This window comes from Engystomops pustulosus, chromosome 7 (assembly GCF_040894005.1).
Source record: "Engystomops pustulosus chromosome 7, aEngPut4.maternal, whole genome shotgun sequence".
In the NCBI taxonomy this organism is placed as follows: Eukaryota; Metazoa; Chordata; class Amphibia; order Anura; family Leptodactylidae; genus Engystomops; species Engystomops pustulosus.
In genome coordinates, this window is record NC_092417.1 from 51,339,209 (window position 1) to 51,483,387 (window position 144,179).

Below are 144,179 nucleotides of genomic sequence, written 5' to 3' on the forward strand. Positions count from 1 at the left end.
CGCGGCCACGCCCCCCGATTTCTGTTGCATGCAAGCCAGCGCTGCGTGCGCCAAAATCCTGGGGCAATTGGGTGTAAAACGGAAATATTCTGGAAACTTGACGAAAGTGCGGCGTTTGGACCCTTAGTAAATGAGCCCCATTGTGTTAGAATTTTCTCTTTAGTGTTCCTATTTGGCCCTGCTCTTGATTTGATGGGGTATTCCGTTTTTTGCAATGCAATTTATCTGCGAGAACACAATATCATACACGGGCAGAGCAGATGCTGGATGAAAGGTTTATTAGTTGATCCTAAACTGGACTATTCCCACCTCAGAAATGTATGGTTTATGCACATATATGTACCCAGGGCCGCATCTGCCATGAGGCGAGATGAAAATCTCGCCTCAGGCGACAGAATGCGGACCTCTTTAAAAGCGGCATTTTGCCGCTCCAATGTGGGCGATTCGGGCGCCCTCCAGATAAATCGCACCTGTCTCTTTAAGAAACAGGTGCGATTTACATGCGGAGCGACACAACGCCTTTCCGGCTGCTTGCGTCGCTCCGTAGAGTGCAGTGACACAGGCGGCGGATGATGACGTCACTCCGCCTGTGTCACTCAGCGGAGCCGCGGCTGCCAGAAGAGCCGCGTGAATACGGGAGCTGCCACATTAATTAAATGTGGCCATATATAGGCCATAACTGCTGTAACGGGGGGGCTTCTATATATACTTATATGAGGCCAGATTCCTTTTTTTACTGGGGGGCTGTGTACATTTATAAGGGGCCAGATCCCATTTTTCCTGGGGGGCTGTATATATTTATATGAGGGGCCAGATTCTTATTACACTGGGGGGGGGGCTGTATGTATTTATATGGGGGGCCAGATTCTGTTTATTCCGGGGGGGCTGTATATATTTATATGGGGGACCATACTCTGTTTATTCTGGGGGGCTGTATATATTTATATGGGGGACCATACTCTGTTTATTCTGGGGGGGTTGTATATATTTATAAGGGGGACCAGATTCTGTTTATTCTGGGGGGCTGTGTATATTTATATGGGGGGCCGTATTCTGTTTATTCTGGGGGGCTGTATATATTTATATGGGGGGCGGTATTCTGTTTATTCTGGGGGGCTGTATATATTTATATGGGGGACCATACTCTTTTTATTCTGGGGGGCTGTATATATTTATATGGGGGGCCGTATTCTGTTTATTCTGGGGGGGGCTGTATATATTTATATGGGGGACCATACTCTTTTTATTCTGGGGGGCTGTATATATTTATATGGGGGGCCATACTCTGTTTATTCTGGGGGGGCTGTAAATATTTATATGGGACTGGATACTGTTTATACTGGGGGGGCCTATAAAAAAAAATTATATATATTCATTAGGGGGTGCTATATATTTACATTAATCAGGGTAGCACTTATTATATATTAGTAATAAGATACAATAGATTTCCATCATGTAAAACAAGTGTTGGGGGGGGTCTGTATTAATAAATTAGGGGTGTTGTATATTGATGTGCTGTACCTGCTATAATATATATATATATATATATATATATATATATATATATATATATATAAAATGAAGGGATGTGTTATATGTGGGGAGAGTGCGGTCAGTTGTGTTGGGAGGGGTATATACTATTTAGGAGTGTTGTTTTCCAGGAGACTTTATACTGTAAGTGACTGTGGTATTTTTAGGGACGCCGGGTGGAGATGCTGCACGGAGCTGAAGATATCCGGCCGTGAGCTCAGCAGTGATACGTCATGGATTGGAGAACCCGGAATAAAGTCCTCCTGATGGAAGAGATTGTCATCTATAAGGTACTAGATGCCACTAATGCCTCTCAGATCCTGTAGTCAGTCACACAGTGTCAGGGCGCTGCCTGGGGGGATGTAAATTGTTAGTAAAGTTTTCAGCATTTACTGAGCGGGGGGGGGGGGGGGTGCGGGGGGGGTGCAGCATTTTAATATTCGCCTCAGGCAGCAGATATGCTAGAATCGGCCCTGTATGTACCTATAATATTTCTCACTTAGAATACCTTTAATTTAAAGGAAATCTACCATCAAAATCCAGCATGATAAACCAGGGACACTTAGTTATTTTCTGCTGAAGGGTTCCCTGTAAGAGAAACTAGGCTAACTCAGGAGACTACTCAGCTTCTCTGTCTAGACTGGACACTCTTACCTGGAATGTAAGCTTTAGTCAGAATACCCACATAATACACTGTACCATATCCAGATACAAAACAATATGTGCAGAGACAAGAATGTTTGCGTCATTTATAGGATGTATTACAGGATAAATAATCAATACTACGTCATGTAATTCGGCAGTGTTTTCACTAATGAAAGTCATAACATGATATCTACATACCTCAAAGGTTATTTGTCAGATCTGAAGAATTGGGCTTGTGTCCAATACAGGTATTTAGGGAAAATATCTGCTGGTACCTCCATTTTCTAGAAATCAGAATGAATAAATAAGAAACAATAACACATCTTTAGAAAGTGTCAGTGATGTCTGCTTGTGTGGTCTGAGACTACTTGAGAAAATATAGGAAAGGGTCCACATGGTTGTAGAGATGTAGATAAACTCACTGTATACAGATAATAGAGGAAGATTGTCTGGCTGTTACGGGTCGTTGGAGAGAGGTAAGGTGGCCCCATTCCCTTCGGCAATTACATGGGGTGACTGTCAAGCACTCCCATATCCAAAGCTTATATTTGTCTTCTTCCCTCTCATGGTGGCATACATGTACATGTAAGTCTGCATAGGTATAAAGAGTGTCTACTGACTTGAATGGGAAAAAACCACTGGACAGGAAAATAAAAATAAAAAAACTGATTACACTAAAACCACTAAAATCCATAAGATAGATGGATGGATAGATTATTGATAATGGACCAGCATACTGCTGAGCCCTGTGCTAGAACACCATATAGGCTTCTTGCTGATTATTTTTTGGTACATGTATTCACCCCTGACCTGGTCTGATTGAAATATACGTATATTCCGTTTGCAATGTGCTTCAAAACGCAATGCAGATGTATGTGGACGGGGCTCGCAAAATAGCGGGTGATCAATACTGATTGTATGCGTTTCTGCTGAAAACCATATGCAATAAGGCCAAGCCCCACCCCATATTGAAACGCAATTCAGATGGAACATGTGAACGCAGCCTCAGGCTGCAATTAGACGTAAACGCTTGCCATCAGGACAAGCAACACATGTTTTACTGCCAAGCAATGCGAAACATTTGTCATGTATATATACCCAAATTACAAGTATTAACTCTTCCCTGCTGTGCTTGAAATTTCCGTTGAAACGCAATTCGAATGCAGCGTGTGAATGCAGCCTAAACTGCAAGATGTCAAAACTGCAAGAGAGTCATTGTTAAAAGGAAACACGGGGGCCCACGTTTATTAAAGTGTCTGCGCCAGTTTTCTGTCTCACTTTGCACTAAAAATAATGGGGCACATTTACTAAGGGTCCGCACACCGCATTTCTGTCAGTTTTCCCGACTATTTCCATTTTGCGCCGCATTTAAGAGGGGTTTTTGGCGCACGCAATCGCGCCGACTTTCATGTGACACAAATCGGGGGGCGTGGCCATCAGACAACCTCACTGATTCGGAGTAAGCGCAGGATTTAAAATTCAAATTGTGTCGTGAGACATGCACTCACATACACCGGGAAGAAGAAAGTGAACTCTGACGGACCTCAGCGGAGAAGCGACACATGCAGGATATCGGGCGCACCATCTTGGTGAATCGTGCCGGACTTCATCCCCGTTGGACAGTCCGGATTGGGGATCGCGACGGGACCGGGTAAGTAAATGTGCCCCAATGTGCAAACTGCTTGCACATGTATTTATAAAGTGCCTCCGCCAGTCACGGCTGCACTGTGTCTGACAATACACAAAAATGTGCACCAAAAGGGACGTGTTACTGCTTAATCAGACCGTGCGTCACATGTATTCTGCCTGCGCTACAATTTTGCAACATTAACAAAGTGCATCAAATAAAAGTTGGTGCACAATTCCTGAACGGTGCAGGGTGTGACAGATTCATGAAGTCTGTGCGCCGGTTATGATTAATCTGGCGCAATCTGCACACTCCACAGGCAAACTGCACCTAGTGCAGTTCAATCTACTTTTGATAAATGTGGCCCAGGGACTTGCCTGTATGTCGTATGTAAAACTTCAAAGGCTGCTCTTATGGTATGTCTGCCCCTAAATAAATAACTGAATGTATAGATATGAGATAAAATGAAGAGAGAGGATCAGAATTACTGGGTCTTACAGAAAGCAGTCTAGTTTGTTGTGAAGCATTAGGCCGGCGGCACACGTACATTTTTGACCAGTTTTAATTAAGATAATTGGTAAAACCTGTCAAAAACAGATGTGTTTTAAAAAAACGCATGCACTTTTCAAAAATGGATGCACTTTTTAAACGCACACGTTTTTTAATGGACTGCTTGAAAACGGCCCAAAAACAGGTTCGAAACGCCACCTGTGCCGCCAGCCTAAGAGTATCTCTGGCATTATAATTGTGATATATCTTAAAAATATATTTAGGAAATGTTGTATGTGACTAGCCCCATGAAGGCTACATGAAAATCAGAAAAGTGTGATATATTACTGAATTAATAACACAGGCAGTCCCCAATATACAGACTCGCTTTACAGACGACCCCTTGTTCCACATGGTCCTATTTGCCTACTGTGACCTCTGGTGAAGCTCTCTTGCTGCTGATTATTTACTGATCCCAGGCTGCAATGATCGATTGTACGTGTTATCAAAGGTGTCTGCAATAAAGCTTTATTATTAATCCTTGTTCCCATGAAAACCCAAAACTTTGAAAATCCAATTAATTACTTAACGAGGAAGAGCAAATCTTGCTGTTTCTATGTAGCTCTAAGCCCCCCTCCAAGTAGTAAGACCTTAACGTACGGTATCTCCTGGAGCTATCATTGCGACATTTACACTTGCTACTAGCTAAGAATTCTCCTTATAAAATGGATTTAGTTCGGCATGAAAGACTATCAATGCATGCTCCCATATCTATGGATTTCTATGGAAAGTCAAAATTACACTTCATTCCAGTCTTCAGATGCACATAGGGTATATAAATCTCTTTTTGCATACTTGAAATGTTGACCAGCATTTCAAAAGGGTGTTAGTTGGAAGGCCTATGTGTCATTTAGTAATAGAACTAAAATAGCAGACAACATTTTAAATATTTTCCTCATTTTGGACTATTGCAGAGTGTAATCCATTTTATTTGTATTGAATCCATATTTGCCCATCCGGACCAAATCAAAAAAGTCAAATATTCTGTACCAACAGTGCAGTGCTTTTTGCAAGGCAGGCCATAATACTGGTGAGCAGGGAATGAAAAAGTCATAATATGAATCGCATGGCACTGTTTGCACAACCAAATTACGAGTTTGAGTTTTGCCATTTGATAATAGTAGGTTAGTAGGGCCATGAAAAGTTAATGAAAAATATTTGTCAATATTTTTGGCGATCATAAACACCCTATGACCTGCAAACTATAGCAGAAGGTTTGTGAAAGATCCAAAAGAGGTGCATTTCAGATGAGCATATTACATTTCTGTGTTGGGATCTGTAATATGGTGCTAATAATATTCTATTATGCAATTCACATGTTTTAGTCACACTGGTATCTGAACAATATCCTGTTCTTGTCCGTTTCTCACTATAGTACTCACATTATAGTGTATGGGAGAGTTTTACAAACTGATGCATCAGTATTAGATTAGATAAGTATTCCATCCAGGGGTGAACCTGAACTTTCTGCTGCTGAGTCTAGCTATTGAAAGCCCTTTCCACCCATCCAGTAGTTATATATCAGGTTTTTAGTATGTGGGTTCTCCATACAGTGTCTCGTACCCAGCTGACATCTGGTGTGAAGAAACACTACTTTTAAGATGTCACGGTTCGTAGGGACGAACTGTCAGAGTCTCTTAGGTAGTACGGAGATGAAGGACAAAGTCCGATCCTGGGGTGACAGCAGGAGAACAGCTTGGGAGGATACGCTGGAACTCACAGCATGAAAACAGTAGCTGGCACACGGTACAGGAAGGCAAGGACGGACTGGCACATGGAAAAGTAACGCAGGAACTGGCACAGGGTAGGCAGGAAGAGAGGTGCCAGATTATAAGGCTGAGCAGGATTAATCGGGCCAATCAGGAGGACGCTGGCCCTTTAAATCTTGTGCCCGTGATCTGTGACATGGATTGTGGGAGCACCCATGACATAGTCAAGTTCAACTTCGTAGAAGGTAAATGCTTCCCTCATGCTGCCCCCCATCATGCAGCAGATGGTGCCGCCTGAGGCAAGATGCCTAACTTGCCTTATAGATGGTGCACCTTTGATTCCATCAGTGTTTAATTAATGTTTACATTCACTGACATCCAGTTTTGTATAATCAAAGAAAATCTCTTAATACAACCAATGCTAAAAAACAGTAGAATCACTGATAGAACACAAATAGAATACTGACTAAGAGGTTGTGTGAGGTTGTATACTGTGGATAGGAAATGAATATCAGATCATTGGAGGTGTCAGCCGTAAGACCCCTAAAATCAGCAAAACAGGGGTCACAAGTTTTTCTTATTAGCTGTAAAGCACAGAGACTTCTGGGTTTCAACCACACTATATACTGATGCGGAAGTCCCATAAAAGTCAATGGAGCACAGGATGGAACTCCGTCTTGTGTTCAATTGACTTCTATTGGTCTCTTGGTCAATTTTCTGACCGGATGAAACCTGGAAGTCTGAATCAAATATGGGGAACTTGCCTTTTCCTGTTTGGACGATTGCAGAGGTGTAACAGCTGAGACCCCTTGCAATCTGACATTTACTCCCTATACTGTGGATTAAGAAAATAATATCAATAATGACACAACCTCTTTAAATTCTGAAGGAATACTGACTATTTTACTGAAACAGTAAACAATGCTGTGCATAAAGAAAAGCCTGTAATAACCAGACATCTATTGTAACTTAAAAATAAATAATATAAGGGCTGACTAGATGAGACCAGGTGGTCTTCTTCTGTCATCAGTCTTTTATGTTTCTTTGTTTTTTATAGACACATGTTTTACCCTCTTGGTATTCTCTGTAGCAGCTTTATAAGGAAGACACTTGGAATGCTTTTCTTGAACTAGAGCAGACCAGAACTATCTCTGTTGGGTTTTGATTATGGTGAGACCAGATAGTGGCAAACCAAGATAGATCTGGACTCCCACACATTGAAGGTCATAGGCCCCTTATTGTGGGCTGTAAAATTCATTTTTATATACTCTTGTAGAGAACTGAAATCTTAAATAGAATCTCTTTTCCTACAGATTGTAGCTAAAGGCTTAAAGGACCCTTCTATATATAGATAGTCTAAAGGGAACAACCCCTGTAATGAAAAGCTCCCCTCCCATACTCAGCGTATTCTGATACAGGGATAGGAAGTAGTGATGAATTTTAGCTATAATTTAAAGAAAACTGAAAATTACAGATTAAAGTTGCAGATGTGAAAATTGCTTATCAAATACAGATCACAGAATATCCAGATATTGGGGGTCATTTACTAAGGGCCCGATTCGCGTTTTTCCGACGTGTTACCCGAATATTTCCGATTTGCGCCGATTGTACCTGAATTGCCCCGGGTTTTTGGCGCACGCGATCGGATTGTGGCGCATCGGCGCCGGCATGCGCGCGACGGAAATCGGGGGGCGTGGCCGAACGAAAACCCAACGGATTCGGAAAAACCGCCGCATTTTAAAAAAAATTTGTGTCGCGAAAATTTCACTCACCTTCATCCTGGATAGGCCGGTGTATTTCGAGGCATTCCAGCGGACTTCAGCGCAGCAGCGCCACCTGGTGGACGTCGGAGGAACTGCTTTGATGAATCCCGGCCGGACCCGAATCCAGCGCAGAGAACACGCCGCTGGATCGCGAACGGACCGGGTAAGTAAATCTGCCCCATTGGCGGTTTTTCCGAATCCGTCGGGCTTTCGTTCGGCCACGCCCCCCGATTTCCGTCGCGCGCATGCCGGCGCCGATGCGCAACAATCCGATCGTGTGCGCCAAAAACAGGGGCAATTCAGGTACAATCGGCGCAAATCGGAAATATTCGGGTAACACGTCGGGAAAACGCGAATCGGCCCCTTAGTAAATGACCCCCATTGTGTTATTCCTTATGTACACATACTGGAATATTGATGTATGCAAAGTTATGCACCCCTTAAAATTGTCAAGTCACCAGGATCAGATCACCAGGTAGTAGAGATGCCTGGAGAAGTATGTGAATCTTGCTGCAGATACAATTTCTTGGAAGCCTGTAGTTGGACTTATGTTAGGTAACATTTGCTGCTGGCTGTATGTATAAACACAGTCATGGAAATTGTGAATTCCTGCTACAAATGGCTCTCTATTAGGCTATTAGAGCATATTATATATGAACTTTATTCATTTATTTACATTTTGAAAAAATAATAGAAAGTGAATTGTAAATATAAACATGTTATCATAACATAACATTATATCATAAAATAGTCCATCATTTCTGAAACTGACTAAAATAATTTCTCTAATTGGTCTGGTTTAACCTGGGGACAAGATGAGTCTCTTCCTAACCTTCTAGGATTTTACACCTTGAGATGTGCAGCCTTACTGTCTCACATAAAATCACATTACAAACATGCAATATGTGAACAGTGTTTGTTGTAACCAGGGGGACTGTCATGTGCTGTCAACAATACTCTCAAAAAATCATTCAACTCTATGGGAGCAATGATAATAATTGAGACTACAAGCTCCCATAGAGCTGCATGGAGAGGAGCAACCTCTCCTTAGCTGCTAAACGGGGCCAGGGCCGTATTATGTGTTGATACTGCCTCTAGGCACTCTCAGGACTTATGCCCCGAAATAGTGCCACCAAGCTAACACCTCTGCCCATAACCCACAGCATGTTACTTGGAGAGAGCCTCTCCAATGACCACTGCTAGCATTAGCATCAGAAACTGCTTCAGGCTGCGTTCACATGATGCGCTTGCATTGTGTTTTGAAATGCATTGGGCAAAATGCTAAAAATACATTACATTTACAAATACATAAATCCTAGTAGTAGCATGCGTGTGGTGTGTGACATATATGTAATAAATAGATGATAGATGCAGGTCCTAACCAGGGCCTTATTTACCACTAGCAACTGTAGACATGGTGCCTAGGGCAGCCAGCAGAGGGGGAGGCCAGACAGGGGCCCTAAGCCTTCCCTGCAACCAAACAATGCAGATGTACAAGGCATGTAAACAAGCTTTTCGGTTACAATTTACTTAGGCTTCCCGCACACAATGGGGCACATTTACTAAGGGTCCGCCGGACGCATTTCCGTCGGGTTTCGCAAATTTTTCCAAATTGCCCTGAATTGCCCCGGGTTTTTGGCGCACGCGATCGGATTGTGGTGCATCGGCGCTGGCTTACATGCGACACAAATCGGGGGCGTGGACGTCAGACAACCCAAATGATTCGGACAAACTGCGGAATTTAACTTTCAAAATTGTGTCGCAAGATCAAGCACTCACATGCACCGGAAAGAAGAAGGTGAACTCCGGCGGACCTCAGCAGGGAAGCGACACATGCAGGATATTGGGTGCAAAATTTTAGTGAATCGCAGCAGCTCCGAATCCTCGTCGGACATTCCGGATCGGCGGCGTCAACGGGTAAGTAAATGTGCCCCAATGTGTGGAGTTTGTTTGGGCACATAAAACGGTCCTGTGGACCATTGTTTGTGGCCCGACTGTCATCTGTCTGTGAGTGCAGCACAGTAGAAAAAGCCTAGCAAGCTGCATGAATAGAAAATCGGCTGAAATCCACAGCCACGGGCATGAGCGCATTGAAGTAAATTGCAGATGTGTGCTGGATGGCTAGCATGGGCCCTAAGATTAATGTTTTCTTTACTAGCAATTCCTAATGCCAGAGCCACAGCCCAAGACTGGTTTACAGAACACCTAGCCAAATAACTTAAAAAAAAAAATTCCAGATACTCCCCTTTCCCCGCTTCCATGAAGCAGCAGCCTCTTCTCTCCTTTCTGCAGCAGCTGTATGCTGAGCTGAAGACAGCAGACATGATGATGTCATCACATTGCATCTAGCAGCTTTTCTATCAGCATACACCCACCGCGCAGAGGAGAGTAGAGGCTGCTGCTTTCCGGGCCGGGGAAAAGTAAGTATATATATATATTTTCTTTTTCACAGCAAACAGGAGGTTAAAGAAGGGGGGTATTATTATAGTGCCCATTTTCTGTAACGCCCTTCTTATGCAGACAAACCACAGAAAAGGGGGCATTGTAAGAAAGGGGGCACATAAAATGGAGCATCAAAAGATAGGTGGTTGCAAAAATGTGACTACAGAAAAAGGTGCATTTTGCCCTGGTTACAGAAAGGTTGGCGACCACTGTACTGCATCACACTTTAGGTGTACATTGTAATACATTTATCAGGTTGTGGTGATTTAAAAAAAATATGGCATAGAAAAATGTAAGCAGGTGTAAAATTCTTGTACACACCAGCCAAATGCAAATTATTACTTTATTTTTACTTTACTTTTTTACTTAATATTTTTTCATGCACATGAATAATATGACTTTTAAAAAAAATTCCTGGTTATTTCTTACATTATAAAACAACAAATAATGATTATGCTTTCTTATCCAGCTACTAAAGGAATACACTAATATATATATCTACCTGGCAAATACAATAGGGGCATCCTTTTTGGATTCAATGGGGCTTATTTTCTAAGGGTCCGCAGATTGCATTTCCGTTGGACTTCCCGACGTTTTTGGGGATTGCATGGCTGGGACAGGTATTTAGAAGGGAATTGTGTCGCAGGCGATCGTATTTTGGCACAATTGTGCCGGCTTTCATGCGACACAAATCGGTGGGCGGGCTGTCGGACACTCCAACAGATTCGGATTGAGCGCGGGATTTAACTTTAATTTGTGACGCAAGACAATGCACTTACATACACCGGGAAGAAGATGGTGAACTCCAGCGGGCCTGAGCGGGGAAGCGACAGATGCAGGATATCGGGTGCACAATCTTAGTGAATCACGGCACAGTTCATTGGTGTTGGAACAATGCACTTCGGGTGAACTCCTCAGACAGGTAAGTAAGTGTGCCCCAATGTGTTTAGAGGATCTTGTGGATATCCACCATTCAGGGGCATAACTACAGCGGTAGCAGCCTTATTGGGCCCACAGTATCGGGGGGCCCGGCATCTGACCTGACACACTAAATAATTGAGGATATGCATTATTATATACATATTATGCTGCACATTATACAGCATATTTATCAGTGCATAAATGTATGAATGTGTGTACTGTATGTGTGTAAGAGTGTATAGAAATATCTATATTTTCTTGAGGCTGTTTGGGGGCCCCATTCAGGAGTCTGCTATGGGGCCCTGCTTCTCCAAGTTACACCTCTGGCACCATTCACACGTTAAGTTTTTCAAATGTAGTTTTTGCAGCCAAAAGGTGTGCATAATAATGGATGAGTACAGGTCATTGAGAGAAGCTGTTTCTCTTCTTTTTTCACCCCACTCCTGGTTTGGACATTAAAAATTTCAAAAACTGAACGTGTGAACGCACCCTCCCAGAAATAAAACATGAGCAGAATACAAACGTGCCCATAACATGCTAGTATTTATGTTAGATTCTTACTATTAATAACAATAACAAGAAATAACAAACACCAAATATTAACAAACATCACACTCCATTCACTATAAAATGTTATTTTCATTTTGCTGAGTTTGGTCAGATGGTTTTTAATACTGGATAGGGGAAGTTGCTGATCATGGTCCTGTGTGCATCTTACTCTTCCACTGTAGCGATGACTAAGCACTAGAGTGGTATGTGCGTCTCATCACAATGTTCTGCATTATTTAAGCAGAAGGGGGAGCTCAATGGATTAGAAATCCACTTTAGAAATCCACATAATATGCATCTCCTATGTAGGTGCCTGCAAGGAATTAACCAATCATTGCCTGAAAATTTTTAGGCATAAAAGAGCGGACTAAAATGGTGTATATTTTTACCATATTTTTGGTAAATATTCAGTTTATTTTATTAAGCTATAGTTATATGTGACACCATATCATGTCATGAAATAGACAGGCGGTTTACCTTGCATTATCTTAAGGAGATGTCACTCTCATGACCTTATTAATGGGGTATTGTCATCTACAACATTTATGAAGCGACCACTAAGGGCTAAAACTTATGACCAGGGTCAGTCTGGAATCCCAGCTCGTGCACTGTCTGGATTTCACGGACCAAACACAGCGCATTGGAGTTGTATAGTCATATGTAATACAAGGAGCCCCTGCTTCCCTGCAAAACTGTAACACTGAACTATAATCATGATTACAATTCGGTACTGCTATTCCATGGGGGGAAAAGGGAATCCTTGCATCATTTCTAACTATAATGCATTGCAAGCGCAATTTTAGTGGCCCTGAGGTACGCCACGACAGAAGCTGAAAATATGAGGGATGTTTTATATCAGGTGATTGACTCATGGCACATGCAATAAAGCTGCTGGCATCTGGATACTGATGGGGGTTGTTTTACCTGCCTCACCTGCCCTTCTCCTCGTCATGTACAAATCCCTATTCAACCCTTTCCCACTAGAATGACCCCTCCATTAATGCTGCATTAATAGAGGGGGCATTCTAGTGGGAAAGGGTAGAATAGGGATTTGTACAAGATTTAGGGTGATTGTTACACTTTACACATTCATCAGTGGGGACAGAGGCAGTGAAGAAGGGCCCCCCACGGGGCTTGGGTTGTCACAATAGACAGCCTATCCTCCTCTGCAAGAGCAAACTCTGCAAACTAAAATTTTGCTATGAAGGTAGTGCAAAGTAGTGCCCATGCCCCCTTATTTATGATCTAAACAAACTTATTAACCCACGATGAATGTATCTTGGCAGGACAGTATTTGGGAATGGTTTACAACATTATTTATCATCTTGTGAGGACATTGGAAAGTACCAGTGCTCCATGGGGGTCAATAACGTGGCGCACATCACTGAATACCACAGCATTCATACTGCCTTCCACATTTATGTCATATTTCAATTCATTTTCTGGTGAATTACAAGGGATCTAATATTCCTTCAGGACTGGTATACGACCCGTGAATATATAATATAAGTGTGTCATATCAAGTGAAGTCTGCATTGAAGCTCACACGCATTTAGAAAATCAATTTAAGTGCAGTGAGATTGTTGCTCAATCGCCGGTGCATTAATACCTGACTTGCGATCGGCATTGAGCACCATGCCCCACATTTACTAAGAACAATGCAGTCTGCACTATATGCAGTTTGTCTGTGAAGTGTGCAGGGTGCACCATATTCAGGATTTTTGGTGCACGTTCTTCATGAATCTGGGGCCCCCTGCACTGCCCCAACAGAGTGTACCACTTGTTTTTGGGTGCACCTTTAACGTTGGCCATGCAACACACTTCTGTTGGACTTTGCATGTTAAAACTGGCGCACGGTCCAACTGTGCATCGCAACGCCCCTTCAGTGCAAAAATTTGTGAAGAATAGGGCAGCCGCGCCACAAAAGGGTCGCATGCAACACAAATCTACCGCACGCACTTCTTAAATACCCGTGTAAGCAGTTTTGAAGAAAAGCAGAAAAAGCTGAAAAGAAAGTGCAAAGTCTGACAGAAAACTGGCGCAAGGCCCTTAATAAATGTGGGCCCATGTGTTTTCAGGGGCAGATTAAGACGGCCATGGGCCCTGGGTTATATAAATATTTTATCTCCTACATGTCTGGAAGTCACTTCCTACATACGTTACTAAAATCAAGGTTCTTGGGGAATGGAGGAAGCCTCCCTTCTGCCTGTTTTTCAGGAGTTTGTATTGAGAGCAGGAACAGATGTACAAGGATTTCATGGGTGAAAGTCCTTCTCAGTACAAAATTTGGTTGGTGTTTTTGGGTGATCATGGGGCAAGGGGCGTAACTACAGTGGTAGCAGCCATAGCAGCCGCTATGGGGCCCGCAGTGTCAGGGGGCCCTGTCATACTGCCTGACATACTAAAGAGTGGAGGATGTGCACCATTATATACATATTATGCTGCACACTGTACAGCATAATATATATATCACATATATGTGATATATGTATAAATGTAACTTGTATGTGTGGGTATACAAATATGTATATTTTTATTAATTGAGAAGGGGGCCCCATGCAGAATCCTGCTATAGGGCCCTGCTTCTCCTAGTTACGTCACTGCATGGGGCCCTCTAGAAGGCTTGGGCCCCGGGCTACCACCTATATAATAATCCACTTCTGTGTGATTTTATTGTTGACTGTTAACTTTCCCAATTGCCAGCGTTCAGGTCTGATGCATCTGCAATCGGGAGTAGCTCCTCCCACTGCGCTTGAATTGCGTTTCCAAACGCATGATGTGAACAAGGTGCATTGTGACTAGACAGGCCCCTGCAGATTGTCTGTTTTGCATCTTTCCTTCTCTGTTTTTTGCATATTACACCCCATAATTTTTTTATCTCCACCTCATAAATAGGGCAGAAAAGTCCCATTCATGTAGCTTTCCTTGTGACACTACTGTGAGAGGTTACATTGCAGATGCGCAATTTCCATATAATGAAAAGAATGACGGGTTTGCAGTGCGGGTTTTGTGATTCCTTTATTATAACCCTCATGTGTGACGTGAAGGCCACGGCCCTGCTTGCCGCACTGAGCCCGGGCTTATCAGTCACTACGGCCCTATACACACTGGGTCTCCATAACAATTGCGGCGGTAGCAGCGCACGCACTGACGCCGCCAGCACCTGCAGCCCGGCCCCGCCCACTCTGCGCCGGCCCCTCATGAATATGAATGACGCAGCGCGCTCGCTAGTGGCTAGCCGGGCTGTCAGTCAGGCAGCTCAGTGTGGGTTAGCCGGGGCTGGGAGAGCAGGGGAGACTGATGTGAGGAGTTGGCTGGGGAGCTGCTGCCTGACATCCAGCCCATGTATCTGCGCTGCTAGCCGCCTGATGCCTTCACTCCATGGCTGCGAGCCTGCCCTCCTGTCATTCCCTGCGGCGGCTCTGAGGCTGCTGGCCATGCCGGAGCGAGCGGGCAGCCGCCACCTGACAGCGGCGGGATTCATCCTGCTAACTTTATGGGTGCAGGTAAGATGGTCCCCCCGATCCTGCATGTCACCCACATGTCACCCAGCCCCGGCACAGCTGCTGCATGCCCCCTCCTCTCCCTGCACCCCAAAACTTTCATCTTTCTTTATCTTTTTCTGGTTGGATTTTATTTTCTTTGCAATAATTTTTTTTTTTTTTTGCATAGACTATTGTCTATAATTGGATCCCTAGATTGTTGCTGCAGCTTTGGCTGTGATCGAAGTAGTGTACAGGACATGTGACATCTGTGGATATAATAGAATTATATATGCTATGTATATGGTAGAGGTGAGGTTAGTATGTGGAGACCTCTGGACACCAGGGGACATGTAGTGTATAGAGTCGGATTATACCCTATGGAGCAGAATAGTCCTACGGAGAGTCCTATGTAGATAATAAAGGTGAGGTGGTTACATATAGAATCTATAAAGACCTCTGGATACCAGGGGATGTGTCTGTGTATGTAATATAGATGATATAGATTATGTTTAATCCCTATGGAGTGTAATAGTGAGAGTCATGTCGCCATAGGGCTGTGTATTTGCTATAGGTGAGGTTATTCTATGAAGACCTCTGGATACCAGGGGACATGCCTAGTATATTAGGAGTGAGCCCTACGGTGTGTGCACGTCTGGGAGCGTTGTGTAAAGTTTGTGTGTGGGTTGTACAGTAGCAGATAGCTGTGTATCACTGTATACGTGCAGTCACCAGGGGACTTGCATGCTCCATATCACTATAATGCACCCTCTCGTGCTGTAAGTGATCCCTCTGGTGGATCGATGTGGGTGCACTCGGATCCCTCATGCAATCAATACATTTTATGACCAGCAGCTATTAATCTACATTTGTTCTGCTCCACAGGGGCGACATGTAACACGTTACCCCCCACCCCCCCACCTTGTTCCCCTCCCTTACCCCCGGGCAGCTCCCACCAGGGCACCATAATGATGTCTCCCTCCGTTTGATGTGTTATATTTAGGCTTCCCAGTCCACGGGTTATTTCGAGCTGCAGCTGCACTCGCTGAAGAATGTCAACGGAGAATTGTTGAACGGGGAATGCTGCGATGATATGAAGAGCTCCCAGAACCAGGACTGCAGCAAGGATGAGTGTGACACCTATCTCAGAGTGTGCCTCAAGGAGTTTCAGGCCAAGATCACCCCGACTGGGCCTTGTAACTATGGCTCTGGACATACTTCGGTGCTTGGTGGAAATACTATATATATGAACAACAAAATGAGCCTACAGGGTAAAAGCGCTGCTGGAGAGAATGGCAGGATTGTGATCCCTTTTCAGTTTGCTTGGCCGGTACGTAACTTTCTACTATTCTTGATCCTGTCTTTATTTTGGGTTTGATACTGGATGCCTTGCTGTGATCTGTTCTGTAGAGGGCAGTATAATCGTTACTGCTGTGGTGTCACCCATTGCCTTATCTTTTGGATTTCTGGCTACCTATTAACATGTAGGGTGATGGCGCTGCCAGTTGTCAAAATGTGCTGCGGTTTACCCTTTTTATGGACTTGTTTCAATGATTACAATGTATATGGAGCCACTTCTGGTGCATGTACCCAGTGCACCCCATCCTATTTTGCAGCGCAGTCCTACACTACAGTGGACGGGTGCAGGTGCTTGGTATCGTCTGCATCTATACTATCCAAGTGGGTTATAGTTCAGCCACAGCTTCTGCCTTGTATAGCAGCGAAGGCATTAGCCACCCCCCACCCATTATACATTGTCATATTTTCCCCTCTTGGCTGAAAATAAAATGTCTTTTTCCTCCCTTTGTTCACTTGTAGATAGACAGACGCTGGTGGTTGATTTGCACTTGGAAGGAAATTGTTGCATGCAATCCACCTGAGTTTGCATGGATACCATAGCCACCTGGGTGTCTTGTTGTAACACCGGTTTACAGATTATACGGATTTGCACACAGGGTGCAGCAGTGAGTGGACACTGATAGTCAAGGTTACTACCCGCAGACAGAACAGGGCTTATAGGTGTACTGCGGAGGTGGCCCTGGTTGTGTGGTTCAGAACCATTCATGATGTATAGGACTTGCTGCTAGTGACCACGTTTTCTTGCATTTATTTAATTTTTTTTGTCCTTTTATGTGTCTGTTTAATCATGAATTATGTGTGTGTGTATATATTTTGTGAATGCAGACGTAGCAGAGAGATTTTGGTTTGCTCTATGATAATGTAACCTTAGGATGATATAGTGGGCAGCCACTGATGATTTGTAACCTTTCATTGGCCAAAATTTTGTTTTGCTTTCTGTAGTTTATTATTTTGCATTGTTGTTTGTTCTGTGCATACTATTTATATTGTATGTTACGTTTTTTTATTACTCCATACATTGTGAGTAGCAGGCAGGTTGCTGTATGATGATGTTGTTGTTGCTGGTGCTTCGGGGAGTGCATGGGGTGAGGCCAAGCTGTGCTGGTGACTGTACAATGGGACAAATGTGTTTACCTGGCAAATGTTTAGCTGCTATTCCAGCCAGACGGAGAGCACGCTGCCTGGAGAGAGGCTGGCGCTCGGGGCTGGAGACTCCTCCGGGGAATGCATTGTCACCTTGGGGGTGTGTTGCGCAGTTGGCTCTGCTCCAGCGTGAGAGAAGGGAGGATGGGAGGATTGCGACACGAGCGCATGACACGGACGCTCATACACGGCCTGTAGCTTCATACTAAACAGCCCCCTGTCACATTCCAGGCCTGCGTCCTGCTGCACATGTGCTGACGGGGATTACCGTATGGGATAGTGAGACGGATGAATAGTGATCTCCTGTTTTTGGGATGACTTTAGTGTCTCCTGCAGCATGCCATCCCATGCGCTCATTCTCCCATTACTACACAGTCTCCTCTAGCTGTGAGAAACTAGATCCAAGCAGCGCCGGCTCCGGGTGAGAATAAAGTGCATTAAATACAAGAGTTTCACTAGGGGCTCATATAAGTCGCCCCCCCTTCCCCTTCACACATGCACACCCTTTACTCTTTTTGACGGAGACAGGTGTACACCACTGCCAGACCCCTTTTTACAAAAAAAAAAATCAATTGCTCTAAATTTATCCCTCAAGCGTTGATAAAATGGGGGACATTTACTTAAAGTGTCGGTGTCTGCATTGGCTTTGTTACCGACCTGCTCTCGGTAAGAAGATACACATTTAATATTGTAGAGCTGTGCAGAGACATTTCTGGCGCCGAAACTATTTTCTGTCCCTTGGACCAAAATCTGTCCCGAGCACCAGAAATGTGTCCATCAGTCCCTGCTAGACCAGTTTTCTTTTGGTCTACTTTCCGCCAGTTTACAGCGCCCAAAAAGGGCTGCGACACATATTAATTGTGTCTGAGTTTCCACTCCGCCAAAGCCACGCCCCTTTTCAGAGAAGAGTCGGAGCAGACGGAAAAAGTCATTTTTTCTGGCGCCACCAGCTAATAAATAGGTCTCAGAGCAGAACATGTGGTGAGAGCGCCACAAAACTGGCGGAAACGCCATAGTAAATGTCCCCCAATGTCTTCATTTCTAGCAATACCCAGAGCGTATCTACTAATCTGTAGCCATTTTGGCGTCGAGTCCAGCTTGATTTGGATGAAGTTAACGAAAAAAAAGCGTCACTTTTGTACAGAGACCGTGTCTGGTATTGTGGCTCAGACATATCTCCTCAATTATATTTTTATCATTTTTATTTATTTTTTTATTTTTTTGTGTGTTCCTGTACATAAAGGGAATTTATACATATAGCTGGATGTATTTTAGAGGAGAAATGATAATTCCATTTACTTCAGGAGGCGCCTTTGGGTGCGGTCACATGTACCACTAGCGCCGTATTTACAGCAGGCCTCGGCCTGTTCGCATGTGCGGTGCTATGGAAACGCAAGCCATGAGTAAACAGAACCCTGTGTCTTGCACTGTTTTAATGCAAGACATCGGGTTCTGGTTACTGATTGCTGACTCTTCCATAGAGCTAACGCAGAACTAGCAGTACGTGTGACCGTACCCTTTGCTTTTCAAAACGCAACTTAAAAGTCATGTGGCCTCAGTGCGTTCACACGTGGTGTTTACATTGCATTTTGAGGCTCAACTCATCAGCTGTGGGGCGGACATTTGCGTAATTGCATTGCGTTAAATTTGCGCAAAGTAAATGCGAAGTTTAGAGTGCAATTGGGCAACTCTGCTCTCTGCAGCTGCTTTTCTAAACGCAATGTAAACGCAACGTTTGACTGCACCCTTAGGCCGGTGGCACACATGGCGTTTTGAACCTGTTTTTGGGACTTTTTTAAGCCGTCCGTTAAACGCATGGGTTTTTTTGAAAACGCATCTGTTTTTGACCGGTTTTACCAATTATCTTAATTAAAACGGGTCAGAAACAGACGCACTGTCAAAAAACTCATGTGTTTTTTTTTTTAACGGACTGCTTAAAAACTGCCCAAGATCGGGTTCAAAAAGCCACGTGTGCTGCCGGCTTTGGAGTGATGCCACACGTGTCGTTTTTGGTCCGTTTTAAGCATACATTTTAAAAACGTGCCTGTTTTTGACTGTTTACCATGTGTTTGGCTGCTTAGAACCTGCTTATCTTAGATAAACAGGTTCTAAGCAGCCAAACGCATCGTAAACAGTAAAAAATTGATGCATTTTTAAACAGACTGAAAATGCATTCTTAAAAAATCACTCTAAGTGCGTGAAAACGCTAGGGGTGGGGCTCGCCCAATCACATCTGAGTTTCCAGTGAAGCCCATGCAATCTGTAACCAGCATTGTGTACCTGCAAAACACCGGGTGATCTCCTTCATTTCATTGGAAATGCAGATGCAATGAGGCTGAGCCCCTTCGCTGTGTATGCACCCTCAGCAATATCTAAATTGATTGCTTTTCCAGGATCAGAAAAGACTATGCTACGTGCATTTGGACATATGCTTTTCTATGGCCTGGTGTGTGAGTTAACTGCCCAAGTCTCAAAGTTTGGAGCAGGTCCTATTACTGCTGGTGTTTTTGGGGCTAAGGGCTAAATAATGGCCACGGGACCATTTGCAGCCTGAGATTCATGTGCAGGTAGTCTGTGGCTTTGTGACGCCTTGGCAGCTGCTAATCCTGGCACCACTATGCATTGCCACTTGGAGATTTGCCATGATAAATGGAAACGGGTTGGCACGTCCAGAGGCCCCTAAATCCATTGTGGAACCACAAGTTCTAAGATGACAACAGATGTACATGAGCTAAACAGTTATCTTATATTTTGGGGAATTTTGATTATTCCAGGAAGGATGATGTATTTTTTTCCTTATTATCTAATTGCTGATCGTGTAATAATGACTTCATGCTCGACGAGTAAAGACTGGTGAACAATGGGGGTGGGGAATGTGATGTCTGCAGACCTAGCCAGGAATATTACATTCTAAGGGTCTGTTCACACTTTATGTTCTACCTGAGTAATTCTTCTGATGGCAACCACAGTACATATATAGCGCTGCTCTGTGGTTTCTCTGTTTACCAAAACCTCTACTGAAGATCTTATTGCAGGGAATTTTTTTACATTTTTTTTTTCTTGTACTGTGGAATCGCAATGGGAGGGGGGTTTTGATGTATGGAATATTCATTTTCTATTTCTTGTAGCACCCTTAAAGGTGTTGTCCTGAAATTACCATTGATGGCCTATGATGTGTGGTTTTTTTTTTTTTTGGGGTGGGGGATGTAACGCCCTTTTAAACATGGGGCATGTGCTCTGTGCAGGGATTGGATCCCATCACTGCCAACTTCAGGTCAATTATCTACAAATCGAGGTGTGTTTTTAGCTTTGTTATTTTACCTGGTGATTTAATATTTAGGTAAATTTTTATAAACATTGCATTGTCAGATTTGTGGTCTGTATTTTATAGTCTGAGACTAAATTCCCAATCTGGTGCTACTGACCTCTGCAGACATTTAGTGCATTAATGCGCTGGCACCCCATGACTGTTCAGTGTCTGGTGTAGAGGTAGAGCTGGATTCCAGCAGAATCGCCCATGACAGCAGATTACACGACCTACTGATCCTTTACAAGGGCATTATTGTCCAAGATTAGATATTTATTACCTGTTTTGGGAGTTTAGCCTCATTCTATTGTAAAGGAGTGAGCTGCATTACCAGACATGGCCCCTGCACAAGAGTGGCGCTGTTTCTGGGAGCAAAGAATACTTCTCAGACAAACCCTTTTAAAGGAGGTTGATCCGTCTTTGCATCCTTTCCCATATGTCAGAGAATCACTTGAGAACCCCGGAGAGATGAGTGTCATGTACGTCCTTCATTTAAATGGACTTCTTGTACAGAACCACGTATATAGGGCTGTATCATCACCATACTGTAAAACTGCTTTGTGTACGTACTCCAATAGATGTACAGGTAAAGTTTCTTGCTAAGAAGAAACTTGAAAATTTCTTGAAGTCTAATCGAATACATTTTTTGGACTTCTTGATGACATTCTGTGTAGACCTGCGCTCGTCTTCCAGACATTGTGAGCCGCCTTTATTTGACCTAAAATAAACAATTGTGTGAGAGTGTGATTATGGGTTTAGTAATAGTCTGAACATGGCTCAATAGATGCCTCATCTATGATCTTGTCAGATCAGTGTCTTTAAGATGTATTGGCTTGTTATGTTGTAGCATAGCACCTGTAATTATATACTGGCATGATATATAGTCCAACGTATAATTATGTATATAGCCTGGAAGGTAATTCGTACCCGCGATGGCAGGAGCACTATTGTTTTCTTTGTGGTGTCCTCTTCTCTGTAGAAGACATAGCAGGCGGCTATTCAGGTGAAAAATGTAAATTATAAAGCTTAGATCTTTATGTATTTATTTAGTGAGGTCCCTTTACAGTGTAGCTGTTAGGCTACGTTCACACAAATGTGTGCCCGCTGTATAGTAGCACGTCAGCACACGGGAGAGGAGAGGGTGAGCTCTGCTCGTCCCCACCCCACTCTATAGAGATACATGGTGCTCGGCGCCGTTATACGGGGAAAGAACGGGCATGTCCGATCTTTTCCCCTGGTTCGGTGCCGCACGTGTGCTGGACCAAACCACTCCGTGCACCCATTGCCGGCCTATGGGGGGACTTGTATATGTCGGCCGTATATATACGTCCCTCAACTGTCTTGTGAATGTAGCCTTAATAAGAGTGAAGGCATCACATTTGTAAACTCCATTTAGCCTTGTATTGTGTCAAGTTGCCCATAGTAACACGGCCACATTTACTTTCATTCCATGCAATGCTACGTTGTTGATCATTGGCCACATGTCTTGTCATCTTGTAGCCATGATCAGGTATTTTCTTGTATTTTACGCCTCATGTTTGTCAACCACGTCCATAGGTTTGTATTACTTTGGATGATGTCTCCCATAGTCGTTCAACCTGAAGCTGCTGGACTTCAATGCAAATCATTTGGCTAGGCCGTCACTTACCATGGGCCATTTATAATGCAGGATTACTCTTCCTGATATATAGGCCGATGTCACCAGTGCCCCCCCCCCCACCCCATTAGCGAAATCTGCTGCCGGTATGAGTCAACGCTATAGTGATCTGTTGACACAGATGGAGGTTCCTGTCTCCTATCTTTATTCAATGTGGCTTTCCCTTAATGACTTCCAAAAAAAAAAAAAATCTTCCTTTCTGTAGCCGAGGAACAGGATTTCAAGGCTAAGTGTCACTCTCCGTCATACTCGATTCACAGCTTAAAGACTAGGCCGCCGTTCCCTAGCAACAGGCTGCAAGTCACCAATTCTTATGCCCTGTGGACAGACGCTTCAGAAACTAAACACCTGTTCAAGTTTCACCTGGGATAAGATGTGTAAGAGTTTTATAAACAAAGTTCAATGATCGCCCCCCACCCTTCACACACTTTTTCAGTGATAAATACAAAATCAATATATATATATTTTTTATTTAAATTTTTTTTTTTTTTGCCTTTTCCCACTGGGAAAGCAAAATCTGTCACTTTTATTTATTTTCCCCAAGTTGCCATCTGTAAACCATTATTGTGAAATTCTTATTTAAAGGAAATCTACCATCAAAAATGAAGCATGATAAACACTTTCGCATAGATCCAGGCGCTGTGACTGGATAATCCATAGTCTGTTACTGCACTTTCCCCCTCTGTTCCCTTAGCACTTCCCCCTCCCTCTGCCTGATGTAATCCACTGCAGTAGAGGGGGTTTCAGCACACAGTGGGAGGGGGGTAGTGCTGATGGATCGGGGAGGGGGGCTGCAGATAGTGTAACAGCCTGGAATCTACAGTACAGAGGGGCTCAGGTAATGCCCCCAGGAGCCCTCAGGCTTTAATGGTAGATTTCTGTAAATGACTTACCCCTGAGGAAGTAGTCTTGGAGGATGATACGTGTGGGGAGCCTCCACCCCTGTGCATTTGGTGTTCCTCCCGTTTTTATGCCATCCTAGGTTTTAATATAGAGTAGGGCATTCATGTTCACCCTGACTGTCATCTCTTGGTAATATACAGGTACCGCAGGAATTAGCCATAACATCTGATACGTATACTTCTTGTACCTACCGGTTGTTTCTTATCCTTTCTTAGATTCTTTATTTGTGTACTATTATTGGCTACTTGTATATTGTATACTCCAAAATTAACCTTATGATTGCACAGTTAGTATTACACAGTTGACCTACATTGTGTTCACTGTGTGTTTTGTATGTACCGTATATACTCGAGTATAAGCCGACCCAAGTATAAGCCGAGACCCCTAATTTCAACACAAAAAACTGGAAAAACCTATTGACTCGAGTATAAGCCGAGGGTGGGAAATGCATTGGTTACAGCCTCCCAGTATATAGTCTGCCAGCCCCTGTAGCATACAGCCTGCCCAACCCCTGTAGCATACAGCCTGCCCAGCCCCTGTAGTAGGAAAAAAAATAACACTGTACTCATCTTTCTGACGTCCCCCATAGGTCCTCTTCTGTCTCAGACTTTCCCAGACAGAAGAGGACCTACAGGTGATGTCAGAAAGGTGAGTTTTGTCTTTGTTTTTAGTTGACTCGAGTATAAGCCGAGTTAGGGTTTTTGAGCACAAATTTTGTGCTGAAAAACTAGGCTTATACTCGAGTATATAAGGTATATTAAATTTTTTTAGATGGTTTCAACCGTGTGTAGTGTTCTGTCTGTCTGAAATGAATAAAGTTGTAATTATTTCATCATTTACAGAGCCTTTTTCTGGGGCAATACTTTTCTTCTTTTTCTGTGGTATGTACATTTATTATTGCATCGACTCAATTATACATTTTGGTTGTGCTGACCGTCTTCTAATGTTACTAAAGATTTCTGTAAAGCAGCATTATTATTTTTTTAATAATTTATATTTGCAGAAAGATCAACATTTTCATCTTTGTCAAAAGCAACATTATTAGAAAAAACAAACATTTTCCATGGCTGTTTTTAAATATACCTTTGCGTTATTATATTTTATACCACCTCCCCCATTTGTTGTGTTTGTTCCTGGAAGGCAGAGTATTAATACTAGCTTGCAGTGGTATGTAAAGGCATTGCACGCATACATATATAATAATACAAAGACCACCTCTGCTGCAAGTGTGGTATTTTCGGTGTACTGTTTTTATTTTGTGTGTTCTTCTATACGGAGTATTATAACAATTTATACTTATCTAAAGTATTAAAAAAAATTTTTTTTCCACAATTTAAAAAAGGCCGGTTACTTTAGGGGGGCTCACGATACAAATTTTTTATAAAATGTATTTTGTCTATAAACCTCCAATTATAACCACTACAGGCTTTTGTGCTTTAAAGCTTGTCGCATATTGACATTGAAGGAAAGGGTGTGCCAAATCCTTCGGGTTACTTCCTTAAGGATTGGATTGGACGGTTGCTAGGCAACTGAGTAGGTGGCGGTGTTAAAAACCAAATGCTTAAGATTGAAGTGGTGTCCAGATTATAATCTAAATATAAACCATCAGGGGCTCATTATGTTTTGCTCTTGCACATTTTGGCATTTTTGTAGTGTGTGGCTCCCTACAAGGGTTGTCCAGCACTAGAGGCTGCCATGTTGTATAAGGTGGTAGACGAATAGCTCCTCAGTCTTGGTAAAATTGTCAAGACATTTACAAATCCTACAGTTTTTTAGTTTTCAGAATGTTCAGAGGGTTTGGCCACTAAATGTAACAGGGTAAGGATAAGAGCCTAAGAGGGACTTTCATATTGTACTTCCTGTCTACTGTTCTGTGCAAGTCACGTGACCCCGAAGGGTGTAGGACTTCCTTTCCTCCCATGTCCAGCCATTTTCTAGCAGATGGAGAGGGTCATACAGTCATTATTCATAACCATTCCTGCATTATGGAGAGGAGCATGCCAGAGTTATCTGCATGTCCCTCCAACCACCGTTATGAGGGGCCGGGGGGCAGACAGTAATGACTAAAAGGCCTCCTCCATCCACCGGAAGCCAAAAAGACACTCGCAGGTAGCCCCGAATCCTACCGCCCAGGGGTCTCGTGACCTTTGGCCCCCACTGGCGAATGACCATCTTTACAAAGGTAAGTATAATATGGGTGACCCTGTTTAAAACTTATAAGTCGCAAATCTGTTTAAATTTAGAGGGCATCTTTATTTCTCCATCTAGGAAATTGTCTACAAATCCGCTGTAACCCCCACATTTCTTATAATTATGAGACTCTGCATCTACAAGTTCTCTTCTATTAGACTTTCTCTCTTCTTTTTAAGGTCCTCTACAACTTCATTGCATTTAGGAGTATTGTCCCCCTATCCAGTAACATAATAATTTTTTCCTTCTGTCACAACCAGATGAAGAATGAATAGATTCCGTTTTATGTCTGTCTTCATAATGTAATAAATATAGCCACAGGCCTATAGGAATTTCTGTAGTACGGTAGTTATTTATTTAGCTCACCATTTCCTTTGGATCTCCAAAATGGTTCTATGGTTTTATACTCCCAAAAACAAAGTAATGTATTATATCTCTGCATTTAAAGCATTGCTGAGTATAACCCGGTATACAGTTCTCTAGAGGTAAGTTATAGGCTGTATAGGCACTGGTATACAGTATCTATTTGCCCTTCTTATTTCTTTAACTCTTGTTTGACCTCTCCCTCTGAGCTAGTGATTTGCATATTTCTTCATCTTTTTATATTCACTTCTGTAAATTTTGTCCTTTACCTTCCCTATTATTATTGTCTGAGATGTAGAGTGTTTCTTTCTTGTTGAATACTGATATCCTTGATAAATCCTTTCCCTCTCCTCTTACGGGTCCATAGAATGAAAGATGTTGGTAATAGCTGAAAGCCGGGTGTGTCTATCATTAAATCCGATTCCAGAACTCCCTCTTTCTTTAAATATCTGTAATATGTTTATCAATGCCTTTTCTCTTCATCTTTCTGATCCTTGGATTGTCTATTATATCTAAATATCTGGAGAATCCTAAGGCGCCTTACACACTAGCGAGTGTGATGTGTCCAACTTGCGTGTGCTGGCTGGAACGTTCGGCCCAAATGCTGAGCATCTGGAATAGATCTGACATCTAGAGTTCAGTTCTGGTTCTTAGTGTTCAGGCCGGACGCTCCTGTCTAACTTCCATCATACGTGCAGCTTGTGCTGGCTGATCACACTCGCTAGTGTGTAAGGGGCCTGAGGGCAAATCAGATTATTTTCACTCCCAGTTGCCCACGCTTTTCTTACATCTTTTAAAGGGGGTTTTCCCATCAAAGAAAATTCTTCTTAATTTTTTTTTATCCCCCTAGTGATGTTCACACAATAAACATCATTTTAACCCTTTACTTTACAATTTCACTCACTTTTATTGCTGTTTTAGCTTGTATCACTCAATGATGGTCAGTGCAAAATTCCAGGGTGTGGGCAGGGTCTGTAGATCCATTAGTTCTGTGAGCTGAATATGTGGTTACGTTATCAGGGTACAAGGTATATATACACTTTCATCTGACTTCTGAACATTGTACTAGTATGCCTGTAGATTAACATTCCTCGTGCTGCCTCAGTGTCTCTGTATAAGGCTACATTCGCATGTGTGCCCTCCGTACCGTAGCACAGCGGCTCACACCCGCTTCTATCCATAGCGATGTATGGTGCACAGCGCTGAATTCATGTCCCATCTTTCTCCCAGCTACGGGACTGTATGGTGCTGCACCGTACCGTTCCCGTATGGCCTCCTGCGGCTATTGTCGTCTAAGGGGATATATATATGTTGGCTGTGTATATGTCCCCCATAGGGTCGGCTGAATGTAGCCTAATAAGTGTGAGCTCCGTCCTGGAATGGGATGGGCTAGAGAGTAGGGAGCATAAGAGACAGAAATATCAGCTCCACAGCCGTCAGAACGAAAACCAAGCTGGATAAAGTCGTAAGATACAGGGTCGTGTCCAGGGGCAACTGAAATTATGTACACCAGGACTGATGGACAGATTGGACTTGTATCTGTGAAATGCTGTAATTTTGTTAATAACAGTGAATTGGAGAATGAGAATTCATTCATCTCACAATATCGGGTATGGCTAGACCTCCTTCCTACCCATTAAAACTTTCTTATAGCAATCATAATCCTCCTTCCTTTCCATTAAAATGCATTAAATCGTCTCTATAGCCTGAATGTCTGTAGAAATCGTAATTAGTGCAATAATTTAGGGAAGCTTGCTGTTTTTGAACAGTTTTTAGTTCCTTAAAAGTGAAGGTGACACTTAACTTGGGGCCTACCGTATATACTCTAGTAAAAGCTGAGTTTTTCGGCACAAAAAACTCAGCTAATACTGGAGTCATAGTGTGTGCCGATGCCGGTTTATACCTGGTATATATGGTAATTATTGCAATGAAGAGTCATGTGTCCATTGGCATGGTGCTTAGGATGTTATCTTCATGCCTAAACTTTTTGTTTCTGGAGAATAGGAATTTTTAAAAAAATTTTTTTTTTGCCGCTATGGCTACCTGGCTTAGTGGCTAAAGAGTGATCTGCACCCCCATCCCAACCTGAAGTGAATGGTTTTTCATTGTGATATAAAGACATGATTATACATCACATCCGTATGATCATATGTTAAATTTCCTATTGCAGTCGTGTTTTAGCATTGGTCAACACCACATAATTAAGTTTCATTAGACCTTGTCCGCTTATGTAAACTTGTTCCTTTTTAATGTGATTAGTATTTTGCTTTGGGTTTTTGCATGAATGAGCAAAGGGAGGCTATTTTCTCACATGTTACTCGGTCAGTCTATATAGATTTAAAAAACTTTGTATTTTATGGATTTCATTTCCTGGTATATTTTAATTTGTTACGGTCTGGTAAAAGCTTTCCTAAGTGTCTACAGGGGAGAACATGGCTGATCTTCAGTATAGTTGACCTTGTGTATGTTGGGTTCACTAACTGCATCCCCTTGGGTATCTACACCTCCTGCATTGAAGCACCCTATCCTGACCTCGGCACGTGATGCTATAGCGACATGGCAGATAAAACTACAGTCAGGTTGGTTGTCAACTTGTCATCTAGCTCTTCCAGAGATGGATATGACTTGAATAGGACTTGACAGAAGAGGACAACTGAAGGACTTGGAATCAGGTGAAATGTAAATGTCTATACACAAGGTGTTCAGTCAACAGAACGGAGGCGTGTGTGTGTTTGGTAACATGTGCCGTGTTATATATGTTGTGCAGCGCTCCATCCCAGCATTCCTCCTGGCATTTCTCAGGCCTTCAATGATACAGCGTGTGCAGTCCTATTTTAGACACTGCTGACTGCATTTTCCTATAGAGTAGATTGAGTACTACAGAGCAGTTCTCCAATGCTGTGGCTTATGTAGCAACATCCTAAGGATATTAGATATTGATTACTAAGGTTGAATTTCCAGAAATGGATATGATTGTGGGTGTAAAAAAAAAAAAAAAAAAAAAAAATCTATGCTGGGCTCTATGGGGTCTTGTACCTTATGATGCCGAATATCCTTTCCAGTATACATCCTTTTTGAGAATCGACAACTTTCGGCTAGCACACATCGGCTACTGAGAGTCTTCCAAAAAGTCATCCTACATCACACAGGGGCTCTACATACCTGCTGTTTTTGTTCCTTTGCTCATAATACAGCTGATTCATGGGATTACTGGTAGCAGAACCTCCTGTTATTTTTGGGTAAGCTTTCTCAAGTTGTCCATGCACTTATGTTGACCAATCACGCATTTGACCTACATCTATATGTCACCCATAAATGCACCAGCGGCGAGAGCTTGTGTCTAAATTGTTTTGGCTTGTGTTCTTTTTGTCTTAAATGTCATATTGCTGGGACCTAGTTCCTATAGTTTATCACAAATCTAAAATCAGATTTTTTTCTGCTATAAATTAGATATTTTTTTAAATATTGGTTCAGCTGAGCAAAATTTTCTTTTCTTTTGGGTGGGGGGGGGGGCAGTAATAAACTGGTGCATCTCAACTTTTTGGATTTTTTTAATTATTGCTACACATTGAATGGCTAAACTTTGTATTGTCGATCTTGGAGGGATGGCTTGGCTTCCAAGGCATGCAGTTTTTTTTTTTTTTTTTAATTCTTTCTTTTATTCACTTCTTTTAAGTCTAAAACGAATGTACAAAGTCTTGTACAATTATTTGCTTCAGGATCTTCTTCTGCCTTTGGCTAATAAAATATCATTGCTTCTGACTGGCTTGTGTATCCTAATGTGTCTCGCCATAACCAAAAACGGAATGTTAGACCCTTTTTGGAAATGTTCAGTCTTCTCCATTGACCTTTTTCTTCTTTGCAAATCATTCTCCTTTGAGGTGCAATTTCACAAGTAGAGCTCTACACACATTGATATGAAGCAGATCAGCTGCAAAAAAGCTTCAATATCTCATAATTTACATTGTCTGCTTCAAGCTATGTGCTGGCTTATCTCCCAGGAGCTACACCAAACCCTCGTGGCTTAGCTTTTCAGCTCTTGGTCTCTTGTTCAGTGGAATAAATTATATAAAATCACTGCACAATGTAATATTTATTTTTTTAAGTATTGGATAATGTTAAGGACACTGCACCTCTTTTCTCTGTATTGTTCATATGCCCAATACATAGACACCCTCAAATTTTTTTAGGCCTAGTTCTCATCTCCGTTAGGTCATCAGTTATTTTCAGCCCAAAATCGGAAGCTTCAGAACATACACAACCGATGCAAGTCTTTCCAGCTACTGTACAGAGGTAAATTTCTTAATGAAAGACTTTCATTCGTGTTTTACTCCTGGTTTTGGCTGAGAATAACTGAAGGAAATAACTAAAAACCTAATGTACTGTAGCTGAGCACTGAGCCTTAAAGAGTTATTGTACCCAATAATAGTGATGGACATGCTGGAAAGTTTGGTGGTATTTTCCTCTATGGATCCAACTTATCCATACTTGATTGATACAACCCAAATATCCTCTTCGCCTACAGTCATGGCCATAAGTTTTGAGAATGACACAAATATTATATTTTCACATGATCTGTTGCACTCTGGTTTGTCCGATGTTTTTATTACATACAGAAATACAAGTGCAATCATATTATGAGTAACAAAAGCTTTTATTGACAGCTAGAATGAGTTAATGCAGCAAGTCAATATCTGCAGTGTTGACTCTTCTTTTCAGGACCTCTGCAATTCTCCCTGGCAGCTCTCAACTTCTGGACCAAATCCTGACTGATAGCCGTCCATTCTTGCACAATCAATGCTTGCATTTTGTCACAATTTGTTGGTTTTTGTTTGTCCACCCATCTCTTGATGATTGACTACAAGTTCTCATTGGGATAAAGATCTGGGGAGTTTCCAGGTGATAGAACCCAAATCTCTGTTTTGTTCCCTGTGCCATTTAGTTATCACCTTTTTGCTTTATGGCACTGTGCCCCATCATGCTGGAAAAGGCATTGTTGTTCACCAAACTGCTCTTGGAGGACATTCTGGTCCCATTCTTTATTCATGGATGTGTTTTTAGGTAAGACTGTGAGAGAGCCGATTCCCTTGGCTGAGGAGCCGCCCCACACATGAATGGTTGCAGGATGCTTTAGAGTTGGCATGAGACGAGACTGGTGGTATCGCTCACCTTGTCTTCTCCGAACAAGCTGTTTTGCAGATGTTCCAAAGAATCGGAAAGGGGATTCATCAGAGAAAATGACTTTACCCCAGTCCTCAGCAGTCCCCTCCCTGTACCTTTTGCAGAATATCAGTCTGTCTCTGATGTTTTTCTGGAGAGAAGTGGCTTCTCTGCTGCCCTCCTTGACGCCAGGCCTTGCTCCAAGAGTCTCCATTTCACAGTGCGTGCAGATGCACTCACACCTGCCTGCTGCCATCCCTGAGCGAGCTCTGCACTGCTGGTAGCCCGATCCCGAAGCTGAAACCCTTGCTGGTCCTTCTTGGGCGCTCTAAAGCCTTTTTAGCAACAAAGGAACCTTTCTCCCTGAATTCCTTGATGATGCGATAGATTGGTGACTGAGGAGCAATCTTTCTAGCTGCGATACTCTTTCCAGTTAGGCCAGTTTTGTGCAGTGCAATGATGACTGCACACGTTTCTTTAGAGATAACCATGGTTAACAGAAGAGAAACAATGATGCCAAGCACCACCTCCTTTTAAAGTGTCCAGATTGATCTACAGCCTGTCCTCATCAACACCCACACCTGTGTTAATGGAGCAATCATTGAAACGATGTTAGCTGCTCCTTTTAAAGCAGGCCTGCAATAAAGTTGAAATGTGTTTTTGGGGGAAAAGTTCATTTTCTAGGCAAATATTGAATTTGCAGTTAATTGCTGTTAAGCTGATCACTCTTTATAACATTCTACATGCAAATTGCCATTATAAAACCTGATGCAGTAGACTTTGTAAAAATTAACATTTGTATCATTCTCAAAACTTTTGGCCATGACTGTACAGCTTTATGGAAAAATATAGCTGGACCCAAATGGGTTGATGCAAGCGTTTGGACAAACCAATATTTTGCCTTTCATCTGAAAACGCTCCACACCTAAATCCATGTAAAGGGAAGCCTCTCTCAAAAAAAAAGGTTCTACTTCCTCTAGATAAATTGTTCTTGAAATCATGAGTAATCCTGTCTGGGACATCACTTGTTCATCCTTAGTTTTAGCTGCTTTTCCCAAAAAAATTTTTTTTCCCCCAATTCAATGCCCCGTTGCTTGTTCCCAATATATTTGGATCATTGATGTCGTTGCCCTTTTGTTCTAGACATCTTCATGGTCGTTAAGAAAAAAAAAGGAAAAACCTTTATTTTTGAAGTGATGGGGTGGTTTAAAGTCGGTGGGTCACATTTACTTACCTGGTCCTGTCACGATCTCGCGGTGCGTTGTCTGACGAGGATTCGGGTCTGCTGCGATTCGCGTAGTTTGTGCGCCTGAGTTCCTGCATCCGTCGCTTCTGCCCCGATGTCCACAGGAGTTCACCTGCTTCTTCCCGGTGCATGTTAGTGCTTGATCTTGCGGCACAAATCCTTTTTTAAATTCTGCGGTTTGACGAATCGGTCGGGTTGTCCGATGGCCACGCCCCTGATTTGTGTTGAGTGAAAGCCGGTGATGATGTGCCAAAATCCAATCGTGCGCAGAAATCCCGGGGCAAAACGGAAATCGTAGGGAAACCCCGACGAAAATGTGTCTGACGGACCCTTAGTAAATGAGCCCCTGTGTGTTTGCTGTCTTCAGTACTCTCCTGTTACTTACTTATTTTTGAGCACTGAATGACGTAGGAATGTTATACATATAAGCCGGTGCACAGAAGTGTTTTGCAGCTCGCTAGTGTTTATAGGCCTGGGTTTGGATAGGTGCCGCTCTGGCTCGCACACTCAAAGATGTAGTTATTTATAGGACATTGCAGTGAGAACCTGATTCGAGATCCTTTCACTTCTACTCTGTATTCTTTATCTAAATGTCACTGAACACATGTTTTGTTGTTTTAGGTTTTCTCCTGCATTACATTTTAGATGGGAAACCTGTATATTTTTATTCTATTCTTATGGCCCCCAAAACTTCTACAATATATCCTCATATTCATCTGTGATAAGTTGTATCTTGTTTAGAAATTGCGAAACAAGTTCTCAAAGAGGTTGTAGCGTGCCAGGGTCCTAGCCCTATTTTTGCTCAGGCAAGTTAACGTGAGGTCAGGTAGGTGAGCCAATCATAATACGTTCATTACTGTATTTTCAGAGTTCATGCAGGGATTTCTCTTTTGTTAAAGGGCAATGGGTTCAAGGAAATGATGATTAAAGCCATAGGAAATGGTGTGCTGTTTGATAGAGCTCGGACCCTTGCTTGCCGTCTCCTGTATGTTTGCTGACCCATTTATTATGCCTACAAAAGACAATAGGATGTCCTGGAGTCCAGGTGTGTAGGGTTAAAAGTTGCCTCTTCTCTTCAGGCAACATTTTTGAGATCAGAGACCAACGCTGGTCAACTGGAGGGTGAGCTACATTGTGTTACTTGCATTTGGTCATCCCAAATCTAATGTTTTTGTCACGAGAAGCTAACAAAGTGTGTGCTAATCCCAACTATTATGGTAACTCTGTCAATTACGGTATATTGGCTGGTGTAATTATTATTATTTATCATTATAATAAATATATATATATATATATATATATATTATAATTTTTTTTTTTTTTTTTTTTTTTTGCTCCCCTTGGATAAAAAGTAAAGTAGTGCATCTTCGTGTAGAGTATAAAATGCAGAAGAGCTCTTCTCTTTTGTTCAGACTGTTGTACACGATCTTTTCCATTGATTAGAAGTTGTCTTGTGTTCATATTGGCTAAATGTGCCCTTTCTTCATGTGGTGTGTATGTGTTCTGTAGCAAAACCACATGTTTCACTTGTAAGAATTACAACCACATTGCAAAACTTGCAGAAGACTGAACTGAACTCTCTACATTTATGAAGATCTCTATCTATCGGTACTTGGATTTATGCATTACTAGACAAATATACCTTTAAGAAGTTTAGGAATGCTGTACGATGCAGCCAACTTGTACTTACCCGTCATTTCATTTCTTGGTGTAATGTATTGGTAAACAGATTCGTGTGCCCAATGTACTCGTCTTGGAGCGATTGTAACATGTTGGAAATCTGCTGGAAGATGTAACCTTAATCAACCCAAGGAGATGTTTGAGTTATATATGCATGCCGAGCAAGCATCAACAATAAAACCTTCTCCATATTCTCATAAATATTGATTCAACCTGCAAAGGTGCATTCTGGGTTATAATGCACTTTTGTGATGGCTTGGTAGGAGATGAATGTTAAAGGGGGTATAATAATCTAAGCTCATTGTCAGAACACAGCATCTCGTAGCACATGTGCCCTATCCACTCTTCTTGTAGTTTCTTATTCCCTGGTTTTTATTAAAAAAATAAAAATATGTAAAGTTCTGCAAATGAGCCTGAGGGGCTCTGGGCTCCATATGTTTTAAAGGAGCCCATAGCCCCTCAGGCTCATTTGCATAATATTTAAAGCCTTTTATTCTTAAAAACAAGGGAATAAGAGGCTTAAAGAGCGAAACCTGGCAGAGGGGGCACACACCAGTATGTCAGTGTGCCCTGATTCTGCTGGTAGATGTCCTTTTTATGTAATGCACTCCCAAATGAAACTCTGAAATGCATGGAGAGCGAAAGAACTAGCGGCATCTGTGTGCTGCCCATAGATGCTCTGCACATGTGCTAGATACAGTATGTGTGGCAGATTGATAAATTCTGTTGTAATTTACACTAAAAAAGTGCAACATTTTTCAAGGGTTTTAGACAATTCTTAGACACTTTTAAAACTAGTACGACAAAGGTGGATGTGGCTTAAAGGGGTATTCCAAGCTCAGCCAATTAATGTTATTGTTTTGTATGATAAATACATTTCCCAATATACTTTCTGTATCAATTCCTAATGGTTCTCTGAATCTCTGCTTGCTGTCAGAAATCTAACAATGGTCACACAGGTGCATGGCACACACCTGATTGTGGTCAGATTTCTATCCACTGGAAGTAAACATAGAAGCTTTCTTTAGAAGGACAGCAAGCAGAGATCTAGAAAACCATGAGGAATTGATACTTTCTGTATCTTGGATATTTTGTATAACTTTTCATTATTGAGGGGGAAAAGTTGATGCGCACACTTTTTTTTTTTTCTGTTTTGAGATGTAATGTTAGCCATCTAATAGGAGGCACAAAGAAGTACTACTAGACAGCCCTGTAGTACATCAGTTATCATCCAGAAGAAGACACTTTGATAGCGTGGTTGATGGTTTTCAGTGCCTATGTGCAGTATTTGGTGAAGCAACTACCAGACAACTCAAAGTTTTTTTCACTGTTGCCCAAACCAATTGGTTGGGCAACTTTTTATTAAAAAAAACAAACATAACCTTTTCTTGCTTTAAACATTACATGGTGTATGGGCCATATCTTCAGACCCCCTTGTATCTACTCCCTAGTGACTCTTTACAGATCTGCGAGACTATATAATTAATAGCTCATTATACATTAACCTACTGCTAATAAGGTTAGTTAACTCACTGACCCCATTTTTTACCCCCCTCCTCCCCCTTTAATTTAGGGATGTGTAAATAAGCTGAAAGATTTGAAGTGAAGCAATCAAAGGGACTCTGTGAATGTATGACATGAAAGCGTCATTTTCTTCTAAAGGTTGCCAGGAATAAGCAATGTTATTTGATACTGGTGGGATCCAACTACACTGGAGACTGCAAGCTGTTAGAAACTAGAGCGAGGAAACGCATACCAGTAGGAATGACAATTTAACCTTGAGACGGAGCGCTGTTCTGCTGTGCCTTTTATTGTCCGCCCTGTGATGCTGCTTCCTTGCAGGCGAAAATAAATATGCCTGGCGTATATGATATGACCAAATATCCGCATCAGCAAAATGAGCCGTTTCTCAGAGTCACTTCAATGATCCTAATACAAAGGGGAGTAAGATAATGGGACAGAAGGATTGTACACCGGAATAGTTCTGTTGCATCATTTCACTACGTACTTGGCACCGCAACTTGACTGGCCATAAAAAGATGATTCACTGATCCTTGGATGGTTGGAAGGATTGTACACATGGAAGGAATATGAATGAGTTCTAATGGTGATGCCTTCATCCATGTTCTGAGATATGGAAGGAGCACAGGAGTTTTACCATCTTATTTGGGTTGTAAATTATTAGAATGTAGAGGTGGAAGTCCAAACTTTACTAATCAGACAACTCTAGGTAATGGTTGACATCCCTGCAGAGTAACTGTAATGTTACTTTTGGGAAATTATTATTTTTTTTTTTTTTGGACATTTTTATTTTTTGGTTTAAGTTGACTAACTGGTTACAATGGTCTATAGCAGTGATGGCGAACCTTTTAGTGGCCGAGTGCCCAAAAAGCAACCCAAAACCCCCCTTATTTATCGCGGGGTGCCAACCAAAAATTCACTGCTCCCTGTTCTTCAACAATCATATTGGCCTCATGAGGACAACAACACAGTAGAAAGATGGACAATTTGCATCATATTACCGTAGCTTCTTTCCAGTGTCCCTCTGTGTACAAAGAATCGTGGGGCCAGCAGGAGGTCCCCCAAAGATAATTTGGACCTTCCTATTCATTCTTCCTCTTCCTACAGTCCCAAATAGCGAAGCAAGTATCAAAATATGACTGAAAGCAGCATCTTCTAAGTTGCTTGGAACTGCAGGAAGATTCTTTGAGTCCTGTCTGGTGTGCTGGGGCGATGGTCGGGTGCCCACAAAAAGAGCTCGGAGTGCCGCCTCTGGCACCCGTGCCATAGGTTCGCCACCACTGGTCTATAGCAACTGGTCAATCACTGCTCTGTATCAGAGAATAGAAAGAGTCCAGCCTTTAAGAATTAAATAAATGTTTTATCCTAATTTTTTCTCTCCAGAAAGGCATGTACATAGAGTACATAGAGTCCGCCATAACAACCTCCTGCAGCAGAGAGTTCCACAGTCTCACTGCTCTTACAGTAAAGAATCAAGGTCTATGTTGATGGTAAAATCGCCTCTCCTCTAGGCATAGAGGATGCCCCCTTGTCCTGGTCACAGGCCTAGGTATAAAAAGATCTTTGGAGAGATCCTTGTACTGTCCGTTCAGGTATTTGTACATTGTAATGAGGTCTCCCCTCAGTCGTCTTTTTTTCTAAACTGAATAATCCCAAATTTTGTAATCTGTCATTGTATTCCCCTAATAATCCTGGTTGCTCTCCTCTGCACCCGTCCCAGTTTGGCTATGTCCCTTTTATACACTGGTGCCCAAAACTGTACACAATATTCCATGTGTGGTCTGACCAGGGATTTGTATAAGGGCAAAAACTATGTCCTTAGGAGAATCTTTTCCTCTCTTGATACATCCCATAATTTTATTTTTCTTACTGGCTGCAGCTGCCTTGCTCTGGTCACTAAAATTAAGTTTATCCACCAATACCCCCAGGTTTTTTTCGGTTGCAGTTTACTGAGCTTAGTTTCAATAATTGAAGATAATACTACTGTATAAACCCTCTGTTAGATCATGAATAAAAATATTACAAAGGAGGGCCCAATACTGACCCCTGTGTCGCTCCACTGGTAGCTTCAACCTAAACTGAGAATGTGCCAATAATGACGACTTGAAATGCCTTAAAATCCAGATACACAACATCCATAGTTCCCCCCCCCCCGAGCTCCAGTCTAGAACTTACCACCTCGAAGCTGATCACATCAGTGATCAGCAGAACCTGTCCCTAAGTAATCTTCAAATATTAGTCTGTCTATCGCATCACAAAATCCATGCTGTACCCAGGGGTTTAGGCCATCTGGGCCCAGTGATTGTTGAAGTGGCTTTGAGGAGGCGCTGCACCTCTACTGGTTTTAATCCATCTCTCCGTTTAATGGAGAATTTACCCAGGAAAATTCCCTGGTGGAAGATATAATGGATAATGTAAAGACGATGAAGAAGGCGACCATCGATTATTGCTCCCCTTACAGTACTAGTACACCATATTGGCCTTTTCTCTCCGCATGTTTTTCACATTTTTGGGTGCTTTTTTGTTTTTGAGATAATTTTCCCTATGTCCCCTGTAACTATGAATCTACCAAGGACTAATCTCAGGAGTGATCTAGAACTTTACAAGCTTTGTGGAATATTTTGTAGTGGTGGCTGAGTCTTCCTGGACTCCTATCACTCCGTATTGTCTTGTTGATTTAGAAAGTTGCATTGTTCAGTCCCATTTCCCACCACAATCCAAAATGTCATTTTATGGACTATTGGGAAGTTTTATCATACCACGGCGGTGGCACATCTTATCTACTTGCAAAGCCTTTTCTGCCCCGAATTGCTTATTTATGTACACAATTTCCTTTTAGACAAAATTTTTAGGATTAATCCTATTCATGCATGGATGTGGTGACTTGGCATTTGGCGTTTTAACGCCAGTAGAGTGGCTGGGTGTAAGGCATTGGGGGGGGGGGGGTGGAGCAAGCTCTTGATGGGGCCTTCTGTATAATTTGAACTTGACACTGCTGATATTGACCCTTTTTGTTTAGTGTTTAGAGACTGTCACTAAGGCCCGTTCCACACTTGCGAGTGTGATGCGATGAACTCTCATCACACTCGCAACGCATGCTGCCGGGAACGCACGGCCCGAACGCTGCACACCGGGAGTGAACTCAGCATGTCGGTTCACTCCCGGTGTGCAGCATTCGCGCCGTGCGATCCCGGCAGCATGCGTTGCGAGTGTGATGCGAGTTCATCGCATCACACTCGCAAGTGTGGAACGGGCCTTAGACTGAAGGGAAATCAGCCACATAGGTAACATGAAAAAAATCCTATTAATACTCGCCTCCTCTTCACCTTGATCCAAAGGCTGTCCGTTAGCCACACTGGGATCACCCAGAAAAGAAAGTTATAATTGGCGGCACGAAGCGTGGGGACAAGATGTCCAGGGCTCTGGTCTGCTAATTATGCACGCTTCCACACCTCCCTCTCCCAGCGAGAGGCGTGCTTTCACCATGCTCTCCCAAACTCCCAGCATGGGAGATGGCGTGGGCGTATATAATAAACAGCCCAGAACGCTGGACATGTTGTGTTGTATTAATAGGTTTTTTGTTGTCTACATGGTGGATTTCCTTAAAGGTAATTTCTGGTTGGGTGCTGGCAAGTGTGAAGCTTGGACATAAACTCTTACAACATTCTGCTTCAGAAACCATACCTTTGTCTGTGAATAGGATTTGTTAGAATTGTTCTTTAGGAGGCTGCTCTGCAAAAAGCATTGGGATAATGTGTCGCCTAAACTCATCCTTGAAGGTCTGGTGATTTAGGAGAACCTGTGACTGGAGCTTCCAGTTTTTTAATGTCTATGTGCTAGATCTGGTGGCAGCAGCCTTCAGATCCCCTGTCCCTTTGTAGATAATTCATGTGATTATACCTCTGTTGTTATGACCTGATTAAGGTTCTTGCCTTCTGAAGGGATGTGTAAAATGTGGCAAATGTGTATTAAATCGGAGCCAAACTACCACCTTGGTGTCTACTTTTAGCCAGCATGTCTCCATTGAAGCCAGAACTATTTACCCTTGGTTGCCGATGTAATATCACTCAATTTTTATGTTCTTGCGTCTAAGCCACAAGTAAGGTGCAAGACACACATAGAGGAAACCGCAAGCATTCAGAGTTAGACCTGGTCACACTTCATTTACTCAACAAAAACTTTTCAGTCAAGTTTATACTTGAAGGGATTACTGTCGGGTTTGCCCACACTCTTGCCAACTATTTAGTCCCTATTGTATAAAGTTGAGAAAAAAAAACTTGAAAAAATAGTTTAATTGTGTCAACACTTGAGTTACCTGTAAGTAGAGAAGCAATTGCTTGCTTTTTATGAGTGCAGGTTTTAAAAGGAATGACCGGGTGACAGCAAGTGGAAAATTGGGATATTGTGCCGGATTGGAGGTGCAGCTGCTCTAGACGCAGTTGTCATGTTCTCCTCCTGTGTCTTGTCCTCTTGTGACTTGTGAGAAATATCCAGTTGTGATGATGAATGTCTGAGCTATGGGGATGTGGACAGACATCAGGGCACATGTTGAACCAGAAGGCACAGTGAGCTTTTGTGTGCTTTAAGGCTGGTTCTATGTATGTGTACGTTGTATACTGGTGATAAAACATTGCTAGGGAAGGTCACTACTTTTGGAGTTTTTTATAGGATTTTGTCATTTTTATTTATTTTTTTTTTTAATTTAAAATAAATTTTATGCTTAAGTGTGTTTAAATTATTTTGTTAGAATTGTGGCTTTAATGACCCCTTTTCAGTACTGCAATTTTATATGCATATGTAAACAATGGTGGCTTTTGATGGATTCTGGAGGCCTGAGTAAAGTAATGTTAGGGATTCTCAAAATATAAGGCTCTGTCCTGGATAGCTGAGCAGGCACTATATCCATGTGGCGCCAATACAGTTTAAGGCACGTGGGTCAGCGCTCACAATGGGAGAACCCGCTGAACCAACACTAAGTGGTACCCAACGCAATTACAGGACATATGTTTTGGACAAAAACACCATATATCTCATAGGCCATACAAACATGATTACCTATATGTCAGTCTATCATGTAAATATTCTTTGAATGCACTTAAAGAAAATCTACCACATGGATGCCATATTTTACACCAAATACACTTACACGCTGGTGTGTGTCCACTTAAACCTTATCCGTTCTTCCTTTGTCTTCTAATGGCCTAGTCTTGGAGAAAAAGGCCCTTTTAAAATTATGCAAATGAGCTTCCAAGGCTCCTTTCTACCTCTCAGGACGCCTTTCTGGCACCATCCTTTGCTAATTATTCATACCTCTGCATAATTGCTTGGTAGGCACATATGGCGTCCCTGCCTAGACAGAGTCGATGAAGTTGACCGGTTCTTGGTAATTCCTGCACATGTGGGATCATTTCATCAGTGAGCAGTGCCAAAAATAACCATGCACAATAAGCAGAAGGAGCCAGATGGTATACAGGAGCCCCTGAGGCTCATTTGCAGAATTTCTAAAGAATATTTTCTCAAAAGCTAGGCCATTAGAAGAATAAAGGAAGAATGGTTCCTGTATCGGGGGAGGGGGCAATGGCGTGTAAGTGTGCTTGGTATACAACACTGCATTCATGTGGGAGATTTCCTTTACTAGGTTAGCGTCCTTCACCTCACCACTTTTTTTTTTTCCTACTGGTTCAGCCTGGAAAGTTTTCATATCAATAAGTCCATAATGCAGTCTATCTTCTCGGATAAGCTCCATTATTGTATTATAATGGTCACTGAGCAGCGTTAACTGGAGCTATACTTTCAGTTCTACTTAAAGGATCTCATTTGTCATTCATAAAGAAGGAAAACTCTCTGCCAAGTGTACAATGTTCTAAGTCTTGTACTCTATGCAGAGTATCTGCAGGGTCCACAGCTCGTTCTTGTGGTGTCGTGGGCTGAGGATTTTATGAAGCGTTGTATTGAAGAGTAATGTGTAACTTTTTTTTACAGTGGGGAAAGTCCTTTATCATGTAACAAAGAATCAAGGTGGGAATTGCCAGGATAAATTGGATAGCAAAGCGATTAATTTCTACTGGGATGTTTGTCGCTTGCATTGTCAAAATGGCTCCTAACGTCAAGTGAGTTGTATCCATCCCTTGTCTTTTTGCCCTCTAGTACCTACCACAACTAAGGGTGTGGTGAGCAATAGGAGAAGCAGGTTAGCCAACCACTGGCTGGAGCAGTGACCATCCTATGGGAAAATTCCTTTTCAAAGTTTGCATATTTCTACCAACTAGAACGTCTCGCCACCCCTAGTCCTGAACATGCGCACCATAACCAGTTACATTCCTGTGATTCCCTTTTGATGGTTTAAAAATTAAACTATCCAGAGGTCTATATAATTTCTTGAAGTGGGCAGCAGACCTGTTTTATTTTCTTATGGCTTTTTTTTTTTTTTTTTTTTTTGCTGTAAATGTATATTGTCTTGTTGTGGGTGTGGTTGCTTGAATCAGGTTTTTTTTTTTTTTGGCACCTGCTACAGTTGTATAAATTCCGAACGATTGGTCCTCTCGCTACAACTTGAATTCATGAATGGTGCATTGTGAGAGTGGAATTTAACCCCTTTTGATTTATCTTGTTTATGCGGTTGGTTGTAAATTGGGCATGGCTTCTGTAACGTTGGGGTCACACATGCTACCGTGGCTTGTCCACATGGGAAATGTTTGCATCATCACCTGTAATCTGATGAAACTAGCAAATGCTTTGCCAGTGAGTAATTTTCTTCTGGGCAAAATTGCCATAAAATGGTTGACCGTTATCCTAGAAGCCGGTGATTTATGTCTAGACCTGATTGTAACTTGTTGTGTGTGGTTTTTTTAATTTATTATTTTTTATTATTATATATGGGATAAAAATTTTAATCTCCTCCTATTTTCTTATTTGTTTTTACAGAGATCTTTCACATTGATTTTAGAAGCTTGGGATTGGGATAATGACACTAAAGTTGGTAAGTATCACTTCTTCTTCACTGTGTGTATCTCTTCGCAGACTGTGTTGGGCCCACTTCACACCTGGGTTCAGCCCTCCACTATTAACGAATGGATCCATTAAAATGTCCATTGACTTTTGATGACTTCCATTAGTGTCTGTTTGGACCGCTTTCGTTATTTGAGATTGAAAATGTGGTGTTGCAGCTCCAGTCCAATTTTCAACACAAATAATTGAAACTCTAAGAAAAGTGGTGCAATCGGGCTCTAGCAGAAGCCATTAAAAAGTCCATTTGAAAGGTTAGGTCTGTTAGATTTCTGTTAGACTTTTGTTTTTATTGTTTTGGAGACTGGAAATAATAATTGAGGTCTGCATGCAGGTGTGAACTAAGCCTAAATCATTTTTTATCTCATCTCTTTGGCTCCTTTCCCAGTTGTTTTTTTTTTCTTCTCCTTTGCCCCCTTTAGCCCCAATTTGTCTCTGTTCCTGCCCACCTATACCTAACCTAATAACTTGCTTCCCAGAATATTTGGTAATGTCAATGTCTGTTCTCATGAAGAGCGTAATTTTTTACAATCCTAAAACTGGTGTAACAATGGTACCGGGTGCCAATGCACCTCTCCCCAGCTCCTAGCACAGGCCCGGCTAATAAGATCACTGGGGACGGTACTAATGATTTACTTGTTAGTGTATGAAGCTGGCTTGCTTTCATTTTCATGCAGGTATTTTGAAGCCAGCTGGGAAATTACTATCAGGCAAATATAGTTTGGGTTTTAGAAACTTTCTTCAGCTACGCGCCACAGCGTAATCTTCGTCTTGATTTGGCTGTTTCACCGTGGTATAGTTGTCCCAAAAATTGGATAAACTAGGTAAAAGGGGGTAAAAAATAGATTGGGGGAGTTTTTAACACAAGTGTCTAAGGTAAATCTGTTTCTGATTGGTTGCCATGGCCAACTAGAACAGTTCTGCTATCGGAAACTTGTGATCAATCTTTCCCATTGTGTTTATATGACAGATGATATTGGTCACTTTGCTGACACGACCTTTGGACATGTGTGGCGCTGTTTCCCTGTGGAAGCAGGAAGTATATTACCTGCTTGTTGGGGCCTATTATTTTAAGTTGATACTTTGGCACCCTGATGGGTAGGTAGGCAGGGTGCTACTGGAATAGTAGCAAAATGTTGACCTATGATTGCTTCAGGGTAACTTGCTTATTGATTGAGGTTGCCCCAACCCAGCACTCAAGTAATACTTGAAGTGTTTGGATTGCGATTACATAATGGCTCCTTTCTCGTGGTAGTAAACACCATGTAGGTTGGATTTTGAGTGTTTCACAACCTGGTTCAATAGGATTTGTGAAGGACAAATAAGCAACTATACTAATTACTCCCTTTAATTACTATTTTTTTTTCCCCTCTAATCGACCTGCTTTCAATTAACTGCTTTATATTACCGCATTTATTCCTTAGCCCAGCTTAAAGGGGATGTCCAGTAATTGCCTTCACAGGCGGTGGCAGAAAATAGAAACAATTGTTGCAGCTCTTGATGTTTGTTGTTAAAGGGGTTGTTCAGCCTTTCAAAAAATATATTTCAAATAATGATATATCCTGCAGGTTGTGTTGTGTGTTGTTAACCCAAGCCGGATATCTGATTTCTTTAATTTATTTAAAGGCTCAAAAAACCCCTGTGGGTTTTACACCCCGTTTTTAATGGATCCTCATACATCTATAAATGAAAAGTGAGAAGTTGTTTAGACTAGGACATGTCCAACTTTTTATGGATCGGTAGCTCTGTTTGTGGGCGCATATCCATTTAAAAAGTATAGTGGTGCAGGTGCAGCCATGTCCCCTGTGCCCCAAATGTTTAGGAAATTAAACCTAGAATAAGGACTTGGTGTATGTATTCTATATTTTAAGATTTTTACCATCCAAAAATACAATTGGGACGCGACAATGATTGGTTTTGATAGTGAATTAACCCTTAACCTGGTTTTGATAGTGAATTAACCCTTAACCTGGTTTTGACAGTGAATTAACCCTTAACCTGCTCCTATCTGTTCCACATTGCTCTTCATTAGCTTGTTGCCTTCTATGGGAATAGAGCAGCTGCCGGTGTTTGCCATGAACGACTTCATGAAATGGCTTTTTTTTTTTACCTTTTTATTTTGTTTGAAGTTTTTAAATAGCTTGGTGTACTGTAATTTATGTAGGTAAATGAGATTCTGTATTGCTTGGTAATTTTCAATCAACCTTTCTCTTTTTGTAAAAGGAAAAAAAAGAATAATTTCTGAAAGTCTGTATATGTATGCCATTGCTTGGCTCTGCAGCGTGTGTGCAATAAAGGGGCAACAGTCTAGGTCTATTTGCTCAGTTGTATATTGGGGAGTTGTCATTTTAGAAGTTGTCAAAAATTCTTAAACACTGTTCTTAGCGTTTTGATCATGGCAAAGATGCTCAATGTACATAATGGTGCTGCTGTTTTTTTGCTGTTGATGTTCCCCCATGTGTGTATGTTGGAAGTCATGAAGGGGTTAACGTAACCCTGTTTAGATTTGTATGGGAACAGTAATGCTTAGTAACTTTTGTGTATTTAATTAATTGTAGATCATCAGTTTAAGGAGTTGGCGAATGCTATGGTTTTTATTGTGTGTTTCAATCACTAGTATATCCCTCTAATTAAAACGACATTGTGTAACGAATATATTCCAATGAGCATTCTACATCAGTCACATACGTCATAAGAGTTAAAGGGGTTTTCCCACGAACAAAAGTTGGGCCCTATCCACAGGACTTGCTGATCAGCGGTGTCTCAGTGCGGAGACACACACAGGTCACGAAAACGAGGGGTCCCATGGGGTCCCACATACCTCCATTGCTTCGTCAGACTAATGGAGCAGATGGGCACGCATGCTCCATTAATCTCTATTGAGCTGATGGAAATTGCCATGCACTCCGATGGACCCCTCGTTTTTGTGCTCTGTGGGAGTCTCATCACTGAGACCCCCAGTGATCAGCAAGTTTAGGCCCTATTCCGTGGAACTGTTTCTTGGCCGCCACAGACCCATGAGATAAAAGAACCGGAAGCTTCACTTCACATATGAAGAAAGCGGAGCAGAATTATTAATAAATGTATATTTGTAAATTACCTCATGTTTGTGGCCAATCCCTTTAATTCCTAACTTCCATCCTTGAATTATTGACCCATTGTATGGAATAGCCCTCTATTGTTTAATTTTTATCCTTTCATGAGTATGATGGATGAGATGCACAGGGCAACTCATTCGTCTTGAAAAGTCTGATGCATCAGGCCGTGAACTGAATTTAGCCGCCTCAACCATCACATTTTACATTTAACGAAATTATCAATCTGCTCAGAATGTTATTTTTTACAATTGAATTGTCTGTCTGTCTGCCAATGTGACTGGAGCCCTTGTGTCTTGGTAAAAAAAAAAAAAAACAAGCCATCAACCCGACAAATCCCAACCTGTTACTATTTTATTCACACCGAATATAGGATGTGTTATTTACGGATATAATGAAGGATCTAAAAATCTGAGATTGTGGTAACTCTGCAAACTGCAATTTGTCGCGCCTGTAAATTCCCTTCAGATTTTGTTACCATAATAGAGATCAACTGGAATAAAAACAGATCCCAGCAATGTACGGTGTAGTTGGGTAACCCTAGCTACTGGCTATATATAATCTTTAGATATTTCTTTTAAGCTGCTGCTTTATAGCCTTTTCCTTCTGGATTTATTTCCTCCAGCTATAAGTGACTGCCTCTTGCTGTCGTCAGACTGGTAGAGAGGAATGTAAAGGAAGTAGTCGTATCCTGTGTCGTGTCATCAGACCTATCAAACTTCTCATCTGAGGACATCTCTGAGAACCTCATTGTATCAGCTGTTCTAGAAAGATTTGTATTTTTTTTTTTTTCTACAGAACATGTTCTCACAAAGTTCTAGGGTTCTACCCATATCTTTAAAAGGGCCTACAGGTAATCCATGGAAATGGTGGGGGCTCTACTTATTTTGTAAACTCCCCTCCATTCTCACATGGCCATGGAAACCATCTCCAGTTTCTTATAGCTGTTCTTTATCTTACATTTCCTGTGCAAAATTTGAATCTATGACCATCCAATAACAGGTCAGTTCCTACACTATAGTAATTTGGCTTAGTACCATACTTTAACGACAGAACCTTAATTGAGCTTCATTTAAGGTACCACTTGACACTTGGCCACCTGGGATAGTAGGTTCTGGTGGAGAGTTTGTCTTCATGAGACTTCTCCTATTAAGCCTTTTACGCTCTCTCGTGGACAATTGACTTAAGAGGAGATGTCTCATAGGGACCCGGTTGTATGGCCGGTTCCACACTTGCGGGTGTGATGCGATGAACTCGCATCACACTCTCAACGCATGCTGCCGGGAACGCACGGCCCGAACACTGCACCGCGGGAGTGAACTGACATGCTGAGTTCAGTCCCGGTGTTCAGCGTTTGGGCCGTGTGATCCGAGCAGCTTGCATTGCGCGTTTTTTTTTTTTTTTTTAATGCTGCTTTTTTCTTTAAGCCCAATTTATTGTTGTATATTTTTTTTTTTTCTTCTCCAAAATATGTAACCAAACGGCAAATACATATGCCACTGTTTAGATGTTGTTGGTCTTGATCATGGATGCTCCGTCTCTATAAGGAGGAGGGGAGGTCAAAACGGAACTGTCTGAGAATTCAGGGATGAAGTATACAGTCCATATCCTGTCCATGTTGTTGACTAGGAAATGCCTCTTCAAGTCTAAAAAATGAAAAAATTCAACCCAGTGATTTCTTCCTTTCGACTAACTCCTGCAAAAGATAATGTTTAGGATAACCTCGCTTCCTTATTCATGAAAATAATGAAACAACTATAGTAAATAATTAGACAAAATGTACTTTGCTTTACGAAGTCTTTGTTAAAGGGGCTCAGTAGTGTGCACCACCACACTGGCTCTTCCCAGAAATTAAGTGCAAATCCTGATCATTGGCTGAATCTCGAATAACATCTTGGTCCAATAATGTTATTCCAGATCCAACCAATCAATATCTTAGTTGGGTTGTGTACATAGAGTACAGAAACCCAGGTACTTTTTGCCATGACACACCCAGTCACCTGAAGGGGGGGGGGGGGTGTGACTTCACCTAAGTTGTGTTAGCTTAGGGTGCCTTCTTGAATATTTTTTTTTTTTTTTTTTTTTTTTTTTTTTACCATTGTATAATCTGGGCTCCATATGTGGAATTTATGCCCTTGGGCCAGCTCCATTATAAGTTCAATGGCACATAGTTTATATCAATGTTGGTGCTGTGTTGATAATGAGATCTGATCTGGTATACAAACCCTTCTGGCTTAAGGCATTGCGTCAGTAATTCACCATACCCTACTTTTTATATGGCCGCTGTGTGTGGTCTTCCACTGACATCATTCCACGTGGTCTATTACTGGCGGCACATTTGAGCTTGTACAGTTTGTTCAATGATCTAATCCAATTGTCAAGCATATGACAACTCCCTACCGTAATTAACTTTTATTTATTTATTTTTTTTTTAGACGAATCTCTTTTAATTGATCGTATTCCTTACGCTGGAGTTCTCAACCCTGACGACCAATGGACGCCCTTGGTTTTGAATGGACATGTCGCACACTTTGATGTTAGAATAAGAGTAAAATGTGATGAAAATTACTATGGAGTTATGTGTAATAAGCTATGCCGCCCCAGGGATGACTTTGTTGGACATTATACCTGTGACCAAAATGGGAATAAAGCCTGTATGGATGGCTGGATGGGAGAGGAGTGTAAGCAAGGTGAGTAACCATACACTTATTGGTGGGTGGGGAGTTTGGTAGTAGTTTAAAGGGCATCTACCAACAGGATGAAGGACTGTATGCAAATGAGCCTGAGGGGCTCCAGCCTAATTTAACACCTTTGGAGCAGGATCCCCTCAGGCTCATTTGCATACAGTCTTTCATCCTGGTGGTAGATGTCTGTTAAATGCAAGTCTACTAGGTATCTAATACTTGTATTTTTTGCAGCAATATGCAAGCAGGGATGTGACTTACTCCACGGCGTATGTTCTGTTCCTGGAGAATGCAAGTAAGTTTTTTATATTTTAATTTTTTTTTAGGCTTGTTTGAATTCCATTCCAATAAAATACAGTGTCTATTGTACTTTTTAAAGAAAATGACAGCATGATTCTGTGTTCTGACTTGTTGGAGTTGGACAATGTTCTTTTGCTCTAGGATGTGCTAGACTGTGATTCATGTCTTGTTTTTCCGCACTGCTATAATTGCATCCTATCCCCCTGATATGGATTCCTGGAGCACTGCCACTTTTTGTTTATCAGATGAAACCTCAATATTGAATAATGAAGATTGGAAGGATGGGCATGGTGTTCATATTGTGGTTGTTCTAGTTTTCGTTTACCTCTTAATCATGGTGGTGGACTGCTCATGATCTACCCTTATAGTCAGTCAAGTTGCCTCCTTTTCTATAGTTGGCTGGTTTGTTGACATAACCATCAAACCTGGGTTCTTTTTGTATAAATCGATGTGATTGTGTAAAGTCTTCTAAACATCAAAAAACTTGTATGTGTATTCACCGTTCAGTGTTGGCTCTATGTACATTTTGATGACCGTTATTAACACCCAAATACAAAGCAAATGATCTGTAAGGTCCCTTTTCACATTGTCTTCTCACCCACAAGGACTTATCGTGGTGGGAATATTTGTGCATTATCTGTATGATAATGAATAATCAGGAATCAATATATTGTTGGATACAATTTACCAAGACAATGAGTGGTCCTCAGATCATCTGATGGAAACTTTTTTTTGAATATGCAAGTGGTTGGCCAACATTTGTCTTCAAAGAGCGCTTATCTAGAGTGAGGTCTTGTTGAGGCTGAATTGTACAACTGTGCAGAATATTAGTCAGCATTGCTTTGATCCCACTATTGAATTTCTCTCCATAATCTGATTAACATCTGGCCCATCACAGCCACAAGTGTAGTATCTGCTGTGTTTATCTTGTCTCAGGACTCTGTTTATTCACTAGGGCCTGAAGAAGGGAGCTGATTATTTTCTGGTACGGACACTCGTGTTTGTATACTCCCAGGGGTTCGGCATAACATGAAACCCACTTGTTTTATTGCATTTGCTTGAGGTTCCTTTTAATATGACTTAATAATAATAATAATAATAATAATATTATTATTATTTTTCTTTTCATGACAAATTATATACAGGCGGTCCCCTACTTAAGGACACCCGACTTACAGACAACCCATAGTTACAGACGGACCCCTCCGCCCACTGTGACCTCTGGTAAAGCTCTCTGGATGCTTTACTATAGTCCCAGACTGCAATGATCAGCTGTAAGGTGTCTGTAATGAAGCTTTATTGATAATCCTTGGTCCAATTACAGCAAAAATTTTGAAACTTCAATTGTCATTGGGACAAAAGAAAAAAATGTGTCTAGAACTTCAATTATAAAGTATACAGTTTCGACTTACATACAAATTCAACTTAAGAACAAACCTCCAGACCCTATCTTGTACGTAACCCGGGGACTGCCTGTATTCAGAAAACAAAAGGCGATGTCAGCTCACCTGAGATGCAGTAGATTGATGGGGTGGGTAACTCAGGCACGGGTTTCACCAGCTTCTATGGAGTGTACTATACAAAAACGGACATCCGGCTCCAGAGTAAACTCCACTCCAAGTTAAAAGCAATACAACTTATCTTTATATCTCCAAAAATGCATAAAAATCTTAAAAAGATGGACACGGATGGCAGAAAGTCATGGAAAATGCCTACGCGTTTCGGATAAAGACTATATCCTTACTAGTAGCTCGAGTCGTGTATGCATTTTTGAAGATTTGAATAAAGATAAGTTGTATTGCTTTTAACATGGAGTGGAGTTTACTCTGGAGCCGGATGTCCGTTTTCAAATTATATATTATCCTTTTTCAGGAACTCTGTAGGATTTATTGCAATCCAGGGCATTGCTAGTATTGTTGGTGCATAATTTGAATTGCAGAGCAGCTGGTATGTGAGGTATGGCAACCAAAATTGTGTACACCAGGACTGATAGAAACAGGTTGGAATTATACCTGCGAAATGCTGTATTTTTGTTTATGACCTTAAATTGGAGACTGTGTTATTTTGTACATTTAAGAAACTTCTATTTAAAGGGGTTATTCCCACAAAAAGAAATCTACACCCTTGCAGACAGTTTTATTACTCATTGGCAGTAGAGATGAGTGGATCCAAACTTCCTGTGTGTGACCCAGACATATTACCAAATTCCCTGCCAAACGGCCAACCTGGTAAACCAATGCCTCTAGCTACCAGCCCCCAATCTACTGTTTGGCAGCCAATCTGGCAATGTGTCCAGGTCAGAACAGGAAGTTTGGATCCGCTTACCTGTAATTTGGTAGTTGTTTTATCCTTGGATTTAAAATACATCCTCTTCTTCCAATGGCCTTCATTATTCCCTCTTCAAGGGTTGCCACATAGGCTCTTACAGCATTAAGGTGCAAGTATGTTACCTATGTAATATTAGAATTATGTCCTTTGAGAATCTGTAAAAGCTGAGCTATGACCCTTACTGGAGAAATGGCAGAACAGAATCTTTTATAAAATATGAAGGCAATCCATATCATACAATGTGCATACTATGTTTTCCTTTTCCCTGTCAGGTACTGGATAAGAAAATCCAAAGTGCACATTGTCTTTTTAATCCTCAGAACCCTATCCCACTTCATTTCCTTCCCTTGTTTCAGTACCTTCCTTGTATTCAAGGTGCCAGCTGGTTTTAAGGATGCGATGTAAAGAATGACTTTGTACCCCCATGAAATTCCGTCTCGCAGCCTTTTCCTCTCCGCAGCAAGGTCGATGTATTCTCCATCTAACAATTGCTTTTGGTGCAGACGTAGAAGTTTGGAGCCTGATAAGGTCACCCAGACTACACAAAAGCTATTTGTTTGTTCTTCCCTACTGCCATGTATTTTGTATGTTTGTTTATTTATTTGCTGGCAAAAGTAATTTTTGTTCTGGGCTCCTCCGTGCCGTGTTTTCTCAAGTAACGGCCGGTCATGAGACCTTACCCACTGCATTATTATTACTAGTTACCCTCTGCCCCTCTTTAGTGACCCCTTTCCTCTATTGAACTACCTGTGTTGCAGTAGATTGGGGATAGATATGGCTACATGTTTTCAGCGTATTATTATTTCTGTGCTTATTGTTACTAAGGAAATGCATGATATGTGTTAGACAGGCCAAACCTTGCCCAGTTGGCATGTCTGTTGGATATGTAAATGGTTGGCTTGAAGCATAAAACTAAAATTTTTTGGTTATAATGGTGGTTGGCAGGAGTTGGCCGAAGAAAGACAACTGGATCACTTTGATCACTTTTGTTCTTGGGTCTTGGAGCTACCAGAGGCCAGTATGTTGTTGTCTTTGAGAGGCTACGAGAGGCCAGTATGTTGTTGTCTTTGAGAAACGTGGTCAGATTTGTCTAAGAATGGACGACCCAAATCCCGATTTAATTTACCATCGCACTTCAGTAGCGTAGAAAATGTTTTTGACGTTGTCCATACATTAGACTTCTGTAAAATGCTGTTCAGCTTGATTCTTTTATGTACATGGGGATTAAGTTGATCCTGACCACATGCAGGAACCCCAGCCCATCACTGACAGGTTTTATGTCAAGTATTTGGCATGGAAGTGTGAGATGAGGTCAGTAAAAAAAAAAAAAAAAAAAAAAAAAGTTTACTTTTTTGCATGTATCTTAGAGACTGTATGTTCCAAGACGTCACTATAACAATAGGATGTTGGAGACCCGGGATAATAAAGACCTAATGCTATCTCCTGGTTATGGTCTATACGGTGACCCACCATTCGTGTAAATCCCTTTGTTTCCGATAAGGAAGTCAAATTAAAGCTGGCCCATCACCTGTAAATTTAGGACACAACAGACTTCCTGTGTCAGAGGAAGTCCACATTTACTCTTCCTAGATAATGGTAAAACAACCGGACTTAACACGTAGTGACCCTTTGATTCATAAACATTGTGTTCCTCTAAAAATAAAAAAAAAATGTTGTGTCACTGAGGAATGCAGGATTCCTGCAAAAAAATGTATTTTTAAAGTTGGGAGAAAGTATTTATATATTTCTTGGTGACGGAAAATGCAGATCTGGAAAATATGGTCACGTGATTACTACTTTTTTTTTGGTACTATACCATAAAGGTGTAAAAAAAAATAAAATAAATAAAAAATAAAAAAAATTTACTGCTGAAATTTCTGCATCTTCATGTGCAATGCTTTCTATACCACTAAACGAGAACACTGTTTCTGTCCATGTGCTATCTGTTAGCTCAGAGGATATCACACACACAATTATTTCTATGGGCCCCATGTGTGTGCGGTGATATGTTGTTTGGGTTGTAAGAAGCACACATTCTTATGCTGGTAGGGTTACAGAAATTGGCTAAAGGCATGTAATACTACTTTTGCCCGAAACGCGTTAGTTGTTAAGTGCAGATACTGTTATGTCTTTGCATTTTAAGATGTTTAAATAAAGGAAATTACCATTTTAAATTGGAGAGCTGGGACCTACCTTCTATAATTCATCTACTTACAGGAATTGGGCTTGCCACATTCATAACGTTCCAAAATGACTTGCTATAGGGCATTCCATCGAATTTATATACATATGGAGGGTTTTTGTTTTTTCATAATTTTTTTCTTTCAAGGATTGGATAACCTTCTTTTTTAAAGCAGAGCAAATAATCATTGTGGTTTATTTAATGACTGAGGCTGACAAGTTCTCATTTGCATTGGCCATTTACACACTGTCTGTAGGACAATCTACGATGTTTAGGAAAGATGACTTTTCCGATTGATCCTCCTCCATTCAGCAGCATCGATTATCGGGAGCATGCCCTTGTTAACACAGACCAATGCTGCTGATAATCTTGCATTTTTATGCCACAAAATAATGCTATCGTTTGTTTACAGTCAAGCAACAGCGGTTTCTCAGCCGAATAGCAGGCTAAGCATTGGGAAGATTTTTTTTTTTATCCCAAAAATAGAGTATAGAAGACTTTACAAAGATTCATAGAGTGCACATTATTGCTTGTTCTTACTGTTGAATTTGTCCATGGATAAATTGTTATCTTGGCTTATACGTCAGATTTAGGGTAAAGATTGCATCTTAAAGGGGTTGTCCACTCTCGGCAAATAATTTAATATAGTTTGTGTAAAGAAATGTTCTACAATTTTCCAATATACTTTCAGTATCAATTCATCACCGTTTTCTAGATCTCTGCTTGCTATCTTGTGATAAAGCTTCTATGTGGATAGAAATCTGTCCATGGTGATGTGATGGGCACCCATGTGCCGGAGCGGTTATTGATTTCTTTCTATGATGACGTCTCCTGCACCTGTGTGTCCATCACATCACATGGACAGATTTCTATCCAGTGGAAGTAAAGATGGAAGCTTTCTATAGCAGGACAGCAAGCAGAGATCTAGAAAACAATGAGGGATCAATACAGAAAGTATATTGGAAATTTTAGAACTTTTTAATACACAAACATATCAATTATTTGCTGAAAGGGAAGAACCCCTTTAAATATAGTTTATAAGAACACAAAGAAAATCCTTCCAATGACAAAATTGGCCAAGCTACATGTTATTTTATTACTTCTATAATCCATTTCTGATGATTTTTAGTATAAAATAATTGTATTTGATAAATAAAAGAAAAAAAATCTTGCATTGAAGCTTTTGCGGGGGTCTCTGTGATCAGAGAATGTACAATATAAAAGCACAGCGTGAATACATAAACCCTCATTGTATGGAAAAGGTTCCTAAAATAACTACAGTTAAAATTGACAAGACAGCTGTGTCTTCACCCACCCCCAGGCCTTGAAATAACACTTCCACTCTTTAGAAAAACAAATTGGCTAACCTCTTGCCAATTCTGCCCAAAAGCACCCGCAGAAATGTGCTCTATAATGAACCTGGTATAAGAGGTTGTGTTTTTATTTCCTATTGATGATTTTTACACGGGTTCTCTGAAAGCCAGCATTATTAGATCACGCTTTGTTCCTGCACGGACCATTAATCGATGAGCTAAAAGTAGTTTTTCCTTGTTTTCTACATTATTCTAGTCTGGAGTAGTGATTCCATAAAATATTATTGCTATAGAGATCTCTTGCCAAGGACGCCACAGTAGTTCAACTGAAAATTTTGCCTGTGTAAGCCTAATGTATCGATATTTTGCTATTGTGTGTGTTTTTTTTTGTTTTTTCAAGTTTTTATTTCATTTATTTTTTGTGACTTCTCATTCTAGATGCCACTATGGCTGGCAGGGGGAATACTGCAACAAGTGTGTTCCATACCCTGGCTGCCTCCATGGCAGTTGCCGCTTGCCGTGGACATGCAACTGTGAGACCAATTGGGGTGGACTTCTCTGTGATAAAGGTGAATTTTTAAAGGCTTGATCTTGACCATTTTGACCTACATCGCACCCTCTTTACAGTTGTAAGATCTGTTTGGTCGAATATCTTGGATCAGACAGAAATGAGTGTGTATGTTTTGGTTGGTTGCTCTCATTAGGGACCCAGGTATCTAATGTCCCTTTTCATTACGTCTTTATACAACTAGTCTGGTAACTTTATTTAAAGGAAATCTACCACCAGGATTAAAGTTTGTAAACCAAACGCGCAGACATGCCGGTGGACGCTCCCTCTGTCAGGTTCTGCTCTTCTTGTAGCTTCTTAAGCCATTTGTTTTTCATGAAAAAAAGTTATAAAATTATGGAAATGAGTCGAGGGGCTCCAGGCTCCGTTGACGCCTATGGAGCCAGGAGCCCCTCAGGCTCATTTGCATAATCTTCAAAACCATTTTTAGTCATTACAATGGCATAAGAAGCTCAAAGAACAGACCTCGACAGAGGGTGCACAGATCAGCATGTTTGTGTGTTTGCTTTACAAACCTTAATCCTGGTGGTAGATGTCCTTTAAGTTGGTTGTCAATGAAACTTGATATTGCTGAAGATCACTGGAGAAAATCTTTGCTGGACACTTTGGGTCAAGGTTATAATCTTGGGTCTCGCAGCATACTATTTATATGGCATCCCAAGCTGGAGAGCTGTTAATTTAGCTCCAGCAATTGTCTCTCACGTTTTCGGCATTTTTAAAGATGGTTGCCTTGACCTCTTTCTTGAGCGGCAGCTTTTAGAGCATTACTGAGTTATCTCCCATGTCTAGAAGCCTCCAGACTTCAATACCAAGCATTGGTCAACCTTTCCTCACACTCGGTTATCTTTTTGTGTGCACATAAAACGTGTGTAGAGATGGGGGCAACTTATGGTGACATTGGGTAATCCTGGTATGATTGGAGAATGTCAGAAGAAACTGATTCTCACAGATCTGTCTCAACAGTCTAACAGTATCAGTAGTAATCTTTGTTTTTTGTTTTCTTTTTATTGTAAAGATCTGAACTATTGTGGAACTCATCATCCATGTCTTAACGGAGGGACCTGTATGAATACGGAACCTGACAAATATCACTGTGCCTGTGCTGATGGCTACTCTGGAATGAACTGTGAAATAGGTAGAGAGAAAAAATCCCAAAAAATTTAAATGAGATCCATCTCTTATAGGTTCATTTAAAGTTCTCTATAATTTAGATTTTTTATCTTCCTGAAAGTCCTCCAATGTCTACTATCTAATAAAAACAGAAATATCATGGTCATCAAAAATGTCCTATTCTGTTTCCAATCCTCCAGTAGACTTACCAACTTCTTGTTTTTTAGCTGAACATGCCTGTGCTTCCAACCCATGTGCAAATGATGGTATCTGTCATGAAGTCTCCTCTGGCTTTGAGTGTCATTGTCCACCAGGATGGACAGGTCCAACCTGTGCTATAGGTAAGTTAGAGGACGTCTTCCATTGTTAGATTCTAGAACGGTTACCTGTCGTCTTCTGGTTGTCTAGTACGTAATTTACAAGGGTGCTGGGACATTTTTAAGCCTGGTCAATCTGATTCTTAAAGTAATTACAAGAGAAGCTTTGTCCTGAGCTATTGTTATAGTTGTTGTGCACTGCATTTGCTAGCTTTAACCAGTCATTAACATTTTGCACCAGTAATCGCATATGATCTTTCTTAATTCTGACAATTTCGACCAAGTATTTTTTATTAAAGCTTTGTACTTCCTTTTTATGGAAGCCTTGAAGTATTATGAAGTATGTAACTTGATAGATAATTATATGTATGACTTTACTCAGTACTATATATTTTTATCTACTTTTCCTTGTCATTTCAGACATTGATGAGTGTTCATCTAACCCTTGTGCTAGTGGAGGAATTTGTAAAAACCTGATTAATGGCTTTGAGTGCATTTGTCCTCCTCAGTGGGTTGGGACCACCTGTCAGCTGGGTAAGTCACTTGGAAACCTAGCCATAATATTTCTCCAGCATTCTGGAGTTACATTGAGTATACACTTTAAAACGCTGCATATGACAACCTTACAGAAGGACACAATGAAATAAAGGTTGAGAAGAATTTTCCGTAACAAAAAAAAAACACATCTATAAAGATTTCCGGAGCCCTATCCTTAATGCAGTTTATTTACATTCACCAATTTACTAAGCTTTTATTTTTAACTAACACTTTTTTTTTTTTTCTTAATGGTGATTTTATTTTTTTTGTGTGTTTAAACATTAACTGGTGATGGGGCTTTTGTATGGCTCGTTAAAATATTGATTGATTTGTTTTGCCTTCCTCCACTAAAAAAAAAAATAGTACACTGAAAAAGGCAAAAAATCTTCTGCTTCATCTTCTTTAAATTCTAAACACCTAGACAATTGCTAAAAGTTTTGTCAAAACTTCTGACTTTAGACCTGGGAAAGGCCTTTGCCCCATACTGGATTTTGCTGCCCCCTAGTACAAATGAGCATGTTTTGCAGTCAAATTTTTTTTTGTGTTTAGTTTCTTAATAAAAAATTAAAATCTGAGGGAAATTTATGGCAGATCATCATATGTCCTCATATATGAGATATCATAATCTAGTCCTCTCCTGTCTATGACTCTTGGTTGTAGCGATCACCAATTGATGGCATGATTGTACAGTCACTGTTATAGCGTACACCGTAGGTGGAAGAATACAATTGCAGAGTATCAGAACAGCAAAGAAAAAAAAATTTTTTTTTTGAAGACTAGGCAAAACCTTTTATTGTTATTATATATTTTTGATAGATGTTTGTTTTGCCCTCCTTGGCTGTACCTGCTCATAATTTCCCCTTTTGGGTAGTAACTGATAACCACCTACATTTTGGGTTGGCATTTAGCATGGCATGAAGTTTTGGCTAATTCGGTAGATGGGCATGTTCTATATGTATGATCTGCATGAAATGTAATTTGTTTGATTTTGCTACTAGCCTATTAATATGTCGGTGTATTCTGCTTGGTGCCTGGGAATCTGTATAATGGTGTGTATTTTTCTTTCTTTTTGTCTTGTTTCACAGATGCTAATGAGTGTGAGGGAAATCCCTGTGTTAATGCTTATTCTTGCAGAGATCTCATTGGTGGATATTACTGTGACTGCATTCCAGGATGGACAGGAAAAAACTGTCACATCAGTTAGTATTGAATGGTTAATTCTAAGCTGACCCTTCCTATCCACTCCTCAACAAACCACATTCATTCATTGCCAACTTCACCTTCTATCTATGCATTGTGCTATCAGGGTACAGAAGAGTTGCACCAAAACACGAGCTTATTCACTCATACACACAGCAGACTTTATTTCTGACATTTCTAAGACCTGTCCCTTTTCATCTAGCAAAAAAAAAAAACCTCTGCACCATATCTGTGAGCTGTGTGTGAATATGCAGCATGGAGATCAGATGTCCTATTGATTGTAACCTATTTCCACCTGAAAAAATGTTTGCCAGTTCTTCTTGGTTAAAGCAGTCCTTGCCTTTCAACAAGCTTTCCATAAATCGGTAGTTGAGGGTGTGTACATGGTAATGATTGTGGTCACTGGGACTTGCATGTAATGTATGTTTACCAGCAGCTCTCACCTTTGCCGTCTCTAACAGTAAATTTGCATTACTTGTGTGCCGAGATGAGACCTAGCTGCTCCGACTCCCTCTGCAAAGAACGTTTAGCTGCTGTGACTCGCTTATACCCCTCGCCCATTCCAAAATAAGTGAATAGAACTGCAACGTGAGACTCTTCCTATGAATCATTTTTGTTTTCCTTTGTTCTTATTCCATAGATCAGCTTTCAGATTATATGTAGTGTTCCTAATACAATATAAAACTAGCTGAAATAATTAAAAATAAACATGGCAGAAGAAAACCTGGGCTGGAATTGTTTTTTTCAGGTGGAAATACTATAATTTTTTATGTCTAAATCAAAGCTTTGTGCTATGTAGTCTATAAAAGTCTCCCTTCCTTCTAGATGTTAATGACTGCCGTGGTCAGTGCCAGAACGGAGGCATTTGCAAGGTGAGCTCTGTTTATATCCTATATAAATGATACTACCCTTTTTCCCCAAAACTAGTACAAAGCTTAGAAATAGAAGGCCCAGCGGCCTTCATTGCTTCAACTCCCCCCATGCTGTACATTAGTATTAGTGGATCATTTAGATTCTGCAAGAGGTTGTGACATTGGGGAATAATTCATGGGATGAAATCACTGACTGTTTCATTGAAAATGCTACAAGCAGCTACCAGGACAAGAAGGGGTCATTTAAAGAAAGTGTGACTGCTAAACATGAGACAATTCTAATAGAAATGGAACCACAAGAAATTCAGCATGAAATTGAGTGTGGAGACTTAGAAGGCTAGAGATGTTGATCATGGAAAAATAAGGCAATCCTTAAAGTAAGACCTAGCGCCTCTTTAGAAGCAAAAATTAATATGACTAAAATTAATCTTATATTCGGGGGGGGGGGAAACGGTACTTGAAAGCAACACATTGCTAAAGTGATCATCTAGTCACGTTCATTTATTATTATTATAAGGGGGACATGTGCTACTCGGGCAACCAGTCATAAGAATGGGAACCAGTGACTCCAATTTAAGAGAATCCAAAGGGGATTGTCTCATTTATCCACCGATTTTGGGGCGGCTCCTTTAAAGTATAGCAGTGCCTCCATCGCACCACCCTACCCTTAACTATCACCACCATAGGTTCAGCCAATTATCTCATACACTATATTGAACAATGGGATTCCTTTTCTCATTGAAGTCAGATGTATGTTCCCCCTTCCCCGATTTATTAGTTGCCTGTAAGAGTCTAAACCTTTCACTTATTTTCAGGATAAAGTTAATGGATATCGTTGCATCTGCCCTCGTGGATTTTTTGGCAAGAACTGTGAGGTAGAAGTGAACGAGTGTGCAAGCAATCCATGTCAGAACGGAGGAGTCTGTGATGACCTGGTCAACGGGTTCCACTGCCGATGTCTCCCTGGTTTTGCCGGCACTTTGTGCGAGGTGAGTGTGTTGTGTGCCACCACCCATGGACAAGGCTGAGGAAATCTATCTCTGGATTAAACTAGAGATCTCCAGGCACCAGGACATTACATATTAATGTAGGCATCACACGATACTTTGTACAGTGGTGTCTAAATAGCTTTAGACATATTAGGGCATGACGCTATCTCGTCTTCAGAAGATAAACCTGACATCTAAGTCAGTTTTATTAGCAAATTGAATTTCTGGATCATTAAAATTCCAGAGAGATGTGTAGCTTCTTCATACCCTGGAGAAATGTCTCCGACAAGTCAGCAGCTTATAGCTTAATTATCCTCCTGCGTTCTTACACTTTTACAGTGTACTTTAACTTGGAGGGATTGGGGTTGTGCGTTTTACCTACATTCAGTGCTAATTGACACCTTTTTGTTGTGGCGTTTTTAGGGGCAATTTGATGGATCTGAAGCGATGGCTTTGTGCTGCAACACTTGCAAGGCTTTATAGAGAAGGGGTGCTGGGACCTTAAGGGGTAAAATGAGGCTTAGTATGAAGGTGATGGGACTTAATAGCAAAGGCTAAAATGAGGCCTGGTTTTTGTGCAGATTAGTATTGCCACATCCGTAACCCCCAGAAGGATAAGTCAGAAAGACGTATCGCCTCTATCTATGGTCCTGTAAAGATAAGTTTGGAGTCTCCTTGCCACTTATGAGTTGTATCGTGTTTTCTGCTCAATCTCCATCCAAAGAAAAAATGTTACTTGGTATTTGACTGAAATGTGACCTCTTGTTTCAATGCACAACTAAAAGGAAATTTACACCAGCAAGATAAATTTAATGGACATATCGTGTAGTATAAATGTCTTGAAGGGGCTGACACCTTCTCTATCCAAATGGAATGCTATAGCTCAGGAGAGTATGGAAATACTTTGTTCTTCGTGGCTTTTATTGCATTTTTTTTTTCATTATTGTAGAAGATCAAGGAGCCAGGATAGAAACTATATGAATTGCAGGAAGTTTTGTCCCCACTTAACTATATCCTTACTACATACTATTAAACTTGAACTGGAAAGGGAAATTTATACTAACCAGAGGAAACATGTGCACTCTGCTGATAGGAGGACATCTGAAGAAGGCCATATTCTCACAGGTTTTGTTGGAGCAGAGATTTTGCACATTCGCCTTGAAGTCAGATTTCCAGACGTATGGTTGTCCTTGAGCACTACACAAATTTTTTTTTTTTTTTCTCTCTCCGTTTCTAAACCTCCATCAGACGTGCTGATACAAAGAAGACATTCCTTTCTTGGCATTATTAAGTCTCCTGGATCAGTAATCATGTTGCTGCAAATTTTGATTTGTGCAATTTTTTTTATTTTTTTTTTGCCACTCCCAACATAAAAAAAAAATGCGGTGTGCTTTTGTTTTGTTTGGGAGGATGGATGATATTTTTGATATTTGTTTGCATGTTGTGTCGCATGATAAGCAAGTGACACTTACTCATACATCCAGGCACTCATTATCCATGGCCTCTTTGCTTTTAAAGTTATGCTAATGAGCTTGAAAGGCTACCCTAGACCTGGCTTTAGAGGCTGTTACACTTGCCCGTCTCACCTCCCCCTGCTTCCTCTGCACTGAGCACTTCCGACTGTATTCTCATTGCAAAGGGAGCAGGGTGGAGAGTGACAGTAGAACAGTCTATAAAACCAGAATACAGGGAGGTTAGGGTAGCCCCTCGGGCTCATTAGAATCATTTTACAAGTTGATTTTAGAAGGGAAGGCTCCATGAATAACAAATATAAGTAGATTACCACAGTCACGGGGCCCGGATCTATGAGTTAGTGTCCCTGGTTTATCATTCTTTATTTTGATTGTAGATTTTCTTTAAGACCTTTTAAACACAGTTTCTGTTATTTATGACGTATGCCCTTCTCCAGAAACTGTACCATGATTTACAGGATGTGCCGGGATATTGCAGTTTATCTATGTTAAACAAGTGCAACCGTTTCATGAAAATCCTAGGGCTTAGGAGTCCTGTAAGCTTGGTTGTCATGATTTGTATGTAAACTTGTACCAGGAAGGCTGTTTGTTGCCTATTGAGTCATTCTTTAGGACCTCCCACTGGACTCCTAGGGTTCAAGACCAGAGGCACCAATTGTATGTAGAGCAGGTCCTATTTCTGCCAGTGTTTGCGCTTTAGACATCCTTTGTCATCTACATGTCTGTGCCAATAACACATGGGCCACAAACCAATCACAGATCCTTTTTCGGCTCGATATCATGTACAGATGGTCTTTATAGGACAGTAGAGTGCCATAAGTTCTTTGCAGCTCCTGTATCTTCCTTACATTGTAACCACTAAGAGTTCTTTTGTAAGAAGCAAGTGTCTGACAAATCCTGTCACAAACCTTGGGTGGATTATTATTATTACTATTACTAGTGGATTTAGTAGGACTGCTTTACATCAGAGGTTGGAGGACAGTCTTCCCTTGCCTAGTATAAGATTCTTTTAACTTCCAGTGACTCTTACTGGGCAAGGAATTAATGACATTTTGTAGTGGCAGAGACGCCCATCAGTAATGTAGATGGAAGTGTTAGTAATGTACGGTATAATTGATGGGACCACCTTAAAAATGAAAATTCTGGATACTGAAATTGGTATCTATCTAGAAATATAAAGTAATAACTACAAATAATTCGCCCTACTAACATTCAGCCTCTTTATTTCAAATTGAGCACAAAAACCTTTGGAAGAAACAGACTTCAGTTAAATTTTTTTGTTTTCAGGTTGAAACTGTGACATTTTAGGTTTATGACAAAAATTTGTGCCTGGCTTTAATAACCACAGTCAAGACAAGTCGAAGCCATTTATTTGGACGGACTACCTTAAAAGGCCATAACTGCCTAAAGGTTTACATGGTTTTAACATTTGTTTAAGTTGGGCATTTTTGTCCTTATAGTGACTTCAGAGGAGCTTTCAACCTGTAAAAAGTGCCTGCTAGTCAAGGTCTCTGCTTCTCCGCTGTCGACTGATCGGAGATGCTGCAGAGAGGATTTCTGCTGTTTGTAAGATGCCTTGAAGTGACACATGTATATACAACCTGCCGTACGTGTGCTGCAGTGCATTGCCTGATGATAGATCACTAGCTGGTTTACCGTCGGTGTTGTCGCTCGGCACATTAGCATACTGTGAAACGCGATCCAGTATGGGAAGTGTAGAGTTAATGGAATGCTTAGCTCCTCTCATTTTAGGCCTGGCTTTTTTAAGCATAGGATAATCCAGTTTCCATGTCTACTATTAGAGCCTTATCAGGATCCAGCTCTCTTATGTCTCGTCTCGTCTTCCCTTTTATTCCTTGTGTCTTTCTTTGCTAATCTGGCAGTCCTCTCTTTCATTCATAGAAGATATATGCCAAAATGTAAATTACAAAATAAAATCTTGAACTGCTAAATGTTCCTGCTCGATGGTGTTGCTACTCGCTTTATGCACATCCATATACAATACGATAAAGCTTTATTGATTTCTGAGAAAATCATGGTGTACGTAGCTCTGGCATGTAGTATACAAAAATGAAAATCGCTGACCTAGACAGGAACACAGGCGTAGCACGTGATATAAGAAGCATAATGCCTTGGGGGGAGGGGGGGAGGTTGGTAATCAAGTTGATTTGGCTTCTGCTTGAGTCCATTTATTGTAGAAATCATTTGGTATAAAGCCATTATTGTATTAATGTCAAGTTACTTGTTGATGTCTCCACTCTCCATGGTTTTGGAGTATATTGCGCTTTGTGGGTGCACAGGTGGGGCATGCGCTGGCAGGCAGTTACAGGTATCCAGAAACATCTAAGGTTGTGTAACGCTTCTTAATTTATTAGCACATTATATGTTAATATCCATTTGGATATTCCAGTATACTTCCTGGAATGGCAGCCATGAGTGGTGCAATGATTATTGATCCATGCATACTCATGATTTATTTAATTTATTTTTTTATGTTTATTGTGTACTTGGGCTTTTTTCCTCCACGCTCCTTTGTTTTTTTGTTTTTTTTTTTTGTTTTTTTAACTGTTGTCACTTTTTTTTGTTTTGTTTCCATGAATTTGTTACACTGATCTGTGTGGAGGTTGTAGAAAACAGTAGTTCCTATTCTTCCCTGTATTTGTGATCTGGGTAGAAGGCTAAAGGAATGTTAAAAACTACAGATGCCACATGTGTCACCCATGTGCCAGATTCATTCACCAATCACTTTTATAGGCAACATCATCGTGTAACTTTTAAAATGGTTGGGAAAGGCTACTGACATACAGAGCACGCATGGATATACCGCTCCGCATCAGATTACTGATTACATATGTACCTTAAAAAGAGGCCATGGATTTGTTTGTGACAGAGACAGTACAGATGGCTTTACTATATGGCTGACTCTTCTGCATCATGACTTGCTCTCCTACCTGTCCTCAACCATGTTTTCTTTATTGGGTTTGGAAAACTACCTTAAGCAACCTCTACAACTTTATCTGGTCAGTTACTTTTTTTGTATTCCACATGTTGGGGTAGGATTTAAGATATCCTCTTTTAGTGTGCGTTGGCTGTGTTTCAAATTATTAAATTATTGCATGTGTGCACGGACGCAAGTAAATGAATCAGACCAACGCTGATGCAAAACAAGCTCATGCCATTTCCCGGGGCAGATCAGCACTGCACAGGTTTATTTGGTTTCACAAAACCATATAGAAATTAGGGAAAAGGCAGAAAGGGGAGGAGAATTCCCAGGTCATGTAGTCTCTTGATTGGAGAACTTCCCTGCTGTTGCACTTCGGCGTCATGTTCACGTCACACCCACGTTCCTTTAGCTTCAATGTTTTGGTTATGATCCACGATGTTGGCAATATCTTAAAATGTATTCTCTGTTACAATGCTTTTGGGAAAATAGATCAAATCCTGTCATTTCTACTTGTCCTATCAGCTAGGTTTACCTAAACACAGATGTATGTTGGATATCATTTGACTTTCCTAATGTTTTGTTCTTTAAGGTGGACATTGATTTCTGTGACCCGAACCCTTGCCAGAACAAAGCTCCCTGCTACAACGTAGGAGGTGACTACTACTGTGCGTGCTCAGACGATTACGACGGCAAGAACTGTTCTCATCTTAAAGACCACTGCAAAAATGGCTTGTGTAAAGGTAAGCGGAGTCGACGTACCGTTAAACTGGAGAAGAATGATCTTTCAGGAGGGGCCCTGCAGACTAGGTCACGGCTATATTTGTAGGTGCATGCGGAGAGCACGGGGCCATAAACTGCTGTGCAGAATGCATTGTACAAATGTTAGTCGTTGGCTGCTATTTCAGTATAGTGGAGCCCCATCCTGAGGTTTTTGTCAGCAAACTCCTTTATGCAGCCGATAGTGAGCGTCTCAGTGTCACTAACGTGTCCCTCTTTTTATTTTTAGTCATAGACAGCTGTACAATAGCGATTTCTACTAATGCCACCCAGGAAGATATCCGTTACATCTCCTCTAATGTCTGCGGGCCTCACGGACGTTGCATTAGTCTGCCTGGTGGGAACTTCACCTGTTCCTGCAATCGAGGCTTCACTGGTGCCTATTGCCATGAAAGTAAGTTGGGATGCTTAATTTCCAGTATTTTATACATTCTTACTACGATGATTCGTTTTGGATTCTTTCTTATAAATCCAAATTTTATTTGCTTGTGGTGTTTTTTTTTTTTTTTTGTCTTTTTATAGATTTATAGAACTTTTCAAATTCTGTGTTTTAGATATAAATGACTGCCTTGGCAATCCCTGTAGAAATGGTGGTACCTGCACAGATGAGATCGACTCTTTCAAATGTTTCTGTCCTAGTGGCTGGGGAGGAGAATTGTGTGACATCAGTAAGTTGAGATTTTTCTGACGACCGTATTTGGCATTCCAGAGGTATTGTTACACTTGCCGTTAATTTTTGTAATGGTAATTTACACGTGTGTTGCGGAGGGTCCATTGAAGTCTATGACGAACAAAAGCTGATTGGAAGACATTTTTAATTTTTTTTTTCACTTTTTTTTTTTTTTTTTTGTTGCACTCCCCATTTAAGTTAACACAGATGTGAAGTGGCACTTGGGCTACAATTTAACGACCGTTGCAGATCACGGCCACAGTAGAGGTCTATAGCATCGGGTCATGGTGCGGTGAGCAAACTTTGTCTCGCTGCACCTCGACTTGGCTGTGGCGCAAAAGATGGTTAATATCCTAAACTCTGCAGGACTGCAGCGCTCGGCTATCTATACTCAGCAGACCCCCCCCCCCCCCCTTCCCTCTTCTGCACCTGACTGCTTACACAGAGGTCCTGTGTACATGTAGCCTAAGCCATATTCTGATTTTGTTAATCTTTTCCCGCAGACTACAATGACTGCAATCCAAATCCTTGCCAGAATGGAGGTCGCTGCATTGATCTGGTGAATGATTTCGTTTGCCAGTGTGAAAATGGATGGAAAGGGAAAACCTGTCACTCACGTGAGTAATAAGCCGTCCTTACATGTATGTGCCAACTAAGGGCTATAGCCATAGCTATAACACCCCTTATCTCCTCAATAGGTGAATATCAGTGTGATGCCAACACCTGCAGTAACGGAGGCACGTGCTATGATACTGGAGACACTTTCCGCTGCCTCTGCTCTTCTGGATGGGAAGGAGCCACTTGTAACATTGGTGAGTGTGATCACATATCATTTCTTCTGGCTCTGCATTGTACGTTACAGCCCAGCTTATAGACTGTTCTATCCTGTATGAATTATAAAACCGTATTTCTTGTTTTCTCTCTAACCATTATTGCTGCAATAATTCCACTAATGGCCACAGTGCCCACGAAGAACCGCTTGGCATTTGCTGGTATTTCCTATTGCTGTAGTTGGTGTGATGTATTGTGCAGACCTCTGTATAATGGTCCTTGCTCACGTTGGTATCATTTGTGGTGTGCAGTTATGATGTGATGTCATGCTGTTACATATTTCATACCTATGTTTCATACACAGCGTGTCGGTAGGTTATGGATCTTTCAGCTTGTCAGAGCATGTTAGGAGTTGTAGTTAAAAGTAAGTCAGACTGTTTTGTAGAAGGTGCAGTAGCCACATGTATGGAGGCACTGAGACTAAATCCAAAGAGTGGGATATGGTTTATTTTATTTTATTTTTATATATATATAACCCAAAGTTATGAAAACCCAAGAGCCTGGTCCTTAACACCTACTATTCCTAGTGAAGACTACCCTAACCCACCCTTCTGTGGATTGCCTCTTCTATATGCAGCACACTACTTTCAAAGAATTGAATTGGGAGAAAGGAAAACGACTACCAACAATATTGCAGCTTGACGCCACTTCATACCTGATAGGGGTTAAAGTAAACCCATTTTTCTCACCATGGCAAGTCCTTTACATTAATAGCTGGCAGACCTCTAGCCACACTGCATTGCTAGAAGCAGGGGTAGAGCATCTGATGGCTATTCCCCTGGGTTGTGAACTATTCCGTGATTAGATCCTTCCATTGTGTCAACATTCTGAAAACAAATCTTTGACTTTTCTTTGGTAAAAAATTGGTATCTTGTTTGTGTCCACAGCGAAGAACAGCAGCTGCCTCCCCAACCCCTGTGCTAATGGAGGGACGTGCGTGGGCAATGGAGATTCCTTCTCTTGCATGTGTAAAGAAGGATGGGAGGGACGTACCTGCACACAGAGTAAGCCTTTTTTTTTTTTTTTATAATTTTCATTCCTTTAGGATATAGGGTGTGTCTCATAACATGTTTTATCCTTTCATTTATTTGCCAACATACTTGACTCATTTGGGATGGGAAATGGCCCGAGGCTACGAAAAAGAAGCTTGTGTGTGTAGGTCTTAAGAATACATGAAGGCTTGAGATGTAGAAGAACTGTATTCAGACTAGAACAGAGATAATTCTGTTGCCTCTAGACTTAAAATCATTGAATCTGGGAAAGAAGCTGCAAAACTTGACTAATTTTCCAGTTCACATCTAAAATTTTATCATAGTTGGAGACACAGGCTAACACCCTGCTCTATAGATGATCTGAACACACAGAGCTGCTTTTTCTTCCCCCGACCGTTCCGCTGTAATGGTTACGCCGGGCAAATGTTGCAACTTGGGCTCCACCCGTTGTCATAGTTGTATTGAGTACACATTGTACTCCTAGTCATGCACTAGGCAATGACTTGCATCAGCAAATGTCTCCAGTCTCCAAGCTTCATGGGGTTTTCTCGCCGTAGATAATTCTGGTACTTCACTAGGATATTCCATTAAGGGGTCGTAGGAGATGTGGAAACAACTTATCACCTTATTCCAAGCATAGGATGCCAGTGTCCAATAATGTGGGGTGGGGGTTTAACCACTGATCCTTAAAACCTATTTGAATTGATTGACAGTGCTACATGTATAGTCTGAACACGGAGAATCCGACAGCCATTTCTTACTGTCCCTTATAGTTTGGAGTTTAGATGCTTGGTCGCTGTACCGTACAAATGGGTTACACGGGACCCTTGTTGTAGAAATATCCAAGGATACCAGTGTATGTATCCAGGCAGAGTAGATCCTACTTCAAGGATATATTCGAAAGATTTCCCACTGCAGTAATTGCCATTGCCATTAGGTTCTAGTTTGTGGCATGTATGGTTATAGCCATTTAATGATCTATGAACTAGCTCCATACTAACCCCCATCCCCTAACCTTTGCTAGACCTTTATAATTGATCTACCAATATGTCTGTCTTTGTGTTAAAAATCTGAAATACCAGTGAAATATGCTGCTGATGCATCTTTCTTTTTTTTCCCATACACATTCATTAACTTCTTGTTTATATGCATATGCACATTACCGTCCTGGGTAGTGATCTCCTGCAGAGCTGGGGGTGGATTAAGGGATTATTTTGCTTTGTAAGATTTCATGTTTATTCACAAGACATTTTACACATTTTTTTAAATTGAATATGTAATTTTTCTCCTTCTCTCTTTAGATACCAATGACTGCAATCCATATCCTTGGTAAGTGTTCCTATGATTTCTTTTTTCCTAGTCTGTTACATTCATGGATCCCTAGTTGTTTGACGACCATCAGAGAATTTTTCCATAAGGTGGCTTCAGTGTCTGCTTTGTCACTTAATCTCGCAACAAATTCAGCATATAGTCCTTTTAGTATTGTCATTTGATAAAAACACCCAGAAAAAGTCATGTAGTTTGGGAATCTAGTGGGAGGAGTGAGTGATAGGACATGTCCACTGGTCTAAGATGTATTTTCCCCCTTCTAACATGATGCTTGCAGGTCAAACATCATCTTCTTCTATACGACACAATACCTATAATGGGGTTCTGTTTATTTGCAGTTACAATGGTGGAATTTGTGTTGATGGCATCAACTGGTTCCGTTGCGAATGTGCACCTGGATTTGCTGGACCGGATTGCAGAATAAGTAAGGCATTTTCTTTTCTACTGTTCCTTTTTTAGTATATCATTTGATTTTGAGACCATTTTTCTGTACTGCCTTAAGAGGGTGGTCCAGGATTGGGGGTAAAAATATTTCCATTGGGTTTTCATCCCTAGAATCTTGCTCTATACGTCTGCACATCGCTACTCTCTGCTTCATCGCAGTGAATGGGACTGCGCTACAAACTCACGTGTAACCCCTAGACAATGGCCATGTTTTTCAACCCATTTAAACATTGTTTTCCAGTGTAGAGACCAATTATATCATTAGAAAATCATCTCGCCATTATGTGTGTTTATGTGCAATTTTGGAATAACAGCACAGAATGGATTAAATGACAAACCCCAAGCAGCTGTTCAGTACATGGCATTAAAAGGGCCAACTCCGCATATTGCACAATGTGGGCTGTAAGCTAAGCGGGCACTGCCATCTTTGATTACTGTCTATTATGTAGATCAGAAAGGCTTATGATTTTGTCTTTGTCTTCTGTAGACATCGATGAATGCCAGTCGTCCCCTTGTGCGTACGGTGCCACTTGTATAGATGAAATAAATGGCTACAGGTGCACCTGCCCTTCAGGACGAGCCGGGCCACGCTGCCAGGAAGGTAATTAGTTTGTTGTAGTTCCAGAAGGCAGAACTCGTAAGTCGTTTTTATGGACCCTATGGCAGAAGATCTAAACAGGGTTTTTTTTTTATTCCTCCTCTTCGTAGTGATTGGCTTTGGAAGATCTTGTTGGCTAAAAGGAATGCAGTATCCTCATGGAAGCAAATGGGATGAAGAATGCAATAGCTGTCACTGTCGGGATGGAGTTGTAGACTGCACCAAGGTATGGATTGTAATTCTCATCCTCTTCTAATCCATTACGTTAGGGTTAGGGCTTTCTAGCTCTTGTGCAAAGAAATGATGGTTTGCTCTAATGTTTTGTTACTTTCTTAGCTGTAACATTTTGCACAGTATCTAAGAGCCTGTAAAATCTTAGTTTCGCTCATGGGTCTTGTGCTTGTTACTAGCATGCTGTACACATCCCATGTCCGTAAAACTAATTTGCATTTGTGTTGAATGGAGTAGTAGTAGAATTTTTTTTTTTCAGGTTTTTTTTTTGTAATTGTATTAAATGGTTTCACCAGGATGAAGGACTATAAACCAAGCACACATGCATGCTGATGTGCGCCCGCTCTGGCAGGACCCGCTCTTCTTTTAGCTTCTTATTTTTACAAAAAAGACGACTATTAAAATTATGCAAATGTACCTCCATAGCTGTTAATTGAGCGCAGAGCCCATCGGGCTCATTTGCATAATCTTAAAGCCTTTTTTTTTTTGTCAAAACAAAAAAAAACACCACGAGAAGATCCTGCCAGAGGGGGCACACGCCAACATGTATGTGTGCTTGGTTTACAATCCGTCATACTGGTGGTAGATGCCCTTTAACATTTGGTGTAATTTAACCGCTGCTATTTTTCTCAGGTCTGGTGCGGCAAAAAGCCATGTCTACTAGAAAAACGCCGTGATAAAAGCCAATGCCCTCAAGATCAGGAATGTGAGCTTACCCTGTCTTCTGTAAAGTGCTTCCAACCACCATGTCGTGAATGGGGAGAGTGCAGCGCACCTGAACGATCTCCTATAATTAAATGCCTGCCCAATTCAGGATACCTGGATAACAACTGTGCCCGGATAACATTAATATTCAGTCCAGAAAAAATTCCACAGGTATCATTTTTTATTTAGTATTGCATTTTAAATGCATTTTAGTTTTCCGATGGTGCTGTGCTCCAAAGATGATTAGGCTTCAATCTTCTGTACATCAGGACTGAACACAAGACAATGACATGCACTGGGGGGATTTATCATACACTAGCGGATCGTGTGCCAGCATATGATATATTTGCCTGACTCCCAATCGTGCTGTATACATCGAGAGGCTCCAACCTTTTGATTTTATCCAGTGGGCTGCTGCGCTGCTGGACAATACTACAAAGTTCCTGGCACAGAATTGCTCTAGAACCTGCACCAGCTAGTGTCTTTTACACCATGCCGGCCCACCCTGCCTGCTGGAAAAGCCCCCTTCACACTCCACTTGGCATGGAGGTGACATTCGGGGGGAAAATTGTCACTTTTCCTGGCCGTGCGTCTAAAACTATGCATACAAGTTCAAGCCTTGATAAATCCCCTCCACGGTCTTCAAGTGCTGACTGATGGTTATCATTTGTCTTGAAGGGAAACTACAGGGAGCATTTAGCTCTGCATATTGCATGGTCTGGGTGGTTATGGCATGACTCCTAGATTCTCATAAATGTTCTTTAAATCCCTGTGTCGTGTTTTGCTTCTAAAGCCCTGAACGATCATAACAATGTGCATCACATTGGACTAGACTAGTAAAGGATAACAAGGCCACTAAACTATTTATGTTAATTAACGGTTTGCTCTTCTCTAAGGGAACTACAGTTGAAAATATCTGCTCGGAAATCCGGTATTTGCCTTCCATAAGGACCGCGTCCAAAGACCAACCACTCGTCATCTTGTGTGATGAAACGTTCTCTACTGACAAATCGGTGGAGGTTACAGTGGTAAGTACAGCTTATGGAGTGGATTATCCTGGGAACAAAGGGGTTGTCTGTCTACAAACCAGTCCCAGACTGGAGAATGTCATTTATAGTGGCTTGCTCAATGGTGATACAGTCTTGACTGACTAATATACTTGTGGTGTCCTATAGAAGACCTTCTGGTGTAATAGGTCCTTAGATGTGCTGGAGATGAAACCTCGGTGAAAGTTGTTGCATGTTTTTGGCAGCTTAGGAACTAATAATACCATTGACAATGACTTTTGGAGTTAAAACGTTGCAGTTTATATGCCTGGATGAATTAAGGAAACCAACTTACTTTTTGCACCATCAACCTTGGTGTGCTGTGACCTTTGTTTATATGGAGAACAGAGCTCAGCATTACGATGGTTAAATTCTTCCCTTGCAATCTGCTGCAGTAATTGAATTTAAAAACTGCATTGGTCGGTATCCGGTCAAAGCCAGAGGATGAGATTTTTAGTAACCTTGTACCGCTCTGTCCAAAATGTAACTTATTACAACCATTACACCACATGTAATCAAAGCCTTTACAATCCTTCATCCTGGTGGTAGATTTCCTTTAAACGAAGCACACTGACATACTGGTGCAAATGAACCTTGGGGACGATGTGCTCAATTTATAGCTTTGGAGTCTGGAGCCCCTGAGGCTCATTTGTATAGTTCTTTTAACTCCTTATACCTTTGTTTTTATGAAAGAGTGGATCTTTCCAGTGGGGGGGGGGGGGGGGGGGACCAGAATGTCAGTGTATTTCAATTACAATCTTTCATACTGGTGGTAGATGTCCTTTTAAGTGGATTTCACCAAGTGGGCATAGGCCTAGAGTCTACTTCTATGGAGAACAGAAGTTGCTTCAGTGGATTGAGTCCTATAGGTAGAGATTGGAGAGCTGGATATACTTTGGTCACCGCGGTTACAGAAACTGCTTAGTTGGCCTTCCTTTCTTAAACATGCATGGGTTTATCCTGGTCTTTTGTTTTTCAGGCACTTGTTTCACAAGTGGATAACCAAGATGCCAGTCTCATTCAGACCGCCGCCAATACCATTGTCAATGCCATCACCAAGCAACAGAACAGCACAGTGATGTTAGCGGTCACGGAAGTCAAAGTTGAGACCATTGTAGTTGATGCCTCCAGTTCAGGTGTGTAATATCAGCCTTTATGTTTTATAGTACTTTCTATAATTTCCACCAAAACCTTAGACGTGTGGCTTTTATGTGGTAAAAGTTGAAGCCTCTTAACTTGCCTGCACTTTACCCTAGTGCCAGCATAGACCTGTTTAGATGCCTTGGTGGTATCGGTAGAGATGAATACCAAACCGTAATCCCCTTTCAGAAATGATTCTACCTTTTGAGATCTCGCCTCTTTCTCTTTTCTTTGATTGCTAATGCTCCTTTTAAATGCTTTCTTTTCTAGACTACCTTGTTCCGATACTCATCGTTGTTTTTGGCATTGTCTGGGTGACTTGTATAATCATATGTGTCTGGTGGATGCGAAAGCGGAGAAAAGAACGAGAGAGGAGGCGAGAGGCTCGCCCAGAAGCAGAAGAAGAAGCAAATAACCAGCGCCAACCTTTAAATCCAATATGGAACCCAATAGGGGTGCCTTACAGAGACATTCAGTATGAATGCAAAAATCTCCTTCATATTCAAATAAGAACTTCTGGCTCAGAAGAGGGTGTGAAGGAGGACATGGTGGATAAGGAGGAGGACATGGAGGAGGACGATTGCCTCCCGCAGTCATACACAAAGGCGTACAAAAGCATAGGGGACAGTGACTGCTCAAAAAGCAAACCACATCGGACAAGTCTTGACAAAGTGGACAACAGATGTGTTAAAAATGTGAACGCACCCCACTGAAGGAAGCAATGTGTATTTGTATACATGGAAAGGACAGTGTACCTATGCTGAGAACGGGACGAGGAGAGACACAGAATTCATCTCCAATACAATGGCCCTTCAACCATTTGTTGGCGACACGGGCATGTTCCTTGGCAATAATTGCCAGGCCCTATTTTTATTTGTATTTTTCCTCTGGACGAGTGGTTCAGGACTAAAGTCTGGACTTCTAATTTCTTTATACAATGTAAAAATGTTATAATTTTTTTTTGTTGTTTTTTTTAATTTGTTGCTGTAGTCTTTCTATAAATTATTTGTGACTATATAAAAAAGAAAAGTCGAAAAAAAAAAAGAAAAGTTCTTTGATAGTTGCTATTTTTATAAAGTTTGCTTTAAACCCTCTTAAGTGGAGAGGAGACAAAAGGTTCTCTGTATTTTTTTCATTATATCATGTAAAATTTCTTATGCAAAGACTGTACAGTTGTTTACAAGATGTATTTTTTTGGTTTATTAATGTTTATAATTTAATGACTGTCCGGCCCTCCGGGTTGAGGAAAATAAGTGACTTTAAACTTTTTTTTCTTAAACCAAATCCCCCACCCTCACCTCTTTCCCATCTCTGCCCAGTGTTTTTGCAACATCTCATAGACAAAAAGGTTGTAAAAGAAATAATCCCAAGCCCAGCTCTTACATAGGTCTTCAATCTCTTTGCTTCCAGCACTGGTCCCGACAAACCTTTTGCCTTACAAGTCTTTTAACAGGCACAGCATTAATGCGACACAGCGATCTATGACTTTGAGTGTCCTTTTTGTGTTTTTTTTTTTTTCTTTTATTTAGTTTTTTTTTTTAATGGGTCTTATTGTTTTCATATTTCTTTTTATTTTAGGATTGCAGTATTGATGTATGTGACAAGTGCCTTGAGATTAAACTTTTTCTTCAGCAACTGTCAAAGACTACCTTCTGCTTTTGATATATCTCATATGTTACGGGCAGAGTGCTAGGGTCCTTCCTCCTTTATAGAGACATTTATTTTCTCATTGTAAACATATATTTTGTAAATATGTATATATTGAAGGAATCGCTCTGTATATTTGATTTATTAACAATATTTCAGAATTTCTTCTGGTCATGTCATGCCATTCCTTTTTAATTTATGTTTCAGAAGGGAGGTTTTATGTTTTTGTTTTTATTTTTTTTTATTTTTTTTTTTAAATTAAAGTCCAGATTTGGCAACAAAGATTAAAACCCAACTTCACTGACAACCTAAAAACTTTGGCCTTGTTGCATTTAAAGGGGCTGCACACAATTCGAAAGACCTTGCTGCTTTTGTCAAGCTATTGTATCGACTACTGCTCTATTGAAATGAATGGGGTTGAATTGAAAACTGGTGTTTTCCTTTTTTGGGGTTAGAAAAGCAGCTATATTTTTTTTTTCTTTAAATCCTGAACATCTAACTACTAGATCCCACTATCTTGCCCATGTCCCACACTAATCGAAGAGCTATTGGGTGTTTTTAATTTTGGTCCCAACACTATATCGATACTGTTGATGTTCTTTAGGAGCAACAGTTATGGTTTTTCAGGCTGATGAAAAACCACCATTGTCCAGTAGTTGGATCTGGTATAGCACCTCAGTCCTATTCTGTGGATACTAAGCTGTAATACCAGGTTTGACTAGTGGCCGAGAGTGGCACTGTCTTCTGTTCTCGTACAACACCCAACATCTTGTCTTCCTCTCCTGTAAGTGGGACATGGGAAGGGGGGGGGGGTTATTGGAGTCACCCTTGAGTCTTTACGTCTAAGTGAAGTTGGGCTTTAACTGGTGTTCGGAGTTGGCTCTGTTGTGCCTATGCTGTGACACGGTTAGATTGGTGTATTTAGGATATAGGAATGTTTATGTGCCCATGTGATCTGATTTAAAGGCTATGTATGGGTGGGCTTTGCGCAGAATGTGGGTGATGTTGACGTCGCAGAGAGACAAGCATTTCCTTCTTTCGTGAAGCTGTTAGTTAGTTGTGGTGATACATTACGTTCTTTTGTTTTATATGACAAGCCTAATGAAGGGAACAATTTTATTTTTTTTTTCTTCTCTGTTCATTTTTGTTTTATCAAAAATAAAGGCAAAGGCAGCAAAATGCAATAGGTTGAATTACCTCACAAAACATGGCTGTTTATAAATGAGGCTTCAGCAGTTATTTTTGTGTTTTTTTTTTTTTTTGTTTTTTTTTTTAAAGGCTTTCTTATTACATAGTATGTCAAGCTGCTTACTTTCTCTCCTCTAATGGTAGTATCGGTGTAAAGCAACAACCTTACTGACAGATTACCAGCGGGAGGTGGGTAGGGGAAAGGGGGTTATCTGAAAGTATAAACTCTGGCCAATGACCGTGAATGCTTGAAAATAATTATTTTATACAAGAATGCGAGAATTGCTTAGCAGGATCTTGTTCTGTTTAGTGCATTTTGGTTGACATGTTCTTAAAAAATGTTTCAGAAAAACTATTTATTAAAGCATTTTATAACAATGTTAAACCACTCTTGTCATTTTTGTTTTGCTTTATTTTTGTTTTTTTCTTTTTTTAAGAAAAATAAATTTGTTGAACAACTATAGTATAGCTGATGAAGTATCTCTAGAATCTGTCATATATATGGTGCCTAAAGTGGAAAAATTGCCAAAAGTTGCCAAAAAAATGTGCAATTTTCTATCATGAATAATCAAGGATGTAAGTATTCTTACCACTAAAAATGTCCAAAACGGCCATATTGCCGAAATGTATCTTCTGTGCATGGGCAATTTTGGAATGTATTCACACATGGTCTTTGTGTGTGTCTGTGTGAGATGGAGAGCTAGGACATAAACTGGTTAAAGTACACTTGCTTAATGCCACATTTAGATTATAAATAGAAGTGGGAAAATTCAGTAAAAGATGAGGAGAGAGGCTATAAAATGCCCAAAACACAGCTTTTAAGTATAGATGGAAGTTCAAGGTATTTGGGGCTGTAGCCACCATTGATGAGAAGTTGAAGAGATCAATAATTGGAGGTTGGTCTGACCTCATTGGTTTCCATTCCTAAGAAATTGGAGGTGAACACCAAAGTCGAGGTTGATCAGTGTCATGCCACAGAAGTCTGTCAGTACCATACAACGTAATGGAAATAATTGAAGATGACCACTGTTTAGAACAAACCTAAAAAAGCAAGACTGGAAGAGGCCAAAATTAAGGTTTAAACGTCCTTCGGACAGATGAACAAAACTGTATGCATCATTTGACTATGTGACCTACCAAAAAGCTTTAAAGAAATGAACATTCTACTTATTCTGAAATATGGAGGAGGCTTGGTTAGATTTCGAGGCTGAATCTAGCACAAGGTTTGCTGATCAGTACAGGGTACAACTAAAGCTCAGAACTATTCTGGAACTAAATGAATTGGCCAGTGTCAGTTTTGTCTCATTCAGTGTTCATGGTTTCTCGAACTAAATACATTCAAGCTAATTGCATTAAAGAAAAGCAAATCAATGAACATTCTATGAGCCTTGATCCAAACCTGATTGAACATCTGTAGAAGGAGCTGAGGTCTTCAGTCTGGAGAAGGCACCCAAAAAGCAAAGTAAGATGGAGCATCGTGCTCATGAGGAGTAGGCCAAAAAACCTATGGACAGCTACAAAAGTCTCCATTACCAGAATAATTGGTGATCACCTCTCAAAGTTGTACAACCCAATATCAAATTAAGGGCACCATCATTTTTGTCCACACAATTTGCTTTTGAATTGTGGTTCAATTTACTGTTTTTCAGTAAATTTTAAGTTTATTATTACTTTGGTACGTTTGTTATTTTCATCGAGCATTGTGGGTTTTTCTTTTTCTTGGAAAAATACTAAGAATCTTGTCCATGTCTGTAATAAACCTAAAACTGGAATCTGGGCACCAGTATATCAAAGGAAAGAGTGGAAACTGAATTGTAGTAGAGTAAAGCCCCTGGGTACTTAGGGTGGATTAGAGTACAAAGTTGTAATTTTCTTATTCCAAGGCCTGTAAACATGACAAGGGGCATCCTTTATACTTGGGAAAGACTATTGTCATAGATGTGGATTCTTTACAAGAAGTTGTGATAGTCTCTCCAGTGGACAAGTTCAAGAGAGGGTCTATATGCCTTTCTTAATATCACATTATGAGAATTACACTTTTGATAGGACTTTGGAAGGATTTTTACCCTACCATGTGCCACTTGGCATCTGCTTTATGGAGCTACTTGTCTTGGTTGACTACTTAGAAAATTGGAGCAAAAACCGAGAAAGAATGCAACACAGACTTCTAAAAAAAAATTCCATATTTTTATATTCGATTAATGATCACTACATGTACCTCTACAGGACACCCTATTCTGCCCAAGATGCACTCTGTGACTGAAACTGACTCGCTGAGGTCTATAGAAATTTTTAGGTTTATACTACAGATAGGTGTAAATGAGATGGGGCATCATCTACTCTTAGTGAAGGCAATGACTGTGTTTTCTTCTGTCTGTGATGTAAATGAGGTGATTGCTGTAAATCCCCAAATTAATGGTCTATAATTAAGTGGGCAGAACTCCTGGCTATTCATTTTTTTTATTTTTTTACATTTTCAATGACATGGCAATTATTTTCAAGAATCATCAAATCTTCCTATAAAATTCAAACTTGAACAGGTAATTTTCTAATGCCAAAGAATATGTTATATAAGGGTCAATACATCAGAAAGACGCAACATATTACTTAATATTGTCCAATACTCCATTGGGGGAAATGTCTGAATACATTTCAATTACATTGTCACTCGTTTGATTAAAACTAACAAGGTCAACCTCTCTCCAGAGGATAGAGGTCAGAAGGATTTACGTTTTCCAAATCCAGTCAGATAATCACATGGATTTGGATTTTCCACATTCATGTTGATCTGCTATCACTGCAGATATCAGGGGAATTTTCCTTTGCCAGAGGTTTTACAAATTTTTAAATTCAATCGTCTTCCCAGGTAATGTGTTCTTGGTTTGCTTTTGTCTCTACTAACAAATCTATTTCTATACTCTTCTTTAAACAAAATTTCTTGAGCATCTTTTCTTAGAATTCTGCATTGTGTTGTCCCTTTTGTGACATCCACTGTAGATGCATAATGAATTAACCACAAAGCATTATCATTGTCCATAAGGTGTGTTCATGCAAGGTATAACCGCATCCAATCTGCAGTGCCAATATCAGACTATGTAGAGCCCATTAGCCCTCTCAGCCCATTACCAATGGCAACACAGAGGATGGATGCCATACAGCTCTGCATTCATCTTCTATAGGATATTAGGACCTTCACTGACCATGTAATGTGCTCTACAGTAGGAATAATACCACATTATGAGAGGCTGCTGCAATTGTAGTTCCATTGTTTACTGGTGGATACGATGTATACTAAATAGACAGAGGTCTGAGAAATAGAACCAGCATACTGACAGAACATCGTCCATCTAAAACCAGTCATTCATGTATATATCAAGAATGTTTCATTCCTATTCAAGTAACAAGATATAAACAGTGGCTTATCCTTGGTAGGTTTATTCCTATTTCTGAAACAAAATAAAGTTTCAAAAAACCGTTTTGCCTTCAGTGAATGTTGAACTCAATGGGATAAAATGTTCTCTGTTTGGAGATTTTGAGGGCTACCAGTGTCCTACATGAAAGAGGTCCATCCACACAGCATTTAAACCCTGAGACCTATTTATTAGAAGCAGCCCAGTAATATCTATGTTAGTCACTTCTATTTTGATCTAATGGAGGCTATATAGGTCATAGCTCATTGATAATTACCAATTTCTATAACAAGGTTTCCAGGAGAGGGATTATATATATTTTGAAGAATGTTGTGTATACATACAGTGGGTATGGGAAGTATTCAGTTCCCTTTAAATTTTTCACTCTTTGTTTCATTGCAGCCAATTGGTAAGATCAAAAAAGTTCATTTTCTTGCTCATTAATGTATATCTTCCACCCCATCCGCACAGAAAAAAACTGAAATGTAGATATTTTTGCTAATTTATTAAACAAGAAAAAGTGAAATATCACATGTCATAAGTATTCAGCCCCTTTGCTCAGTGTTGAGTAGAAGCCGCTTTTGAGCTAGTGCAGCCAGGAGTCCTCATGGGAAGATGGAACATGTTTTTTACACATGGAGTTGGGGATCCTCTGCCTCTTCCTTGCAGATCCTCTCCAGTTCGCTCAGGTTAGATGGTGAACGTTAATGGACAGCCATTTTCAAGTCTCTCCAGAGATGCAAAATTTGGTTTAGGCCAGTCAAGAAGGGTCACAGAGTTGTTCTGAAGCCACTGCTTATGGTCATTGTCTTATTGAAGGGTGAACCTTGGGCCCAGTCTGAGGTCCTGGAAGAGCACTCTGGAAGAGGTTTCATCCAGCATATCTCTGTCCTTGGTCATATTCATCTTTCCTTCAATTGAAACCAGTTCTTCTGTCTCTGTAGCTGAGCCCCCTTCCCTATAGAATGATGCTGCCCCACCATGTTTCACTGTTGGGGTCGTATTTGGCAGGTGATGCCTGGTTTTCTCAACACATACTACTTAGAATTAATATCAGAAAGTTCAATCTTCATCTCATCAGACCAGAGAACTGTATGTGGCTTTCATATATCTTGTACTGAGGAGAGGCTTCTGTCGACACACTCTACCATAAAGCCTGACTGCTGGAGGCTGCAGTGACTTTGCAGAACTTTCTCCCATCTCCCTACTGCATCTCTGGAGCTCAGCCACAGTGATCTTGGGGTTCTTCTTTATCTCTTTCAGGAAGACTCTTATTTTCTTATAGTTGCTTAGTTTGGCTCGACGGCCAGGTTGAGGAAGAGTTGTGGTCATCCCAAACGTCTTCCATTTAAGAATTATGGAGGTCACTGTGCTCGTAGGATTCTTGAGTGCTGCAGAAATTCTTTTGTAACTTTGGCCTGATCTGTGCCTTGCCACAATTCAGTCTCTGAGCTCCATGGACAGTTCCTCGGACCTCATGATTCTCATGTACTCTGACATTCACTGTCAGCTGTAAGGTCTTATATAGACAAGTGTGTGACTCTCCTAATCAAGCCCAATCAGTTTAATTAAACACAGTTGAACGCTATTGAAGGAGTAGAGCCATCTCAAGGAGGATAAGAAGAGAATGTGAGTTAAATATGAATGTCACAGCAAAGGTTTTTCTGGTTCAATAAATTAGCAAAAATATCTACATTTCTGTTTTTTTGTGTCAAGATGGGGTGCAGAGTGTACACTAATGAGCGGGTACTATAGGTAATGGAGAATTAAATACTTGGTACCAAATCTATGTTGAGCTGAGGTGAAGGGAGTAGAGCTGGTACCTGGCAGTGGAAAGTAACTGATTTACACAAGTGACATAGTCCTAGAAGTCTTAGTTTTTATTTGATGCAATGAGTATTTCTCTTGTCATGAATATTTAATTCTAATACAGTTTAGTATATTAAAACAGACAGAAATTTGCTATGCATCATTTTGCAGCTTTCAGACTGACAGTATAAAGCCTACAAGCAAAAATTCCATCTATCGTGAAGGGGAAGTGAAAATGACAAAATTGATTGGAGTTGGTGAAATGCATCAATTATTCAAGCCCATACTCAGTGCCAGGGGCCAAGCTCCTATACACAAGGTTATATCATGTTGTCTCTAACCTGTAATTTTGAAGGAAATAAATATCCCACTCTAAAGCAATGAAGTATGCCAGACTAGAAAAACTGAAAGTTTTAACACACATTTGACTTTTTCTTCATTGCTGAAACAGTTGGAATAGTTTTTTTTTTTTTTTTTTTTTTTACAAAATTGAAGGAGAGTTTGGCCTAGATCTTAATATTAGGATATAGAGGAGGTGCAAAGAGAATAGACTAATAAGAAAAAAAACCACAAACCTGGATAGGAATAGAACCTTCTTTGAGTTTTGTGGCTCGGGCTCAAATACAGAACCATTGTATAAGCCCATCGAAATGCATTTGTTTGCTATGAGTTGAATCAGTGAATAACAACCGACAAAAAAAAATATCAGATTCATATCAGATTATATCAGATTCATAGACTTTTAACAAACAAGATTGTAACCTAACTAGATGCCTCCATTGTAAATAATACTAGATACATCATAGTGTGTTACATAGGAAGATTGCCTCTCATGTAAGGACACGAAAATCTTATTAGTCAATAAACTGAAATTTAGGGCCCACATTGCATGAGCCACAATCAGTCAATTGAAATCTCACTATATAATTCTTTATTTTAAAACATATTTTTATTGTTGATATACTGTTGTATGAAGGAAGTCTAACACCTCCCAAATCAACCGACAAGGCATAACTAGGAGGTTGGGCTACATAGCAGACTTCTGCACGGGGCCCCCTTCACATTAAACATAAGAAATACATATTTATACACACATTAATATTTATATATACACACATATGCAGTGGTTATGTAAAATTCTTAGACCCCCTTTATGTTTTTCACTCTTTGTTTCCTTGCAGCCAATTGGTTCATCATATTTCTTCTCATTTATTAAATAAGAAAAACTAAAATATCACACGGTCATAAGTATTTAGATCCCTCGCTGTGACACATTTAACTCACATGCTGTCCATTTTCTTCTGATCCTCCTTGAGATGGCTCTACTTCATTGAAGTCCAGCTGTGTTTAATTAAACCGATTGGCATTGATTAGAAAAGGCACACACCTGTCTATATAAGACCTTACAGCTCACAGTTCATTTCAGAGCACATAAGAATCATGAGGTCTAAGGAACTGCCAAGGGAGCTCAAAGAATAATTGTGGCAAAGCACAAATCTGGCCAAGATCCTTAGAGCTCAATGTTCCTTAGAGCATAGTGACCTCCATAATTCTTTATTGGAAGAAGTTTGGATGACCACAACTCTTCCTCGACCTAGCCGTCCAGCCAAACTATGCAATCATAGGAGCCTTGGTGAGAGAGTTAAAGAAGAACTCCAAGATCACTATGGCTGAGCTCCAGAAAGTAGGGAGAAAGTTCCACAAAGTCAACTCTGCTCTGCAGCCCTCCACCAATCGGGGCTTTATGCAGAATGTGTCGACAGAGGCCTCTCCTCAGTCCAAGAGATATGAGAGCCATATACAGTTTGCAAAAAAAAAATGCATGAAGGACTCCCAGACTACGAGAAATAAGATTCTATGGTCTGATGAGACGAAGATTGAACTTCTCGGTGTTAATTCTAAGCCGTATGTGTGGAGAAAACCAGACACTGCTCATTATCTGCCAAATACAATTCCAACAGTGACACATGGTGATGGCAGCATCATGATATGGGGGAAGACTGGGTTGAAGATTCATCTTCCAACAAGACAATGACCCTAAGCACACAGATAAAATAACAAAGCAGTGGCTTCAGAACAACTCTGTGACCATTCCTGACTGGTCGAGCCAAGACCCTAACCTAAACCCAATTCAGCATCTCTGGAGAGACTTGAAAATTACTTCCACCAGTATTCTTCATCCAATCTGAGGGAACTGGAGAGGATCTGCAAGGAAGAGGCAAAGGGATCCCCAAATCCAGGTGTGACAAACTTGTTACATCATTCCCAAGAAAACTCCTGGATGTACCAGCTCAGACGGTGCTTCTACCCAATACTGAGCAAAGGCTGGATACTTATGACCATGTGATATTTACGTTTTTCTAGTTTAATAAATTAGCAAAAATATCTACATTTCTGTTTTTTGGGGCACTGAGTGTACAATAATGAGCAAAAAAAAGAACTTTTTTGATCTTACCAATTGGCTGTAATGAAACACATTTATAAACACATTTACATACTCACACACGTTTATAAATCATACATCCATTCATCATACATTCACACCATCATACACACAATATGTACACATTATATACATACAGGATATACACATCATATACATTCATATACAGTATAATGTACATACACATAAAGCATATGTTTATTATTCCATTGTGCTACAGCCTTGCAGTGCTGGGGTCCTGGGTTCAAGTCCCATCCAGATCAACATCTGCAAAGAGTTTGTATGTTCTCTCCGTGTTTGCGTGGGTTTCCTCCGGGTCCTATGGTTTCCTCCCACACTCCAAAACATACTAGTAAGTTGATTAGTTTGTGAGCCCCATTGGGGACAGGGACTGATTTGCTAAAAACTTTGTGTAGCGCTGCGGAATCTGTGTGCGCTATATAAATAAAGAAATTATTATTTTATTAATTATTAAGAACGAATACAAGTACCAATACAAAAACTAGAGTGATCAGGGAACAAGTAGAAGGAGGATCCTGCCTGTGAGGGCTCACAATCTATTTGGGAGGGTAGACGGAGACACAGCAGGAATACCCACATACAGTATATATTATGCATACGTGCAGTACAGTACAGTAACCCTATACACATCATGTGATGCCCATACAGTATATATATGTCATTTTCATGCATATAATCATAGATACTGTATATACACATCATGTACAGTACACTTTATAACCTCCAGACATACCTCTCCGATCTGTCATTTTGGAAAAGAATTGTATTTTTATATTTATGCTAAAGGCTCTCTATGTGCACTTGTGGTGGGGTCATACCTGTTGGTTTATCCATTTTCTCTTTTGTATACCCTATTTCTATGAAGGATGTCAATAATTGTGTGATACTGTGTAGTAACTGGCAGCATAAGAAGAATGAAAAAAATGGTTTATTGGCATGAAGCTTACAACATGACACCAATATTAACCCTATCTTTAATTAGGTAGGGTCTGATGAGAAAAAGGATCTGCCCAAATTTCTGGATCCTATAATGTCCCCATCCAATAATGTGGCCATTGTTGTAAAATGTTTACATTTTGCCTTATTATTCGATCATTTATTATTATTGAATGAGTCCAGGTAGTAAAGTTAGGCATTTAATTTAATGTTTTTAAATTAAAGGACATTTCTAGGATCATAAAAACATAATGCTTTCTCTAAAAAAAAATTCTTTCAAATGTATCTGTGATTATAGACACAACCTGTGGACAAGCAGGTTTTTTCTCATCTCCGACAACCCTTTTAACTTCTCAGTTTAAGTAAATTTTTTGGTCACCAGTTATGGCCAGACACAATCCAGATCCCATTAGATCCACAACCTCCTTATGCGTACCTTAGGAGACATGCATAAGAATTTCTGCAATTGTGATTTTTCGGTTATGCATAAAGCTGATGGGGCTTAGACGTCACTGGAATTTCCAAAGTACGTTCAAGATGAAGTTCAACTCTGACATGCTTGGCCGGGCCAAGAGCACAATTAAAGGTGCACTAACAAATCTGTAAGAACTATGAATTGGTGCTTTGGTTCATCGTTGCTCAAGGGTGTCTGGATTTACACATTTTGCATTCATATACAATATAAAATAGGTAAAGAAACTGAATTTTAATACTGTCGGCCATCAATATCTTATTATAGGCACGGGTCCAACTACTGGTAATCTAATAATATAGAGCCTGCAGCGTATAGGTAGTGCACCAGGGTTGGACTAGTACTAATGGATATATCAGGGAACTCAGGCTCTAACATAGATGAAAAAGCCTAAAAAATAATGGTGAATCTTTTATTCTATATTGTTAAATGTTCCAGCACTGATTTTCTACATTCATTTTGGAGTGCTGCCTTTTTTTGGGATAAGCTAGATATTCGGTATAGGGGGGGGTTAAAAACAATAAAAAGTTTTCCTTACCTCCTCTGTCTCTCCCGTTGTATGGTGCCACCACCCGTCAGTGCTGTGCCACTGTTTGTTTATAGAGGAAGGGCACGCCCCCACTCGTCCCGTGCAGCGCACATAGTACAGCATTGATTCTAAAGCTGTACCAGGCAACCAGAAGTAGCCAGACAGGAAAAAACAGCGGCACAGGGCTGGAAAACGTGAGTGACAGAGGAGGTAAGAATAACTTCTTTTTTTTTCTTTTTTGTTAATGGAGGATTACACCAGGGCTTGTTTTTTTATAAAAATTTGAACTATAGAAGACTCAAATTTCTAAATTACAGTAACTGGAGTCCTTCCAGCAGGGGCGTAGGAGTGGCAGGGCCCCATAGCAGACTTCTGAATGGGGCCCCCTTACCCCCTCATATACATATTTGTATACTCACTCCTGCTCACTTTATATACTCTTACACACATTTATACACTAATGCGCACACATTTATACACTGATATATGCATCCCAAGTCCTGTTATTCTTTCCCATTCCTCTTCCCCGATATTTCATGCTTTGTATTGTGGAAGATGTGCATTGTTATGTACAATGTGTAGCATAATGGGGCACATTTAATAAGGGTCCGCGGACCGCATTTTCATTGGGTTTCCTGACTTATTTAGTTTTGCGCTGCATTTAACTGAAGTTTTTGGCGCACGCAATCGGATTTTGGCGCAAACGTGCAGGCTTTCATGCGACACAAATCGGGGGGATGGGCGACGGATAACCCGACTGATTCAGACTAAGCGCGGGATTTAACATTCCCAACTGTGTCGCAAGCCATGCACTTACATAGAAGAAGAAGGTGAACTTCGGCGGACCTCAGCAGGGAAGCGACACATGCAGGAAATTGGACGCACAATCTTAGTGAATCGCGGCAGCTCCGAATCCTAGTCGGACAACGCACCTCGGGGATCGCGACGGGACGGGTAAGTAAATGTGCCGCAATATGTTTATATGGATGCACATTACCCATTCTTTAGTGATTCAAGTCTGATGCTGGGCCGCCTGACACTGCAGGCCCCATAGCGGCCGCTATGGCTGCTACCTCTGTAGTTACGCCCCTGTCTGCCATTTTATTTATTATTTGTTGACCTTTGATTTTGGGTCCGGTAGTATTTGTCCCATAATAATGTAACTCCAATGCTCTCTTCCACAATCTATTTAACTGCATGCAATATACATTGTATATATATATATATATATATATATATATATATATATATATATAATGAAAACTTCTTCGATATCATGGGATCAGTGTCTTCAGCTGAAATATTCTTCTGCTTTAGAGCAGCTGCCTCATAAACCTCGGCCCCCTCCTGCTAGAGACAGGTGGGCTTCTTGAAACAGAATGGTGTTAAGTAGATGGAAAGAAATACCTCAGAGAGAGCAGATGAGGGATGGGGGGACTGTTCTCTCAGTTACACTGCACATTAATTGTTAATTATAACGCAATCCATCTTTCAATGATTCCATGATTACGGTACTTCTTGTAATGTAATTGGTTTAGCATTTACCGCATCCTTGGACCTTAAGCCATGTATTATGCAATTTTATTCTTAAAGGGGCAATGTAAAAATGTATTAATTTCATTATACTTAAAGGGGGGTATTTTTTTCCATCAGTTATGAATTCCATAAAACAACAAAATAATCTCTACTTACCTTTTATTGCTGCAGCTCCTGTGGATCTCCCAATCTCTGTTATGGTGTAGGGTAAACTGTGAAGCCACCTACATCACAATAGGCACCGAAAGCCCCATAGGAGCTACAGTGATGGAACATAGGATGAAAAATAAGGAATGTACTTTTGGGTCTGTGTTGTAGAGGGCACTAGCAATTTCCCCCCCTCTCGATGCACTATTGCCTTACTTCAATACCCAACATATGACACCACCCTAAAAACTCCACATAATAAAACTCCAAGAATCCAAAAAGTTGCAGTGTTGTATGATTACACTCTTAAATTGAAAACTTAAAAATAAAACCATTATAAGTAAAAAAAAACTCCAGAGGGAGATAATATTAACCTAGGGCTTAGCAGCAGGGCATGCTGGGAGATTTAAGCTCTGAACCTTCAGAATTGTTAATACCTGAGATACATGAAATCTGATTTTGCTTTCTGATCCTTGGCTGTATTGCTATACTTGCAGTTTAACCTACATATCCCCTGCGGAGGAAAAGTTCATCTGTTCCTTAAAGGAAATCTACCATCAATATCCATCATGACAATCCAGGGACACTTACTCATAGATCCAGGCACTGCGACTGTTTTAATCTTCTTATATTTGTTATCCATTGCCTCTTTTATTCAAAAATCATTTTTTAAATTATGCTAATGAGCCAAAAAAGGCCTCCGGGGGTGTTACAGGAGCCCTGCCGTGCTGTAGCTTCAAAGGCTGTTACACTGTCATCCCCTCTGCTCCATCAGTACTTTTCCCCTACTTCTGCATGCTATAATCTCACACAGTTGAACAAGGAAGTACTACTTATACACTGTGACAGTCTGTGAATCTGCAGTATGGAGGGGCTCAGGTAACACTCCCAGGAGCCCTTCAGGCACATAAGCACAATTTTAAAAGTTCATTTTAGAAAGAAGGAGGCCATGGATAACATATATAAAAATATTACCACAGTCACAGGGCCTGGATCTATGAGTAAGTGTCTCTGGTTTACCAGGCTGGATTTTGGTGATAGATTTTCGATCTGTTGGAAATCTACCATATTTTTTTATGCATTATGAACCAAACATACCTTGAAAATGTTGTAGCAACACTGTTACAGAAAAATGCTCAAAAAACAATTATAAAATTCAGGACCTTGGACAATTTGGGTTGCATGCTGGCTGCCGGTTATAAACACTTTACATGGAGCTTCCTAAACTGTCCAGACAGGACTAATCAACCTGAGCTGGATGACTCATACACAACAGCTGCGGGATGGTGCAGCGATTGATTACTTCTGCCTGTCAGGGACAACACAGTGAAAACATCATTCTCTGGAGCAGTGCATGATTAGGGTAAGAGGAGAAGTGCCAGAGCAGCCACAGGAGCGGCAGAGCCTCATTATCACAATCTTATAATTGTTTTTTCAGCAAAACCACTCAGTTCAGGGATTAAACAACATATACACTCACCGGCCACTTTATTAGGTACACCATGCTAGTAACGGGCTGAACCCCCTTTTGCCTTCAGAACTGCCTCAATTCTTTGTGGCATAGATTCAACAAGGTGCTGGAAGCATTCCTCAGAGATTTTGGTCCATATTGACATGATGGCATCACACAGTTGCCGCAGATTTGTTGGCTGCACATCCATGATGCGAATCTCCCGTTCCACCACATCCCAAAGATGCTCTATTGGATTGAGATCTGGTGACTGTGGAGGCCATTTGAGTACAGTGAACTCATTGTCATGTTCAAGAAACCAGTCTGAGATGATTCCAGCTTTATGACATGGCGCATTATCTTGCTGAAAGTAGCCATCAGATGTTGGGTACATTGTGGTCATAAAGGGATGGACATGGTCAGCAACAATACTCAGGTAGGCTGTGGCGTTGCAACGATGCTCAATTGGTACCAAGGGGCCCAAAGAGTGCCAAGAAAATATTCCCCACACCATGACACCACTACCACCAGCCTGAATCGTTGATACAAGGCAGGATGGATCCATGCTTTCATGTTGTTGACGCCAAATTCTGACCCTACCATCCGAATGTCGCAGCAGAAATCGAGACTCATCAGACCAGGCAACGTTTTTCCAATCTTCTACTGTCCAATTTCGATGAGCTTGTGCAAATTGTAGCCTCAGTTTCCTGTTCTTAGCTTAAAGGAGTGGCACCCGGTGTGGTCTTCTGCTGCTGTAGCCCATCTGCCTCAAAGTTCGACGTACTGTGCGTTCAGAGATGCTCTTCTGCCTACCTTGGTTGTAACGGGTGGCGATTTGAGTCACTGTTGCCTTTCTATCAGCTTGAACCAGTCTGCCCATTCTCATCTGACCTCTGGCATCAACAAGGCATTTCTGCCCACAGAACTGCCGCTCACTTGATGTTTTTTCTTTTTCGGACCATTCTCTGTAAACCCTAGAGATGGTTGTGCGTGAAAATCCCAGTCGATCAGCAGTTTCTGAAATACTCAGACCAGCCCTTCTGGCACCAACAACCATGCCACGTTCAAAGGCACTCAAATCACCTTTCTTCCCAATACTGATGCTCGGTTTGAACTGCAGGAGATTGTCTTGACCATGTCTACATGCCTAAATGCACTGAGTTGCCGCCATGTGATTGGCTGATTAGAAATTAAGTGTTAACGAGCAGTTGGACAGGTGTACCTAATAAAGTGGCCGGTGAGTGTATATCTGCATCCGTGTAGCTACAGCATTCTCAAGGTATGTTAGCTTCATAATGCATAAAAGCAAATGGTAGATTTCCTTTAGGGTAAAAGATGAGGTCCCTTCCCCCATAGGAGATATGAAGTATAAACTGCAAGTATAGAAATACAGCAAGGAATCAGAAAGCAAATTTAGATTTTGTGAATAAATTTTATACATTAACGATTCTGCAGGTTCAGGGCTTAACTCAGTCACAAAATGCGTATGACTTAGTGCTACTGTAGCCACCCTTTTCCCTTCCTATGTGAAATATCATGTGACGCTCTATTGCATCCTACAGTATATAACCCTCCACAAGCCAAGGTTAGACACAGAACATTACAAACTTCTCCTGAACTTCTGGCAATAGTTGAGTGCGTGACATAATTTCCGTAACACCCTCCTAGAGATTGCTTGTTCTCAAGTCTCCCCTGTACAAGCACATTTCATGTTCTCTTTCTCACAGGAAAATAATAGACAATGGATGCTTAGGTGGGCATTAGCAGAAGTATTCGTTTAAACAAGCAGGCGGCTGCCTGGACAACAAGCAGCTGATCTTATATGTTTGGAGGGAAAAGTACCGAGTATTATTTTTTCATTACAAGACAAGCTACCAATTGTTTAAAGGTATTGAAAATAGCGCTGTAATACTATATGATAGAGTACACGGCGGTATAGTCTGGTAGCAGGTATCAAACTGGTTTTTATATTCATCTCTACACACAACCCTAAAGGCCAAATTACATGGAAGGGCCCGAAGGGTAACCTGTAGAGATGAGCGAGCACTAAAATGCTCGGGTGCTCGTTATTCGAGACGAACTTTTCCAGATGCTCGAGCCCCATTGAAGTCAATGGGAGACCCGAGCATTTTTCAAAGGGATCATGGTTCAGGAATAAAATGTGTTATTTAATTGAAAAAGAATGTCTTCTGATAAGTTATCAGATGTATGCAAACATCTGCAATCTATTCTTCACTGTTGCGCGTATATTATCTCCCGACAAGTTATCAGATGTGAAGAACAGTGAAGAATAGAAAAAAAATGGTGAACACAGAATCATTTAAGTGAAAAACGCAGTGAAAAACACAGTGAAGAATAGATTACAGATGTTCGGCACATCTGCTTACTTGTCGGGGTGATACGCTGTCCCGGGATCGCTCCTCTTCTTCCACTGAAGTCTCCCCGTGCTGCCCGATGTCTCCCCCGTGCTGCCCGATGTCTCCCCGTGCTGCCCGATGTCTCCCCCGTGCTGCCCGATGTCTGTCTCCCCCGTGCTGCCCGATGTCTCCCCCGTGCTGCCCGATGTCTCCCCGTGCTGCCTGATGTCTCCCCGTGCTGCCCGATGTCTCCCCCGTGCTGCCCGATGTCTCCCCCGTGCTGCCCGATGTCTCCCCGCGCTGCCCGATGTCTCCCCGCGCTGCCCGATGTCTCCCCCATGCTGCCCGATGTCTTCCCGTGCTGCCCGATGTCTTCCCGTGCTGCCCGATGTCTCCCCCGTGCTGCCCGATGTCTCCCCCGTGCTGCCCGATGTCTCCCCCGTGCTGCCCGATGTCTCCCCCGTGCTGCCCGATGTCTCCCCGTGCTGCCCGATGTCTCCCCCGTGCTGCCCGATGTCTCCCCCGTGCTGCCCGATGTCTCCCCGTGCTGCCCGATGTCTCCCCGTGCTGCTTGATGTCTCCCTGCTGCCGTTCCGCGCGTATCTTCCGACAAGTAAGCAGATGTGCCGAACATCTGTAATCTATTCTTCACTGTGTTCTGTGTTCACTGTCTTTTTCACTTAAATGATCCTGTGTTCACTGTGTTCACTGTTTTTATTCTATTCTTCATTGTTCTTCACTGTGTTTTTTTAATTAAATGCTCGATCTCGAGCAGGGGAAATACTCGTCCGAGCAACGAGCCGTTTCGAGTACCTTAATACTCGAACGAGCATCAAGCTCGGACGAGTATACTCGCTCATCTCTAGTAAGCTGTCATAGGGCCTACCCTAACTGAGTGCCTTAGGATATATTCACATACAGCAGATTTGTTCTGTCTGTGACTGCCCCATTCATCTCAGTGAAGCCTGCAGAAATCCATGGGGGTCATTTATCTTTATTTTTCTTCCTTTTTTTCTGTCTTTTTTTGAGACATTTGCGCATTGCAATTTTTGCACCCTTTTGGCTACATAGTAAGACACATTTATCTTCTATGAGATGTGTTCAATGATGCAAATGACATTTATCATTTTAAATTGTCTAAAATTTGCAACATTTTTTGGTGCAAAAGAACTCCAGACAAAACCCGACTTAAGGAAAATGTAGGCAATGGAAAGAAATGACTGGAAACATTAGTGCAACATTTATGAGACATTTGTAACAAATAAAGAAAGGAGTATAAAAAAACTCTGAACGGAGCTCCCAATGATTCCAATACGGCTGTTGTTCAAAATTCCTTCAAAGATCTTCAATTATATTCTACCGATGAGGAAAGTTTTGCAACAAGATGTAGGTCACTATTCAGAACGTCCTTAAGGTGCAGTTTTCTCCTTAAACTCACTCAACAGTGTGGTAGCAAAAACTAAAAGAGAAAGTAGGCACCAAATCGCATAGTATGTTCTTAAAACCTTGGATTTTATTCTTAAAAGTTATACTCACAAGAGTATGTTTAAAATGCGCATAAAACAGTATACAAACGGGACGCCAGCTCCACTGTTCCATCGCGATCACCGAGGTGCATTGTCCAACGAGTATTCGGAGCTGTCGCGATTCACTAAGATCGTGCATCCAATTTCCTGCGTGTGCCGCTTCCCCGCTCAGGTCCGATGGAGTTTACCTTCTTCTCAGACTTATAGCTGGAGCTATAGTTTGGCTTCTCCACCAGTTTTCTGGCTGAGAATTCCGGTGTGTGAGTTGGGCGGGTGTGTGAACACCAAGGCCTGCTTCATTCACTGTAGTGTCCACTGGAAAGCCGGCAGAGACTATGCCTGAAATCTCTGCCAGGTCAGACAGAGATTTCTTCCAGAAGCTGGAGGCTCTTAGTAGATCCTGGCACCAGTGGGGGGAATTTTAAGACTAGCATTGAAAAGTTCCCCCTTTGGATGGACTGATGCATAGTTATTCCAGCACTCACATGTTCAAATGAAACCTATGCCAGGTCCTGACTGGCGTACACTTCCACTGAAAAAACTGTGCAATGTGTGAGCTGTGCCCCACCTTGCAACGAGAGGGGCGAGATGGGGGAATAGTCACTATTCCTGGACACGCGCCAAAAATTGCAACATTTTCATGTGTTGTACACCACAAAACTGATGTGCAAGGCATTATAGGTGCCCCCAATTCAATGCAGCACCCCAGGTGTGATCATATTCTTAAAAGAGATTTTGTTTCTAATTCTATACAACCCCCAAGTATAGCTAATTACTTCTCCCACAGCCAGAATCCCCTGTAGGGACCAGGGGGCAGGTGTGTAACTACTTCAATGGAATAAAGACTTACAGAGAATCTGCTAAAGCCAAAGGGTCTCCAATGCTTTTAAGGTCCAAAATCAGAATTACCTTCACAAAAATGTGAATGAGCTATTAATGAGAGGTTGATGCATGTTGGGTACAATTATGAACTTTATAGAACTCTTCTTTAACCCCTTATCGCCGCACCTGTTTTCCAATGTTAATGCCCTGGCCATTTTTTAGTTTTTTTTCATCACTTTCTTCTTTAAACTTTATCTTGTGTACTATAGTTGTATGGGGTCTTGTTTTTTTCGTGACAAAATATAGTTTTTAAAAGAACAATTTTGGGTTTCATATATCCTATTGGTGAACTTTAATTAGCCTTTTCTGATCAGTATATAATATTTGTATACATCAAGAGTACATAACATTTTTTTTTATTGCTATTAATATCATTTTTTGTGTGATGGAAGATTCAAAAATGTCAATGTGGGCATTTTTCTAAAAATGTTTTTTTGTAAAGAATAATTAGTAGTACAGCTACATTTGTGGAATTACAAAATGTGTCTTATTTTTTTCTTCATTTGTGGTCGATTTTTGTGTTTTTATATTTTTGTTATTGTTTTGATATTTTTGTTATTGTTTTTTATATAAAACTTTTCCTGATTTCTTGTATAATGCACTGACTACTAATGTAGTGGAGTGCATTATTTCTTCCCTTACAGGCCTCTGACCTGGACCCTGGGCTTCAGTGGACCACAGGCTACCATGCAATACTATTGACACCATCTGACCCTACGATCCATGTTTGACTGCATTTTTTAAGAGGTTAAACAACCGGCTTTTCCGAAACCTGGTGTTAGTGCTGTGTCTGGGCTATGATAACACAGAGCAGCAATGGCAGTAGCAGGACATAATCTGCAATCTTCTTCTGATGAGGTGCCATAGAAAAGTGTTGCATCAGAAGATGTACCCTTAATGACATCCATTAGGAACTGATACTGAGGCCATTAAGGAGTTAATTTATGCCAACATTGTAAATGGTCTTTCCTCTAAAAATGAATATGACAAAAAAAAATCTTAAAAACTTTCCACAAGCATTACTTATGTTTTACCCTTACAAACAAAATTGAAACCATCTATCAAGCAATAAATGGCTCTAGTCTTGGGGAAAAATGTTTTTCTTAACTACATAATCGACAAAAACTAATAAAACAATTACTCACACACCAAAGCCAGATTTGTGAAGTAATCCTAGAAGTAGCGAAACCTACTAAAAATGTCTCTTGTCCCTAGTTGCTAAATTCACCTTTGAGTTCCTGCTTCTTTAATTATCTAATTATCATTAGTAAAATATTTAACATAAAGGGTTTGTACACTTTAGACAATTTGTTCATGTAACAAAGATCCTTTGACATTGAACACATCGTTCAGTTCTACTTTCAATGATCATCTGTAACATGCAGAGAAACCTCTTATTTTCATGCAGTGCCCCCGCAGGAGAAATGACGCATTACACAGTTTCCTTTCAGTGTAGTGGGTTGTCTGCTTAAAGCAGTGGGGGCAGGTTCTTTGTAGTAACTATCCACTAAGAGATAAGGATCCTGAAAACAAGACCCCCCCACTTCTTTAAATTTACCAAATAGGGTGTATGAATATGGGATTTTTATGCCGGACAGTCCCTATAAGTAAATAACAAAGTGTTAGATTATCAAAACAACTGCTGTCCAATAACATCAGTAAAGGGAATCCCTTTTGCAGCTCCTCGGCCACCTCCGGTACACTTAGTACTTGGGACGTGAGTTAATCAAACTTCCAGGAAATGACTCAGATGATTAAGTCAACAAATATGACAAGTTTATGACTAGTTTATTAGAAAAAAAACACAACATATATAATTGGGACTTGGTAAAAACGTCAGTCAGAACAAACTTTACCTTGTGTTAGAGGGTCATAATCCCACTGCAGGTGACCTTTAAACTTCTTCAAGTCAACATTATCAATATTGCCCGATGACATTTTGCGATAGCAGGACTGCATTGTTATAGGGCTGAGGGAGGGCTACGGCTAAGTCTGAGAATAAGTTTTTAGCCTGGGATTGTCTGCTTAAATAATATCTCCCCAATCGGACGCACTTCCCTCCTGAAAAACAAAATGACAGGAAACACATGTCCTGTAATTGGCAATCAGTCTCCTACATTCCTCAAGAATCTTCCAAAAACACTTTCATGCTTGCATTCCTTATAAACAAAACCACCAAGGTTCACAATTAGCTTCAGCGACTGGACATAAGGGATAAGAATTTCCTCTTTTGTTGCTCAGGAGCTTTGGCAGTTCAATGCAAAAACGAGGGACCAGGAGCACGATTGTACAATTCTTGAGAAAGCAACAGGATATTCATTGAGCGTTCCCGTTATGTGTCAATGGAACCTTTCACATGCATCTAAATATAGTCCTAGAATGCTTCAAAAAATGGACGCACCCAGTGCTAGAGACTTTCTGGCTTTCTCCAAAAAGAATGCATTATTTTTAATTCCGTACTTTCTTCAGACCCAATGCCCAAAGCTGGGACACAATGGCCCACATTTATCCAAAACAGAGCACATTGTGGGTCACAGGGTGTCACACGTTCTTGATGAATCTGGCGCTACCTGCACTGCTCAGACAAGGTGCACCAACTTTTTTGTGTTGCACCTTTAACATGGGGCGTGCGGCACAATTCTGTCAGACTTAGCATTATAAATGTGGCATACGGTCTGACTGAGCTCCGGAACGGCTATTTCAGGGCACAATTTTGTGTCACGTCAGGTATTGTGCAGCCGCCACACATATATAAATACATGTGCAAGGAGTTTACACTGAAAAGAATGTGCAGAAACTGGTGGAAGGGCTTTAAGAAATGTGGCCACTATGTCCTCAATATAAACCGAAAGAAACACAGAAGAAATCAGAGGCTGTGCTTCAGGTAATAACGTTGGGTTGTGTTCACACATGCACACAGCTAAAACTGCTCACCTTGTGCATGTCACTCATGAAAAGCACGGCGGTATCTGATAGGCTGACAGCGTGTGACACAGGCTCTCACAAGTAAAACTTTAGGGCCACTACTGGAGCGGCTAGACATCCAACTACTTGTTCTTATTGTAATTTTGCAATCTGAGAAAGAACTATATGCCCGAAATGCGTTATTCCTGTTCTGTTCTAGTGCTAACTAAACAAGCCGGGATTTGAGTATTTGCTCTGGATGGTGGTCATTGTACACCTACCAGCACTAGCAATGGGACCCAAATTTTCCTATCTTTCTTATGGATAGAATGTATCTATAAGGGTTTCAATATATGCATGGAAATAATAGGGGGGTCCTATCTAGCTTACTGAGGTGGGTAGGTGCTCCTTGTTGTGTTGTGTGCCTTTTTGGAGTCATTTTGTACATTTTTCTAGGGGAATGCTGGAGTGTGTAAAAAATTGGAGTGTGTAATCTACGGTTATATAGTAAAAATGGTCACATTTTCACATTGAAGTGGTGATCACTGGGATTTGTCTATTTTCTAGTTATTAGCTGTTTTTGGCCATTCATTTCCTTCAGTAACTTCTGCAGGCAAGATGGGTAATGATTAGAGATGAGCGAACACACTCGTCCGAGCTTGATGCTCGTTCGAGCATTAGCGTAATCGTAACTGCACGAATACTTTGGCAGCTCGAGAAAATGGCATCTCCCGCCGTTTTGATTTTTGGCGGCCAGAAACAGAGCCAATCACAAGCCAGGAGACTCTGCACTCCACCCAGCATGACGTGGTACACTTACACGTCGATAGCAGTGGTTGGCTGGCCTGATCAGGTGACCCTGGAATAGACAAGTCCCAGCCCGCGCTGCTCGGATCATTCTGTGTCTGGATGCCGTTAGGGAGAGAGCTGCTGCTGGTCAGGGAAAGCGTTAGGCAGTTCTATTAGCTTACTGTTAGGCAGGAGTGAGTCTACAAGAACCCAACAGCCCTTGTTAGGGCTAGAATAGGGTTATATATATATATTTTTTGTTTGCTTGTGGCTGGGCTTGCTGGCACTAGTAGTGCAGCTAGTACCATATTGTGACGAATTTGCAGGGAGACTTGCGACCGTTGTGTTTAGCTCTTAGTGACACACATATCCATCTCAAACACCTAAGTGGGACAATTTATTAGGGGTTTGATTGAATTAGTTACAGTCTGCTTTTTCTTTTCTTTTTTTTCAAAACTAAAATTCATCAAGCACAGCACAAAATCATGTTGTGTGCTGTCAGTGTAGGTTAGAAACTAGCCATAGCAATAGGATAGCATTGTTTTGTTAAAAAAACAAAAACACAAAAATTTACACTTTAATTTTGAAAATGTTGAACCCCAGGGCTAGGGATAGAGTACGAGGGCGTAGGTGTTGGCGTCCAACTACTGCAGGGGTCAGAGGCCATGGTCCTGGGCGGGGTGAGACACCACCTGCTGATGAGGGAGCAGGGGAACGCCGCAGAGCTACACTCCCTAGGTTCATGTCTCAAGTTACTGGGACTCGTGGTAGAGCACTGTTGAGGCCAGAACAGTGCAAACAGGTGATGTCGTGGATTGCGGTCAATGCTTCTAGCCATTTGTCCACCAGTCAGTCTTCCACGCAGTCCACCCATGTCACCGAAATCAGCACTCCTCCATCTCCTCCACCTGAGCCTCCTTCCCCCAGTCTGCTCCCTCCCAGGAAAATTTGGCATTTGAACCGGCATACTCTGAGGAACTGTTTTCTGGACCCTTCCCAGATTCACAAACCACTTGTCCGGTTGCTGCTGAGCTCTTTTCCGATTCCCAGGTTTTCCACTGGTCGCAGTCTGTGGGTGATGATGACATTGTTGACGTAGTGGAAGAAGTGTGTAAAGAGGTGTCGGACGATGAGGAGACACGGTTGTCAGACAGTGGTGAAGTTGTTGTCAGGGCAGGAAGTCCGAGGGGGTAGCAGACTGAGGGATCGGAGGATGATGAGGTGACAGACCCAAGATGGGTTGATAGGCCGGGTGAACACAGTGATTCTGAGAAGGAGGTGAGTCCTCAACGAGAACAGGTTGGAAGAGGCAATGGTGGGGCCAGACAGAGAGGTAGGGCCAGAGCTGGTGCATCAGCGCTGGTGCATGAAGCTCCCGTGGCGAGGGCTAGATTTTCAGAAGTCTGGAGGTTCTTTAAAGAAACACCGGATGACCGACCGACTGTGGTGTGCAACCTGTGCCACAAAAGGATTAGCAGGGGTTCCACCACTACCAGCTTAACCACCACCAGTATGCGCAGGCATATGAATGCTAAGCACCCCACTCAATGGAACCAAGGCCATTTACCTCCGGCCGGGCAAACCACTGCTCCTTCCCCTGTGTCATCTGCTGCCTCTGCTAGTCAGCCCCCTCCCCAGGACCCCGGCCCAAACACCTCCCGTGCGAAAACCACACCTTCGCCTCCCCGATCCCCCACAGCATCCACCAATGTCTCCATGCGCAGCGTTCAGCTCTCCATACCCCAGATGCTGGAGCGCAAGAGGAAGTACAGTGCAACCCACCCACACGCCCAAGCCCTCAATGTCCACATCTCCAAACTACTTAGCCTGGAGATGCTGCCCTATAGGCTGGTACAGACCGAGGCCTTTCGCAACCTCATGGCGGCAGCCGCCCCTCGGTATTCAGTCCCCAGCCGCCACTACTTTTCCCGATGTGCCGTCCCAGCCCTGCACCAGCACGTGTCATACAACATCATCCGTGCCCTGACCAACGCCGTTTCTGACAAGGTCCACCTGACCACGGACACGTGGACGAGTGCTGCCGGGCAGGGCCACTATATATCGCTGACGACACATTGGGTTAAATTGGTGGAGGCTGGGACCGAGTCTGACCATGGGGCTGGTCATATACTGCCGACGCCGAGGATTGCGGTGCCTACCTCGGTCCAGGTCTCTCAGGCCTACTATGCCTCCTCCTCCTCCCACCACTCCTCCACCTCCTCCTCCAAATTACCATCCGTGGGCATGGCACCATCAGTCGGTAGCTCTAGGCACAGCAGCAGTGCCGTCGCTAAGCGACAGCAGGCGGTGCTCAAACTGCTGAGCCTAGGCGATAAAAGGCACACCACCCAAGAGCTATTATAGGGCATCACGGCGCAGACTGATCTGTGGCTGGCACCGCTGAACCTGAAGCCAGGCATGGTTGTGTGTGACAACGGCTGTAACCGGGTGGTGGCTCTGCAACTCGGCAGACTGACACATGCGCCATGCCTGGCCCATGTGTTAAATCTCATAGTTCAGCGGTTCCTCAAGACATACCCCAATCTGTCTGATTTGCTCACAAAGGTGCGCTGCATCTGTGCGCATTTCAAGAAGTCCAGCACAGATGCTGCCACTCTCAGGGCAGTGCAGCGCCGCCTCCAACTGCCCGCTCACCGACTGTTGTGCGACGTGCCCACGAGGTGGAATTCAACATTAACCATGTTATCCAGAGTTTACCAGCAGCGCGGAGCGATTGTAGACTGCCAGATGTCAACTTCCACCAGAACTGGTAGTCAGGTCAGTCAGCTTCCTCAAGTCTACAATGAGGAGTGGACGTGGATGTCTGATATCTGTCAGGTGCTGAGTAACTTTGAGGAGTTAACACAGATGGTCAGTGGCGATGCCGCCATCATCAGCCTCACCATCCCGCTGCTTGGCCTGTTGAAAAACTCTCTGGTCAGCATTTAGTCAGAAGCTTTGCGCTCGTCACAAGAGACGGGGGAAGAAGATTCCCTTGTTGATAGCCAAAGCACCCTCAGGTCTGTTTCTCAGCGGAGGTGGAGGAGGATGAGGAGGAAGAGGAGGAGAATGTTGGCGAGACAGAAGAGGGGAGCATTGCTCAGTCCTTCACTGTTCAGCGTGTATGGGCAGAAGAAGAGGAGTTGGAGGAGTTGGAGGAGGAGGAAATGGACAGTCAGGCCAGTGAGGGGAGTGAATTCTACGGCGCCGCGTCAGAAGAAGATTTCGGGACATCGGGTCAGTATAGTGACTTATAGTGATTTAAAAAGATTAAATCATTTTATAATAATAATTAAATAAATAAATAAAATAAAGTCCCATAATCTCCCCAGTTACACATATAATGCAAATACAGTATATAAAACACAAAAACACACAAAAAATGTACATGTTTGGTATCACCGCGTCCGTATTAATCTGTACAATAAATCTAAATCAATATTTAATCCGCTCGGTGAACGACGAAAAAAAAAACTATGAAAAACTTCCCGTAATATACAATTTTTCATCAAACACCATCACAAAAAATGCTCTAAAAAGTGATAAAAAAAAGCTACATTCCCTAATATGATACGACTGAATAGAACAACTCTTTTCGCAAAAAATAAGCCCTCAACCAGATCTGAAAACAGAAAAATACAAAAGTTATGGCCCTGAAAATTTGTCAATAGTAAAAACAATGCGATTTTCTCCAATATTGGTTTTGCTCAGTAAAATTGAGCAAAGATAAGAAAAACTATATAAATGAGATATCACCGTAATCGTAGTGAACCAGAGACTAAAGATAAAATATTATTTTTACGTTACGGTGAGCGGGGAAAAAAAGTGCTAAAAATCCAAAATAAAAATTGATGATTTTGTTTGTGTCCCCCTTGAAATAGTTAATAAAATCTCATGAATAAGCTATAGACCCCCAAAATGAATTATCTATACATTGTATCTCACCACGCAAATAATAAGCCCTCATATGTTCGCATTACCAAAAAAAATTAAAATTTATAGCCTGTACAATGTGACAATACAAATCTGCTGTGAATGGCGCTGCTTTCATTCCATGCCTGGCCGTGCACCCATACAGCAGTTTACCACCACATATGGGGTATCAGTACACTCGGGAGAAATTGGGCATTAGACGTTGCAGAGCGTTTCATCATTTTATTTATTATGAAACTGTCAGTTTTGGCCTAAATTAATGTATTTTCCAAAAAAATTCAAAAGTTTCTAAATCGCAGATCCATATTGTTTTAACCCATGTGAAACACTTAAAGGGTTAATAGACTCAATAGAAGTTGCTGTACATACATTGAGGGGTGAAGTTTCTATAGTGGGGTAATTTATGGGGTTTTATTATCATATAGGCCTTACAAAGTCACTTGAAAGCTGAGTTGTCCCTCAAAATGTGAGTTTTAGCAATTTTCATGAAAATGAGAAAAATCGCACCTAAAGTTCTGCACCTCATAACATCCTAGAAAAATGACAGGACGCATAAAATATCATCCCAACATAAAGAAGACATTCCGAAAATGTTAATTATCAAGCTTTTTGGGTAGTTTTATTTCCTGTCTGGAAAGCGGAACATTTCAAACTTGGAAAATGAAGAATTTTGACAAACTTTTGCCAAATTTTCATTTTTCTTCAGAATGAAACGCAAAACTTATCACTTAAATTTAGAACTAACATGAAGTACAATGTATCACGAGAAAACATTCTCAAAATCACCTCGATATGTTAAAGCGTTCCGAAGTTATAACCAATTATCATGATACATGTCAGATTTGAAAAATCTAGTCTGGTCATTGAGCTGAAAACTAAAGTCGGTGATAAGGGGTTAAAGGTCCTTTATAAAATTCCCTCTTTTATGTAAATTATCACCAGTAATTAACCAGAGAAAAGTCATTTTTTCCTGAGATTAGTCGAGTTTAACGCAAGGATTCAGGGGGAGCATTACTTCAGACACCCCTATCTCCAGTTTCATAGTACCAAACATGCTTTTAGTGTCATAGTAAAATATCTCATCTTTAAATAGGCATCAGGATTAGGGTTCTGTGAGAAACGGGGATACAGTGAGCTGCAGACAAAAATTTAGTTCCCATCTTTTTTTTTAACTGTCTGTATCTTCATTTCACTAGTTCATACAAGAAAATGTGACTCTATGGCCCACATTTACAAAAAACAGTGGAGTGTTTACTATGTCCAGTTTGTGTAGTGTGTATGTGTATAGTGCAGAGGGCGCCAGATTCAGGATTTCCGGCGCCCATTCTGGCACCCCCAGCACTGCTCCGACAGCGTGCACCACTTTTTTTGTTGGTGCACCTTTAATATGGGCAGTCCGACACACTTATGTCTAACTTTGCATGTTAAATGTGGTGCACGGTCCAACTGAGTACCAGAACACCCCCTGCAGTGCAGAAATTTGTGTTGCATGAAAAATAGTGCAGCGGCCACAAAGTGATGCGTGAGCCCCAAATGGACACTTCTTAAATGCATGTGTAAGTGTGCATGTGTAAATTGTGGGGTTTTAGATGACCCATTTCCATGAAGGGATTTGCACCTTTCAATGTGATACCAGGTAGTTTAGTGTGTTCATACAATATACATTCTTAGTCCTTTGTTGGCACGGGGGTGTACAGGATTTAAATGTAAAGCTTTAACTCATTAAATTCTTCTCTTGAGTTTTATGTCTTAACATGTTTCTGGAAGGTCTTTGAATTTGGTCTTCTTGCTCTTCAAATTTTTTTATTAAGTAAGTAGTACGTTGGAAAAGCACTTTATCCCCTCTGTATAAGCCAAAACGGTTTTCATTCTAAGTACCAACAAGACTGGACAACTCCCCAATCAATATCATCCACCTACAGAACCGTAAGAAAAAATCATTTTTAGAAAAGCATGGCACTTCACCGGACCACATCCGTGTCTATGAATGGGGCTATGTTACAGGGAGAACTAAATACATGTTTCTATACTCTATAAACATAGATCATACACAAATATTAGTCATATAGATAAATCTATGTATAATGTCTGAGAATAAGCCTAAAGCAGTGGTAGACCCTACAGAACAGGGTAGTTCTGTATAGGTGCTTAAGGGCCAGCCATGTAACCTTACATCACAGGAGTGAATGGTAACCTTGAAAGAGTCATATGACAATGTAACCCTGAAAATTGTATGTCATGGGCCCCAAAAACATTCAAAAGCTTCTCCACTACAGTTGCTCTGTGTCATTTTTAAATGTGATCTTTAACTGTATTGTACTAACAGCTCCTTCAAGTAGGGTAGGAAATATCATTTCTAGAATTCCCTCTTTTATGCAAAATCTCACCCATTTGCCTACAGTATAAAAAATCTTTTCCATACTCATGTGTAAATGAGTAGAGAAATCATATTTTGATAGAGATGAGTTATGTTTAAAAGTTTCAGGGGGAATGTCACTTCGGATGCCTCTATCTCATCTTTCAGATTACATCAAGTTGTGGTTCTGTGAGCTACAGAATCACAGATACAGGACGTTAAAGAAATAGGAAATACAGCTGCAGATTAAAATCCAATTCCTCCTTTTTAACTCTACCTGTTTCTCTTGTTTTGTAGCACACAAAAACATAAACCTGATACTATTTGAAAGACAGTATTCTTTTCCTTGTCATGGGTTCTCCTGCGCCCCATGGCCCCGTGCACCTATGCCCCTCTCCATTCCCCTGGTTCACCACGGCTGTCTGACTTACCTGACCGCACCCCAGCGCTGGTTCCGATGGTCCGGCCGCATCTTTGTGCCTTGTTCCCTATGCCGTGCGACTGTTTGCTGAATTCCTGTTGTGACCCTGGTCCTGTTCCTGTTTACGCTTCTCTGCTGCCTGCCCTGACCTTCTGCTCTGCCTCTGACCTTGATCCTGTGCTGCCTGTCTCAACCTCCTGCTTGTCCCCGACCACAATTCTGCCTCATGACTCTGTACCTCGCCTTGGTCACCACCGCGAGCTAGTCGTGCCTGTGAAGCAACCTGGTGGTACCTCGCCGCAGCAAGTCCAACCCGATTTGCGGCGGGCTCTGGTGAAAGTTAGTATCTAAAATTGGGGTCCCGTTATAAGATATTGTAATAACTTAACAAATGCATAATGTGCTGGACGATAGGTGTAGCGGTTGAATACTATATCATATTGATACCATGTGTCAGCCGGTCTATCTGATTAGGTCATGCTATGTGAATTTTTGGAAGGCCACTGATTTTATGTTATACTATTACATTACTATTGTCTTTTGGTCATCATTGACTAGCTCTCATTATCCTACCTATGTTATCTCTGTTTGACAAAGGCAGCTGTGTCAGCTGAAACTTCACATTTTACATGAAACTTGGCCTAAAATAAATAACACCTTAAAGGAAATCTACCATTTGATTTAATGCATTGTGAACCAAACATACCTTGATAATGCTGTAGCTACACTGATGCAGAAACATATTTTGGTTAATCCCTGAGCGGTTTTGCTGAAAAAACAATGATAAATGTGGCTGCTCAGCACTTCTCCTCTTACCCTAATCATGCACTGCTCCAGAGAACTGTGTTGTCCCTGTCAGGCAAAAGTAATCAATTGCTGCACCATTCCCCAACTGCTGTTGATGAGTTATCCATCTCAGGTTGATTAGTCCTGTCTGAACAGTTCAGGAAGCTCCATGATACGCAGCAGCCAGTATGCACCCAGCTTTCCCAAGGTCCTGAATTTTATGATTTTTTTTTTTAGCAAAACCACTCCAATCAGGGATTAAACAAGATATGTTTCTTCCTCAGTATAGTTACAGCATTCTCAATGTATGTTTGGGGAACAATGCACAAAAACAAATTTTTTTTTGGAAACTGATTTGACCATGGTCTTTGGCCATCTAGGGGTAACTGACCAATGTGAGACTACATTTACATCACGTTGTTGCCCTTCATTGTAAGGATATGACAGGACGTTACCGATGTGACCTTATAACATAGGGCTAGGCTGTATCTCACTGTATGCTCATATAGTTGGATACATCCTCCTATTGTACTCCGGTATCCTAATAGTGGAGAAGTTCTGGGTGTTTACTGTTCTTATAAGGACAGTAACATGACTGGAAAATCACACACAGGTCAGTGGAGGTTGGGGATTGATGCAGTGAAGTGGCATCTGTCCCCAATAGGTCTTTATGGCCACCGCTGAGCCTACGTTGATCTGCAGGAAGCAGAATGGAAAAAAAGAATGCCCCAATATATCCAAAGAAAAACAACCTGAATGATGGAGAAATCCAGCATAACTGTTCTTTTAAAGCAGCCTTCCTCCTAGACATCATGTGCTTTACAATGCAACTGTAGTAATTGGGTCACCACTAAGGTGTCTTTTTTCCAAGAACACAAAGAAGTCATCTAACCCTGATACTGGACTTCTTATATTTCTTGACTTGGCACTTAAAGAAGTGCTCAAATAGATATTATCATCACTGCAACCTGTACATATTCTAAAATAGAAAATAGAAGTTTAAGTTCCACTTTCCACTTAAAAGTATCTATTTCTCTATACATATATATAGTACACTTGCACACAGTGTCAAGTGCTTGGCCTGGGGGATGTGCCAAACATCTAGGAGAACTCACCTCAAAACCTTTGTGGATGCACGTACAACAGAGCACTTTGATGGCTATATACACATCGCTAGACAGGGCCGGTTTTAGACAACATGGGGCCCTGGGCAAAAAGATACAGTAATGGCCATAAGTTTTGAGAATGACACAAATATTATATTTTCACATGATCTGTTGGTTTTTATGTGTGTTTGTCAGATGTTTTTATCACATACAGAAATACAAGTGCAATCATATTATGAGTAAGAAAAGCTTTTATTGCCAGTTACAATGAGTTAATGCAGCAAGTCAATATTTGCAGTGTTGACCCTTCTACTTCAGGACCTCTGCAATTCTCCCTGGCAGCTCTCAATCAACTTCTGGACCAAATCCTGACTGATAGCCGTCCATTCTTGCACAATCAATGCTTGCATTTGTCACAATTTGTTGTTTTTTTTTTCTTCCAACCGTCTCTTGATGATTGACCACAAGTTCTCAATGGGAATAAGATTTGGGGAGTTTCCAGGTGATGGACCCCAAATCTCTGTTTTGTTCCCTGAGCCATTTAGTTATCACCTTTGCTTTATGGCAAGGTGCTCCATCATGTTGGGAAAGGCATTGTTGATCACAAGAGATGAGCGAACATACTCGTCCGAGCTTGATGCTCGTTCAAGCATTAGCGTACTCGAAACTGCTCGTTGCTCGGACGAATACTTCGCCCGCTCGAGAAAATGGCAGCTCCCGCCATTTTGCTTGTTGGCGTCCAGAAACAGAGCCAATCACAAGCCAGGAGACTCTGCACTCCACCCAGCATGACGTGGTACCCTTACACGTCGATAGCAGTGGTTGGCTGGCCAGATCAGGTGACCCTGGGATAGACTAGCCGCTGCCCGCGCTGCTCGGATCATTCTGTGTCTGGATGCCGCTAGGGAGAGAGCTGCTGCTGGTCAGGGAAAGCGTTAGGGTGTTCTATTAGAATAGTGTTAGGCAGGAGTGATTCAACAAGAACCCAACAGCCCTTCTTAGGGCTACAATAACGTTATACTTTTTTTTTTTGTTTGCTTGTGGCTGGGCTTGCTGGCACTAGTAGTGCAGCTAGTACCATATTGTGAGGAATTTGCAGGGGGACTTGCTATCGTTGTGTTTAGCTCTTAGTGACACACATATCCACCTCAAACACCAAAGTGGGAAAATTTATTAGGGGTTTGATTTCAATTAGGCACAGTCTGCCAGTTTCTTTTTATTTTACGTTTATTTTTTCATAACTCAGCGTCATCTCATCAGTGTGCTTTCATACTTGGCTAGAAAATAGCCAAAGGAGAATCCAAACGGCTTACTTACGCCTACAATAGCGTTATATATATTTTATTTCTGGTTGATCTGCTGGTGGCTGTCCTTGCTGCAGTGCATATACTAGCCAATTGTGAGGAATTTGGAGTGAGACTTGCGACCGCTGTGTTTAGCGCTTAGTGACGCACATATCCATCGCAAAGACCGAAGTGGGAAAATTTATTAGGGGTTGGATTTCAATTAGGCACAGTCTGCCAATTTCTTTTTATTTTACGTTTATTTTTTCATAACTCAGCGTCATCTCATCAGTGTGCTTTCATACTTGGCTAGAAAATAGCCAAAGGAGAATCCAAACGGCTTACTTACGCCTACAATAGCGTTATATATATTTTATTTCTGTTTGATCTGCTGGTGGCTGTCCTTGCTGCAGTGCATATACTAGCCAATTGTGAGGAATTTGGAGTGAGACTTGCGACCGCTGTGTTTAGCGCTTAGTGACGCACATATCCATCGCAAAGACCGAAGTGGGATAATTTATTAGGGGTTGGATTTCAATTAGGCACAGTCTGGCAGTTTCTTTTTATTTTACGTTTATTTTTTCATAACTCAGCGTCATCTCATCAGTGTGCTTTCATACTTGGTTAGAAAATAGCCAAAGGAGAATCCAAACGGCTTACTTACGCCTACAATAGCGTTATATATATTTTATTTCTGGTTGATCTGCTGGTGGCTGTCCTTGCTGCAGTGCATATACTAGCCAATTGTGAGGAATTTGGAGTGAGACTTGCGACCGCTGTGTTTAGCGCTTAGTGACGCACATATCCATCGCAAAGACCGAAGTGGGATAATTTATTAGGGGTTGGATTTCAATTAGGCACAGTCTGGCAGTTTCTTTTTATTTTACGTTTATTTTTTCATAACTCAGCGTCATCTCATCAGTGTGCTTTCATACTTGGCTAGAAAATAGCCAAAGGAGAATCCAAACGGCTTACTTACACCTACAATAGCGTTATATATATTTTATTTCTGGTTGATCTGCTGGTGGCTGTCCTTGCTGCAGTGCATATACTAGCCAATTGTGAGGAATTTGCAGTAAGACTTGCGACCGCTGTGTTTAGCGCTTAGTGACGCACATATCCATCGCAAAGACCGAAGTGGGATAATTTATTAGGGGTTGGATTTCAATTAGGAACAGTCTGCCATTTCCTTTTTATTTTACGTTTATTTTTTCATAACTCAGCGTCATCTCATCAGTGTGCTTTCATACTTGGTTAGAAAATAGCCAAAGGAGAATCCAAACGGCTTACTTACGCCTACAATAGCGTTATATATATTTTATTTCTGGTTGATCTGCTGGTGGCTGTCCTTGCTGCAGTGCATATACTAGCCAATTGTGAGGAATTTGGAGTGAGACTTGCGACCGCTGTGTTTAGCGCTTAGTGACGCACATATCCATCGCAAAGACCGAAGTGGGATAATTTATTAGGGGTTGGATTTCAATTAGGCACAGTCTGCCATTTCCTTTTTATTTTACGTTTATTTTTTCATAACTCAGCGTCATCTCATCAGTGTGCTTTCATACTTGGTTAGAAAATAGCCAAAGGAGAATCCAAACGGCTTACTTACGCCTACAATAGCGTTATATATATTTTATTTCTGGTTGATCTGCTGGTGGCTGTCCTTGCTGCAGTGCATATACTAGCCAATTGTGAGGAATTTGGAGTGAGACTTGCGACCGCTGTGTTTAGCGCTTAGTGACGCACATATCCATCGCAAAGACCGAAGTGGGATAATTTATTAGGGGTTGGATTTCAATTAGGCACAGTCTGGCAGTTTCTTTTTATTTTACGTTTATTTTTTCATAACTCAGCGTCATCTCATCAGTGTGCTTTCATACTTGGCTAGAAAATAGCCAAAGGAGAATCCAAACGGCTTACTTACGCCTACAATAGCGTTATATATATTTTATTTCTGGTTGATCTGCTGGTGGCTGTCCTTGCTGCAGTGCATATACTAGCCAATTGTGAGGAATTTGGAGTGAGACTTGCGACCGCTGTGTTTAGCGCTTAGTGACGCACATATCCATCGCAAAGACCGAAGTGGGATAATTTATTAGGGGTTGGATTTCAATTAGGCACAGTCTGGCAGTTTCTTTTTATTTTACGTTTATTTTTTAATAACTCAGCGTCATCTCATCAGTGTGCTTTCATACTTGGTTAGAAAATAGCCAAAGGAGAATCCAAACGGCTTACTTACGCCTACAATAGCGTTATATATATTTTATTTCTGGTTGATCTGCTGGTGGCTGTCCTTGCTGCAGTGCATATACTAGCCAATTGTGAGGAATTTGGAGTGAGACTTGCGACCGCTGTGTTTAGCGCTTAGTGACGCACATATCCATCGCAAAGACCGAAGTGGGATAATTTATTAGGGGTTGGATTTCAATTAGGCACAGTCTGCCATTTCCTTTTTATTTTACGTTTATTTTTTCATAACTCAGCGTCATCTCATCAGAGTGCTTTCATACTTGGTTAGAAAATAGCCAAAGGAGAATCCAAACGGCTTACTTACGCCTACAATAGCGTTATATATATTTTATTTCTGGTTGATCTGCTGGTGGCTGTCCTTGCTGCAGTGCATATACTAGCCAATTGTGAGGAATTTGGAGTGAGACTTGCGACCGCTGTGTTTAGCGCTTAGTGACGCACATATCCATCGCAAAGACCGAAGTGGGATAATTTATTAGGGGTTGGATTTCAATTAGGCAAAGTCTGCCATTTCCTTTTTATTTTACGTTTATTTTTTCATAACTCAGCGTCATCTCATCTGGCATAGCAGTGTGCTTTCATACTTGGCTAGAAAATAGCCATAGCAATAGGATAGCATTGTTTGGTTTTAAAAACTAAAAAACACAAAAAAAAACTAAAAAACACAAAAAAACACAAAAAAAAGTTAAAAAAAAAATTAAAGTTATATAACTTTCATTTTCAAAATGTTTAACCCGAGGGCTAGGGGTAGAGGACGAGGACGAGGGCGGGGATGTGGGCGTCCATCTACTGCAGGGGTCAGAGGCCGTGGTCCTGGGTGGGGTGTGACACCACCTGCTGATGAGGGAGCAGGGGAACGCCGCAGAGCTACACTCCCTAGGTTCATCATGTCTCAAGTTACTGGGACTCGTGGTAGAGCACTGTTGAGGCCAGAACAGTGCGAACAGGTGATGTCGTGGATTGCCGACAATGCTTCAAGCAATTTGTCCACCAGTCAGTCTTCCACGCAGTCCACCCATGTCACCGAAATCGGCACTCCTCCAGCTCCTGCACCTCAACCTCCTCCCCCCCAGTCTGCCCCCTCCCAGGAAAATTTGGCATTTGAACCGGCATACTCTGAGGAACTGTTTTCTGGACCCTTCCTACAGTCACAAACCACTTGTCCAGTTGCTGCTGAGCAATTTTCCGATGCCCAGGTTTTCCACCAGTCGCAGTCTGTGGGTGATGATGACCTTCTTGACGTAGTGGAAGAAGTGTGTAAAGAGGTGTCCGACGATGAGGAGACATGGTTGTCAGACAGTGGTGAAGTTGTTGTCAGGGCAGGAAGTCCGAGGGGGGAGCAGACTGAGGGATCGGAGGATGATGAGGTGACAGACCCAAGCTGGGTTGAGAGGCCGGGTGAACACAGTGCTTCTGAGACGGAGGAGAGTCCTATAGCAGAACAGGTTGGAAGAGGCAGTGGTGGGGCCAGACGGAGAGGCAGGGCCAGAGCAGGTGCATCAGCGCCAAATGTGTCACGTAGTGAAGCTCCCGTGGCGAGGGCTCCCGCGGCGAGGGCTAGATTTTCAGAAGTCTGGAGGTTCTTTAAGGAAACACCGGATGACCGACGGACTGTGGTGTGCAACCTTTGCCAAACCAGGATCAGCAGGGGTTCCACCACTACTAGCTTAACTACCACCAGTATGCGCAGGCATATGAATGCTAAACACCCGAATCAGTGGCACCAAGCCCGTTCACCCGTGCACACCACTGCTCCTTCCCCTGTGTCAGCTGATAGTCAGCCCCCTGCCCAGGACCCTGGCACAAAAACCCCATCGTCGCCTCCACGATCCTCCACAGCATGCACCAGCGTTCAGCTGTCCATACCCCAGACGCTGGAGCGGAAAAGAAAATATAGTGCAACCCACCCGCACACCCAAGCCCTTAATGTCCACATCTCCAGATTGCTTAGCCTGGAGATGCTGCCCTATAGGCTAGTAGAGACCGAGGCCTTTCGCAACCTCATGGCGGCGGCCGCCCCTCGGTATTCGGTCCCCAGCCGCCACTACTTTTCCCGATGTGCCGTCCCAGCCCTGCACCAGCACGTGTCAGACAACATCATCCGTGCCCTGACCAACGCCGTTTCTGACAAGGTCCACCTGACCACGGACACGTGGACGAGTGCTGCCGGGCAGGGCCACTATATATCGCTGACGGCACATTGGGTTAACTTGGTGGAGGCTGGGACCGAGTCTGACCCTGGGGCTGGTCATATACTGCCGACGCCGAGGATTGCGGGGCCTACCTCGGTCCAGGTCTCAAAGGCCTACTATGCCTCCTCCTCCCACCCCTCCTCCACCTCCTCCTCCGAACTACCATCCGTGGGCATGGCGCCATCAGTCGCTAGCTCTAGGCACAGCAGCAGTGCCGTCGCTAAGCGACAGCAGGCGGTGCTCAAACTGCTGAGCCTAGGCGATAAAAGGCACACCGCCCAAGAACTATTACAGGGCATCACGGCGCAGACTGATCTGTGGCTGGCACCGCTGAACCTGAAGCCAGGCATGGTTGTGTGTGACAACGGCCGTAACCTGGTGGCGGCTCTGCAACTCGGCAGACTGACACATGTGCCATGCCTGGCCCATGTGTTAAATCTCATAGTTCAGCGTTTCCTCAAGACATACCCCAATCTGTCTGATTTGCTCACGAAGGTGCGCCGCATCTGTGCGCATTTCAGGAAGTCCAGCACAGATGCTGCCACTCTCAGGGCAGCGCAGCGCCGCCTCCAACTGTCCGCTCACCGACTGTTGTGCGACATGCCCACGAGGTGGAATTCAACATTAACCATGTTATCCAGAGTTTACCAGCAGCGCAGAGCGATTGTAGACTTCCAGATGTCAACTTCCACCAGAACTGGTAGTCAGGTCAGTCAGCTTCCTCAAGTCTACAATGAGGAGTGGACGTGGATGTCTGATATCTGTCAGGTGCTGAGTAACTTTGAGGAGTCAACACAGATGGTCAGTGGCGATGCCGCCATCATCAGCCTCACCATCCCGCTGCTTGGCCTGTTGAAAAACTCTCTGATCAGCATGAAGTCAGAAGCTTTGCGCTCGTCACAAGAGACGGGGGAAGAAGATTCCCTTGTTGATAGCCAAAGCACCCTCAGGTCTGTTTCTCAGCGCATATCGGAGGAGGTGGAGGAGGATGAGGAGGAAGAGGAGGAGAATGTTGGCGAGACACAAGAGGGGAGCATTGCTCAGACCTTCACTGTTCAGCGTGTATGGGCAGAAGAAGAGGAGTTGGAGGAGTTGGAGGAGGAGGAAATGGACAGTCAGGCCAGTGAGGGGAGTGAATTCTTGCACGTTGGGACTCTGGCGCATATGGCAGATTTCATGCTAGGCTGCCTATCCCGTGACCCTCGCGTTCAAAGAATTTATTCCAGCACCGATTACTGGGTATTCACTCTCCTGGACCCACGGTACAAGCAAAATCTTTCCACTCTCATCCCTGGAGAGGAAAGGAGTGTGAGAATGCATGAATACCAGCAGGCCCTGGTGCACAAGCTGAAACAGTATTTCCCTTCTGACAGCGCTAGCGGCAGAGTGCGTAGTTCTGCGGGACAAGTAGCGAGTGTGAGTAGTCGAGCAGGCAGCTTGTCCAGCACTGGCAAGGGTACGCTTTACAAGGCTTTTGCCAGCTTTATGTCACCCCAGCAAGACACTGTCACCTGTCCCCAGTCTCGGCAGAGTAGGGCTGATCTTTACAGAAAGATGGTGAGGGAGTACGTAGCTGACCATACCATCGTCCTAAATGATCACACAGCTCCCTACAACTACTGGGTTTCAAAGCTGGACATGTGGCACGAACTGGCGCTGTACGCCTTGGAGGTTCTTGCCTGCCCTGCCGCTAGCGTCTTGTCCGAGCGGGTTTTCAGTGCAGCTGGTGGCATCATCACCGATAAGCGTACACGCCTGTCGACTGACAGCGCTGACAGGCTGACGCTTATTAAGATGAATAAAGCCTGGATTTCTCATAATTTCCAATCTCCACCAGGTGAAGGAAGCTCAACCTGAATAATTTATGCACTCCTCCTCCTCCTCATTTTCCTCCTTCTCCTCCTCTTTGTACACTAAAGCAGAGGAAACTGGCTATTTTTTGACAGGGCCCACTGGCTCTAGCTATAGTACTTTATGCATTTAATTTTTCTGGAGGGCCACCTACCCGGTCCTCTGTTTTAAACAATTTTTGGGAGTGCCACATACAGGCACTCAATCTATTCAATTTTTCTGGAGGGCCACCTACCTGCTCCTCTGGTTTGAAAACTTTTTTGGACTGCCACATACAGGCACTCAATCTATTTCATTTTTCTGGAGGGCCACCTACCTGCTCCTCTGGTTTGAAAACTTTTTTGGACTGCCACATACAGGCACTCAATCTATTTCATTTTTCTGGAGGGCCACCTACCTGCTCCTCTGGTTTGAAAACTTTTTTGGACTGCCACATACAGGCACTCAATCTATTCCATTTTTCTGGAGGGCCACCTACCTGCTCCTCTGGTTTGAAAACTTTTTTGGACTGCCACATACAGGCACTATCCAAATTAAATTGTCTCCATAGCAGCCTCCACACGTTGTCTCCATTGCTACCTCCAAAAGTCGTCCATATAGCTGCCTCCATACATCGTCCCCTTATCAAACGAGGTGTGTCAGGCAGAAATTTGGGTTGTTTTCATGGATTCCACATCAAAGTTGTTAACTTTGTCGCCACCCTGCTGTGTTATCCACAAAATATACTGGCAAACTTTTACCATTTAGGGATATTATTTCAGCGCTTCTTGCGCATCTGTTTACATTCCCCTCATCTGCCATATCCCAAACTTATAAGAACGCTACTACACTTAACTTGGTGCAGGCTGGGACCGAGTCTGACCCTGGGGCTGGTCATATACTGCCGACGCCGAGGATTGCGGGGCCTACCTCGGGTCTAGGTCTCAAAGGCCTACTATACCTCCTCCTCCTCCCACCCCTCCTCCACCTCCTCCGAATTACCATCCGTGGCCATGGCGCCATCAGTCGGTAGCTCTAGGCACAGCAGCAGTGCCGTCGCTAAGCGACAGCAGGCGGTGCTCAAACTGCTGAGCCTAGGCGATAAAAGGCACACCGCCCAAGAGCTATTAAAGGGCATTCCACATCAAACTTGTTAACTTTGTCGCCACCCTGCTGTGTAATCCCCAAAATATACTGGCAAACTTTTATCATTTACCGATATTATTTCAGCGCTTCTTGCGCATCTGTTTACATTCCCCTCACCCGCCATATCCCAAACTTATAAGAACGCTACTACACTTGATCTTATACAAAAGGTTCTTAGAAGTGCTGTTTGGGGACTAGCCTAGAGACAGGGGCTTGGATTGGCGAAAGCTCGCCTGGCAGCGGAGCGCCAGCTCCATGCCAAGATCCAACTAACATAGTTTTAACTGCAGCACCTTTAATCTACTACTAGTTCACTGCCTCCATACATGGTCCCCTTATCAAACGAGCTGTGTCAGGCAGAATTTTGGGTTGTTTTCATGGCTTCCATGTTAACTTTGTCGCCACCCTGCTGTGTAATCCACAAAATATACTGGCAAACTTTTATCATGTACCGATATTATTTGAGCGCTTCTTGCTCACCTCCTTTGGTTCCTCTCTGCCACCCATTGGTTTGAAGCCTGAGTCCATTTAGGGTATGTCGCCATGACACTCTCTAGCCTGCTGCCGCTGCCTCTGCATGCCGTCCCCTATAGTGTCAGGGTCAATTATTGGATGTTTTAGATGCTATCTAGCTTCATTCTGTCACTCTGTCATGGCCATGCTGTTGCCCATAATTTTGGCATAATGGTGCGATTAAGCAGCCTCAGAGGCATCCATGCATGCTGCCCCTGCTGTTTCCTGTCCATTTCTGTGGTGTTTCCATCCTTTTCTGAGGTTCCCAGGTGTTTGGCCAAGCTTCCCTGTGCAGAGCCTTGGTCCCCTTGAAAAATGCTCGAGTCTCCCATTGACTTCAATGGGGCTCGTTATTCGAGACGAGCACTCGAGCATCGGGAAAAGTTCGTCTCGAATAACGAGTACCCGAGCATTTTAGTGCTCGCTCATCTCTATTGATCACCAAACTGCTCTTGGATGGTTGGGAGAAGTTGCTCTTGGAGGACATTCTGTACCATTCTTTATTCATGGATGTGTTTTTTAGGTAAGACTGTGAGAGAGCCGATTCCCTTGGCTGAGAAGCAACCCCATACATGAATGGTTGCAGGAGGCTTTACAGTTGGCATGAGACAAGAGTGGTGGTATCACTCACCTTGTATTCTCCAAACAAGCTGTTTTCCAGATCTTCCAAACATCGGAAAGGGGATTCATCAGAGAAAATGACTTTACCCCAGTCCTCAGCAGTCCACTCCCTGTACCTTTTGCAGAATATCAGTCTGTCTCTGATGTTTTTTTCTGGAGAGAAGTGGCTTCTTTGCTGCCCTCCTTGACACCAGGCCTTGCTCCAAGCACTCACACCTGCCTGCTGCCATTCCTGAGCAAGCTCTGCACTGCTGGTAGCCCGATCCCAAAGCTGAAGCACTTTTAAGAGATGGTCCTGGCGTTTGCTGGTCCTTCTTGGGCGCCTGGAGCCTTTTTGGCAACAATGGAACCTCTTTCCTTCAATTCAATTCCTTAATGATGCGATAGATTGTTGACTGAGGTGCAATCTTTCTAGCTGCGATACTCTTCCAATGGTGACTGCACGTGTTTCTTTAGAGATAACCATGGTTAACAGAAGAGAAACAATGATGCCAAGCATTTTTAAAGTGTCCAGTGGTGTGATTCTTACTTGATCATGACAGATTGATCTCCAGCCCTGTCCTCATCAACACCCACACCTGTGTTAATGGAGCAATCACTGAAAAGCTGTTAGCTGTTCCTTTTAAGCCAGGCCTGCAATGAAGTTGAAATGTGTTTTCAGGGAAAAAGTTAGTTTTCTAGGCAAATATTGACTTTGGAATTAATTGCTGTTAAGCTGATCACTCTTTATAACATTCTGGAGTATATGCAAATTGCCATTATAAAACCTGATGCAGTAGACCTTGTAAAATTAACATTTGTATCATTCCAAAATCGTGTGGCCATGACTGTAGTTTATCAAAATGCTAGATAAATAATAGACATATTATAGGAGATAGGTATGTAGACAGAATATAAAGCATCTATCTTCCCACAAAAGTCCACACACAGGGGGCCCTCGGCAAATGCCCCGCCTCAGGGACTCCTTGTTCTTCTATACACTGTTGACACTTTTTAATGACATTGGATGTATGTTCGTGTCTTTGTTTTGCTCCAGAACATAGTATTTATTCTTCTATAAATACTTCTGCAGCTTTTTTACCCAAACCACCTAAAACTTCTGCACAGTATAGCATGAAATCCTTGTATTTTACTTTATGTCTCAACTATTTATTTCTCCTGTAGTGCCACCTAAGCTATAGCAATGGATTCCATGATGTCTATTGATTTGTTATTCTTGTAACATGCATGATCGCCCTTAGCAAGACACAATTATTTAGTTTTCTGGTCATTGATCTCATAGTTCACAATGCAGAAATTATATATGCAACACATAATTATTTATGGACATAACAAAAATGCAGGAACGGCTGAATCACATAAATATGGTAAATGAATAAGAGTATGACTATATCAGATATAAATAGAGATAAAGATTTTAGGATTTATAAGATGATGACTACTGTATTTTTGTCCTGTGGACAGGAAATGATGAACTGACAAAGTACAGCTACTGCATGATGCAAAGAAAATGGGCTTAAGTGATTTACAACGCCATTTGTGGTCAATAGAGAGCAAAAAGCAGAGCTGAAAAATCGACTCTGCGCATTTTCAAGGTTAGCAGACCTTCAACTGTAAATACATTATTCTTGATTTATATAACAAAGAAGCCAAGTTGATTAACGGTTATAAATTATGCAAGAACATAGATGCAGAAGAGATATTAGCTGGTTCTAGAAAAAAGTCACATGGAAATCTACCATCAAAATCTAGTATGGATAAAGCACATGTTCATAGACCCAGGCACTGTGACTGTGGTAAGCGTCTTATATTTGTTATCCATTGCCTCCTTCCTTGTAAAATTCACTTTTAGATTATGCTAATGAGCCTGAAGGCTTACTGGGGTGGTTCCCAGAGCCGTGCTGCAGATTTGCAGGCTGTTATAGTGTGCAAAGAGCATTTTCCCCTATGACTGTGTGCTGATACCTCCTCTGCTGCACTGAGATTACAGCAGGCAGAGGGAGGGGGGAGTGCTGAGGGAGCAGCAGGGGGAGGAAGATGCAGTGTAACAACCTGTGAATCTGCAGCAATGAGAAGCTCTGGAAACCACCCTAGTAGCTCTTTGGGCTCATTAGCTTCATTTTAAAAGTTGATTTTAAAACTAAGAAGCCCATGGATAACAAATTTAAGAAGATTACCACAGTCACAGTGCCTGGATCTATGAGCAAGTGTCCCTGGTTAATCCATGCTTGATTTCAATGGTAGATTTTCTTTAAGGTTTCATTTTTAGAATAGGTGTATAGCCATGTCCCATGCAGGGACATATGCAGAACAGCAGGGGCACTGTAACAACGATACAGTCCAATCCACCCTCTATCATTACCATTGGGTTGTTTTCACTAGCACCTACTTTGTGAATAAAGCAGTTCCTTTGGAAAGGGGAGTCATAGATTCTGGCTAGAGGTCTGAATCAAATCAGTCTGAACCAGTTTTGCTCAAATTGTTAAGCAAACTGGTATATAACCTCCTCTAGTCCTCTAAGACAATAATTTGAAGGTGGCCAACAATGATTAACTCTAATTTTAACACCAACCCTATCCATAATGCTAAGGCTGATGGCCGCTTGCTCGTCTGGAATGGATCACGGGCAAGCATAGGGCCGGAAGGAGAAGGGGTAAACACTTTTCACCACCTTCTCCTTACATAGGGAGACGAGGACATGTTCTATAATTTGCAAAGCGGCCGCCCAACTCACACCTCATGGGGACCGTGATCTGACTGCATGTGAATGAGCCCTAACCCTAATGAAAAATAAAGACAATGAACAAAACAAGATACAGGACAATAGGGCAACAATGGTTTGTCCAAAGCAAATCAGAAAAAATTCTGATTCAAAATGGTGCCAGAAAATTGCATGTATATAAGCCCCCCTCGCACCGTATGGATTCATAAGATACAGCCCCATAACCCCCGTCCTTATGTACAGCCTTGAGGACCCCCCAGCAGCTCTGGGCCCTGGCACCTGCCCAGGTATGCCCAGTTTTGGTGCTGGCCCATAATTGTCCATAATTAGAAAGAACATGGCTGGCAATTTTCTAAAAACCAGGCTACATCTTTACATGGGTATCTTCCTTTACCACGCCTTTATGACACAATGTTTGTGAGTGCATGAAGTGGACTTTAGATGGTAGGGGGATTGTAATTCCTGTAACAGCATTCAGCTTGTACGATTGGAAGAAGGCACGTTATGTTAGTTATGTTACCGCAGCTAGCCATGCCTTTAAAAGAATCATTGTGTCCTCATCCAAACATGCTACATCTTGTACCAAAATCCGAGCCTAGAAAACATTGTAATAACCATTAATAGTTGAGCCATTGCAAAGCGGTGACTAAATGCCTTCATTATAACCTCTGCATACAGGTAACTACATGCCACATGCTGCATAAAACCCCGAGTTTATAACTTCAAGCTTTGTGAGAGAGAAAACCAGATTCCGATTACTTAGAAACCGCAGGATAATTGATGCTTTGAAGTTTGCTCAGGACTTCATTAATTTCCTTTCCAAGCCAGTTATTCTAGAGGAGGCAGTGAGGAGGGATGTAACGTAGTGTTTACTATTTCAGGAAGACTATGGGACGTCACATAGGTCAATAATAATGCATTGAAAGGGTCACAAGAAAGACTATACTGAAATGCAAGGTTATGCAAAGGAAACATTGTAAAATCCAACAATAAGATCCTAGTGGCCTGTATATGAATATAGATGCTACTATACAGAAAACTATTAAACCAAAATGTGCAGGGTGGTTAGGGGATCCCAAAAATAATGGGGGTCATTTACTAAGGGCCCGATTTGCGTTTTCCCGACGTGTTACCCGAATATTTCCGATTTGCGCCGATTTTTCCTGAATTGCCCCGGGTCTTTGGCGCACGCGATCGGATTGTGGCGCATCGGCGCTGGCATGCACGCGACGGAAATCGGGGGGGGCGTGGCCGAACGAAAACCCGACGGATTGGTCACACGCACCATACTTACATGCACCAGGAAGAGATCAGTGAACTCCGACGCAACTCGGCGGACCTCGAAGCAGCAGCGACACCTGGTGCACATCGGGCGCAGGACCTTCATGAATCGCCGGAAGACCCGAACGCTCGTCAGAGAAGCCGCCGCTGGAACGCGAATGGACCGGGTAAGGAAATGTGCCCCAATGTGTCACACCCCAAGAGGAAGCAAAGTGAAACATGTGTCTGGGTTTTGCACATCCCCGACCTTATACTGGACTGTATTTTTATGGTTTTCTACCTGATGTATTTTGTTTACATGTCCTTACCTTGTCCCTATTATCTTTTGAGCTGTATAGACGTTATATTATGGGTGATTTTGGTAGCATTTTGGAGACTTTTATGTGTATGATTGATTCATCTATTACTATGTGGGGTAGGAGGGGGTGTTTTTTTTTAGGTCTCTTTATCCACAATTTGTATGCATTTTATGACATTGAATAAAGATTGTTATTTTGCACCTTTGTTTTTGTATGTATTTACTTTTCGGTATACAGAAAACTAGATACTAACAAGCATGGGTGCCAGTAGTATATTTGTCCATTGTCCACAGGGACAATAACTACTGTATGGGCAGTGATATGGAATATTTTATATAAAAGATCATACATTGGCTCTAGCGGTAGGCTGCTTGTCAGCTGTTATTCCACATTTGCAACACCCAGAGAGTTAAGAAAACTTATAAAGACCACAAAGGGTACTATAAGGAAAATATTAGCGCTACGGAATTGGATGGCACTATATAAATAAAGATTATTATTATATAATTATTTAGGCTACTCAACACTATGGCCTCAGCCAATTGTACTTTGAACAGTACATCCCATGCACATCAGGGTGGCCAAGTGATGGCTGTTGACCACAACTTGCCTATGATAACCTGATCATCATATCCAGGAACAGCAGGTTGGCTATCCAAGCCCTCTGTTACCATATTATCCCAAGCCTAAGGTAGTGGAAAAGTGTCTCTGGAACAGAAGTCTATTAGTCAGCTTCTGGAAGACCCCAGTATGTCTGTAAGATACATTAATTTTCCACTGTGTACTTCTTCATCTGACTGGTGGTGGCACTACAGGGTGCTAGGTGGTCCCCCAGAGCAGGGGTAGTGAACCTATGGCTTGGAAGCCAGATGTGGCTCTTTTGTTAGCTGCATCTGGCTCTCAGACACATCTTTAATAAATAGTGATGGCTGCTGTGTGTCTCTTAGACTGATCACTGGACAGAGGCAGCGATGTTACCATTGCTTACGTCCTTTGTGTGACCCAGGCGCCATCACCACAATAGTCTAAGCCTGGGTCAAAGAGAAGAGCATGGGAGCGATGAGGAGCGCAGGTAGGGGGCTAGCTATATACTGGGGGGCATGTGCTGTGGCTACCAATCTACTTGGGGGTATGTGCTGTGGCTAGCTATATACTGGGGACATGTGCTGAGGCTAGCTACCTACTTGGGCGCATGTGCTGTGGTTACCTATCTACTGGGGGCCATGTGCATATTATAGGGCTCTTATGGAATAACATTTTAAATTGTGTGGCGTTCATGGCTCTCTCAGCCAAAAAGGTTCCTGACCCCTGCCCTTGAGGGTCTTGGAAATGGTACATCTTCAGCCTATGGTTATAGCATCCTTGTAAGTGGACAAATCCTTTCAATGCTGCTACCTGGGCTCTATTTCTATGTAACAGTCTAGGAACAGACTAAGGCACAAACAATTAGCCACATCAATCATAAAAGAAAGTTGAACAATGGTCACTTTACTAATATTGGGAAATTGTGTGATACTGAAGTGCCAGATGAGGAAACATCTTTGTCGGAGTATTTAAAGGAAACCTACCATTTAGAATGGCAGGGGTAAGCTGTAAGTACCGAGCACCAGCTCAGGGTGAGCTGGTGCCGGTACTTACTTTCGTTAGTGTTATAAACCGCGGTATCGCGGTTTTAACACTTTTTAAACTTTAGAGCAGAAGGGGCTTCGGCGCTGCGCGCGACCGTGCGCGCGCAACATCTCCGCTATTTCCTATGGAGGCGCGCGCGCATGATCGTGCGCACGCAGCGCAGAAGCCTGTTCTGCTCTAAAGTTTAAAAAGTGTTAAAACCGCAATACCGCGGTTTATAACACTAACGAAAGTAAGCACCGGCACCAGCTCACCCTGAGCTGATGCTCGGTACTTACAGCTTACCCCTACCATTCTAAATGGTAGGTTTCCTTTAACCCCTTCCCGACATTTGACGTAATAGTACTGCATCGCGGGAGGTGCGTTCCCGCAAAATGCAGTACTATTACGTCAAGCTTCTGGCCCCGGCTCCTGAACGGAGCCGGGGCCAGAAGCTGCGGGTGTCGGCTATATGTTATAGCTGACACCCGCCTCTAACACCCGCGATCGGAGATTTCTCCGATCGCGGGTGTTAACCCCTAACACGCCGCGGTCGCGCTGACCGCGGTGTGTTAGAGGCATTTAAAGATATTTAAATGTGAATCGGACCCCCCCGCGGCGCTTACCGGGGGGGTCCGCTCCTCCGATCGCAGCCCCGGGACTGCCGGTGCCCGGGGCTGCGCGATCCTCCTCTCGGTGCCGGGTCCCTGCCTCCTGGCAGGACCCGGCTGTAAGACACTGGGCATGCGCAGCATGCTCAGTGTCTTACATTACACAGTGCAATACATCTGTATTGCACTGTGTAACCTGTAAAAAAGCTTGAACAAGTGATCAGAAGATCACTTGTTCAAGCTAAGATGTCAGTAAATGTAAAAAAAGTAAAAATAAATAAATAAGGGTTTTTTACAGTAAAAATAAATAATAAAAGAAAGTGAAAGTCCCCCCAAACACCACATTTCCCTTTACACAAGTAATAAAGTATAAAAAACACTAAATCACGAAAAAACCCCACTTATTTGGTATCGCCGCGTCCGTAACAATCTGTACAATAAATCCTAATCATAATTGGACCCGCTCGGTGAACGTGGTAAAAAAAAAAACCCAAAAACGTGCCAAAAATTAAAACTTTTTATCAAATTGCTTTACAAAAAATGTTCTAAAAAGTGATCCGAAAAAGTTACAAGCACCAAAATGATACCAATAAAAAGAGCAACTTGTCACGCAAAAAATAAGCTTACAACCAGCTCCGTAAACCAAAAAATACTATAATTATGCCACTATAAAAATGGCAATACTAAAACAAATGCAATTTTTTCTATTCTAGTTTTCCTTCAATAAAATTGGACAAATAAAAATAAAACTATATAAATGAGGTATCACCGTAATCGTAGTGATCCGTAGAATAAAGATAATATATTATTGTTATGCTACAGTGAACAACCCCCCAAAAAAATGCTAAAAATCCAAAACAAGAATTGATGATTTTATTTTCCTCCACACGTAAAAAGTTAATAAAATTTCTTCAATAAGCTAAAAAACCACTAAAATTAAGTTTTTTTTTACAGTGCATCTCGTCTCGCAAAAAATAAGCCCTTATTTGTCTAAATTGCTTAAAAAATAAATAAAGATTGTATAGCCTATTCCCAACGAGCGTTGTTATAGAACGGTGCGGCGAGTAGTGACTTTCCAACACCGGTCAGGGAAAGACGGCGGCTGTTCACTAATCGGGGTAAGACGGTGGTTGTTCCTGACAGCCATCCATCCTGCCCCATGGACCAGAAGGGTTACGTCCCCCCCACACACCCCCAGTTTATTATCGCTGCTACTGGCTCATCAATTCAGACGAGCCGATAGCAGCGAATTTACTTATGACGTCAGTAATACCGATCACCATGTCTGTAGACACGGTGATCGGGGCAGGGTGGCGGCTGTTCCTGACAGCCACCAATTTTGCCTTGCGGTCCAGAGGGGTTTTGTTGCCCCCCTCTGTCCATGTTTGCCGCTATTTGCTGGTCGATTTGGTCCAGCCAAAAGCAGCAATATTCGTCACAATGGGCATCGCTAGGGTGAATAAAAGCAACACTTGGTGATAATTTCCCTACTAAAACGAAGATTTGGTACAAAAGCGCTGGCCGTGTACATTGTACAGATTATGGTGTACAACTCTTACGAGCTGTTCCAATGTGCAGGTCCTGCCGTATCATTTCTCCGTTTTCAAGAGGAAGATATTAGGAAACTAATATTGGGACAAGAAGGACGGGGCCCCAGTACCTCTGGTTTAGATGTTCCTGTGTTTTGCCAGGACAGCATTTTCCCGGTGAATTCTGCTGCTTCTAATGGTAGGACTCAATAAAGAGTCTGTTCCAAAAGAGGAGTTAGGATGGACACTATATACTAAGGATGGACACTATATACTAAGGATGGACACTATATACTAAGGATGGACACTATATACTACTAAGAGACCTGCGACAACTCCAGAGTGACAAAAGTTTAGTTGGTCCCCTGGTATATTCTACCTCCTTATACACTAGACATTCACAATTCACGCCCAACCTATTGTGAATTAATTTCGGTAAAACGAATAATTGTAACAACTGTTATGTCCCGTTGCTCCCTAAACCCCTCCATTATTTCATAACGGGCCACATAACGGGCACTGAACTTTCCAGAAATTATTGCAATTTCCATCTTGGACTCCATTGCACATCATATTTGGAAACCACCTATATGTTCAAAATGCTCATTTCACCACGTGTATTACACTACACCACATATTACACCTTGCTATATTCCCCAAGGGGTGTACATTCAACAATTAGGGTCACTTTTCGGGTTTTCCTCTGTTTTGGTACCACTACGGCTCTCCAAATTTATCCTCACACATGTGAAGGATTTCTGTCAAATTTGGCCTCTAAAAGACAAACATCCCTCTTTTCCTCTACTGTGCGCCCATAAAGCATTTTATATGCACATGTGGGGTACTTCTACACTCGGGAGAAATAGTTTTACACCTTTTTTGGGGTTATTTAATATATTATCCCTTGTGGCTTACATAAATTAGGGGTAAAGTGACATTTATAGGAAAATTTTCACCTTTTTAATGATTCGGGCCTAATTGGATCATTCACCTGTAGGGGCAAATACATATATTACACATTGCAAAATTCTCTAAGGGGTGTGCACTCAAAGATTAGGGTCACTTTTCGGATTCTTCTCTGTTTTATACCACTAGGGTTCTCCAAATGCATGTCAAACATTTCTGTCAAATTTGGCTTCTAAAAGGCAAACATTCCCCTTTCCTTTTACTGTGCGCCCATACAACATTTTATATACACATGTGGGGTACTTCTACACTCGAGAGAAATAGCTTTACACATTTTGAGGGGTTATTACATTTTTTTATCCCTTGTGGCTATATAAAATTAGGAGTAAAATGACCTTTATAAGAAAATGTTCACCTTTTATCTATTTAAGTCCTAATTAAATCAAACACCTTTACGGACAAATACACATATTACACCTTGCTAAATTCTCTAAGGGGTGTGCTTTCCAAAATGGTGATACTTGTTGGGGTTCCGCTCTGTTTTGGTACCACTACGGCTCTCTAAATGCATCCTGACATATGTAAAGGATGTCTGTCAAATTTGGCTTCTAAAAGGCCAACGCCCCTCTTTCCCTTCTGAGCTTTACTGCATACCCATACAACATTTTATTTGCATGTGTGGGGCAATTTTATACTCGGGAGAAATGCTAGTACACATTTTTTGGGGTTGTTTCATCTTTAATGCCTTATGGGATACAAAAATTAGCCGTAAAAGTGACTTTTTTGGGAAAATGTTCACCTTTTTCCTTTTAGGGACCTAATTGAAGCAAACACCTGTAGGGGAAAATACACATATTACACCTTGCTAAATTCTCCAAAGGGTGCACTTTCCAAAATGGTGACACTTGTTGGGGTTCCCCTCTGTTTTGGTACCACTAGGGCTCTCCAAATGCATCCTGACACATGTAAAGGATGATTGTCAAATCTGGCTTCTAAAAGGCCAAAGCCCCTCTTTCCCTTCTGAGCCCTACTGTGCACCCATACAACACTTTATATGCAAAAGTGGTGCAGTTCTGTGCTTAGGAGAAATAGTTTTACACATTTATGGGGTTGTTTCATCTTTTATCCCTTGTGGCTTACAAAAATTTGGGGTAAAAGTGACTTTTTTGAGAAAATTTTCACCTTTTTTCCCTTTTGGGGCCTAATTGAATCAAACACCTATTGGGGAAAATACACAAATTACACGTTGCTAAACTCTCCAAGGGGTGTACTTTCCAAAATGGTGTCTCATGTTGGGGCTTTCCTCTGTTTTGGTACCACTATGGCTCTCCAAATGCATCCTGACACATGTAAACTTTTTAAGCCATATTTGCCCTGCAAAAACGAAACAACGCTCTTTCCATTCCAAGTGCCCCCCTGTGCCCGTACAGCAGGGTACAGTGACAAAATGGGTATTGGCATACTCAAGAGGAATTGCCCTCAACATTGTAAAATGCATTTTCCTTTTTAACCCATTGTGAAGGTGCAAATTTTAGTGTTAAATGAATCTATAGTAAGATAAAATTACATTTCTCTAATTTCACTTTCATTTATCTTTCACGCTCATGAAACGCTCAAAGGGTTAACAAAATTCCCAAAGGTTGTTTTGAATATTTTGAGGGGTGTAGTTTCTAAAATGGTGTCATTTGTGGGGGGTTTCTGTCATGTGGGCCTTATAAAGTCACTTCTAACTAAATTGACCCTCCAAAAGTAGGTTTTGATGATTTTCGTAAAAATCTGAAAAATTGCACCTAAAGTTACAAGCCTCCTAACATCCAAAATAAAGGAAAAGATGTTTGAAAAATGATGCCAAGTTAAAGCAGACATATGGAAAATGTTAGTTATCAAGTTATTTTAGTGCTATGACCAACTTTCCAAAAAGTAGAAAATTTTGAATTTGGAAAACATTGTTTTTTTCAAAATTTTTGCCAAATTTCCATTTATTTCATAAATAAATACTAAATATATTTATTAAATTTCTCAACCAGCATGAAGTACAATGTGTCACGAAAAAACAATCTCAAAATCAACTGGATATGTTAAAGCGTTCCAAAGTTATAACCACTTAAATAGACACATGTCAGATTTTAAAAAATGGGCCGTGTCAGGAAGGTGAAAAGTGGCTTCAGCGTTAAGGGGTTAAAGGACATCTACCATCACTGATTGTCATCCTGAGCGTCTCCGCCTCATTCAAATATATTTTTAAAAAAATATTTTTTTTTTTAAAAATCGTTTAAGCATCAAATATGCTCTTTATGCACTCAAAACTGTTCTGTAAGTGCATAAAGAAACAAGCATGTAATGCTGGACATCTACCATTAGTCACACTGATGGTAGATGTCCTTTAAGATGAAATATTTTTTGCTCAGGGCAAAGGACACCCTACAACTCTCTATAATAGACCCAAAATCTTTTAGAAAATATTGAAGTTTTATAAGCAAAGAGATTAACATTTAGCTCATATTTTTACCTATGGGTAGTGATGGGAGATCCTCGAATGTTCTAGGCAATGCATGGAAGGTAAATAGAGGAAGAATCTCATTCATTCCAATGACCTTCATCCTGTCATCATCTACTTCTAAATGCAGACACAACTTTGGTGTTTTCCTTACCACAAAGCTGCAGCTGCTCCAAAAGACACTTGACAAAATTTAGTAAAGGGTCACTACTTGGGGTAAGGTATCTGGGTAAATAGAAAGATGCTTACATCGAGTACCAGGCACATCATTGAGCGTCAGGGTGGTGCAGCAATAAGCAAACATTCTTAAAAGGGTTCTCCACTTTCAGCAAAAAATGGTTTGTGTAAGGAAAAGTTATACATTTTTCCAATATACTTTCTGTATCAATTCCTCATGGTTTTCTAGATCTCTGCTTGCTGCCATTCCATCGGAATCTTTTGTGTTAACTTGCAGTGTATTGGAAAATTGTATAACTTTTCCTTACACAAACCATATCAATTATTTGCTGAAAGTGGACGACCCCTTTAAGGTCCATGACATGGAATAAGGCTGTATAATATAAGCTATGGGTCAGTTTTAGACAAACATACAAGTGCACCCATCTTTCCTGAACTAGCGCTGGAGGTCTGTTTGAACTGATTCAAAAATAGGAGCTTACCAATATGCCAATATTAAACTTATACAGAGCTGGGCTTATGTTGTTTTCCCTCCTTCAATAAAAATGAAGTTTCAATTTATTTTTATAGACAGAAGAAGTATACATTGCCCCACACATGTATTTCTATGGGCTCATGCACATGGCTGTGGCATGGCGTGCATGTGTTTGTGCCTATGCCTGTGTTTGTGGATTTTTTGTGGTCATCACTATATGGGAGGACCTCACATGACAATTAAACACTGGCTCACATATACCCCAATATTGACAAATGGTGATAAATAGTCATGTAACTTAAGGGATACAGAGGGTGCCTAGGAGCCTTGGGGGTGGGTCAAAGTTTTTATTTTCCACAAATTTGAGAATCCTGTAAATTGCAGGAACAGTACCGTGTTTTTCAGAAATCAGAGGTGCGCATTACTTACAGACAACAGCTGCCCTGAACTGTGCACAGGTCTGCCACCTGCTGGTCATTCATCCTTATAATCAGGTGCGCCTTATAAACCAGTGCGCCTTATGTATGAACCTAGACGTTTTAGCAGGCATTTATTGATGGTGCGCCTTATAATCCAGTGCGCCTTATTGTCCAAAAATACGGTACTAAAATATTCTAACTTTTATATTTGGTTGATCACTGTTAATGGGTTCTTCTGTAGTTTTATGAATTACCTCTCAAGTTATACACAGTAGTTTCAGGATATCATTGGCTAGACTTGCAGGTCAATTTGCCAGTAATTTGGACATAATGCATTTCACTTACATCAGCATTATACATTTTTAAGTTAACTTTTTAATCTTTATTTTATCATCAATATATTTAAGAATGACAACAAAAGCTAAGCCTTTATATTAAAATCATATATTTATAATCCTAACATTCCTCATCATTGTGAGGAAACAGTGGGGCAGATTTACTTACCCGGTCCGTTTGCGATCCAGCGGCGCGTTCTCTGCGCTGGATTCGGGTCCGGCCGGGATTCATCGAGGTAGTTCCTCCGCCGTCCACCAGGTGGCGCTGCTGCGCTGAAAAGCATCTGAACGCACTGGAGTTCACCGGGCTGGACCAAGTGAAGGTAAGTGCGTCCCAAGCGACACATTTTTTTTTTTAAATGCGGCGGTTTTTCCGAATCCGTCGGGTTTTCGCTCGGCCAACCCCCCCCCCCCCCGATTTCCATCGCGTGCATGCCGGCGCCGATGCAACACAATCCGATCGCATGCGCCAAAATCCCGGGGCAATACAGGGGAAATCGACGCAAATCGGAAATATTCGGGTAACACGTCAGGAAAACACGAATCGGGTCCTTAGTAAATGACCCCCAGTGTCTTTGTAACCCATAACAATCTATTACACAACAGCTTCCCATTCTTATTGTGTGTTTGAAATTTTAAAGCTGCTGTAAGGTGCGGTTCGAGTGATGGAACTCCAAAAACTCCATCTATACCTACTTCTAACTGCACTCAGGTGCTGTTTATACTGGTTTCTTGAAGCTTGTTGTTCTACTTTGTCTATCCATATTGCTACATTCTGTGTTTTTGACTTTTCTTTGCCTAAAAATTCTGTACAAACTTGCGAATAGGATCAGACTTAGAGGGGAGGCCTAGATAAAGGTTGCATATAATGTCGTCATTACTGTTTTAGTTAAACCCCCTAATTCATATCACCGCACCTGGATAGTGCCACTACAAATACTAATGGAAACCAAGATTACCCTCCAATCAAGAAGGGAAAGAAGGGACACTGATACAAATATTTTTGGATAAAAAACTGTAAATTACCTTTATTAATAATACAGGGTATGATGCAATATAAAAAAGAACAGAGAAAAACCATGAAGACAAATAATGTGGCCTCACCGTGGAGGATATCCATAAAATACAGCAAAGTGTAGGGTGGTTGGACACAAAGACCAAAAAGGGCGGTCGCACTCCAGGCGAAGTGGAGCTAGTGAGTCTGTGTATAGGGTATGGACAACTGGTGGCCAGAAGGACAGTGCCTTATAAAAACTGTCCTATATCTGTGCTCATATGCAAGGCGGACAGGTGGCCTCGAGGCTCTGGATATATTGTGCCGGGGGACTTAACAGTAAGGCTACCAGTTCTTACCTATTGAGTGTGGTATGCTCCACCGCCCGGTTTTCCCGGTCGACCCCCCTTTTTGGTCTTTGTGTCCAACCACCCTACACTTTGCTGTATTTTGTGGATATCCTCCACGGTGAGGCCACATTATTTGTCTTCATGATTTTTCTCTGTTCTTTTTTATATTGCATCATACCGTGTATTATTAATAAAGGTTATTTACAGTTTTTTATCCAAAAATATTTGTATCAGTGTCGCTTCTTTCCCTTCTTGATTGGAGGGTAATCTTGGTTTCTAAAAATTCTGTACTACGCTGCCATCTTGCTACTGTCTGTCAGTGTGTTTCTCTATTTGTTTGTCATTTGTTATGAGCACATACTCAGAGTACAAAACGTGGACCACTTGCTGCCTGTGGGATAGTGCAGGTCCTGTCTAGGCTGCACCATTTCTTCCAGCTGTACTGTGATTGGTACAGAGAAGGACAGTTATTTCCTAAAAATATTTAAGTGGGATTTGTGGAGGATTGAGGTGGTAAAAAACCCCAAGGCAGGTTAAGCACAGTTCTGGTTTCTTTGCTTGAAAACCACTCCCAGGGCTGTTTTTGATTGACACCTACCTTTCAGGGTCTGTTCCATGGGAAAGCTGGGTGTGTCATTTGGAGTTTGGCTTGTGTTTAAATATGGTTTGGATGACTTAACCAGTGTGTTAATGGGGGCAGCGTACAGTTACTCCTTTATTTATGTATCTGCCCAGTCCTGATTTTCAGATTGCTGATTAATTCAGTCTTCTGACACTTTTTGTCCATTTGATATTGTTTTTCTACACTGTGTATCTGGCCCTTTCTATGTTATTTGACTATTCTCTTGCTATTTGATTATGTGCCTCACTGCCATCTTGCATTTGACCATGTTCTGTCAGACTGTTCCCTTGTCTGTCTATTATCTTTTGTTTTCTCCCACTGTGTTTTTTTGTCTTTCCTGTGGACTCATTCAGTGTAGAAATTGTTAACCACACGTCCCTGAACACTAAGGTTTCCTAGGCTCGTTAGTTAGGTAACAACGGTTGCAGGTGTGTTCAGGGCTGCAACCCTCTCTCTATTGTCACACTAACTTATTTAAACATTTTTGGCGGGTAATCATAGGAGTGTAATGAAAGCAATGGCTATTCTAACTTTATATCAGATTTTTCCACAAAGTCCTTCTGCTACACAGAGATCAGGATTATATGGCATGTGGTAGGTGTAAGCAATGTAGCATAGTCTACATAAGCCCTGGAGCTTTAAGTAATCGCTTTGATGCCACTAAAAGGGAAATGTAATGATTGTGGATATACTTGTGAAATCAAGAAATCTACCTATCACAACAATGATAACATTATCTGCTATTAACTGAGGCAGGAGGTGTCGGAGCATGGCATGTGTGATGTTATTCTTGAAAATTCCATTTGGCTGATGTGAAGGGAAGTCTCCTGATAAAAGTTGTTGCAACAAGTTGGACTGTCATTTTTAAGGCAAATCTGCCGGAACCAGGAGAAATGACACGTCACACTTCTTATAAAATAGGTATAAGATAGATCATGTCTTACTAACTAAAAACTGCAGTCAGGGATGAAACCACTGATGGTGCCAACGTAATGGTCGGGCCTGGAGACTGAGTAGGTCATAAGGTCCTTGCCATTGCTTGCTCTTTTTCTTTTCAGTCACCATTAGTTAAGAATTATGGTATACTAATGGCCTATCCTTAGTACAGACCATCAGTATATGACTAGTGGGGGTTTGACACAAACCCTGTTTCAATTACAGGAATAGTAGCTGAGCTGCAGTTCCCCAATGCAGCCGTTATATGAAGAACCGCTTCTCCTGCTCTGCCAAACAGCTGATTGGTGAAGGGTTCTGGTGTTCAAGTGATATTGTTGATTGTTTCTTAGAGTAGGAAATAAATATAATTCTGGCAACCCCTTGCAATTAAGGTCTGCACGGGCAAACTATTTGTGATTTTTTTTCCCTTGGATTTTCTGCAGTCTGACCAAATGCCTTTAAAATGGTTGTCCAGGAATATAATTTCTATATGTGGCTAGGTGGGCTGAGAAAACAACAAACCACTTATACTCGCCTCAACCAGAGTATAAAAGGAAACCTACCACTACAGATCTACCTATTAAGGTAGATCTGGTGGTAGGTGCATCTAATGTATATAAGGATAGCTCTTTTTAGGGATAATCCTTGAATCCCCTTGATCTTTTCTAATCTTTAATCCGGGTAATATGCACATTTTCTAAAGACGCTATTGGGGCTTGGAGTAGCCGGAGCTGAGGTTACATGGCACAGCTACTCCACGCCCCAGTAGTCTCTCTGATCATCCTACCCCAATATCTTCGGCCCGCAGCTAGAAGGACCTGCGCACACTCATCCGTAAGCGCAAAACACAGGCCAGTGGCTGCACAATCTCAGCTCCAAAGCCAGAGCTACTGCGCATGCTCAGAACTCCAGTTTAGCAGTTGAGTGAGCGCGGCTGAGCAAGTGTTTTTTAACACCAATTGGGATTTAAATGCCCCAAGACAGTATTCGCAAGTAGGAATGAGGACGAGTCTAGTTCAAACCCCAAACGTGTCTCCATTTTAATGCATAAAGAGCTACAATTCCATATGCTTATGGTCAATCACTCTGTCTTTTATCATCTACATTTTATGTAATTTTTTAATTAATAATACATATGAAACGTTTTTAACAATGGAGTGACAGGACCTAGGACCACATCTACTACATTTGTATAGCCCAGCGTAGAATTTACAACATTGGAAACACCACCGGCAGCAACCCAAAAGAATTCTCATGACTAGGTTAACGGCTAAACTCTAAGTGTGGTTGTGAACGTCCTCACAACCCAAAGAAGATGAGCACACATGCAAATGTGTTTTATTTATGTGATCTGACCTATGTGAAAATTTCTACATTATATTGGTATATTGTACCAGGAGTATCAGGCTGGCGCAGGCGGGCGTTGTGATCGGGACGACACCACTGGCCTCTGTATTCAGACAGAGACCGACAGTGATATACTTCACCGCAAGTGAATGGAAGTGCCAGCGGGGTAACGTATAAGAGGTTTATTATATTCAAGCTCTCACATCCATATTAATTTTTTTTTTATTTCTATACAATTCCATTTACTTTTAAAGTCCTGGTTCTTAAAAAAGATAAGAACATTAAAGGAAATGTAGTAATTTACACTAAACATATGTCAAAGTCTTCTCAGCGATCCCAGCATATATGTTCATATATCTTGACACGCAGGTATCTGCTAAAAAAAAAAGACTTTTACAAATATGCTAGTTAGCCTGGTTGTTTTGCATACTTCACTCAGGTACTCCAGGTTAAAAATTATGCACGCCTAAATCAGTAATTCACACCTCTTCTCCCCTTCTGGATCCCAGAGACGTCATCCAGGAGGGCTCAATAATTATAATCGGAGAGACATGGGTGCGCTATGTACATCACACAGAGCTCCTCTTGGCTCATAATTATGTACACCTCCTCCATGATGTCACAGGGATCCAGCGGGTGAGAGGAGGTGAGTATCACACCGGAGGTGTGCATAATTATTAGCCTGGACGTCTGTGTGACATACACAGAGGGCTTCTGGCTAATTAACATATTTTTTAAAGTCTTTTGTTTTACAGGTACCCGCTGTTTTTAGCTATATGAAGATAGGTGCTAAGATCGCTGAGAAGATGCCTACAAGTAAGTATGTTTGGTGTAAATTGGTACATTTCTAATGGTTGATTTCCTTTAAATCACCAATGTAGCACATTTAAATGGTTCTTTTTAATTCAGAAAATTTTTTGAGGAAAATGTGACTACACCTTTCATTTTCCCGGTGTATAGGTGTATTTCACTTTTGAAATGTCTCCACTGTTCCACATGATCAATTGTCTTCAACACCAACTAAATGTTATGGTATTAAATGAGTAAAATGTACACAAAAGAAAAAAAAAAGTTACAAACTTGATTCCAGGAATGCTTGTTGCCCACACACCTATCCATACAGAGAAGGATGGATGAATTACTAGGGCACATTCTGGATCAGTGAGTCATGAAGGGAGATTTCCATTGGAGTTTTGCCTCTGCTTGCCCATTAGTACATTTGTGAATTATCTTAAAGCTAAAGATATTGGTATTTTCTGGTAACAGCAAATCTGAATTAAAAAACAGATATGTCAAGATCACTCATTTATTATAGCCCTGCAATATATTGCACTTCATTTTGTGTATGTTTTTGTCTCAAAATGTCACATCTAGTTAATGTGTTATTTAGACTGAGTGTGGCTTAAGACACATCAAAATTCTGCTGCAAAAAACGTGATACAAAGTAACTGGGCTAATTTATGTTAAACTTAGTCTAGACAATTTGAAGATGCATCAGATTTAACACCATTATCTACTTCTGAGGTAAAGTAAGTGTAAGGGGGTAATTCATCATATGCTGGCACAGCCGGATACATCAAGAGGCTCCGGGGGTCTGTGTATCTCTAGCGGTTATCTCTATGGTAGGTTTGCGGGCTGCAGCGAGTGCACCCACCGGTCGTGCCCGCCCCAGGCTGGCTACCAGAATCACCACATTTTTATGACATCTGCACCTTGACATATAGGTTTAAATTAATCCATGTTTCTACAATGTAAGTAAATAACTGCTTTGATATAATTTGTGACAGTCTTTCCTATGCTTATTTAAAAATGTAACTAAACCTTAGAAGCAATTTTCTTTTTCAGTTCAGATATGAATAATGTAGTAAACTTTGTGATTAGAGATGAGCGAGCACTAAAATGCTCGAGTGCTCGTTATTTGAGACAAACTTTTCCAGATGCTCGAGTGCTCGTCTCGAATAACGAACCCCATTGAAGTCAATGAGAGACTCGAGCATTTTTCAAAGGGACCATGGTTCAGGCATAAAATGTGTTATTTAATTGAAAAAGAATGTCTTCTGATAAGTTAGCAGATGTATACTAACATCTGCAATCTATTCTTCACTGTTCCACGCGTATATTATCTCCCGACAAGATAGCAGATGTGAAGAACAGTGAAGAATAGAATAAAAACAGTGACCACAGGATCATTTAAGTGAAAAACACAGTGAAGAATAGATTGCAGATGTTCGGCACATCTGCTTACTTGTCGGGAGATACGCTGTCCTGGGATCCGCTGCTCTTCTTCCACTGAAGTCTCCCCGATGTCTCCGTGCTGCCCGATGTCTCCGTGCTGCCCGATGTCTCCGTGCTGCCCGATGTCTCCCTGCTGTCCGATGTCTCCCTGCTGCCCGATGTCTCCCCGTGCTGCCCAATGTCTCCCCCGTGCTGCCCGATGTCTCCCTGCTGTCCGATGTCTCCCTGCTGCCCGATGTCTCCATGCTGCCCGATGTCTCCCTGCTGCCCGATGTCTCCGTGCTGCCCGAAGTCTCCCTGCTGCCCGAAGTCTCCCTGCTGCCCGATGTCTCCGTGCTGCCCGATGTCTCCCTGCTGCCCGATCTTTCCGTGCTGCCGCTGCCCCATGTCTCCGTGCTGCCCGATGTCTCCCTGCTCCCCGATGTCTCCGTGCTGCCGCTGCCCCATGTCTCCATGCTGCCCGATGTCTCCGTGCTGCCGCTTCCCCAGTGTCTCTGTGCTGCTCCCCGGTGTCTCTGTGCTGCTCCCTGGTGTCTCTGTCCTGCTCAACGTGTTCTTCAATGTGTTCTTCACACATATATATTGTTCTTCACATACTATTTTGTTTGCGCGTATCTTCCGACAAGTAAGCAGATGTGCCTAACATCTCTAATCTATTCTTCACTGTGTTTTCCACTGTGTTTTTCACTTAAATGATCCTGTGTTCACTGTGTTCACTGTTTTTATTCTATTCTTCATTGTTCTTCACTGTGTTTTTTTAATTAAATGCTCAATCTCGAGCAGGGGAAATACTCGTCCGAGCAACGAGCCGTTTCGAGTACCTTAATACTTGAACGAGCATCAAGCTCGGACGAGTATACTCGCTCATCTCTATTTGTGATATTTCTCTTTCATCATACACCTCAAGCATATAAGGAGGCTAGTGATTAACTCTCTCCATACCTAGATAAATTTTCCTTTGATTATCTGGCTCTTTGAGGAGATTTGACTAACCCGACATCAGCATCCTTTATCTCTGGGGTCGGGAAGTCAGAGTTCTCCTTACGGAGACTGCCAATTAAGGCCACCATATAGGCGTCTGGAGTCTTATAGCCATGGCCTTAATTGGCAGTCTCTGTAAGCAGAACTCTTACTTCCGACCCTAGTCACAAGCCTCTCACTCAGCTAAACCAGTTCCCTACGCTGTACCGAGGAGTCCAAATGAGGTCAAAACAGTGCTGTCTACTGTTGGGAGTTTGTTCCTTCTGGAATAGATATACTGGTTTGGTTTCAATCCTGCATCATGTCATAAGGCCTCTTCTAGGTCATGCTTGATGTCAAGGGAGCTTAAAAGAAGTGTGGTTTCCTACTCCCATCCTAGAAAACTTTGCTTATTTTCCCAGTGGATCCAGGACAGAAAGCTGATTAGTTACACTTTAAATTGTGACTTCACATGCTCTTCACATACTATATGAGACATTTAAAGGGATGCTACTAGTAGTCCTGTAGTCAAGATAAATAATATACAGTGTACATTGCACACCAATGTAAACTTCTTGATATGTTTGTAAAAAAAAATTTTTTTGTATAAATATTCCTTTGTAAAGGGCAGCGCTGCTCATCTCTTGCTGCTGAAGGGGTCTTGTAGAATCTTGTCAGCTACTGATTGACCGATATGTAAACGGATTCCCTTTGTATTCTACAGTGTTTTGACACAACTGCTGGAAGCCATCATAATACACACCTCAGATGTGGAAGATCTTCTTTATGGTACGGATGAGGGTTTTTCATATCAATCAGTGGTGGACGGGGAACTTTCTTCCTCGGAAGAGAGTTTATACAGCTGCTGAGAATTGTAATTTACAGAACAGCCAGCCAGCATTAGTTTGGATGGTGCCAGTGATACTATTTTGGGTTACGTCTGACTTTTAACTTTAAATACACACAATATATAATTAACTTAAGTAAAATTGTTGTTTTTTAAATTTTTTAAATGTATTTTTTAAATTTAACTTTTTTTTACTTTTCCACTAGGAGACTAACACTTGGATACCAGGATCCCTCATACAATATACAGATCTCCTGTAGTCCAATGAATGATTTCAATAACAGAGGAGGAGGCGTTCAGAGCTCCCAACCTTGACTTCAGTGTTTAACTCTTGACTTTATACAACCAATTTACATCTCACTTCAAACCTGATTCTCAGGATGATGCCACCACACTGGGCAATGAAAGAAACAAAAACTAGAATTACGCTGCTTGATAATATTTTAGTAGTGGTTTATCAGGCCAATTGCTGATGACAGGTTCCCTTTAAAAGCACGGTCCTATGTACTATAGTGTCCCAGTTAGGAGCATCTGTAAGGTCTCTTCCACTTCAGCCTATACGAGTGACTCATCTTATGCACAATGTGACTCTTCTAAGTTCATGTGCATTAAACTTTGGAGGTCACGCAAGTTATAATAAAAAACAAATGCTAGAAAGGACATTTTATACCCTACCTGAGGAGGCTGGTGTAAAAGCTGGGGACGGGTTCACTAAAATACCCTTATATCCCTTATACCGCAATGGTGAATATTAATTTCTATCAGGAACACTCTGGTAGAACAGAAAGTACATTTACTTTTTTATGCCACCTGCATCACTGAGGTCGGGCCTTGTGGGATTCATGTAATATACTAGAATTTATGGTAGTCAGTTTATCATGCCTAATAATAAGACATGCTGTATATGATAAGATAATATCGTAGTAATATATGATATTTATTATTCAAGTTAGGGATGTTAGAGATTTTATCCAGGACTCCAACAACCCTGCCTCAGTTGTAAGGTAATTTTCAAATTATTTCCCAGCACTGGGATGAATGAACAGAAAGACACATGCCGGTGGTCACTGTACTCAATCACACTTTATTCCGGGCAGCTGTGTATATAGAAAACAGATAAAATACTGAAATCCTAGTTAATATAGGATTGTAGTTCTTATATTTATAGAAAAAATAATATGCTACAAATTAAAAAAATTAAGTCAAATTCATTGTTCAAGGTTATCAAAAAGTAATGCCTCCTGTGCCATAAAGGGATTAAACCTTTTTGCGGCACAGCTTTGTTGTACGTTCATCGTAGTGGAAATTCATGAGGATTTACTTTGAACAGGTGCTAAGCATTAGGCGTTCATCATATTGTGGTATTATTGGCTTTGGCGATGACTATGCGTACGTTGGGATGTTCTAAATGTAACACATGCTGGCCAAGCTGAAGAAAGGAAGCAAAATCGACTCCGTCATTCACAAATACAATGTCTAAAGATGTCAGTTGTCAAATACATTTGCAAAAACAATGGAACAATGAAGTATGAAAGGGTTTTTATATGACATATAATTTAGAACCATTTTCTATTACTAAAGGTAATAATGATTAAATTTGTGTATCAACCAACCAACAACATATTAGATAAATATCCCACTTATAGTAGGAGCGGATGTCACCAGCTAAAATTAATATTCCTGTTGACAGGTTCGCTTTAAACCTTTACCTACTTGTGTACCGACCCCCAATCTCCCCTCCTTGTTGTCCAAAAGAGCAAAAAGACACCACCAGTGCAACTAGTTCTGGATGGACAATAGGGCCACTGGTAGCTTCGCACCTTAGAGCTGGCCGTACCACTGCTGTGGGGCCTGGGATGTGAAGAAGTCCGGCATCAAACAACAAGAACTGATTCCTGATTACAAAATGAATACTTAGCCGCAGGACTGCTTATGAGAAGGTGGATAACACAACCCATTACAGCACAGTGCAGAAATGAGGAGGGTCAATCGCAAATGTAAGGCTACTACTAGGCTGCTAGTTGTGTGCCAGGGATAGAAAGGTCTTCTGGTGTATTTTACAATCATGGCCTTCTGAGCAATTCCAAAACTAGTTTGTACAATGTATCTTCCCTGGGGATGGAAGTCCTGGAAGATTCTCAGAATCCAGTAACAATCTAGATGTGCCAAACCATAGCTGGGTCTCAGCTGATCAGCTGCATGATCTACCTCTATGGTACATGTATGAGGGCCATCAACGTCTATACACACCTGAAAGCATTAAAAACAAAATGCATTACTGGACACTTATAATCCTACATCTACAACCTACAAATTAAACACAAGTCATCCAAGAGCCTCTCTAGAAAGAGTATTATACCACTGTTGTGTTATCTTCTATAATGTGGACTGTTTGATGTGCCGGTTCAACTTATATGCAATGAGATTCACTTAGAGACCAAATTGTGTTGTTAACATCCTTTTACAATGAGGCAGTACCACTCCAAACACCCAGATTTCCCAGAACTTACACAACCTATAATCAAAGACATATGCTGACATAGTAACTAGATCATCTGATCTGTGGTCCAAGGGTTCTTGGAACCCCCCCTTCCATAAATCAATAATCATCATTATTAGGCTCTGCCTGCTCAGCCTGATAAACTAGTCGATGAGGAACTGGTAATACCAATGTTTTGGTATTCTGTACAGAAAAAAAAATCCTCTTCTGGCGATAATACGTTTTACATACTTCGGAGATGCTTTTTGAAGAATCTTAGCTCTGGTAAATAGTAACTAACTTTTCAAAAACTTTGTATAGATCAGTAATAATCTCTGCAGAATTTTATTGTTTAAAATAGAGATACATCCACAGATGTTGCGGCAATAGTAAGTTTTCTATCTCACCTGAATTTTGTATTCAAATCAATACAACTCATTGCTTATCTCTAATGTCCTATATGCTGCTGCCTCTTATGAATGAGTAAAAGAGGGTGTTCAGAAGTACTGCAGCTAGTCTATCATGTGCCATTCATAACTGTGGGGTTTATATATGTGTCAGTGGTGCCTATAGCTAGGCCCTTGCTATGTATCCTATTGACTTATGAAAGACTTGTGTTTATACACAGTAGAAAGGAGGAGACAAAGCTCCTTATAGGCAAGAGAAAGTAGCAGCTGTATTCAATGATAAGTCATGAGGTGTGTTTCTGACTACCGTATATTCCCTACGAATTTATAGAAACGAATCACTAACGGAGCTGAGTAATAAGTAGAAATGCATTAACATCAATTTCCTTATTAGAATTAGGTGACACATTGAATAAAGAAATGGAAGGTAAAAGATTGTCTCCTGCAAAGTGACTTCAGGAGGCATGAGTAGGCATGCACTGTGCGTAGTAGATGTCATTCATGAGCGGCCATATTGCCTACATTATCAGGACCCCTCCCACTGCATGAATCAAAATTCCTTATTATATAGTCAGGAATCTTATAGTAGTTATTAAAAAATGCAGAACCAAATGCCTGGCTTCCCATCATGGAATTGGGGCACGTTCCTTCATGCTTTCCGTATATGCCCTTCCCTCTACTCTCCTACGTCAACTGTACTATTTTTCTTTTGAAGCCTCTTTGTAACAGCAACCCCATAGAGAGCACCTATATGTTCAGACTTGCACGCTACATTACATTGCTCAACTGCTCTTTATCATGTTATTTTATGTAAACGATCTTGTGCCATACATCGATGACAAACTTTCCATTGTATGCCAGCAGGAAGTGAAATTATTAATCAGGCTGATGTAAATGCCGCCCTCATGTGTTTCTTTATGACTAGACTACTCTACTAATCTATGGGTGATTCTATTAGTGTTTGTACTATAATACTGAACGGGCATCAACCAATGTCAGTTAGTGGATGGTAAGAAATGATGAAATAACAATAAACACAATATTCTTTATAATTATAGTGCCATCACATCGAGTTGCACTTTACAAATCATGGGGACGTATAGAAATAAAATAAGACATTACAGAGTAAAAACATAGCCATAGGCAAACAATAGGATTAAGATATAAAAAAACAAATGAACATTACTAAAATGATAAAAACCAAATATATTGCAAAATATACATGACACAATGGGGCACATTTACTTACCCAGTCCATTCCCGATCCAGCAGTGGGTTCTCCGGCGCTGATTCGGGTCTTCAGGCGATTCACTAAGGTAGTGCGCCCAATGTCCACCAGGTGTCGCTGCTGCGCTGAAGTCTGTCGGAGTTCACTGGAGTTCACCAAGCTATCCCGGGTGCAGGTAAGTGTGTGTCGAGCGACACGTTTTTTTAAAAAAATACTGCATTTTTCCGAATCCATCGGGTTTTCCGACGGCCACGCCCCCGATTTCCGTCGCGTGCATGCCTGTGCCACAATCCGAAGATAAGAAGGAAGATTTAGTAAAGCCCCTGCGCCAGTTTTCTGTCTGACTTATCTGAAACCTCTCTCCAACCTGTGTTTAATATCTGGTGCCTGACATTTCTTATTACCCCAGATAGGTGTGATAATAAAAAGCCCAACATTATCTGGCTGGAGCTTTAGTTCTTTCCATATTTCCATCATAAGATTTAGTGTCGGGCCACCTTTATATAATTTGCAGATCTCTGTTTCTAAAAGTTCCAGAACATCGTACCCATAACGATCCATCCCCAAACAAAAACTAGCACATAATGGGTTCCTCTCCAATAAAGCTATATATTTAGACGGGGACACAATGTAATGGGCCTTCATGTCCGGTACACCGGCTCCCCCTTTCTCACATGGTAGCTTAAGTTTTGCCATCTTAACCCGTGGTTGCTTCCCCCTCTAAACTAGTTCGGAAAAAAGGCTCTCAATTATTTTACAAAATCTTAGCTGGAATCACAATCGGGGAGGCAGATAGAACGTAAAGTAGCTTAGGAACCAATACCACTTTAGCGTCAGTTTTTTCCACATCTGTACCTTCTTCCTCATCTCCCCTATAATTTGGATAATGTTTTTAGTCACAAAATATGCAATATTTCAAGATTAATACCCAAATATTTTACAATATCACCGCTCTCAACTGCCATAACCTCACAGGTGTGGGTGGGGGAGGAACAAGTTCTTCATTTTGTCTAGTTGCGTCCAGGCGGATTTGTGCCAGTTAATACACAGACCAGAGTACCTTCCAAATTAAGGTTGCAGGTTACAATGTGCACTTATGAGCGCTCGGGACTGTGGAGATTGTACAAAGTTCCGTAAACTGTGCATTTGTAGAGAAGGTCAACCATAGGATGAGCGTTTATTAGTTGCAGATGCTAGGGAATAGTCTGTGGTTATATCTTGTGCTCCATTAGCTGGACATGTCTTGAAACAAAACATGGGCTCTGCACACCCATAGCCAGCTACCATATAATTTAAGCTTCAAACAATTGGGTTTTTATATTTGTTTTTATCTTTTTTGTCACATGCACCTCATCAATTTTATTAACATACTAATAAATATAATATGATTCTGAATAAGGGTTATGGGTAATTGTATACATGATAGTGGGAAAAGCTAAACCCAGATGAAGATCAATAACAGAATAAGGATTTTAAGGTCCCGCAGCCACATTGTAATCAGTATTAATAATAATAATTCTCTCACAATCCAATCAACCTACCAGTGTGTTTTTGATTGTGGGAGGAAACCCATGCAAACACAGAGAAAACATACAAACTCTTTGGAGATGTTGACTCTGGGACTTGAACCCAGCACTGCAAGGCTGAAATGCTAACCACTAAGCCACTGTATTGGACTATTGGAATGGTTTGGGGAGCAGGCTTAGCTATCTAAAGGCAAAAGTTGTAAATGGAACCAGTCCTTTCGTTCAGTGGCAACATAATTCTGTGCACTAAACATTTGATAAACTGGCAATAAAGGTATCTTGACAAAATGAATTTACTCAATTTAATCTCCTCTCTCATGTTAGTTGTTTGGCTGCATTTCACCAAGATCTGGCATGGGAAAGGCAAGACAACTGTAAAGGCAATGACAATACTTTCTAGGGACAAATTTTGGGCATAAAGCTAAATTTTAGACCTTTTGGCCCAGTTCAACTGCAATAGACCTCGGTTTCGCTCTTTGGAGCAGCACCACAGACTCCGATTTGAAAAAGAGCTGTCTGTCTAGAGCTGGAGTTCCCTTTCAATTTACCTTAACCTAATGGTTTAGAACAGATATTGTCAAATAGTTGTCCCACCACATAGACACACTATTGATCAATCCAATTAGGGGTGTTGTCCAAACTCAGTAAGTTATCCCCAATCCACAAGATAAGGGATAACTTCCTAATTGTTGAGGATCCAAAATCTAGACCTGCCTCCAATCATGAAATTGAGAATCCCAATCAATTAGGAGAACATGGATAAAATCCTCACTAATGGGTGGATTAATCACTTTGTCGCTCCTTCAATTCTATAAGAGCTACTGAAGACTGCCGGACACAGCACACCCAGGCAGGGCGCACACTCGCCACGGGGTTCCACTTATCAATGAGAAAGGGATCTCCATTATTTTAATTGAGGTGTCCCATTCTCATGATATGTTGGAAATTATCCCCTATATTGTGATTGGGAATAACTTCCTAAGTCGGGACAACCCCATCAACTAACGATATTTGCAGGTAATAGATGGCAAAAAAGCTCAAAGAAGACTTTTATAGTGCCACAAAGCCTCAAAAAGTACAAAAACAGCCCATATAAGTTAATAACTGTCACTTTAAATATCACATGTAAAATGAACAATACATTGTTGTGTTCTTCACCTGGAAAATCCCAGCTCTTTAGTGTACTGTGCGGAGCATTGAATATAATGATTATTATTGTAATATATTAATTTAGCATGGATCGCTTTGACAGATTCAACCCCTCTTGTTGAGCCCTGAGGGGAAAAAATAAAATTTCCTTTAAAGTTAAAAATGTGTAAATGAACATCATGACCCTCAATTCTTGACAGGATATTACTCAGACCACTTTGCGTTTTAGCAGATGTGACTTGGCACTAATGACATCAGTAGACCTGGCATCCTATTTGGCCTATGCTATGCACACTCCTGTAAGGTAAGTATTACACAACACAAATTTCTAC

At 41.5% G+C, this 144,179-nt stretch overlaps 1 protein-coding gene across 4 annotated transcripts; it reads left to right on the plus strand.

The window, feature by feature from the left end:
• The first annotated feature begins 14,990 nt into the window (after positions 1 to 14,990).
• JAG2 (jagged canonical Notch ligand 2) lies at positions 14,991 to 76,645 on the plus strand. 4 transcript variants are annotated; one of them, XM_072115870.1, is made up of 27 exons: positions 14,991 to 15,241; positions 16,221 to 16,547; positions 42,671 to 42,725; positions 48,282 to 48,536; positions 48,765 to 48,825; positions 55,092 to 55,222; positions 56,237 to 56,356; positions 56,559 to 56,672; positions 57,069 to 57,182; positions 58,271 to 58,384; positions 59,211 to 59,257; positions 60,073 to 60,246; positions 65,252 to 65,402; positions 65,669 to 65,833; positions 65,994 to 66,107; positions 66,613 to 66,726; positions 66,808 to 66,921; positions 67,072 to 67,101; positions 67,828 to 67,944; positions 69,234 to 69,261; positions 69,600 to 69,685; positions 70,193 to 70,306; positions 70,414 to 70,529; positions 71,168 to 71,410; positions 72,136 to 72,267; positions 73,265 to 73,421; positions 73,696 to 76,645. In XM_072115870.1, exons 1-27 carry the CDS (start codon positions 15,104 to 15,106, stop codon positions 74,136 to 74,138), a joined length of 3,774 nt encoding a protein of 1,257 aa, XP_071971971.1. In that variant the 5' UTR covers positions 14,991 to 15,103; the 3' UTR covers positions 74,139 to 76,645. The 4 variants fall into 4 exon arrangements, with proteins under 4 accessions (XP_071971971.1, XP_071971972.1, XP_071971973.1 ...); XM_072115871.1 differs by lacking the exon at positions 67,072 to 67,101 and having other exon boundaries at positions 14,992 to 15,241; XM_072115872.1 differs by lacking the exon at positions 58,271 to 58,384 and having other exon boundaries at positions 14,992 to 15,241.
• Positions 76,646 to 144,179: the final 67,534 nt, after the last annotated feature.

What these genes read in the sequence shown, in the direction of transcription:
- JAG2 (XM_072115870.1), top strand. Translation starts at nt 15,104, where the DNA reads ATGCCTTCACTCCATGGCTGCGAGCCTGCCCTCCTGTCATTCCCTGCG. An exon ending in TGGTGCCTATTGCCATGAAA is followed by an intron (nt 65,834 to 65,993) that starts GTAAGTTGGGAT and finishes TCTGTGTTTTAG; the next exon opens with ATATAAATGACTGCCTTGGC. An exon ending in GACTGCAATCCATATCCTTG is followed by an intron (nt 69,262 to 69,599) that starts GTAAGTGTTCCT and finishes GTTTATTTGCAG; the next exon opens with TTACAATGGTGGAATTTGTG.